Source organism: Chaetodon trifascialis, chromosome 11, assembly GCF_039877785.1.
Source record: "Chaetodon trifascialis isolate fChaTrf1 chromosome 11, fChaTrf1.hap1, whole genome shotgun sequence".
Lineage (NCBI taxonomy): Eukaryota > Metazoa > Chordata > Actinopteri > Chaetodontiformes > Chaetodontidae > Chaetodon > Chaetodon trifascialis.
In genome coordinates, this window is record NC_092066.1 from 17894761 (window position 1) to 18035224 (window position 140464).

At 42.0% G+C, this 140464-nt stretch overlaps 13 protein-coding genes across 15 annotated transcripts; 3 read left to right on the plus strand and 10 right to left on the minus strand.

Annotated features, from left to right (window-relative positions):
• Window positions 1–8247: 8247 nt before the first annotated feature.
• Window positions 8248–11259, minus strand: LOC139339058 (alpha-2-HS-glycoprotein-like). The gene is made up of 7 exons (XM_070974494.1): window positions 10993–11259; window positions 10361–10468; window positions 10123–10204; window positions 9844–9998; window positions 9638–9733; window positions 9334–9405; window positions 8248–9207 (listed from the first exon to the last, which is right to left on the minus strand). The coding sequence occupies exons 1-7, from the start codon at window positions 11188–11190 to the stop codon at window positions 8785–8787; spliced, it is 1134 nt and encodes a 377-aa protein (XP_070830595.1). The 5' UTR covers window positions 11191–11259; the 3' UTR covers window positions 8248–8784.
• Window positions 11260–12457: 1198 nt separating this feature from the next.
• Window positions 12458–17157, plus strand: LOC139339039 (sentrin-specific protease 5-like). The gene is made up of 11 exons (XM_070974469.1): window positions 12458–12654; window positions 13250–13442; window positions 13555–14363; window positions 14450–14555; window positions 14746–14893; window positions 15023–15070; window positions 15546–15623; window positions 15774–15911; window positions 16066–16149; window positions 16292–16342; window positions 16453–17157. Exons 3-11 carry the CDS (start codon window positions 13577–13579, stop codon window positions 16567–16569), a joined length of 1557 nt encoding a protein of 518 aa, XP_070830570.1. The 5' UTR covers window positions 12458–12654; window positions 13250–13442; window positions 13555–13576; the 3' UTR covers window positions 16570–17157.
• A 524-nt stretch (window positions 17158–17681) lies between these two features.
• Window positions 17682–25456, minus strand: LOC139339129 (protein crumbs homolog 1-like). The gene is made up of 8 exons (XM_070974607.1): window positions 25315–25456; window positions 23892–24863; window positions 21694–22244; window positions 21367–21532; window positions 19453–20371; window positions 19296–19337; window positions 19059–19181; window positions 17682–18090 (listed from the first exon to the last, which is right to left on the minus strand). The coding sequence occupies exons 1-8, from the start codon at window positions 25361–25363 to the stop codon at window positions 17838–17840; spliced, it is 3075 nt and encodes a 1024-aa protein (XP_070830708.1). The 5' UTR covers window positions 25364–25456; the 3' UTR covers window positions 17682–17837.
• A 1811-nt stretch (window positions 25457–27267) lies between these two features.
• zbtb41 (zinc finger and BTB domain containing 41) lies at window positions 27268–34659 on the plus strand. Its single transcript, XM_070975092.1, has 11 exons — window positions 27268–27386; window positions 27904–29162; window positions 29647–29854; window positions 30096–30165; window positions 30353–30500; window positions 31030–31159; window positions 31246–31341; window positions 31453–31559; window positions 31685–31790; window positions 31928–32016; window positions 32419–34659. The coding sequence occupies exons 2-11, from the start codon at window positions 27935–27937 to the stop codon at window positions 33051–33053; spliced, it is 2817 nt and encodes a 938-aa protein (XP_070831193.1). The 5' UTR covers window positions 27268–27386; window positions 27904–27934; the 3' UTR covers window positions 33054–34659.
• A 50-nt stretch (window positions 34660–34709) lies between these two features.
• Window positions 34710–38878, minus strand: LOC139338825 (complement factor H-related protein 1-like). The gene is made up of 6 exons (XM_070974099.1): window positions 38787–38878; window positions 38507–38698; window positions 37598–37777; window positions 37249–37440; window positions 36874–36900; window positions 34710–34729 (listed from the first exon to the last, which is right to left on the minus strand). The coding sequence occupies exons 1-6, from the start codon at window positions 38842–38844 to the stop codon at window positions 34710–34712; spliced, it is 669 nt and encodes a 222-aa protein (XP_070830200.1). The 5' UTR covers window positions 38845–38878.
• A 1770-nt stretch (window positions 38879–40648) lies between these two features.
• On the minus strand, window positions 40649–48561 carry LOC139338826 (complement factor H-related protein 2-like). Its single transcript, XM_070974100.1, has 11 exons — window positions 48491–48561; window positions 48211–48402; window positions 47641–47820; window positions 47316–47507; window positions 44386–44489; window positions 43657–43755; window positions 43433–43553; window positions 42019–42075; window positions 41020–41181; window positions 40755–40919; window positions 40649–40662 (listed from the first exon to the last, which is right to left on the minus strand). The coding sequence occupies exons 1-11, from the start codon at window positions 48546–48548 to the stop codon at window positions 40649–40651; spliced, it is 1344 nt and encodes a 447-aa protein (XP_070830201.1). The 5' UTR covers window positions 48549–48561.
• A 5928-nt stretch (window positions 48562–54489) lies between these two features.
• cdc73 (cell division cycle 73, Paf1/RNA polymerase II complex component, homolog (S. cerevisiae)) lies at window positions 54490–73605 on the minus strand. Its single transcript, XM_070974061.1, has 17 exons — window positions 73458–73605; window positions 72607–72712; window positions 72368–72437; window positions 72080–72142; window positions 71885–71937; window positions 70281–70369; window positions 69811–70024; window positions 68710–68808; window positions 68372–68450; window positions 67961–68025; window positions 60534–60591; window positions 59040–59075; window positions 58772–58859; window positions 57210–57371; window positions 56768–56868; window positions 55435–55576; window positions 54490–55314 (listed from the first exon to the last, which is right to left on the minus strand). Exons 1-17 carry the CDS (start codon window positions 73586–73588, stop codon window positions 55278–55280), a joined length of 1593 nt encoding a protein of 530 aa, XP_070830162.1. The 5' UTR covers window positions 73589–73605; the 3' UTR covers window positions 54490–55277.
• On the plus strand, window positions 63445–67607 carry LOC139338794 (beta-1,3-galactosyltransferase 2-like). Of its 2 annotated transcripts, none has more exons than XM_070974062.1 (2): window positions 63445–64343; window positions 65575–67607. In XM_070974062.1, exon 2 carries the CDS (start codon window positions 65798–65800, stop codon window positions 67043–67045), a length of 1248 nt encoding a protein of 415 aa, XP_070830163.1. In that variant the 5' UTR covers window positions 63445–64343; window positions 65575–65797; the 3' UTR covers window positions 67046–67607. The 2 variants fall into 2 exon arrangements, with proteins under 2 accessions (XP_070830163.1, XP_070830164.1); XM_070974063.1 differs by having other exon boundaries at window positions 63501–64343; window positions 65721–67607.
• Window positions 73606–73942: 337 nt separating the features above from the next.
• Window positions 73943–79963, minus strand: ro60 (Ro60, Y RNA binding protein). The gene is made up of 9 exons (XM_070974891.1): window positions 79866–79963; window positions 78347–78950; window positions 77693–77913; window positions 77313–77459; window positions 77080–77217; window positions 76855–76971; window positions 76383–76499; window positions 76074–76220; window positions 73943–75791 (listed from the first exon to the last, which is right to left on the minus strand). Exons 2-9 carry the CDS (start codon window positions 78930–78932, stop codon window positions 75639–75641), a joined length of 1626 nt encoding a protein of 541 aa, XP_070830992.1. The 5' UTR covers window positions 78933–78950; window positions 79866–79963; the 3' UTR covers window positions 73943–75638.
• Window positions 79964–82607: 2644 nt separating this feature from the next.
• LOC139339061 (regulator of G-protein signaling 21-like) lies at window positions 82608–85135 on the minus strand. 2 transcript variants are annotated; one of them, XM_070974498.1, is made up of 6 exons: window positions 85052–85135; window positions 84889–84964; window positions 84697–84765; window positions 84531–84592; window positions 83769–83935; window positions 82608–83383 (listed from the first exon to the last, which is right to left on the minus strand). In XM_070974498.1, exons 2-6 carry the CDS (start codon window positions 84933–84935, stop codon window positions 83123–83125), a joined length of 606 nt encoding a protein of 201 aa, XP_070830599.1. In that variant the 5' UTR covers window positions 84936–84964; window positions 85052–85135; the 3' UTR covers window positions 82608–83122. The 2 variants fall into 2 exon arrangements, with proteins under 2 accessions (XP_070830599.1, XP_070830600.1); XM_070974499.1 differs by having other exon boundaries at window positions 85039–85135.
• A 6521-nt stretch (window positions 85136–91656) lies between these two features.
• On the minus strand, window positions 91657–93388 carry LOC139338756 (regulator of G-protein signaling 21-like). The gene is made up of 5 exons (XM_070974014.1): window positions 93258–93388; window positions 93095–93148; window positions 92941–93002; window positions 92685–92851; window positions 91657–92609 (listed from the first exon to the last, which is right to left on the minus strand). The coding sequence occupies exons 1-5, from the start codon at window positions 93338–93340 to the stop codon at window positions 92424–92426; spliced, it is 552 nt and encodes a 183-aa protein (XP_070830115.1). The 5' UTR covers window positions 93341–93388; the 3' UTR covers window positions 91657–92423.
• Window positions 93389–104918: 11530 nt separating this feature from the next.
• Window positions 104919–106178, minus strand: LOC139339337 (regulator of G-protein signaling 21-like). The gene is made up of 4 exons (XM_070974898.1): window positions 106145–106178; window positions 105734–105813; window positions 105485–105651; window positions 104919–105235 (listed from the first exon to the last, which is right to left on the minus strand). The coding sequence occupies exons 1-4, from the start codon at window positions 106153–106155 to the stop codon at window positions 105059–105061; spliced, it is 435 nt and encodes a 144-aa protein (XP_070830999.1). The 5' UTR covers window positions 106156–106178; the 3' UTR covers window positions 104919–105058.
• Window positions 106179–110730: 4552 nt separating this feature from the next.
• On the minus strand, window positions 110731–115183 carry rgs18 (regulator of G protein signaling 18). Its single transcript, XM_070974896.1, has 5 exons — window positions 114957–115183; window positions 114355–114459; window positions 114071–114132; window positions 113397–113563; window positions 110731–112184 (listed from the first exon to the last, which is right to left on the minus strand). The coding sequence occupies exons 1-5, from the start codon at window positions 115076–115078 to the stop codon at window positions 111930–111932; spliced, it is 711 nt and encodes a 236-aa protein (XP_070830997.1). The 5' UTR covers window positions 115079–115183; the 3' UTR covers window positions 110731–111929.
• Window positions 115184–140464: the final 25281 nt, after the last annotated feature.

Consider the following 140464-nt stretch of genomic DNA (forward strand, 5'->3'; position numbering starts at 1 on the left):
GCCTATGAAATTGTTTCTTTGCAGAAAGCCGGAGGAAAATCAACCACATTTTCAGTGGGCTGCAGGCCGTCACTAATGAGAATACATTACTTTGATTGGACTCTTACCTACTCAACTAGTGTCACATAACTCAGTAATTTGCCACGAACATAAGAACATTTTCAAAATTATAAAGCGTAGTTTAGTGAAATCTTGCTGTAATTCTTGAGTTCAGAATGAATAAAAAACACCTTTTACTATCTCATAACAAAACTTAGATACTGCCCTGATCAGACCAATGGAAGAAACCCTTGGTATTCAGTAATGGGACATATTTTTACCATATTAAAGCCTGTGAAAAGCAAACAACATAGAGCTTTTCACAGTTTCTCCCCTTTGTTTCATCTATATAGCTTCAACGTTATTCTTCTGCCTCACTATCACGCGTTCCATATCTGCTTGTTGAAGCCACATAATGTTTACACTGAGTAAAACATTAAAGCTGAACAATTCAAGTTTCTTACAGCTGCACAGTGGTTATGTTATCGATATTACACTTTCCCCAAAGTCTGACTCATATATTGGGTCTCTTTGAACTTGAAACTTAGGACACTCACTAAAATTTTAAATGTAGTTAAGTGGATTTGAATAATATTTGGCTGCACAAGCATGAGTGTGTGACAGCTGGCCAAACAGTGTGTTGCTACTTGTTAAAACCTGACTTTTCTTAACCCATATATGACTTGCAAGGATGGCATGTCCATGCTAATTAGGGCAAGAACCTTTGTAAGTCAAACAAGAAGAACCTCACCATAACATGCTTATGTGTTTTTGTGTGTATTTCTGCAACATGATTGAGTGCCACTGCCTGAAGCCACATGCCAGTTTCTTAGCATGGTGCATTCTGGGTCACATATTGACAGCCAACCCTTAATTGCATGGTTGGCAACACCTGAGGTGGTCAGGTGTTTGATTAGTCGCAATTAAGACCAAGCCTCACATGCTCATCCTTTAAAACTGCCTGTTCAGAGAAAAGTTCAGCATTTGCACCACACTGCTGAGGCAATCTGCCTGGGCAGTGCTTTTTCTTTGTTCAAATGGCGTGTAGGGAGAGAGGGGCCACAAAGATTTTATTATGTGTAGGACTGTTTTTGGTTGCTAGTTGCCATTGCACAAGATTAACAAAGCTTAAAGCATTGGATAAATTTAGAGGAAACTCAACGCTTAGCCATGGTCGAGCTACAGGAAGTGAACTGCATCATGGAAGACTCTTAATTGGGCGAAATTCTCTGCGAGGTGCTGATACAAATTACCAAGCAGACATGGGTATGTACAGTTATAATCTGTATCACAAAGCTGCACAAAATCAATTCAGTTGTTAATCATGACTTGTAACACTGTTTGATCTTTTAGGCTTGTAACTGAATCTATATGCACTGTTTAAATACTTTCATAATGGTGTACATCTTACCTTACAAAATGCCTTATTTTGAAAAGGTTGGGGGCAACCCGGACAACCTAAAGGACATGGAGATGACAATGCAGCGGTGGAACGACTCCTTAAAATGGAACCAAAGGTTGAATGTACAGGAGACTCCATGAAACTTCAAGTCCAAGATGCTGCTTCTACCCCAGGATCTCTCTTCTTTGTGGACAGGGGTAAATTTTTGGTCTCATAAGGAGCCATTAATTTACAACTTTAAGGTTCATACACAGTATTTGAATCATGTGCAGTACAGTGTCATGTTAATTTTTTTTCAACCCCCTTCTGCATAACTGAATCTCTCAGGAAGTCGCCTGTCTCCTTTGCCTCTGTCCAAGCTGCCACCAAGCTGTGGTTACACCGTCAGGTCAACACGGAGGGATTTGCTCTTAATTGCACCTTATGATGGTTGCTTTGTTGCTCTTGAGGTGGGATACTTTATTGTGAACTCACTGCACTCTTGAAAAATCTACACTTGTTAACATTTTTCTTACTGGTTTCAGGAAGATAACTATGTTCTCCCATTGCGTTGGTCGGGGTTGCCAGTGAGGATGTCATGCCCTTTGATGAGGCAGTCTTCAACTAACCCTCCAATGGTCACCTGCCATGGTGAGGGCATGGTCGTGAAACTGGAATGGACGATCTCTGTTGCTAAAATTAAACTACATCGTAAGTTTTTGCCATATCAGTTTCATCAATTTCATGTCTTCTGTTTGAGATAAATTAGCAATGAATAAGTCATGTTTGCTGCCCTGCCCTGTAGACATTTAACTGTCAAACATGTGTAACGAATTGCTTAATGGCTACATCAATTTAGCTGTCCTAGAATTGTACATACTCGTATCATTAGTGACACCTGTGCTTCTCCTGCTCTTCAGTGTTTGCACTGAAGTATTTGAAACATTTGAACAAAGCACACACAATACAGTGGTGCATCATGTAATTGCTGCTGACATTAAGTTGTCCTGGGAAAAACAAGGACTCATCCTGTCCTTGATACAAATGTATTATCTGTTTTCTTTATGAACTATTATAGTTGTCCCAATCCTAACTGTAATTTGGCAATGCAAGCTGTTTTATTTGTTGCCTTTTTTTTTTTTCTTCAGTCTTGACAATGACGTGTGGTCAGTGCCTCACCTGTTAAAATATAATGGGGGGAAAAAAACTTGCTGTGGTTTAGAAATTCATTAAAAGTAAATTCAGACTTAAACTCATGGCTGTTCTATAAATTTGTTTTCTGTATGACTTGAACATTTCTATGGTCAAAATCGCGAAATTTACGCATTTCTGTTCAAATACGTGGGTGAGGGGCGAGGTGCGCTGTCACACACTGACTGACGCAGGCAGTTGGCGCATGCTCAGTGCGGTCTCTCTTTATATCGGCCTTGAATGCGCAGTGAAATTGCTCCGAGTGAGGCGGAAAGTACCGTGCCGCACTGATAGGTGGCAGTGCTTAGTTTCATCGGCACAATGGACGTCGCTGCATGCTCTCCTATACAGAGGGAGATAATGAGTGTTCAATTTAGATCGGCCAAAAAAAAAATTCGATTTTAAAAAAATCGAATTTGACCTTAAATTAAATATTCTTTTGTTTTTCTTGCTATTGTATTGTTGAACAGTGTGGAATTGATTAAATCATAATTAAAAACTACTAAAAACAGCAAAATGTTTCAATTAAGGTCAAAATTTAAATATAAGCTTCTATTTTGGGTTCATATATTTTTATAACTGACTCCAGAGGAGTCAGTGCCTCACACGTGACATGACCCTCACAGCATGTCACTGAGTCTTGAAATCAATTCTGATTCTCATCACAGCTTGTATTGCCCATAATTCCTCCATTCATGTGTTGAGTAGCTCTCAACTTTTTATACAAGTTTGAAGGAGAAACCCTTTGGCAGGAGGGTATACTTCAGGAAGCTGTAACAGGTTTTGGCTGCTCCCCCATAGATAGCTTATGGTTTGTTGGCATCCAATTCCTTAGAGTGGGGACCTGGAGAATTTGTCATGGGAATTTACCTTTTTAGCCAATGTGCCTGGCAGTAATGTATTCCTTTTACAGTGAATGGTAACTTGGAGCCACTGATGAAAGCCTCACCTAGATGTGGGTTCAGTGTAGTTGTACATCCTGAAGGTGTGGTCATCTCTGTTCGCTATTCACCCTGCCTGGAGAAAAAGGTATGACACAAATTTTTTTTAATTTGTTTGTGGGGAAAAAATCATTATGCATAACCAGCTTTTGTGTTTCAGGATGGAATGTACACCCTTGAATTGGTTGGAGATGGAGAAACTAAAATTTCCTGTCCATCGCTGTCACCAGCTCAACCTGAACCTGCAAAAAGCCCAGCAAGGGTTCCAACACAGACTGAAACCTCAAGCAAAGTGCCATATCACTCAACACCATCACATAATTCTGCTTCAACCCGTGCTCCTGACCCTACACCATCTGCTGTTCCTAAGGTACCAGGCTTTCCACAAAACCCAGAGGTATTGAGTGAGAAACCAAATCAGGGGCTAAAGGATTTCTATCAACCTCAGTTACCTTACTTCCCTTTTTACCCAAATTTCTATTACCCTTACCCTGCAAATCCAGACACTAAACCTACACCTGCTGTACAGCCAACTCTGCCTCCGATCAAGAAAAATGATGGGCAGCATTCCCAAACTGTTCCTCCTGCAAAGCTGCCATTGAACCCTGAGGGACAAGTGCCCCAACCAATTGTGCCATCACCATTTTACCCATGGCCAGCTCAACCTGAAAGGCCTGGAAAAGAGCTGCCTCTAAAGCCTCAATCCACTCAACAGCTTGATAGCCAAGAGAAGCAACCTCTTTACCCTTATCCATTCTATGTTAAGCTACCTAACCCTCATGGTGTTCCTCCTGAACCAACACCTTTGCCTTCTACAGCTCCAGCTGTCATAACTAAGGACCAAAGATGGCAACCTTCCTACCCTTTTCCAATTTATCCTCAACTACCGAAGCCTCTTCCTAAAGAGCCATCAGTAACTAAACCCCCACCTGGTAAAGTGGAAGAACCTTTCCTTACAAATCCACCTAACCACCCATCTCAGCCTCCACAGGAACCCATAGGACCATCTGAGAGCCAAGAACACAGCCCCCTTTATCTGCTTCCTCCTTACCCTTGGCCACCACAGCCACCAGCATCTGAAGCTCCCCAAGTAGAACCTCCTTATCCACTGTATGGAAAACTATTACCTGAACAGCCTGTGCTACCAAAGCCCCCAGTTTCTGAGGAACAAATATACCAAACATTCTACCCATATCTATTTTTGCCTCAAGGTCCTTTTGCACCTGTGCCACCCACACATCAAACCCCTACACCAGCTCCAGAGGGCCAAGCACAATCCCTCAGCACATTGCAACCTGAGGTATTTAAACCTGAAGCCCCTGAGAAATTGTCACCTGGCAAATCAGTTCCAGAGCGCAAAGGGCCACCACAGCCTGAAGCTCATCACGGCCACTTATACAATCCTTTCTACCCTAACCCATTCAAACTTGAGCCTGAAAATCAGCCAGCTCCAAAACCTCCACATCCTGAAGCTCCACAGGGACAAATGTACCAGCCACTGTATCCCTTCATCCCCCAGCCAGAGCCTGAAAAGCAACCAGCTCCAAAGCCTCCACAGCCCGAAGCTCCGCAGGGCCAAATGTACCAGCCACTGTATCCCTTCATCCCCCAGCCAGAGCCTGAAAAGCAACCAGCTCCAAAGCCTCCACAGCCCGAAGCTCCGCAGGGCCAAATGTACCAGCCACTGTATCCCTTCATCCCCCAGCCAGAGCCTGAAAAGCAACCAGCTCCAAAGCCTCCACAGCCCGAAGCTTCGCAGGGCCAAATGTACCAACCACTGTATCCCTTATTCCCCCAGCCAGAGCCTGAAAATCAAGCAGCTCCAAAGCCTCCACACCCTGAAGCTTCGCATGGCCAAATGTACCAGCCACTGTATCCCTTCATTCCCCAGCCTGAGCCTGAAAAGCAACCAGCTCCAAAGCCTCCACAGCCTGAAGCTCCACATGGCCAAATGTACCAGCCACTGTATCCCTTCATTCCCCAGCCTGAGCCTGAAAAGCAACCAGCTCCAAAGCCTCCACAGCCTGAAGCTCCGCAGGGCCAAATGTACCAGCCACTGTATCCCATCATTCCCCAGCCAGAGCCTGAAAATCAAGCAGCTCCAAAGCCTCCACAGCCTGAAGCTCCACATGGCCAAATGTACCAGCCACTGTATCCCTTCATCCCCCAGCCGGAGCCTGAAAAGCAACCAGCTCCAAAGCCTCCACAGCCCGAAGCTCCGCAGGGCCAAATGTACCAGCCACTGTATCCCGTCATTCCCCAGCCAGAGCCTGAAAATCAACCAGCTCCAAAGCCACCACAGCCTCAAGCTCCACATGGCCAAATGTACCAGCCACTGTATCCTGTCATTCCCCAGCCAGAGCCTGAAAATCAACCAGCTCCAAAGCCACCACAGCCTCAAGCTCCACAGGGCCAAATGTACCAGCCACTGTATCCTGTCGTCCCCCCGCCAGAGTCTGAAAATCAAGCAGCTCCAAAGTCTCCACTGCCTGAAGATCCACATGGCCAAATGTATCAGCTTCTATATCCCTTCTTCCCCCAGCCAGAGCTTGAAAATCAAGCAGCTCCAAAGCCAGCACAGCCTGAAGCTCCACAGGGTCAGACCTCCCCAGAATCTGCAATTTCACAGCCTAGTAAAGGTGGTCTAATTCCACAAGTCCCTGAACTAGGCTCTTCATATATGCCACCTGTGTACTGCCCTCAGTTTTGCCCATCTGGATTTTCTAACTGTTGTCCACAAATTGCTTTTCATCAACATCTCCATCATATTGTGTCAGCTGGGCCTGACAAAGAGGCACCTCCAGTATATCCAGGACTGCCATTCCTGCCTTCAGTGGCATCTTCTGGGTTTGCCAATGGCTTTGTTTCTCTTCCTCCTCCTCCTCAAAAACCAACTGAAACTGCCCTAACATCCACTTCTGCACCTATTTCACCTCAGTCCCTTCCATCTGGAAATGAAAAACAGCCATATCTCCAGCCACCAGATGGCAACCCTGCTGCACTACCTGAAAGTAATCCTAGCAAGCCTACACATTTTGATCCAAATTACCCTTATTCTGTGCCAAATTCACTGTATCCTTACTGGCCATATCCTCCACAATTTGTGGACCTGCAAAATTTGGCACAAAGTCAATCAGCTCAATACAGTGTGCCCTCTAAAACTCAAGCTCCAAGTAATGAACCAGTAATCCCAGTGGTGCCATACATACAACCCCCAAAGCAGCAAAATTATTTATCAGCTGGGAACACAAATAGTCCCTCTGGACCTAATTTCATGTCTTTTATTAGCCAGAATCAACAGCAGCAGCAGCTGCTGCAGCAGCCCCACACAGCAAAGCAGCAAAATAAACCCACAGCCAAGGAACTGCAGCCACCCAACACAGAATCTAGTGAATCTCAAACACATCCTAAAGTCCAAAGTGAACTTGATCATCTTCAGGTCCCTTACTACATGCTTCAAGATGCTCAAGCACCTACTTATAACAAGTCTACTCTTCCCAACAACTCTGTACAACCATTAGTGAATGGCTCAAAGAAATTAGCCAGACATGACCAAACTGTAACAGCCTATTCTGAACCAAAGAGTTATGTGCTGCTGCAGCATGGCCCACCAGGCAGAGAGGTCAACAGATTCAGTGAGCCCGCACTTCCTTCCAGACACCTGGGTCATAACACAAACTTGGCACAAAATCTTGCGAGGCATCATAGTGGCAAACACCAACGTCCTCAGAATTTAAGGCCCTTGCAGGAAAAACCCCAGCATCCCAAAGGGCTGGGTAACGGAATGTCAAATCCCTTACCTGGCAATGTAAACTACATGCCAAGGCCTGGTGATAAATTAAAAAATTTACTGTTGCCTCTGTCTGCTTTGGATGGTCCTCATTTTGTGCCTTTGCCCCAGAATCCCTCTCTCAGTGCAACACATTTAAATCCTAAATTATTTGACTCAAACGGGAAACCCATTATACCTCAAGGCTCCAGCCAAAGGATTCCAGCTCACGTTCCTGGAAAGGCATTTCAACAATGGAGATCTGCAGCTGACCAAGTAAATGGTAAAGGTAAAGCATTATGATTTTAAAAACTTCTTAACACAGTCTCTTTGACTAATGTGTGTCTCTTTCAGGACTGAATCAACCCATTCAGAGAGGTGGAAATCCAAAGCAGAAATGAATTTACTTCAGTGAATAAACAATTAAAACAGATGACCAGGTTTTGTTTTTTTTAATTTAAACTATTTGTTTCAATTTCGGTAAGGGTGGGTAGGGAAAGTGGGCTGAAGAGCAGCAAGTTATGGAAGTCCTTATCTCTTGTGACATGGGCAGTCAAGGACTACTTTAAAAGTTGACTCAGGACTTGTTGGAATTATATCCACTGTTTAGAATCAAAAGGTGCATTGCCCTTGTTGAACTTGTTTCTTGCTTATTTTGCTTTACCATGAACTGGTACTTCCTGAACGTTGACCCATTAATGTAAATACATGAACTAGAATTTGCCCATTCATCAACAGTGACCTCTAAGCACAACTGTCCAAAAACCTGTTTTTGTGCTTGTTCTTAGAAACTCTTCAGAACTTTCATAGTAATTCTTGTACTAGTTCATATTTCAATTGGTAAAATTACCTGATGTATATCCCCCCTTCTGAATATAAGAATTTCAATTTTTGTTTCACAGTAATGACTACTGGATAATTAAATTATAAATACTTGTTTTTTTTGCTTTGTTTAATGGAAATGTCAATGGGTACACAGGAATGTCATTGGCCTGAGTCAACACAATTGGCAAACATCACTGTTTTGCAATCACCAAAAGATGGCATGAATGATTGAATGGATTTTGGTACCTGTGTTTCCTCAAAGTTCTGGATAGAGGTTATTATCCTCCTCAAACCTGTGAGGCTTTGGGTAACTCATCTCACTGCTATTAAATGTTCTGAAGTAGAAGTGTTTCAGTATATTTTAAAGGATGCTTGGCCATAAAATCAGAGCAAAACAAGGTTTGACTTGAAAGATTTATTCAACATGAAATACAAATCTTATTTTATATTTTACAGAGTTGTTTTGCAATGCACAATGTTCTTCTGTGATTCAGCAATTTCAAATAATGGATTGTTTGTAGGAAGTGTATTAGTGTTACATCTACCCATCACAGGACATATTCATTTATCAGTCTCAAATTACTCTAGTACCAGTGTAGCTGAAGGTAGAAAATATAGAGTCTGTGGGACCTGAACACTTAAAAGAATCTGACCCTTCCTGGGCACACTGGCACAAGAGCAATGGGGTCTGTTTGAGTTGCAGGGGTGTCAACCACTGCAGAACCGGGTACAGCAGCTATCTCTCTCTTCACCACAACAACAGGCACCTCAGCACTGGACGAGGCATCTGAGGCTGATACACTGTCAGCAGCTGGAGCAGGATCAGCAGCAGCATCAACCACAGCAGGGGCTACAGGTACAACTGCGGGGGCTACAGGTACAACTTCAGCTGACTCTGCTGATTCTGCAGACAGAAGGCCACTTAGCTGAGGGTCATGCATAGCAGTCAGTTTGTGGTGTCTCAGACCGTGCATGTGTGGCAGGCTGCTTGTATGTGCGTGGACCACTGGTGGCATGGCAGGAGCTGCGGCTGCAGTGCTGTTGGCATCTACAACAGGCATCTGAAAAAGTGTGTGAACCAACAGAGGCTAAGGAAAAGTCATCTATATAAGTGTAGTATAGTTAATTTTTTTGACTTATTTTTGGCCATCAAGAATTATTGAAAGTAGTTAAGTACAGTATTTTACCAGAGTGGAAAACATCTTGCAGTCTACTGAGTGATCAGCAGTCACACCTTTGGCATAACAAATCCCACGGAGCTGGGAGGGGGGAAAAAAAACAGGATCTTTTCCACCATTTTCTTCATTTTGATGTGCAGCGGGGCTTTGATCACTAGATTTATCATTTACCCATCTTCTTGATCATCTTGCAACCATGGCTATGAAAGTGAGTATAATAAATGATTCCAGTAGTAGTTTAGAGAACAATTACTCTGTTCATTTAAAAACTGTCTGTGTTTTGGGATGCTACACTGATGCGTTGTGTACTTACAGCCATGGTGTCATTCAGGGGCACACAGCCAGCATCAGTGCAATTAGCCTCAACAACAACATACTCTGCAGAATACATTGGGCCGCCAGACACAACCTGAAACAAGATATTGAGAAGTATTGATGTACTGACAGATACAAATGAAAATGTGCAGGGGCATTAAATCTGATGAAAGACTGAACTGAACAGATTATGCTTGGGCCCACCTGAGATGACATCCTTCCAACCTCCAAAACAGAGTATGTTACGTTCACAGTCATGTTGTTGAAGGTTGCCAGAGAGGCATGGACAAGGTCCAGTGCGGCGGTGTCATTTAGGGGAAGGAGGGTAGCACAGCCCAAGCACAGGTCCTCTGTTGACTCTATATGTCATCAAGGAAAGACATATACAGGTTTTTGTGTGTCGGCTGACTCTTGTGTGGCATGTTCTAAATGTATGTGTGTGTCTGTGTTCATATGACTAAGTGTGTGATCTGAAAGATTTACCCTCTGTTTTACACTTGAAAGCTGTGACAGTCAGAGCTCCCCCCACCTTCTTCAGCACCACATCACAGTCTCCTTCTACTGCCTGGTTGGGGACAAAGAATCAGGGAAAATAGCACGCTAGTCAATCTGGACATTTTCTGTTCTCATTATTTTATGGCCTAAAATTGTCATCACTTTTATGTTTCATTAAAATCCTGTTGATCAAATATTACAGTGTGCTAATGGTATGTAGTCTCACCGTCAATATTTTGGGTCTGACTGTGCAGTTGGCAATAGGTGTGGGGTCCAACACATGACAGTCTGTCTCCAGCAGGTCAACTTCCAGGACATATGTGTCTCCATCAGGCTGAGGAAAGGTCAAACAAAACATTATTTGTTTGTTTGTTTGTTTGTTTGTTTTATTAAATCTAATGCATCAGACAATTATTTGACAGAAATCTGCAATGTGTTGACTGATGGCCATGTAGTCAGAAACCCCTCAAGTGAAATGTTCTGAATGAATATGCATATACAGTTTGAGATAACACTGAAAAGTAAAACAAATGAAATGTTGATTTTTGTGTCTACAAAAGTTTGCTTGCAGAGGCCCCATGCGCCACTTTGGCTGCATGACACAGAAAGAAAGAAAGAAAGAAAGAAAGAAAGAAAGAAAGAAAGAAAGAAAGAAAGAAGAAATCACAGTCCATAGTTGAATCTTCCAAATGATGTGATTGTATTATCTAATGACCAATAGGAAATAAATGTGATGAGTATGTTATGTACTGCAGCCAGTGCTCCTGCTTCAAAGCTGAAAAACAGGAGAGGAAAAGCAGTAACTTACTGTATAAACGTCTTTGCCTGTATCACTTACTCACTTACTTACTGACTTACCTTACTGAGGACCTTGATGTCCTCGATCCTGTTCAGTGCATACTTGTAGCCGTGGGCGTGCTGGGCATTGAGGTAATCCTGAGCCACCAGAGCAGCCTCCTCTGCCTCAGCGGAGTCGCACTGAGGTCGTAACACATTGATCTGAGCCCATACCCCTGCCAGTAGCACCAGAACCACAGTGATGCCCAAGAGATTCATTTCTGTGAGAGATGTGCACGCAAGGGGTATCAGAGCAGTTGAGCAGATGAGGGTAAGGGGAAAAGGCAGAACTCACGCAGCCTGGGGTGTATATATCTCGTACTTCAAACAGGAAACCAGTGCCAAGTTAAACACTGTGATCATCCCTCCTGACTCCTGCGTCAGATGTGGGTTGTGCTGTACTCTGTTTTAGGATTGCTGCCAAAACAAACGTAAGCTGACAAAGTCTGATGTGGGATGAATGGTCTCTAGTTTAAGTCAGTGATGGGTCACTGTTTAATGATGAAACATCGAGAAACATCTCCAATATTGAGTTTCATTCGATAGCTGCGCCCAGATCAGGCACAATTTGTTTCTTGAATTGAATATTGTAGAAGTGTGTAAGGAGGTTCATGTTCAAACACTCATATTGTGTAAGCAGCTGTGCCTCTCCACTGAGGTCAGAGTGAGCATTCAGCTACAGCTGCAGGGCCCCACAGCCAGCAGGGATTCAGTGACTTGCTCAATGACACTTCAGCAAAGAGGACATTTGCCAACAGGGGGGACATAGTTGAGGGACAGGGACACTCATCGCTGCCGCCCCCATATTTGCTCTATATTGAACCATCTGCACAATACGCTAGAGTCGCTCCAGGTCAGGACCAGGCTACAAACAGAGACACTGATGAGATAACTCCTAGTAAATAGATGGAAGCTGTAAAGCTGACAAACAAGATTCATTTAAGATCCACTTTCATTGTTTTTGTTTTTTTCTTTACTGCAGTGCTATTAATCCAAAAACATCATGTATGATAATGAAACACTGACAGGGACCATTTTACTTACCAATGATTGCTTTAACTGTGGATAATATCTACATACTTTTATTTAAGTGAGGTTCTGAACGCAGGACTTTTGCTTTTAGCAGAGTATTTTTAAACTGTAGTATTAGTACTTTTGCTCAAGTAAAGAATCTGAATACTCCTTCCACCACTGATAATAATGAGGCTAAACCACCAGTTCAAATAAAAAAGACACAGAAACAAGAAATCGGATATTTACAGAGCAGGGAGGTTTTCTGTACTAGTCAAGCATCATTTTGTAAAATGACGCTTTAAATGAAACCAAACGGGGAGAATTAGCTTGAGAAGGAGCTTGTCAGGCACATAGCTAAATTGTTGCTCCTACTGAAATATAAAAATTATTCCAACTGAACAAAGAAAAACATTAATTTTGGCTGAAATGTGCCAATCTTTCTGTATAAAGTCTGATTGGTCCGCGCGAGAGTGACGCATTTCACACGCGACTCCCAATGTGGATTGTGTACATGATGCTGAGCTGAACGCGCTGCAGGTAGAGAGGGTGTCATAGCGAAATGTTGTGTCGTAAACACGAACTACATTCATTAGCAGGAGGTAGACATGGTAGACCTTTATCAGACGAAAGTTCATCCCAAAGTTTCAACGAGGCAACGTGGCAGAAACGGTAAGGCGGAGTGCCAGTGGCTACATACAACTGTGTCAGCAAACCTAGCTATGCTAGCTAATGTAGCTGGGGTTTTCGCTTGGAAACACGTGTCAAGAAGTAATATGCCAAACTGTGAGTTGTGTGCCGTCTCAAAGCCTGGAGGAAATCAAATATCACTGTTTGTTCACTTGGCGTGGCGGGTTGCACATTCTCACACACAGTAAGGTCTTAAACTGCAGTGCAAAGCTTTGATTATCTCTGAGTCTTGTATACATATTATATAAAATGTACCAAAGTATCTAAAGTAAAAGCACTTATACAGCAGTGCTGCAGAACGACTCCTGTCAATGTTACTGTATATTATGTTAATTAATTACTTTTACTGGTTTGTTGATATGTGAACAGAATTTTAATGTTGCAGTTGATAAAAAGAGCTGATTTTCTGCTCTGTGATACATATGTGTTTGGTACCTGCATCTGTCAAATGAATGTGGTGCAGTACAGTATATTAGGCAGAGAAAACAAATCTATTGTGTGTAACTTTTTACAAAACTGAGATGAAGACGTACAGGAGCAGTGTGTATCATAACAAATCCATTCTGTGTTGCGGCAGATGTTCGGACTCTGCCTTTCTCTACTGAGGAAGCCACCAGAAGTGAGAGCTCGTACGTGGACAGCTGAGTAAGCTATGAAAATCCTGTCGAGGTGTTGGCGAGTCTGTATCATCAGCATCCTACACTATTATTCACCTTTCCATTGAAAGTCTACGCTGGCTCAGCTGGGAGCAGCTGACCTGGAGTTTCAAGGTAAAGTTCAATCTGAAACAGTCTTTAGAGACAGTGGACCATGGCCTGGAAAGTGTCATAAAGACGCACTGCTGAATATGAGTTTTCTGACTAATACCTGCCCTCCCAACAGCTGAAAGGACACCCACAACTCCATGCTCTCATGTGACCCTCCATCGCTCACTCTTAATCTCTCCAAGATGCACCGAGCACAGAACCACTGGCGCAAAGCAAAACACCTCAAGACAAAAAAAGGATTCGTGTCTTCAATCAATGGAGTTTCTCATCTCTCCAGGCGAGCCAAGAGACGTTTGCATTTTAAATTACAGCTTTGGATGTGGAGGAAGCGGAGAGAGAAATGTCGTTTCTGGACGTTGAGGGCAAAGAAACGAGCGTGCGGGATCAACTCCAGCTCCTGCCTCAGTGAAAAGACACAATCCCAGAAAAGTAAAAGCAAAGCAGTGTCGTCTCTTGGATGTGACACTGGAGGTTCAGAGGACACGCTTGGGAGGCAGAACTGCCTGCTGAAGCTGCGTGAATCTGTCAGTCTGTCAGAAACGTTCTTTGCCTCCAGTTCCTCGCAGAACCGGGTTACGAGCACAAATGTTTCTGCAGGTAACGTCACTATGACAACGGCGGCGGTGCCATCACAACAGAGAGACACTTTGGTCCAGCGTAGTGAAATGACAGACTCTTCCAAACATTCTCACACTGTTGAAGCTCTGTTGAGTACAGACAGTGATGCATGTGGGTTAACTTCTCATTCTAAAGTACCAAGGACATTGTTGCTTGCTCAAAGGCTTGACGTAGACGCCTCATCAGGACACTTGACTACTGTCCCTCCAGGTGAGGGCCAGGCTGCAAACAGAGATACTGATGAGAGAAGTAAAGTGTCTTCTCAAGCTGATGCCAGCCTTAAAGTGCTGACAGAAGACATCCACGGTAGAGCTTTTTCCACCTTTTCTCACTATTTGTTCCGCTCTGTTTTTGCAGCTGTTTGAGATTGCAATGTTTCCATGTTTCCCTAGAATTTCTTGAGGACTTCTATAGAATATATGGAAGTTTCATCCCACTACGAAAGAGCGATGTGTTGACACACCTGAAGAGGAGGTTCAACACTGATTTCAGTGACAGGTAAGTTTGTCAAAAACTTAAAGCCGACTCTCACTGTGAATCTTTGTTTGCATAATGAAAGCCTCTCGACTCTACAGCAGTACGTTTGTAGTTGTAAGGTTTTGAAGTGTTTATAGGTGGAGCGTTCAGAGTCAAACCTGTAACGGGTTTATTCCTGGACTAATTGTATTTTGTTTTTCTACCTCTGCAGGAAAGACCTGATCTTCCCAGAAGTTACCAAATACCAAACTGCCATCATTCAGACACCCGTTCCCTCCTTCCAGGTGGTCTACAAGAAACACACACTGACACTGGACGACTTGTCTACACTGGCGGATCAGAACTGGCTCAATGACCAGGTTATCGTTTGGCACAGAAAGAATTTCAATGCTTCATGCAGATTTCTGAGTGGAAAGATTCATGTGATGAGCAAAAGCTGCATGTCAGTGCTGAATGTAATGGGTATAGTTGTTTTCTTTCTGCTCCAGGTCATGAACATGTATGGAGAATTGATAATGGAATCTGCCCGTCACAAGGTAATCTTAAATGCTGTGCAGATAGCAAACTCTTAAGCTGCCAGTGTGCATGTTTTTTTTTTTTTTTCTTTTCTAACTATAATTGACACACCTGACGGGTGAAATTTTAACCAGGGGGTAAAATACTATTAATATTTCAACAGGGCTATTAAAATATTGCTTGTAATTAAAGGAATAGTTTCACATTTTCATTGACGTTTTAGGAGATACACATATTTGCTTTCTTGATTAAGGTAGATGAGAAGATTGATACCATGCTGATGTCACTACACTACACTAAATATGTAGCTACAGGCAGCAGAGAGCTTTAAGACAGTAACATGTTTGACAGTGCTATCAGGCCCAGGTCTATATTTCTAAATCTCACTTAACCTGGGTGTCATAATCCAATTAGAACAAATAACACAAGATTTTGCACTAAATTATTTACATTTTTATGGTTGCTTGAAATGTCTCCCTTTGTCTTCACTCTTAGGTCCATTTTCTCAACAGCTTCTTCCACAGGCAGCTCATGACTAAAGGATATGATGGTGTTAAGAGATGGACAAAGCAGGTTAGGTCTAAGATGAAAGTGGTTTGATCATTTATCAGAGTTTATGATAAAGATTGCTGTTGTCAGGCCTAAAATTTGAAGAAAAAAGAAAGAATAAAAATAGACTTTTAAGTGCTCATGAGTGGCTTTAACCCCGTCTTTCTCGTACAGGTGGATTTGTTTTCTAAGAGTTTGCTTTTGGTGCCCATCCACCTGGAGGTCCACTGGTGTCTGGTGACTGCTGACATTGTTCAAAAGAAGATCTGCCTTTACGACTCTCAAGGGAACGCACTCCGCAAGGTTGCAAGGGTAACTGCAGATGTCATGTGTTTGTTTTTTTTTCCCCAACTCTATTACATGTTTGTTTATTTGTTTATTTGATATGTTGATTATTTTTCTGTTTATTTTCCTGGAATAAGTTTTTGTAACTGTGCTTCCCCTCTGTGTGCTTTGCTCATAATAGAACATCCTGAAATACTTGATGACAGAAGCAAAGGAGAAAAAGCAGATAGCTTTTGAAAGTGGTTGGGCTGTGTCGTTCGATGAGGTATGCACTGTTACAGCCTGCAACGGCACAAAACAAAAAGATCACTAAGAGGCCACATCAGGGCCAAAAGCGTCATCTGCTGGAGGTTCATCTGACACACTCACTGAAATGATGTCTTGTCTCCCCCTGCTGTCCTTTCTAGAAAATCCCACAACAGACCAATGAAAATGACTGTGGAGTCTTTGTCTTGGAGGTACCAACATGCTTTTCAAGCCTAATATGCACGACTTCAATCATTATTGTGTCTTGGTTGTTTCAGCTGTTCGTTAATTGCATATGAACTCTATTGTGTTGTCTTTGCAGTATTCCAGATGCCTTGCTCTGGGAAAAGCTCTGCAGTTTTCACAGAAGGACATACCAAAGATCCGCAAGCGAATCTATAAGGAGCTCTGTGACTGTGAGCTCCATGAGCAGGACTGACCATATTGTGTTGCTGACAATATGTGCTGCTTTTGATGAGAGTAGGAAATGAGCAGTCCACTCTTGTCTCTGTAGGGCTTGATCAGCTGCTCTGTAACAGCCTTACAGCACTGTGTGAGTGGGTGCATATGGCTGACCCCACTAAGAGAGTGTCAGTCTTCTGTCAAGAGCACTGGTCATATTAAATCATAATCCTTTTATGGTTACTGTATTTATATGATCAATATTTAATCGGGCATGCTATTTAATACAATGGAAGACCTTGTCTTGGTGGTTACACATCTACAGTGCACCGACAGAGCCTTACTTAATGATCTAATCTGTCATGGCTCACGTCTGTGTTTAGATGTTATTTTCTGTCAAAATCCCTGCACTCCTTATTTGCACATTTTATTTTGTCTCATTTTGCATCATTTGTCTTGTCATAGTTTACCTGTTAACACCAGGTGACTTAATAGAAGCTACGTGTATTTGTATTTTGAAAATGAAGTTGTGTGAAAAGAAATCCATGTCCAAGTTATTATCTTTGTTAAATAATAAAAAATATGTCTATGAAGTTTTAAATAAAAGCAGTTTCCAAACATTTCACCAAGTTTATTATCTGTTTTCATTGTACAGATATGGTACTGTACATACTGCATGAAGGATAGCCTTCATCAATTTATATTAGGTACATATACTTCTTAGCTATAGACTGGTATTTTATTCATATGGACAAGATTATAACTGTATGTGACTGTGTCCCTGAACAGTTATGATACTTACACTGGTCAGAAAGCAGTGCTCCAGACAGAAAGTGGAAGGGTAAGGCACAGGACAAACTCTAATATATGGCTTTCAGTATGAAAACCAGATAAAACGCATTAATATACTGTAATAAACATGGTGTAATATTCATCACCAAACAAATCTGTTTACAACAGACACATGTCTATGAATGACCTTCTCAGTACAGTAAAATGAATGAGATACAGTTTAACACATAATGTATATTCATTGTTTCTTCTGTTCTAGTGACCTCACTTCTTTGTCAAGCTGAGATCACAAAAACTTCAATGGGTGTAAAAAAAAAAAAAAAAAAAAAAGACAAGTGGCTGTCTTCCCTTTGGTATGAAGCATCGCAGATCAGCTGAATTTTGTTTGCATGTTCATAACATATTACATATTTTTGGGCACTAAATCTGCTACATTTGTTCAAATGGAATCCAGTGCGATCCTCTATCTAGACAAAATTTAGTCCAGTTTGACCACAACAGACCAGGAGGGGCCTAATCATTGACATGGAATCCCCACTCAATTTCTGGCTCGTCGTCGAGGCGTATCACAAGGTAGGACACCAGCTGGAAGAGGTTCTGCCACAGGCCCAAGAACAGGTACAAGTAGAAGTCGCTCACGTCAATTTGGCAGTGTATTCCTGAGTAATTCATATCACACACACACTCAAAACTGTTTACATAGTTGACACAGAAACCTCCGTTCATGCAAGGGTACGAGGCACATTCATCCACATCCTTTTCACACCTGGAAGGAAAAATAAGGACAGAAGAATGATGGAACAAAAAGAAGAAACAGCACCGTGTAAAACACTGTGTGACACTGAGCTTCAACCTGCCTCTCTGTGCACTGTGGCACAGGAGTGGAGGACTACTCTAGCACATGTGAATGAGACAGACATGAGGTATTATTCTGTGCATTTCTAACAAAGTGTTGAAATTTTGTAAAAAGTAAAATCCAAACAGGGAACTTAAAATGCAGTAATAGAGCTTTGGCCACTTGGGGGCAGCAGAAACAAGCTCCAGTGATGTCAGCTTTTATGTTAATACGGCAGATTTATTAGCATTTGTCTTATTTGCAAATCTAACTAGGCACAAAGCAACATCATCATTCATTTGGAGTCATGCTTCTGCCCACCTGATCAGTGTAATGCTAATATTAAACACGAATAAACACTCTTTTTAACTCTAACTCTACTAACTCTCGTGGAAATATCTTGCTCTTTAGCTGCTAACTGCTCCTCTGTGTTCACCAGCTAGTTGCTAACTTCATCTGTTTGCAGTTTGGTGCTGGGCAGATAGTGTACAGTGGGGTTTTTAGAGCTTGCTTTTTGCAAAAAGCTCCCTGTTGAAAACAATACTGATGAGACACAAGCTGAAAGACACAAGTGAGTGATCATGTTTTGTAGATTTGTCAATTCAAGCAACATCTTTTACATTTCATGTAACCATTTGATAGTGTTAATATAAAAATGTTGACAGTGGCAGCTTTAAGCGCAGGCCCTGGGCAGGGTTTTGTCAACCTTTTCTGTGTCATGACTGTCTTATCCCAGTGAACTTGATGTAAAAAAAAATCTGATATGTCAATCTTAACAATCCTTTAATGTTTGCATATCGAGCTACAGCCATTAGGTGCTGGCCCCCAGGGCTGACACACCTTGAAGCCACAAACTATGAGTTAAAAGGATTAAATATCATTGTGTACTGTAACCCTACCACTGTCCTGTGAAACCAGGCAGACAGTCACAGGTGTTGTTTGCTTCAGAGCAGTTCCCTCCATTAAAGCAGCTGTAGTTCCATCTTGTGCCAATGCATGCTGATACAGGCAACTGAGGAAGTCTAAACAGACAAGAGAACAAGACATGTCAATCCCCTCCTGTTTGGCGCTGGTGGACTTAATATTTACTTTGTACAATGAGTTTTGTTTTCAATGCTTTATGGAAAAGCACTTACGGATTGGTTTCAATGTACCATGGGATTTCAGGAATCTTCTCACTGTAAAAGAGCAGTTTGTAAATCAGTACTTCTCAGGGCTTGCTAACCTATTATAGGTGTATGCTGCTGTAAGTTTGGTGTCGCAGAGATATTAAGAAACCATGGAACAACTCACTCGCAGTATTGGCCTGTCAGATTCTGGGGGCAGAGGCATGTGTAGCTCTCGAAACCTTTGAGGCACGTGGCGCCGTTGCTGCAATTGCTGTTTTCACACATATCAACTTCAACCTCACACTGTTCACCACTGTACCCCAGCTCACACACACACCTGAATCCCCCCGGCAGGTTGGTGCAGTTTCCATAGATGCAGGGGCTGGAGACGCAGGTGTTTGTGGACTCTTGACACAGTGGCCCTGTCCACTCGGAGGGACAGGTGCAGTGGTGCGAGTCAAACAGGTCCTCGCACACACCCTCGTTCATACAAGGGTTGGGTGCACACACACTGGCCCCCCAGCAGCCGTATTGTGGGGCAGCGTTGCTGTTTATCCTCGCAAACTTCTCCTCCTGAGGTCTGGGGAGCTTCAACTCTGTGTCGTGGTGGAAAGGGAGAGGAAGGCCTCCAATCTCCACCAGCCCCAGACAGCCAGACAGCTTCACTCCAGCGTCCAGGCTCAGTCCCCCCAAGAAGATGTCTGCTCCTTCCCTAAGAAAATTCAGGTCCCCCGCAGCTGTTTTGGACATGCTTTGCTCGTCCTTTCCTCCATCCACAGCCATGATCCACCTGGAGGTCGGCAGCGTCTGGTTCTCCATGCTGAGCTCCACAGTGTGCCACTCTCCATCACTGACTGGACCCTGGCTTTGAACTGTCACCTTACGGTAATCCTTGTTAGCACCAGCCTGGAGCTCCATGACCAAATGAGAGTCTCGGAGGGAGATGATGAGGTAATCTGAGTCCTTTTGTGCCTGAAGTATGGTGGCAGCAGACTGTCTTGTGCGGAAGCTGAGGGAGACACTGCTGAGGTTGCGTTTAATCTTCCTATTGCTGCGGTAGTGCAAAATGCTGCTTTCAGCGCGAAATGTCACAGTAGACAAACCTGGAGGAGATGAATAGAAGAAATTTAATGAACTGAAATGAAATGTTACTATTTACTGTAGTTTTCCCATTCATTTTATTTATTCCAGTACCAAGACATAGTGCCCATTCTACTATAACTAACCCTGCTGAACATTAAACCTCAAATCCCAAAGAGTAAAAGAGTTTATGATTCAAAAAGTGAAAATGTGCTTCATCAAGACTGTGTGAGTTTGCTGTGTTCAGATTTTATTGGCAGAATTTTTGTCAAACATTGCTCAATCCTGATTGGTGCATGGTAGTTTATGACATCATATTTTTCCCATCTGAGCCCCACCCACTTTGAGCCACTGAGAAGAGCACAGACAAAAACATAAAGAGAGAACAGTGGAAAAAGACCTCCAAAATGGCTCAGTAATAGCACAAAGAGAAAAGGAGGCGAGGAGAAAAGAGGCAGTTGAATTGAGAAAACTTAATGTGCTGAATATGTGTACAAATACAAGCACTTGATGACACGAATAACACAGAAAAGCCTTGGACTGGCTGCTACTCTGGATAAATGGCTTCCCTCCTTTTCTCCTTGTGTACATGTGACATCTCCAGGAAGACTTGTCATCATAAACCTCCACAGGCATGTGGCGGGAGACTTAATCTGACCGGGGATTACCACGTCTTAGAGGAATCCTGTGTGGGATCCCTGCCTCAACTCTGTTCCCTCCTGTAATCAGCCACACTGTAATTAATCAGTGCCTGGACCAGTGATTGTCCTGAGGGGACCACTCACTGCACACAGTCCCCTCAGTGAATATGAACCAAGATCAAAAATGGGCTAGTATAATAAAAGGCTTACACATTTACTACAAATCCCTTTTCTTGGCAATGTTTTTACCAGTTATAGTAATAGCGATGTGGCTATATACTATTCCTTGGCCATTCCCTGAGACGCTTTTATCCCAGGGTCATGTATTTTTAAGACAGGAATAGTGCAACAACAAGTCCTCATCTCAGGACACTCACACTCAAAGCCCTGAGAGCAGGGTTGACAAACTGCAGACGCGGGACAGGGAGACAGCTCACACCATTTCACCTCCTCACAGCGCTGCCCTGCAGTGTTTGGGGGGCAGTTACAGATGAAATCGTCCCACATGGAGTAACACACTCCCCCGTTGAGACAGGGGTTGACCTGATGAAGAGAAAACAGCCCTGATCAATCAAGCCTAGTCTCCTGTCAGTTCTACAATGTCCTCAGTCATTATTAGTGCAGATAAGAAATGAAAGTGCGCCACTAGCTCATTAAAGATGATAAGATGATATTATGAACATGACAGCATCGATATAACTCACAGCGCAGGCATTGTCACTGCTGCATCCTTGTGCAACATTGATGAGTTGCTCCAGGCTGTAAGATTCCACTGGAGTTGCAATGGGATAAAACTGCAGCCGTTTGCTGTTAATCCTCAGATCCTGTACACATCCCTTAAAGTAGCCACCAAATGACGCAGAGGCCCTTGAGTCTGGTAGCCCCCCAACGAAAACCAGGTCCCCAGGATGGGTCTGGATGGGCCTAATGGGCATAGAGCCCTGTCTCTGGGCTGACTGGAACAAGATGGTTTCCATTGCTTCCAGCTTCACAGTCACCAGATGGAAATGGCCGTTACTGACCGCACCTTGACCAAGAAGGGTCTCAAAGTTGTTGACCTGAACTTTGACCCTGCCCTTTTCCAGCCACAGGCGGAGGTACTGGCTGGTACTGTTGGCCAGGATGAGGAGCAGGCCACTGGACTGTCTGGTGCGAATGAACATGGATATAGTCACAGCATCACCCGGGTCATCGTCTAATGAGAAGACAGCGTAACTCTCTAGGTCTTTGTTTCCAAATCTTGCAGTGATATACTCTGCATGGGTGGAGAGAGGAGAGAGAACAAGCCATGAAAATCCAAGTTAAACAAAACCTGCTAAAAGCACATCTTACAGGCATTGTACGCCAGTGTGGGAAATACCCCTATGCCCTTTCTTATTGAGGGTTGATGAGATGATGATACCGCTGTTAGGTCTGTTCATTAGATATGAAGCTACAGCCAGCAACTGGTTAGCTTAGCTTAGCTTAGCATAAAGACTGGAAACAGGCGAAAACAGCTAGTCTGGCCCTGTCCTCAGGTAGCTCACTAATGAACTGCTACAGTATATCTCTTTTGTTTAACCAGAACAAAAAACAAGTGTAAAAATAGCAGTCCAGCAGTTCACAGGGGGGTTGTGTGTTAGACTACATCTTGGAGGGGAGCAGTAAGTTCCAGACATCTCCGCTGGTTGCCTGGCAACTGCTCAACCGCCCTGTAAACTGCCTGTTATTTTCACACTTAGTTTTTTTTTGTACGGATGAAACAAATGAGATAGAACATGTTAATTAATGCTCTTAAGTATTCAGTTTCCTCTTGTTTGCAGTGTTTATTCAAATCAAAGCTAACCTGCCACAGACTGCAGCTATTTAACTCACAGATATGATCAGAGTACTGTATTGATCTTCTCACCTATTCCTCCACTATAAAGTGAGTAAGTGTATTTCAAAAAGGTCAAACATTTCTTTAAAATGAATAAAATAGTTGATTGCACCATTATCACGGTTCTAGACCATAAGCTATTAATAAACTTAACTTAATAAATGCTTGTTTTGACAGACAGGTGAGATCATGGACTATTCCAGCACAGGTTTGAGAATGAGGAGTGCTCTCTGTTCTTTGAAAGTAATGATGCTGCTGAGGACACCAGCCAACAAAAGGCCTCTGCATGGTGTGACTCCGTAAGACTCTCTGACTTGTCAAAGTGAAGGCTCTCCAGGTGAGCTTCTAAAACCCACGTTTTCTTAATCCTTGGCCCAGGTGTTGCTGAATGCCTCCTAATTGCATAACTCTGTGCTATTTCTACTAGGACTGTAAGCTCCTTTCAAGTTTGCTGACTGACTTTATCATCCTGCAGGGCGGCTCTCTTTATAGCGAACCATTGAGATTTCTGCAGTGACACGACTGAGGTTGAACTTGACTCGACCTGTTGCTGTCTTAACAGCATGTAGTTCTGCAATTAAAGTACTAGTGTGTAGGATTTCGTGGCATTTAGTAGTGAGATTGTACAACTGGACACTGGACCTTTGATAAAAAAAAAACAAAAAAAACCCCTGCACACATAACATTTAAAAGCCAGTCAAAACCAGATATGTCTATATAGTAAAGCATTCTGTTTTATGTGAATCTAATGAGACCTACACTCTCAGTAGTGGTGTAGTGGTGATGACTCCTCAGAGCATAAAAAGAAAGTTAAGCTGTTATTTTGAGATGTAACTTAAGTTTGCATAAGTAGTTGTGGTTAATGGGGGCTCAGCTTTTCTTAAAGGAAGTAGACAAAAAGGAGGAAAAGATTTAGAAACATGCAATTTAATTTCAGTAAATTTAAAATGGCATACAGTGATGTTTACAGTGTGTGTGTGTGTGTGTGTGTGTGTGTGTGTGTGTGTGTGTGTGTGTGTGTGTTTGTGTGTGTGCACATCTTACCCTCTGCACAGTTGCTTCCCTCGTGTGGCCTGTGGCACTCACACATGTAGCTCCTCCAGCCCTGGCTCACACAGCGCCCTCGGTTCTGGCACGGGCTTTCATCGCACTTGTCTTTGTCGCTGCATCCCGCTGTGATGTTTGCCTGAGCGTCTGAATCTTCTGGCACTGTAACAGGCAACACCAGATGTGAGTCCACAAACACATCTCTGAAGCAGCCCAGAAAAGCCGGCGGGTGGTCTGCATCATCCGCAGCTCTGCCCAAACCCCAGCTGCCCCCGACCGCTCCTATGAAGAGACTTTGACGAACTGTTCCTGGCTCGGGGAGAGCGGAAGCTTGCTCAAGCAGCTGGACTTCAGTGCTGGAGTCTCTGGTGCAGCTTCCTTCAGTGCAGAGCAGCCTGATGAGGCTGACCACACCGCCCAGCGACGCTTCCACTGTGTGCCACCTATTGTTGGACAAGTACTGTGGCAGCTCTTGAACCAGCGTGCTGGAGCCTTGACCCCTCAGGCTGCGGAGGCAGAGATGCCCACCCATCAGCTCAACGCTGAGGAGCAGGTCGTCCACTCTGCGCTGCAAGAGGGTCCCGACTGGTCTTGCTGACCTGAAGCTGAATGTCACATTAAGAGGAGCCTCTGGGTCTAGAAGCTGAGTCTCTATGTACATGTAACCTCGGGACTCGAATGAGAAGACGGTGGGAGTCTGGCATTTAGGGCCTGTGAAGCCAGCAAGGCAGATGCATGTGTAAGTGTGCTGATCATTGATAAGTAAGGGAGAGCATATTCCTCCATTCTCACACTGGTTGTCATCACAGCCTGAAAGTACAGTTGTGCAGGTCTCTCCCCCGTACAGGCGCCCATTTTGGCTTTGTTGGGAGCAAAGGCAACTGAACCCTTCATTGTGGCTCTCACATACACCACCATTTTGGCATGGCTGCTGTTCACATACGTTGATGTCCTCATCGGAGACAGCACCTGGAGAGACAAATACAATCCAATATTACTTCTTACAGTCAAATTTAAACTGCATGCACATTTTAAACCCATGTGCCAGCACACAGTCACAAATGTGTGTGTGGGAGTAAAGTAACACACAAAATAAGGATGAGAAAGAACAACAACAAAAAGAAAACTAAAAAAAAGTTACAATAATTGCTTTATTTATGGTTTGGAAAGAATCTATTTTTAAAGCAACTCTACAAATGCATTTTGTGCATTATACTTTACACTTGTTGCACACCTCAGACAAACAGTATTTCCAAATACTACAATGATCAGACAAGATGACGTTTAGAAAACTTGCTAATTTTCACCTTATTGAAAGAACACATCTATAGCTCTTCTGGCAAAAAGATAGATGATAAACACTTAGGAATAATATTCATCTCTGATCGCAACATACATACATACTGTATCCAAACCTTACCTGCATAAAGCAACCATAACATCCACACATGCACGCTGAATCTCAACATGGTCCTTAACAAGTCCTCCAAACTACTAGATTTTCTGCAGTATCTTCATTTTAGGTCAAAGACAGGTGAGGAAGACGTGTGCTGCTCCATGTTCAGCTCTACTCCTCCTGTGCATGTATGAATGCTTGGCGCCCTGCAAGCCAGATAGGAGGGATTAAGCTAATGCACTTACAATGTCTTACACATTAAATGTGTTGGAGAAGGGAGGGGTTCATCCAGGAAGCTAATGTGAGCAACTGCAAACATTTTCTCTAGACAGAACTCTGATGTACTTTTATATAAGGGACAGCTGAGGTCCATGTGATGAAAACAATGGGATGTGAGAGTTTTGGAACAGATGGTGTCGAGGGAAATGTTCCCCCAATTCAACTCATACACACATCCCGAAACATGGACATAAACATGAAATGCACGTGTGCACACGCATGCACACATGTACAGACCATGTGCTCAGTTGAGTACTATTTGGCTGCAGCACTCGTATGGACCGAGGCCCAGTCTTTGAGAGGAGTAAACTCAGACCAGTGGCTCTAATCTGGGAAGTATCTCTCTCATTAAAACGTCACTGACGTCACCACAAGTCATTTCTCTGAAGAGCCTTAAGAGCATTCAGTCTGCTCATTAGTAATACTAATGGTCTTACTGTTTAGCGTAACTTTTTATTGTTGCTCCGCTCCAACTCAGGTTTTACAATGGCACCTAAAGTACGTTATCTATGTATCAATTCATCTGTTTGTTTTGGAAATATGTATGTGTATGGAAATATAACCAGTCTATTTGCACACATATTTAAATCGATAGAGTCATATAATTAACACTGTGTTAAGTAAAGACGAGTAGTGTTAGCAGATGTTTCACTTCAGTAAAAGTAGCAACGCCACGATTTAAAAATTCTCTGTAACAACTCTGTATGTGTTTAAAAGTAAAAGAGGCCAAAATGGTCCCTGTCAGTATTTAATTATTGTATATTATACTGCTGAATTATCCTAAGTGATGCGTTAAAATGTTGCTGCACTTAAGATAATCATTAAAAATTATCAGTGAAAATTATCATCATGAGTGAGCGTGTGTCGGGTTGGATCCCGGGTGGCCCCTGCTACTGACCTCCAAAAAAAAACCCACCACTGATAGACTTAAGCTTTTTCAAAACTCTGCGGCTCAAATATGAACCAGAACCAAGTGCGGGAGCACCTGATTTTCAAAATAACTTTATAAATAATTTAATAAAATAACTTTTTTCAGACTCTGTTGATCAATAAAATATTTTTTGTTCAGTCTCTCTGTACGGCCCAGTACCAAATGGCCCACAGACAGGTACAGGTCGTAACATGTATCATTCATCTATAAATCCAGCATGCAGTATATGCTGTATATACAAAGTATACATGCATGTACTGTACACAACCACCCATTTCATGTATATAAAGTAATAGTAAATGAGAGCAAACCTGTGTCAAATTTCCTGTATGCTTACACATACTTGGCTAATAACATACATTCAATACACTCAAATAATGTACAAGTACCTTAGAATTGTAGAGTGCAATACTTGTGAATGTATTTAGCTGCTTTTCAATTCTGTTAAAGAGTAAGACCGTAAAGTAGCTGGCAGCAGTTAATCAAAGTATGCTATTATCTTTCAGACTACATTACCCATGATACCGTCAGAGCGTGAACTCTCGCGTGAACCTAATGTCAGACTCCCCGTCTTCCCCATTTAATTCGTGGTTGACTCTTCGTACGTTACATATAAAATTAACTAACAAATGTATTAATATCTGTATTTCTCTCACTGTTCCGTTCATGTGAACGTGTGTTCGCACCTCTAAACAAAAGCTGCGGAGGACAAAAGGCGAAACAGCCAATGGGCGAACGGGTTGTTACGGTGTCCGACATTTCTGGTAGGACGGGAGGGTGGGGCGTTTCAGAGATTCAGGAAATTATTTTTCCTCCATTTATTTTCCACATTACTGACATCAGCAGCAGTGTACAGAGCTTTGTAAACGCGGCCCGTACATGTAAGGTAAGATTAATTTTTAAAAAACGTCCCGATATAAGCGTTAATGTCCGGGGTAGCAGCAAGGGTCGTTTGTCAACACTCTCCTCGGAGGGGGGCCGCCTGTCAGACTGATAACTCAACGTTAGGGGTCCTTGAGGTGGAGAGCGAATGAGCAAATGCAACCGTTTGGATCGTGAATAATTCAGGATAGCAGTATGGTGCTAGCTTAACTTCACATTTCCGTCAGACCCGTATTGCGTTCAAAAATAGGATAAATACACCTCAAACGTGAGCAATGAGACGTTATTGTGCATCTTTTCATGCACTGTTTGCACATTTCTGATAACTTTTTACCACAATGTTCCCTTCAGGTCAGCTACATGCTGTTAATACCATTGTTGTGTTGTTAAATCAGGTACATTTACATGCTAAGCCTCTTGAATATCACAGTCCTATCAAATCTTACTCAGAACCCGTTACTTGGGAGAGTTGGCACTGATGTGATCAATGTCCTTACTGTTTCTATTCCTCTGGTTTTCAGGAGATTTCATGGTAGCCCAACAGATACACAAATGAAGAGAAAGCCTTGTAATCCTCTGCGTCCCAAACGCAGCAGGCAGGTCAGTGCCAGCAGTGAATGTCCCATAGAGCCAGGCACTGCCCTGGGCTCCAATGCCCCACCAAACCCTGAAACTGCTCCAGAGTCAACCTCACAAATCCGGCACCTGGCTATGTCACAGCACAGTCACAACCTCCTCAAGTTCTTGAATGAGGACCGGACTCGACAGAGGTTCTGTGATGTGTCGGTGTCTGTGGGTGGGAAGGTCTACAGTGCTCACAAGGTGGTGTTGGCCCACGGGAGCAGCTACTTCCACGCTGAGCTGTCCAAGAACCCTACTACAATGCATGTGACTCTGGACCATGTGGAGGACTCTGTTTTCCAACACCTCCTTGGATTTTTGTATACCTCTGAGTGTGCTGTTGCAGAGATGGACCTCCCGGCTCTAACTGAAGCGGCCCGATTCTTGGACATGATGGATATACTAAAGCTACTGTATGAAGAAGGGGACAACAACCCAGTATGTGCGATCCAAGCACAGGGTGAGATAAGGGGGTCTCCTGAAGTGGAAATGACCTCCAGTGACTCACCAGCAGGGGACACAGACATCCAGAGCCCATCCGATGTTCAGTGCACCATGTGCAGCCAACAGTTTGGCACTGAAAACTCCCTGCAGATCCACTTGGCTGAGAGTCACACGGATGTACAGCAAGAAACAGCTGAGATGGAGAAGACAGTTGGTCAGATGACTGCTACCACGCGGAGATCAGGTCGCAGGAGGAGGACACCCACCAAGTATCAGAGAGACAATGAGGAATATACTGTCAACACTCCTGAGGAGAAACAAAAGACTGTATCTCCAAAAGAGCACGATGAAGAAGCAGGAAAGGTAGAAAACCAAGCCCCCAGACTGGACATGAACGAGACATGTAAACCAGCACAGGAGGGAGATGTAGGGGATGAGGAGGAGGAGGAGGAAGAGGGTGACGTGAGCGAGGACGTGGCTGCACAGAGGAAAGTTGTTGAGGTTTGCGCAGCAGACAAGAGTGCAGGTCTTCAGGGTTCAGAGGTAGAAGGGGTGGAGCACCAGGCTGTTCAAGAGACGGAGGTGCATGTGTCAGCAGCCGGAAGCTCCACCCAGAGTCCAGTGTACCCTGAGGGTCTGGCTCCAGTCATCATACAGACCTCCAGCAAGAAGACTCTCAAATGCCCCAAATGTGACAAGACCTTTGACCGTGCAGGTGGGAACTGTTGGAGTAAGGTCTACATTTTTAGTGTTATCATGAGTGTTATCATTGAAGACTCTATTGCACATGCTCGCTGCAACTAACATACACTTTTTATTATTAATTTGTTGATTATTTTGTTGATCAAACTGATTCATGGTTTGATCTATAAAATGTCAAAAAATAGTGAAACATCTCATCAAACTACCACAGCCCAAGATAATGTCTTTAATTTGCTTTCTTTATCCAGCCAACAATCCAAATATATTTCATTTACAATGGAAAAGCAGCCAATTCTCACATCTTAGAAGCTAGAATAAGCAAATGTTGAACATTTTTTCTTGATAAATGACAATTTATCAACCTGGTGGACACCCAATGTAAAATTCAGAATTCAGTAGTCATACTGGCGCCTTGTTATTGACAGTAATCATACAAATGTCCAAAATGTGTTCCTGCTACAATATATTAACTGATGCGCCTTTCCTGTGTTTCACAGGGAAGTATGAGAGTCATACCAGAGTGCACACAGGAGAGAAACCATTCCAGTGTGACATCTGTCTTCAGCGCTACTCCACCAAATCTAACTTGACCGTACACAAGAAGAAGCACGCCAGCGACGCTCCCTTCCAGAAGAAGGAGCACAAATGCCCCTTCTGTAGCAAACTCCATGCCAGCAAGAAAACCCTGGCCAAGCATGTGAGGAGGTGAGACACAGCAGCGTCACAGCATCCAGTCTCCCCAGTGTTCTGTCATTAAGTTTACCTCTGGTCTGAGGCTGTACACTTTCTAGGCTGGTAAAACTTAGAAATATGCTTTGTGTTTTGACTGTATTGTGATTCTTAAGTTGATTTTCTCGAGCTAATTCTTCATTTTCATGACGGCAACAGCTGTGGTTGCTGCAGTCAAATTATATGATGACTTCATGTATCTTCACTGTCTTGCCAGATTTCATCCAGACCACATTCAAGAGTTTCTTACCAAGAGGAAGAGAAAGAGTGAAGGCTGGAAATGTGCTGTAAGAATAACTTTCAGTCATTATGTTGATCATTTTTTGCATGGTAATGCAAACTGAAGTACAGACCATGTGTACTCACATACAGAGAAGATGAGGAATAAATGCTTTTTAGTGTAAATAAATGTGCACTGTGTTTTAAGGCAGTTTAGATTTTAACAGTCTGCAACCTTTGGACTTTCTCAACCAGATTTGTCTGAAGACCTTCACTCGCAGACCTCATCTGCAGGAGCACATGATCCTGCACACCCAGGACCGGCCTTTTAAATGCTCCTTCTGTGACGAATACTTCAAGTCCAGGTTTGCCAGGCTGAAGCACCAAGAAAAGTACCACTTAGGTGAGAAATATACAGTGAAAATTATAGCTGCCGTGCTGCAGTGAGTCAGGGCTGGGGAGGAGGAAGACAAGTGAGAAATGCAGGAGGGTCCATCAAAGGAACTGTCCAACCAAACCGAAATTATCATTAACCCTTGAAGGCACGTGTCTCTAATTCACACAGCACACATTAATCAATTAGTGAAACTGGTTTATAGTTTTTATTTTCATGCACAAGAAGGCAGATTTTCTGGAAAGACGAACAAGATAGCCAAACAAAAGATGAGTTATCAAGCTCTTTGGGTTCAGGACAAACCTTTGACCTCTCCATTTGACAATTAACTATTAGAATTTAAAAGATAAAATGTCCAACCTATATTGAATGGCAAAGCTGTCATTAAAACTTTAAATTGATTTCACGACTGTAAATCTGATATTTGTTCATGAATTACAGAAGTCAGGAGCCGTTTTTCAGGAGTAATCAGTGCATTGGATGAAAGATTGTATCCTCTCTCTCTCTCTCTCTCTCTCTCTCTCTCTCTCTCTCTCAGGTCCTTTTCCCTGTGAAATTTGTGGCCGACAGTTTAATGACACAGGCAACAGAAAGAGGCACATTGAGTGTACGCATGGAGGCAAAAGAAAGTGGACGTGCTTTGTGTGTGGGAAATCCGTAAGGGAAAGGTACATCTCTTTGTCCCTGAACTTTCCTCACATTGCAATATTGCATGCAGAAACTCATGCTAACCCCATGCTGCCTTATCGTATAGGACAACCTTGAGAGAGCACTTGAGGATCCACAGTGGGGAGAAGCCTCACCTCTGCAGTATCTGTGGCCAAAGTTTCCGTCACGGCAGCTCCTACAGGTGAGATTTGTGTCTGGTGTTGGTCATGGTGAAACTTTCAAGCTCTCAGCTTTATTGGCTGTGTCTTTACTGGAGTTGCCCGCAATAATGAGCAAACTGTTCCTTGGACAGGCTACACCTCAGAGTCCACCATGACGACAAGCGCTATGAGTGTGATGAATGCGGGAAAACCTTCATACGCCATGATCACCTCACCAAACATCAGAAAATACACTCTGGTACTGTTTCTTTTCTTTGGCAGAGTGTGCATTGTCTCATTCATGGAGATTTCACTGTGGCAAATACTGTTAGCCTTCCACCGTGTCTCCAGTCAGTACTTTAATGTAGCCCATTTATATCACAGGTGAGAAAGCACACCAGTGTGAAGAATGCGGCAAGTGCTTCAGGCGCCATGATCATCTGACGGTCCACTACAAAAGCATCCATTTGGGAGAGAAAGTGTGGCAGAAGTATGTTATCTTACAAATCACAGTCATGCTTAATCTCTTTTTTGGTCAAGATGCAAAAGTGGGAATAATTCTTTTAGCAGTGCCTTCAAAGTGTGTCAGATGTTCTTGGTTTCTGTTAATGAGGAACTTGTTCACAGGTATAAAACTGCTGTGCATCAGTGTGAAGTTTGCAAGAAAGAATTTAAAGGGAAGTCCAGTCTGGAAATGCACTTCAGGACCCATTCAGGTAAGGAATCAAATGTTTCTGTGAAACATGTATGGGAACAGAGAAGTGGCAGTTAGATGCTTTAGAGGTAAGCCCGCCCCACCCTGGTTACTGTTGCTGGGCTTGTCGTTTTCTATTCTATCTTAGCGCATATGCAGCTTACAGTGATGACAGTATTAGATTTACGTTTCATTTCTAGTGGATAATCTTCGACACGTGTCTCAGTCAAGCTGCTCTGAACGTTTACAGTTAGTCCAGACTGCAGCTCTCTGTTGATTTCTCATAAAGCTCTGCATGACCTGCATCTCCTCGTTCCATATTCCACTTCTTGACCTCTAATTGTGCCCCTCCCCCAGTAGAAAAGGCTGTCTAATCATAGGTTTTTGATACTGTCACTGATGTTCTCTTGGGTTTGTGTGACAGGTGAGAAACCCCACAGATGTCCTGAATGCAACCAGACATTTCGGATCAAGAAGACCTTGACAAAGCACATGGTGATTCACTCAGATGCTCGTCCTTTTAACTGCCCCCACTGCAGTGCCACCTTTAAAAGAAAAGACAAGCTCAAGTACCACGTTGACCACGTGCACAGCACCCGGTTTACTGAGCAGCCGCTCAGCAACCTCAGTGAGGATAAAATAGTCTCCATTCCTTTTGAGGAACCTTCTAAAGTGTACCGTGCTGAACCTAAGTCAGCCCTCCAGAGCACCCCTCCTCCTACACATGTCTGCGTGCCCGTCACTTTAGTTCCTGTCCAGATGGCGGGAGGAGCACAGGGCGACCTGAACGTTCACAGGGCCTCATCTCTGACCTCCCAACCTCACAGCGTTGTGAGCATGCAGGCTCAAGGACAGCAGCAGAACTCTGGCTATCAGGCCGCTACAGACCTAGCTTTCTTAGAGAAGTACACCCTCAACCCTCAGCCCGCCAACATTGTCCACCCTGTGAGGCCCGATCAGATGCTGGATCCCAGAGAGCAGTCCTACCTGGGCACGCTGCTGGGACTGGATTCAGCTTCCTCTGTGCAGAACATCTCTAACTCTGATCACACGCACTGATGCTCCTCAGCCTAAAACTGGGCCTTTAAGGCACAGTCCAACAAACTTCAGCATCATTAAATGAGAAGAACAGAAGCTCCAGTGTTCAGTATCCACCACACAGAGGGCAGTGTTTGTCATGTTACAGAAACCAGGGCTGCTCTATGTTCTGTGTATGAAATGAAATTTTAACAAGCAGATGTTCGATGATTTTATACAGTATGTGTTCCAACCCCGGTTCCAAAGAAGTGTGTAAAACTTAATGCCCGTGCAGTAACATCCTTTATCCAATCACGTGTTCACAAAGTGGTGACCCTCTCTCCATCCTTGCTTGTGAATGACTGAGCCTTTCCAGGATGCCCCTTTCATACCCAATCATGATACTATCACCTGTTACCAATGAACCTGTTTACCTGTGGAATGTTCTTCAGTTGCTCCTGTCCCAACTTGTTTGAAACGTGTTGCATCAAATTCAGAATAAGCAAATATTTGCAAAAATCAATGAAGCTGATGAGGTCAAACTGAGTTTATGTCAAAAAGGATTAGAAAATTGCCACACTCTTTTATTTATGTTTCGCACAGTGTCCCAGTGTTTTTGGAATCAGGGTTGCTTTGGTTCTTTTTAACATGACTTCTTTTTTCATAACCGATTGCTGCTGTGCATGTCAACATGAGTTGTTTTTTTACTGATTGTGGGAGTTTTTTGCTGCCACAGAATAAGTTGTATTTTAAAGTTGACGGTATTTTTTTTTTATCAGTTGATAAGAAAATTTCTTATTTAATTAATTGATGACAATGTCAAGGCATTGATGAATCATTGATGTATCCGGTGAAAATAGCGTCATTTTGTCTGTAAGTCAATATTCAAGAGATTAATTACAATTAATTAGTTCAGTGAATAAGTAAATATCAAGAGGATAATTGTTAATAAAAAGAATCACTAATGGCAGCCTTGTAATGCTGACTCAAGTTCAACTGTGGCCTTAACATTCATTTGAATTTGTGTACTGGCTGTACAGCATGTCACTCAAATATTTTGGGTTTGTAAGTGTGTGATGAAGAGTTAAAGGTCCAGTGTGGAGGATTCAGAGGGATCTATTGGCAGAAATGGAAAATAATATTGATGTTCATGTTTTCATCTATGTACACCTGAAAATAAGAATCACTGTGTTTTCGTTACTTCAGATCGAGCTCTTCATATCTACACGGGTAATGTTGCACCACCATGTTTCTACAATAGCCCAGAATGGACAAACCACACTGAACACTGGCTCTAGAGAGGACAGTGTTTCTCACAGCCACTCTGCAGTGAGGGGTGTTCAGTCACGTAAATCCTCCACACTGAACCTCGAGCATTTTATTATTCATGCAGCATACGTATGATCTCAAAGACTAAGTATTAGTCCGTGTATTTGTACAATGTAAATAATATTTTGTTGATTGTTTTTGGTAATGAAGGAGTGAGAAGAACAAAACCTGTCAAGTGGAATGGTAAAGACGTCACGTGGTAAAGTAGCTGCCTGTTGCTTCCTGTGATGGTTTTGCTGATGGATTGATGGTGGTGACAGTCACATTTCAAACATTGTCACATTCTGAAATGATCAGTAAAATCGGATTTGAAATCATTGATATTTGTGAGTGATTGGCCCTCTGACAGACTGCTGGCCTGTCCGGGATCTACCCCATCACCTGTGGCCCTGAATAGGATAAGCATGTGTGTTATATTCCAGGGACGAATTCCAAAAACACAAACCCTCTGCAGACACTTGCAAAAAGATTAGAGCTGGAATTCCACTTGAAGACTTTATTCAGGCCAGTGTACCAAATACAGCACATTTATCTGTTGTTCTTTTTTGCAGCTCTGAACATACAGACAAACACTTTGCTCCTATGTTATGCAGGCATTCATCGGACAACATGACAAGCCAGAAATAGTTTGTGGTGTGACAGCGTAATTGTAACTTAGTCGCTTCTCAGAAGGTTCCAGGCTGCTCAGTGGCGAGCAGATCCAAAGGCAGCAGTATCGTCCCCTTGGTGATACAGCCTTAGCAAGTTTTCTAGTCGCAAGACAAGTTTTTACAAACAAAAACAGAGTGAAATGTAAGAAAAATAAAGTGAAATATGAACACAATGTAAATAATAATTGAACAAACTGCAGTAGTGCCTCGTGTGAGATGAAAGAGAACATCAATATGTGTGTTTCTCTAAAAAGGTAGATTGAAGAGTATCTTACCGTTTTATGCTCCCACCAATTACAACCTGAAAACAATCGCATGCAGGCAGAGCAGTGAATATGTGGAGCAGCTCATTGATTCTCACAGGGAGGTGAGATATGTCTGATTTACTTCATGTCTGCAGGCTTTTCACTGTTTTCAGTGAGTGTTCTTGTTTTGTTCATTGAACTAACTGTAGAGGAATATTACAGTGCCTTTAAAACCACTGTGCATGGTGCAGAAGTTTACAGTATGTTGAATCAGCTTGTGGGTACATGTACTGCATGTGTTGCATAGCTGGGTGCTTCAACACTTGCTTCTTTTCTTTGGCGCAAACAAACAAAAAAAAAAACCTTCAATGGCCAACACCTTAAAGGAGAGCTCCACTTCTTCACACTTCAAGTCTGTTGACAGGTCTTGGGGAGTAATACCGCATATGTGGACAATAAAAGTTGAACAAAGCTACAAGGGAGAGCTGTGGGAAATCTGATGAATGTCACTTGGATCAGTGTCAGTTGGACCTGATGACTACAAGTTTAAAGATGACAAAAGAAATTAGAAAGAAGTGAGCAAACCAGACCTCCTCATGGAGCTAAAGGCTCCAGGCTGCATTGGCCACTACAAGCATAATACACCAAAATCACTGCTGTTGACAGTTGAGTGTCTTAGCTCAGCAACAGCTGGCCTGGCTCCATCCTAAGGTGACACAGTTCCCCTATCAGCATCCCTAAATGTTGTTAATTAACACCCTATATCTCATATATCTCTTATATCTCACACCAGTGTTTAAACTGACAGCCCACTATCTGCAAAACTGACCAGTAGCTCATTAGCACACACAGTACAGCTTAGCTGACAGATGGAAAAACAGTGTTGAAAAATCTGCTGTATTTCTTTCAGTGACATATTAATAAGTGAGCTCAAAGTGATACTTACATTTGGAAATCCATATTATTCCATCTGTGCACTGGCACATAGAGTAATGCTCCACCCACCAGTGGTCCTGTTCAACACATTCCAGCTTCACTTTCTCACCGTCTTTTATATATTTAACCCCAACAGGTTTTAAGTGAGAATGTGTGTCAGTGTTCACAGGACAGAAAGCGGCTGCACAAAGGAAACAACAGAGACTGTGTTAACTTTTCCAGCCAACCGTCTTTGATGGACTTTTACAATTGGCTTGTTTTTACCTTTGCAGGTGGGGATTTGTGACCACATGCCGTCGCTGTAACACACCACCTTGTCTGGACCCATCCGTTTGTAAAAAACATTGCATTGGTACTTCAAATACATGTCACCAGTATCCACAACATCACCGTTAGAAATTCTGGGAGGTTTTCCACAGTTGCTGACTGAAATAGAAAAGTAAAAAGGTCTCTGGAAACAAAGATTTCATGCAAAATTTCACCGCACATTTTGATTTCCTCAGCCTTTTCCCAGCTGCCTCACTGATGGACCCGATCTAACCTCAAACCCCACAATCAGGTTAATGATGACAGCCAGTGAAATAGATAATTTTTTTCCCAAGTAACCCAGTAAAAGAGAAGTTACCTGATATACATGATGTAAAAGGAAAAATTCATCTATTTATTTACTTGCAATGATTTGATGTTCAGTCCCTCTCTCACTTGTCTGTCTGGAGCTGCTGGCAGATCCTGTAAGGAACAGTGGACACATCGGTCAGTATCGTACTGGGAAGTTGTTTTTATTTGCATCTGAACATTTTTCCCATCATTGAACTGAACGGGAAGTTGCATTAAATCTTTGCAGGTCACTTGATCCATAGTTGATATAGAGTTATTGATTACAGCAGCTTTAAGAGTAACCAAAGTCATCAGCGTTACAACCTACCGTCAAGAAACCGTTTTCTGAATAAGTTTTGTAGGGAAACATAATTGCTGGATTGTGTTTCTTCAAGTGACGTGATTGATACGAAAATATTGATTAGTAGCTTCAGTGCCAGTGTTTTTATCACTGTATATCATAGCAGACTGTCCACTTACTGCATGTCGGGCCTTCAGACCAGGTTCCAGATGAGCAAACGATGACTTTTCCACGGTCTCCTCCGTCTGCAGTATATCCATCTTCGCATTCATACTGCACGTGTGCAGATAGATCAAACAGCTCCTGGTATTCCTCATGAATGATGACTGCATGGGGGATTTCAGGGGGCTCACCACATGCATCAGTACTTTCTGTAAATAAGACAATGAATCATGGCCAGGAACAGGAAAAGGTGTCTGGATGGATAACTTCTTGATTGTTGTATTTGGTGCAATGGGTTTAAGATTAAGACAGTGGTGTTTTTCTGCTCACTGTTATCATTTGTTTGTTTGCATCTGGCAGACTTACTCTCACAGACTGGCGTAGGGGACCACGTTCCATTTCTGCATTCAGCCGTGGCATCTGAGGCTTTGTATTGATATCCTTGGTTACATGTTATGCGTATTATGTTTCCCTCCTCATACCATCCCTTTTTCTTCTCAATGTATTTTGCATTGGGGACAGCTGGTGGAAGACAGGCCTTTTCATCTGAGGGGGGAAAGAACAGGACAACATTTTCAGACTTCACAGAACAGCTTTTATGAATGTTTAATAACGACACTTTACAACATTAAGATCCACTGACTGTTCATCACAGGTTTCAAGTTGTGAATGGTTCAGTTTAAGAGTGATCTTCTCAGGTTCATGTGAATAATTTTAGACGCCTAAAGACATTACACTATACACATTCGCAATAAAAAAAAAGCAAAGCTAAGAAAAAAAAGAAACATTGTGTGTAACAGAATTCTGTTTTATTTATTCATTTTTTTCTAATTTCCCCTGGTGACCCCATGGATTCCTCCTGTTACCACTTGTGGGGTCCCGTTCAAAGCTAGTATAATATCTGTAAATGTCATTATGAAGCGTTATAGACAGTAATAATGTACAGAAGGGCAAGCATTTGTTACAGGTGTGATTTGCATTTTTGCCTGTGTAGTGAATGTGCTTGAATTAATTTGTAGACAATCTAAGTCTTCCTTTCTGTGTGAGCATCTGATTTCAGGAATTTTTTACAGCCCTGTAGAATTCTTTTAAAATGTAGCATCTAAAATGAGCAGCACCATCACGCACAATTGTTAAATGCCATTTTTATTCAATTTCTAGACTAATTTGATGTGATTATTGTCTTTACATTGACATCATTCAATAGCAGCTGACACCCTAAAGGATTCAAAGCAACTTCAGACAATCCTGTAGAGATATGTATGAAACACTTACCTATACATTGTGGTTCATGAGACCATTTGCCATTCTGACATGTGCTTGTTGCCCACCAACCCTCCACGACTGGTTTATGTCCATTTTCACAGGCATAAGTGAGCTTGGTTTCATGAGCATAAGTTTCATGTTCGGGGACAAAATAACCACCATTCAGTGTGGGAGCAGGACAAGGCAGAGCTGCACTTTGTGCTGAAATACAACGATAAACAAAGTACACATTAAACACACATTTAACAAATTACAATGTCTCAAAAGTGACGCTGGTCAGCGTTCTTACCGTGCAGCACTCCTGGAAACCAAAGCAGGAGAACAAATCTGAGACATGTCAGCCACATTTTGTCAAGAATTAGATCAACACGACAAAGCAGAGTGAAGAGCCCAGCTCACATCTGGACCAGTTAATAATTGTCCAGGGCATTTCCTGAAAAGGACTATGAAGTTAAGAAACAGTAAACATCAGGCTGAATCACTGTCACTGCTCGGAAGCCAACACACACACACACACACACACACACACACACACACACACACACACACACACACACACACACACACACACACACACACACACACACACACACACACACGGCTTCATGTACTGCAGTCAGATCAGTCACATTGTGCAACACCATCTTGGTGCTGCTTATCACACATGTAAACACAGTACACAGATCAGTGTTGTGCACAGCAGTTGCTACATTTCTCATCATTTTTCCTCCACTTTGGTCCACACCAAACATCATGCAGCAGTGTACGCTGAGAGTTAACAATATTCTCTAAAACACTGCTCTTGTTGTTTCACATTTGTTCATTTGTTTAAGAAATACCCCAAATGATTGATTTGATTTCCAGTTGATGGTCCAGACTGCTGTGATCAGAGGTCAGCGTCCAGAGCACAGCCACACCAAAGGACAGACTTTAGACAGAGGTGGAGTTCTGTTATAGATGTATTTAATTATCAAGCTCATGTTCCATGTTAGCTCTTATAGGATGGGATATTTAGCTTGCTGTCAAACAGTTTGTTTTTGAATTCTAGCTCAAACACTGATTGCTATCTGCTGGGTCCTCATGTGCTCTGCATGATCTTATTCAGTCCTGAAAGCAGCCTTTTTCACAGAGGACATGTTGGCATGTAGGAGACAGATGGGTGTAAATAATAATATGAATGCTGGTGTTGCTGATTCAGTCTGATGGTCCTGGAGCTGAAAGTTGCAAGAAATCTTTGTAGAGCTGACAGAAACTACAGAGTCTGTGATAATTGATAACATGCTGGGTGATAACTGTTCTAAACAGTTTGTGGACAAAATGACACAAAGGTCTGCGGTGAGGTTTCTGGCAAACATTTTATTCAGACTGCTGAAGAGGCCACATAGATGTTATTCGTGCATTAAGAGTTCCAGTTATAAAGACACAATCAGCTCCAGCAACGTGTGTATGTATTTTCCATTAAAATGAAACAAATCAAATACAAATGTGACCAAAAAAACAGTCTTTGTTGTCAGTCCAGCAGGAGCTCCTCTGCTCAGCTCCACTGGCAATATCCCTGGTTAGAACGGAGACAACAAGCAACAAAGTTAACAGTTAATCAGTTAATGTAAAAGTGCTGAATGAAATCTGTTATCCAACATGAAATACACAAAACATTTTCATACTAATGTAGTTCTTTGAAAAGTAAATGAAAGTCTAACACTTACATATCGATGGTAGTCATATGGACAACCTAAAAAGAATCCATTGACAGCAGTCAGTATTTCAGCAGGAGATTTCATTCACACAAACTTTTGTTGCTGAGGTCTAATTCACCTCATTTCCTCTTGGCTGCACCTCCTGAGCAAAATATATTCTGTTCTTAAAGGCCTTGACTCTTTGTCAGGGTTTGTTTATGTTGATTTGTGTTGGTGTTATGAGGCATTTTACTCATCATAAACTGCACTTTGTCTGGACCTAACATGGTGAAGCATTGGTGGGCTGGTGGTGGTGTTGGAGGATAAAGGGGAAAAAACATGCTTTATAATGTGAAAGGTGGGAGGACCAGCAATAGAGGGATTCCAGAAGCTGGCTGGTGTGGTGGACACAGAGACTTTGTAAAGTGGGAAAAGTTTGGCTTTATTGCCGATCTCATGAAAAAGAAAGCTGTTGTCATCGAGAGCACGCTGCAAGAGGGCGACTGTCCAGAGGACAGAAAAGGCAGAAACTAAAAGCATTGTGGCAAATTGAAATGTGAAGAGCTTACTCATATACTTACAACTTGAGAAAGATATTCTTCCATTAATGCAGCGAAAGACTCTGTAATAATTCTGGTACCCGGTACACCAAAAACTCTTTTGCTCTCCTTCCTTTAGATATTCATTGGCAGGAATTCTAATATTGTACCCAGCATATTGAGCAGGATCCAGGACACAGAACGCTTCTGCAAAAAAATCAACAGAAAAGAAAATATATATGATTATTTGACTGATATCTTTGATAGAGTTTTGGATTGAAAAATAATGATATTGACTAGTTAATACCTTTGCAGACGGGCAGTTCTGACCAGCTGCCATCGCTGTGACACACCACAGTGTCTGAACCGACTTGTGTGTAAAAAGCATTACATTTGTATTTCAAAGACATTAGATCTGTTTGCACAACAACACCATTTGGAACCACTGGGTGATCTCCACAGTTCCTGACTGAAAGAAAAGAGTGGTTATTTAACAGTCACAGTATCCCAGTGAATGAGTGATCACAGCAGCAACATCACAGCTTATTGTAATAAAATGAACATGATGAAATCTACCTTATTTTGCTTATCGAAACATCCCTGACTGGCTTTACAAACAGATTTTATCCTTGTTTTTTTCTCCCATGTTTAATGCCTAATTGACTGCACTGTAGTCTTTAATACCAGCAAATGACTTTAAAATCACCTCTGCTGTGATTGCTATATGGGTCTGATGTCTGATGATGTAGTGCTGCACTGCCACTTTTTGGCTTGTTATAATATTTTATTTTGAGAGGCTTATTTTGAAGTTACAGTTAAGTGTTTTTCTGTATTTTTCCTCTGTAGTTTTCACGGTGCGACACAAGTAAATGTGAATACAGACACCTGTCAAGAGGACGCTACAATACCACCTGACCTCACCTGCTGCCTCTTATCTGGCAGCCATGAGCTTCACAGGGAGGATGTAACACACACATAATAAACACTATTTCTCCCACATGCTACCCTTTCCCATGCAGGCACCACAACCAATCAGCAGGAGTCATTAGTGCAGTGAGAAAGACATCATCCCTCCCTGGCACTTCCAATCCAGAGATACCACTGCTTAGAGCCAAAACTTTCAGTAAGGCTGTACTGAAATGATACAGATTTCTTCATAATGACTACTGGCTCTAAATTTGGCTTTTTAATACAGTAGCCAGTCAGCAAGTGAAGAAATATTTGAGAAGTTACACCAAGTAAATACATGAAAAAACACAAGCTAACGTATGCAATGTGAATGAAACAATGAATCTGTATGATTTACTTGATATGAACGGAGGACCGCTTTCTCTCCCATTTGAGTCAAAGGTGGCAGAAGATCCTGTAAGATAAAGAACAGATAAAGGTCGGTTTCCAGAACTGAAGACACATCAGTCAGTATCATTTTGAGATGTTCGGCATCCATTTTTTTCTGAATGTTTTTATGCCAGCAATTCTTCATGCTTTTTGAAAATTGAAGACTGAAAATTGTAATTTAAATTAAACTTTCAATCAATGATTATGAAATATCCTCTAGAATACAGTTTGTTTCCACAAATTCTACAGAGTTGTGTCCTGCTGTTAGATGTACCTCTACCATGTCCAGTACCCGGCCTGCTACCTCTACAGGACATATACAGTATATATTGCATTCTATAGAGGGATTGGAGAGATAAATTGCTACACATGCATATCCAATACTCCAATTGCAGATTGTGTCCCAGTGCCAACAGATGAAGTGTGATGTCCACCTGTTCCACCCACTGTGGATCCACCATGTCCAGTGCCTGGTCTGGTATCTCTGTCTAACAGGAAGAGAGAAAACTCATGAGACATATACAGTACTGATTCTAGAAAGGGAATGGATTGGAGAGATAAATGGATACTTATGCATATCCAGTATTCCACCTGCAGGTTGTGTCCCACTGCCAACAGATGAAGTGTGTCGTCCACCTGCTCCACCAACTGTGGATCCACCATGTCCAGTACCTGGTCTGGTTTCTCTGCCTAAATGGAAATTAATTACAATAATAATAATAAAATGACAAGATATTAGAAATGTTCTATAGAGTGTTTTTTTTTAAATGGATATACTGTTTAGTAGGATTCCTCCCTCATTCCTAGTGTTTCTACTGCCTCTGATTCACAATACACAATCTAGCCAGCCCCACACCATTGCTCCAGATTTCCACCACTAGCTAATCTTATAATAAATTAGTCTTGGTTGAACTTTTACATAGTCTGAGTTCTTCTTTTGGGTCTTGAGGAATTAACAGAATGACCTGGCCAAATGGGCCCTGAAGACCAGGGAACAAACAACATGTAACACGCCATATCCAAACAAGGAATCTTCCTTGGACACCATGAGCAGTTTCTCGGCACACTCTCCGATAATACTCAAATCATGGGAACAGTATCATTTTGAGATGTTCAGCATCCATTTTTTTCTGAATGTTTTTATGCCAGCAATTCTTCATGCTTTTTGGAAATTGAAGACTGAAAATTGTAATTTAAATTAAACTTTCAATCAATGATTATGAAATATCCTCTAGAATACAGTTTGTTTCCACAAATTCTACAGAGTTGTGTCCTGCTGCTAGATGTACCTCTACCATGCCCAGTACCCGGCCTGCTACCTCTACAGGACATATACAGTATATATTGCATTCTATAGAGGGACTGGAGAGACAAATTTCTACTCATGCATATCCAATACTCCAATTGCAGATTGTGTCCCAGTGCCAACAGATGAAGTGTGATGTCCACCTGTTCCACCCACTGTGGATCCGCCATGTCCAGTGCCTGGTCTGGTTTCTCTGTCTAACAGGGGGAGAGAAAACTCATGAGACATATACAGTACTGATTCTAGAAAGGGAATGGATTGGAGAGATAAATGGATACTCATGCATATCCAGTATTCCACCTGCAGGTTGTGTCCCAGTGCCAACAGATGAAGTGTGTCGTCCACCTGCTCCACCAACTGTGGATCCGCCATGTCCAGTACCTGGTCTGGTTTCTCTGTCTAACAGGAAGAGAGAAAACTCATGAGACATATACAGTACTGATTCTAGAAAGGGAATGGATTGGAGAGATAAATGGATACTCATGCATATCCAGTATTCCACCTGCAGGTTGTGTCCCACTGCCAACAGATGAAGTGTGTTGTCCACCTGCTCCACCAACTGTGGATCCACCATGTCCAGTACCTGGTCTGGTTTCTCTGCCTAAATGGAAATTAATTACAATAATAATAATAAAATAACAAGATATTAGAAATGTTCTATAGAGTGTTTTTTTTAAATGGATATACTGTTTAGTAGGATTCCTCCCTCATTCCTAGTGTTTCTACTGCCTCTGATTCACAATACACAATCTAGCCAGCCCCACACCATTGCTCCATATTTCCACCACTAGCTACTCTTATAATAAATTAGTCTTGGTTGAACTTTTACATGGTCTGAGTTCTTCTTTTGGGTCTTGAGGAATTAACAGAATGACCTGGCCAAATGGGTCCTGGAGACCAGGGAACAAACAACATGTAACACGCCATATCCAAACAAGGAATCTTCCTTGGACACCATGAGCAGTTTCTCGGCACACTCTCCGACAATACTCAAATCATGGGAACTCATATCACACTTAATGAACTCACTCTGTCTATTACCATCTCTAATAGCTCCCTCAGCCTCTTCAATGTCCCTGCTTGCCACAGCCATTCAACCACACCAACCATCTGCATTACCACCTGCACCCACGCTGGTAAGAGAGTCATATTTCACGGGCCATGAGCTTTTCACTGGTGATTTTGAAAAATGCTGCAGGTTCCTACTACAGTGCTGTATGGTTGTCAATCAGCAGCCATTAACTATTGGACCATAGGGATTGAGATGTCTTGCTGATTACTCTATGGATTTTAGGGTGCTGGCAATGCATTCCCATTGGAATGACGAGGCTCTGCAGGGGGTGTCCATTAAATGCCTGAGTGAACAATTGAAAGACAAAATTACTTCACATGATGAACTCAACATCAATCTCTTGTCTCCCTAGCTATCAAGCTAGATAACTGCCTGCAAGAATGGTGTTATGAAAAAGTCGGTAAGACACACCAGTCATCATCCACCTCCTGGACCTCCATTTTCCCTTCCACTATTAAGAATCTAGCCTCTCTTTGGTACCTTAAAGCTACACAATGCCCAATTCGTCTGCTGCGAGAGCTTCAAGTTGGAGACTCTTTTGTCACTCACATTCTTTGTACTCTCCTTTGTTTCTTGCAAACCTGCAGACCTCACTTTCTCTCAGGTCAAGAATTTCTTAACTTATGCCCCCTTTCTGGTCTAGTCAGACCTCACTCGCAAATTCTTCGTAGGAGTAGGTGCACTTGACACTGGAGTGGGGGCTCTACTCTTTCAGCACTAGATCAAAATCTCCATCACTGTGAATTTTTCCATTCCCACTAGCTGTCACCAACAGAATGACAGATTGAAACTGGCCATTTTTCAGTTGTTTCAACCCTACCTTTATTGATCACCCACGATCCCAAAATACCAAACCAGATGCTCTTTCATTGCAAGCACACCTCTGAGGACCCATGTTTGGAAGGTGGTTCTCCCCTTGTCCTGTGTAGTAGCAGCAGTAACTTGGGAAATCGAGTCATTGATGAGAGAGGCCCAAAAGTCTCAACCTGATCCAGGCAGTGGGCCTCCTGTCTCTTTGTTCCCAACTGTGTTCATTGACAGGTTCTGCAATGGGCTCACACTTCCTGTTACACTTGTCACCCTGGAATCAATCAATCAGGTCTGCTGCAGATTGTTTCTCTCTGGGTTACCTGCACCTCTGCTGCTGCTGCCAAGTCTGGAGGGACACTCGAGCTGCTCTATGAAGAACTGCTGATGCTAATAAACTTGGCCAAGTAACACCAGACCCCATACAATCGTCCAAGAAGATTGACTGCAAGAATCTCTAGCCTTGCTTTATTAGCCCCTTTTTGGTGGGAAGTGTGATTAACAGATCTGCAGTCAAGTTTAAGTTGTCTAATACTATGAGCATCCACCCAGTATTCTGTGTGTCTCAGCTCAAACCAGTTCCTTCCAGTCTTCTATGCTCTGCTTCTGACCCACATTCCTCCTGCGTTGAAATTGACAAACATCCTTTATTCACAGTCAGACCTCTGAATTACATACGCTGATGGGATAGAGGACTGCAGCACTAGTTGACTGGGAAAGTTATGGCCCAGAGGAGTGGTCGTGGGTACCCCTCTCATTCAGGATACTCAGATGGTCATGGATTTCCATGACCATCTGAGTATCCTGGACATGACCGGCTCTCTTAAAGAGCCGGAATTCCCATCACTAGGTCTAGCAAGATTCCTCCCTCACCCCTAGTGTTTTTGCTGTTTTCCGCTACATAGTGTGTCCTGCTTCTCTCTGTTTGTGTGTATGGGTGTGTCTGTTTCAATCAGGGCATGGTCACCTAGTTTACTACTCACCTGTATACCTGCTGCCAATCCACTCATCAACTTCACCTATAGCCTGCAGTATGTAAACCCTGGTCCTTTATTCTCCTCTTTGCAAGATCATATATGTGTGTGTCACAGTGATGCTATGTTCAGCCAACTCTCATGGTTCTATGCAATCTCCTCTTGCTCTCTTTGAATCTGCCTTATCCTGTTTTGCCAGTGTTTTAGGTCCATTGTCTCCAGCCTGCCTGATTTCTCTGGTGTGCCCTCATCCTTGTCAGTCTTCTTCCTGAAGATTCCAGCCACTGCCTGGCCTGTTCTGCTGTTTGCCTCTGATTCACAATAAACAACCACGGCAGCCAACTCTTGGTTGAACTTTTACATGATCTCCAAGCCTGAGCTCTACTTTTCTGTCCCGAATGATTATCTAAAACATAATATGTACTAATTCATAATACAGCTATAATACAAATCAGTAAGCTACCTCCACCTGTAGGTTGTGTTCCCCTGGCAGTTGATGTAACGCGTCCCCCACCGGTTCCCACCTCTGCAGAACCACCTTGTCCAGTACCTGGTCTGGTCATTCTGCCTGAGTGGAAAAACATTAGGTATACAAAAGGTATACTTCTGAGAGATATTTGATATAAGGGATTTTCCACAAATTATAAAATGTTCAGTTGTAGTTGGCAGAGAGAACCAAATTTCTATTTCAGGCTGAGTGCAGAGTATGCCAGGGTACATCACGGATTTTTCCCAAATACACAAAACCCCACAAAATAAAAGTTACTGACATGCTTCTTACCTTGCACCTTAGCTTAAGCTAGTAAGCTAGGTGTGCTAATGTTTGAGGTATGACTTTTGTCATTTTTGGTTTTGGAAAGATGGATAAAAGACATGTTTCAAACTTTACATACAGAGTATCATTCTGATTACAGCCCCATGCACACCGTTTCGCATGTGGAGAAATCCAAAGATTGACAGGCCTGTCATGCTTAGTTATGGTTTCTACCTCTAGCTGTGGTTGGAAAATCACTGTTCAGGAGGGTTCAATGAACAGTCAATAATTTCTCTCACATTCAATGAAAAATATTTGTACCACTGCCTATCTCAGAACACTGTCCACTTACTGCATGTTGGGCCTTCAGTCCAGGATCCAGCCATGCAAAAGACGTTTTTTTTGTCGTTTCCTCCCTTTACAGTATATCCATCTTCACATTCATACTTCACTTCTGAATCTGGGGCAAACAGTTTCTGGTATCCATGACTAATGATGACAGCATGATTGATTTTAGGGGGCTCACCGCATACGCTGATACTTTCTGTAAAAATAAACACATTTGCCATGAGTAGGTACAGAAAAGGTGCTCACATGAGTGGTTACTTGGTTCTGGCTATCATTCTCGTCCCTGCTAGTTTTACAGCTTACAGGTACAGAACATCTGACAGACTTACTCTCACAGGCTGGCACAGAGGTCCATGTTCCATTTTCACATATAGCTGTGGCATCATTGCCTTTGTGTTCATATCCTTTGTCACATGTTATCCTAACTGTATCTCCAGCTTTATACCAACCATTTGGGTTTTCTGTGATTTTTGCATTGGATATCTCTGGTGGAATGCACGCATTTTCATCTGAGGAGAAAAAAAAAAACAGTTGTGTTGACCATCGACAGCTTTGGAGTTTTCGTTTTACCATGTATGCTGCAATTATTTGCTTATTACAAACAGAGACCATACCAATTAAATTCTTATATATCAAGATACTGTAGATAGGCTCAACACTGAACACATTTATTTGTAAATGTGATAACATTTAACTTGACTTTTTACCCCACAGTCATACAGTGACAAGTGGCTGACTTCACCCTTTTGCTTTATCTAAACATCCAATATAAATGAGGTTTTCCAAGGGGGAGAGAAAACCCATGAAACATGAAATGTGACAAACAGTTTAAGCTGGAAAACACGTTTGAAGGATTTCAGCATTCAAACAAACCAGTGTACATATTATAGAACACTTACCTATACATTGTGGTTCATGAGACCATTTGCCATTCTGACATGTGCTTGTTGCCCACCAACCCTCCACGACTGGTTTATGTCCATTTTCACAGGCATAAGTGAGCTTGGTTTCATGAGCATAAGTTTCATGTTCGGGGACAAAATAACCACCATTCAGTGTGGGAGCAGGACAAGGCAGAGCTGCACTTTGTGCTGAAATACAACGATAAACAAAGTACACATTAAACACACATTTAACAAATTACAATGTCTCAAAAGTGACGCTGGTCAGCGTTCTTACCGTGCAGCACTCCTGGAAACCAAAGCAGGAGAACAAATCTGAGACATGTCAGCCACATTTTGTCAAGAATTAGATCAACACGACAAAGCAGAGTGAAGAGCCCAGCTCACATCTGGACCAGTTAATAATTATAGAGGGCATTTCCTGAAAAGGACTATGAAGTTAAGAAACAGTAAACATCAGGCTGAATCACTGTGAGCAAGCTGCTGCTCGGAAGCCAACACACACACACACACACACACACACACACACACACACACACACATACACACACACATACACACACACACACACACACACACACACACACACACACACACACACACACACACACACACACGGCTTCATGTACTGCAGTCAGATCAGTCACATTGTGCAACACCATCTTGGTGCTGCTTATCACACATGTAAACACAGTACACAGATCAGTGTTGTGCACAGCAGTTGCTACATTTCTCATCATTTTTCCTCCACTTTGGTCCACACCAAACATCATGCAGCAGTGTACGCTGAGAGTTAACAATATTCTCTAAAACACTCCTCTTGTTGTTTCACATTTGTTCATTTGTTTAAGAAATACCCCAAATGATTGATTTGATTTCCAGTTGATGGTCCAGACTGCTGTGATCAGAGGTCAGCGTCCAGAGCACAGCCACACCAAAGGACAGACTTTAGACAGAGGTGGAGTTCTGTTATAGATGCATTTAATTATCAAGCTCATGTTCCATGTTAGCTCTTATAGGATGGGATATTTAGCTTGCTGTCAAACAGTTTGTTTTTGAATTCTAGCTCAAACACTGATTGCTATCTGCTGGGTCCTCATGTGCTCTGCATGATCTTATTCAGTCCTGAAAGCAGCCTTTTTCACAGAGGACATGTTGGCATGTAGGAGACAGATGGGTGTAAATAATAATATGAATGCTGGTGTTGCTGATTCAGTCTGATGGTCCTGGAGCTGAAAGTTGCAAGAAATCTTTGTAGAGCTGACAGAAACTACAGAGTCTGTGATAATTGATAACATGCTGGGTGATAACTGTTCTAAACAGTTTGTGGACAAAATGACACAAAGGTCTGCGGTGAGGTTTCTGGCAAACATTTTATTCAGACTGCTGAAGAGGCCACATAGATGTTATTCGTGCATTAAGAGTTCCAGTTATAAAGACACAATCAGCTCCAGCAACGTGTGTATGTATTTTCCATTAAAATGAAACAAATCAAATACAAATGTGACCAAAAACCAGTCTTTGTTGTCAGTCCAGCAGGAGCTCCTCTGCTCAGCTCCACTGGCAATATCCCTGGTTAGAACAGAGACAACAAGCAACAAAGTTAACAGTTAATCAGTTAATGTAAAAGTGCTGAATGAAATCTGTTATCCAACATGAAATACACAAAACATTTTCATACTAACGTAATTCTTTGAAAAGTAAATGAAAGTCTAACACTTACATATCGATGGTAGTAATCTGAACAACCTAAAAAGAATCCATTGACAGCAGTCAGTATTTCAGCAGGAGATTTCATTCACACAAACTTTTGTTGCTGAGGTCTAATTCACCTCATTTCCTCTTGGCTGCACCTCCTGAGCAAAATATATTCTGTTCTTAAAGGCCTTGACTCTTTGTCAGGGTTTGTTTATGTTGATTTGTGTTGGTGTTATGAGGCATTTTACTCATCATAAACTGCACTTTGTCTGGACCTAACATGGTGAAGCATTGGTGGGCTGGTGGTGGTGATGGAGGATAAAGGGGAAAAAACATGCTTTGTAATGTGAAAGGTGGGAGGACCAGCAATAGAGGGATTCCAGAAGCTGGCTGGTGTGGTGGACACAGAGACTTTGTAAAGTGGGAAAAGTTTGAAATGTGAAGAGCTTACTCATATACTTACAACTTGAGAAAGATATTCTTCCATTAATGCAGCGAAAGACTCTGTAATAATTCTGGTACCCGGTACACCAAAAACTCTTTTGCTCTCCTTCCTTTAGATATTCATTGGCAGGAATTCTAATATTGTACCCAGCATATTGAGCAGGATCCAGGACACAGAACGCTTCTGCAAAAAAATCAACAGAAAAGAAAATATATATGATTATTTGACTGATATCTTTGATAGAGTTTTGGATTGAAAAATAATGATATTGACTAGTTAATACCTTTGCAGACGGGCAGTTCTGACCAGCTGCCATCGCTGTGACACACCACAGTGTCTGAACCGACTTGTGTGTAAAAAGCATTACATTGGTATTTCAAAGACATTCGATCTGTTTGCACAAGAACACCATTTGGAACCACTGGGTGATCTCCACAGTTCCTGACTGAAAGAAAAGAGTGGTTATTTAACAGTCACAGTATCCCAGTGAATGAGTGATCACAGCAGTAACATCACAGCTTATTGTAATAAAATGAACATGATGAAATCGACCTTATTTTGCTTATCAAAACATCCCTGACTGGCTTTACAAACAATAAATGACGTTGTTTACAATAATTACATTATTTATTGCTTTAGTAAAACACACGTTTAATGTTTGCAATGTGAATGAAACAATGAATCTGAATGATTTACTTGGTATGAATTGAGGACTGGTTTCGCTCTCATTTAAGTCAGTGGTGGTAGAAGATCCTGTAAGATACAGAACAGTGATCAGTGAGAGAGCACTTGACTGAAATGTTTTTTGTTTCTTTTTTTTAAAGACATTGAAATGCTAGAATTTAATGCTCTTACCATGCAGCCTTCCTGGAAAGCAAACCAGCAGAAGAACAAATCCAAGATATCTCGCACACATTTTGTCCGTAATAAAAATCAAAGCAGAGTGAAGAGCCCAGTTCAGATCAGAATCAATTAATTATTGTTGAGGGCATCCCCCCAAAAGTTAAGAAACATGAAGTAAACACGCTCTGTCATCACAGTACTGCTCTGAAGCCAACACACTGATGGAATGCTGCCCATTGCTATCAACACTTCATATATATGGTAATAAATCAGAATTAAAACATATAAAGTGGATTTTACAAGTCATCATGAGTTTGTATCTCTGTAATTATGATATTATCTCCATATTGTGATTTTATCTTACAAGTTACATAACCTAGGTATCTGAGTAAACACACATAAATCCTTTAATCTGATTACCAGGTCAGCATCATGACAGTTGCTTTCCTGGTCAAAGATGAGACCTCAGGCCTTCAGGCTTTAGCTTAAACCTTAATTCTGTATGTTTTGTGCAAGTAACACTCCACCAAGTGTCATTTCTTCTGTGTCTGTTTACACAGTGCAGCAACAACAACACTGATTCATTTGTTTAGAGTCCAGATTTCAAAATGATTTCCCGGACAGCTGCTATCAGAGTTCAGCATTATGAAATACCAAACACAGTCAGGCCAAAGGTCAGACTGCAGCAACAGAGGTCAAATTCTGCAAAAAGATGTATACAGCAAATGGACAGGAAGCATCCTCCATATCATGTATTGAAATGACTCAGATTGATAATGGTGATTAAGATGTGATCATACGGTCGGCCTTTGAGACTCCATGACAGTCTTTGTTTGCCATCTGCTGGACACTCACGTGCTCTGCATCGCTTTCCCCAGTCAATCACAAGTCCCTGAAGACGTCAGAGCAGCATACTGAACTGAGACATGCACAGTATCAAATGGCCACTTGAGGCTGCCCCCAAAACTGAGTCAATCCCCATAAACCCTCCTATTAAAATACGCAATGCTATGGCAGAAATAAACAGGTACAAAAAACGGTTTTGTTTCCTATCGTTAATTTCCCCATTTATGACAACTCCTTTAAATTACATTAATAATACATTACATGCATAATTTGTTTTTATTTTTTCTGTCCCTGCCAACCCAACAGCCTGAGTCCATCACTGCATGTTGTATATATTTATATACTTGGGTATAATAGTGTTCCCAATGCTTGCACTACAGCTATAAATACAAACAGTTTACATCCTGGTCAGTTAGTGCTATGCTATCAGCTAACATGACAATAGCATTTGGTAGCTGAACCCTGTATTTTTTATTTTTTTTTTTGGCTATTTATATATAATGTGCAAATATACATAATAGATCACAAGGAAAAACAGCATGAAAACAAATGGCAAAAGTTCCTAAAAAGTTCATGTGGCTTGCTTTGAAACTCCTAAACGCTCCCACAGAGCAGTGCCTGTCTGTCCCCTCTTATGAAATTTAGATGATCTTATTTTGAGTAATCAGCCTTTTGTTTTCTCAAGATAACGAGTGAAATGAACCTGCGTGCATGAAAAAAAAAAAAAAGATTGGCATGAAAATTTTTTTTTAAAAAGCAAAAAATAAAGCAAACAAATTAACAATACAGAAAATATAATGAAACTATAAGATTTTAGAAAACAGATCACCAATTCAGAAAAGAAAACAGTGAAAGCTCCATGTTTGTCTGCATTGTTTTGTTATTGTGCTGAGTTGGCCACCGTACTTTGTAAGACACCGCTGACCTTTGAGAGCTCAAGTAAGTTGAGAAGTTTCTAATCATGTTCTCCGTTTCAGTTTTGTAATTTTTTCTGAGGTCTCACTGGAAACAGCATCAGAAACCAGCAGAAAGCAATTATTGACCTGCGATGATACTATCGCTTCCAGGGACGACCTGAGAAAGTGAAGCAGGATCAAATGTTGTCAAAGAGGAAGTGGAGTCTGGATGCAATCTGTCCTCCTCTTTGTTCCTCGCTCAGACTCCAGAGGTTTTTATTGATTTCTCCTCCCACTGTCTGCTTGACCAATCTCGCCCTGCCCTCGCTGATTGATGAGAAAGGTCACTTGCCAATTTCCTCTTGGGGTTTTTTCTCCTTCATCATCCGTCTTGCCACACTACGTCTTCCTTCAGTCTAGTTTTTCTTCTCACGCCTCATACCATCCATGAAAATGCACTGAGATATTTCCTTTTGTTCTTTTTAATCTGTGCAAAGTGCCACCAGATTACTTGTCATTTAGGAAACATCCCCTTCAGACTTCATCTGCCAATAAGCAGCTAATTAATTCCTGGAGTTTCATCACTTAGAAAGCAGCTAGGAACACGCGGTTAGGCCAGTAGCTGCTAAAGTCTTTGCAGCCGGCCTACATTTGCTGTAAAGGCTGTGGAAGGAACACATGATGTAGAGTCTGTGCTCCATCACCAGCACAAGCTAATACATCAGAAGTTCATCCTGACCTTGTAGCTAAAAGCTGTCAGCCAGAGTTAACTGAGAACTTCAGCGGCTTTTTAGGCTTTAAACACTTTTTTTCTCCACTAATCTTTGAGCGGCAAAGTGGGAAGTCTATGAGCTCTGGCTGTGGGGCTCCTGAGACGTGATGTTACTGAGATGAATATTTATCTTCACTCCCTTCTCACCCTTGAAACACAGAGGTGAACGCCAGCGGATGTGTCTTCCTGCATGGCAGCGTGAAGCAGCAGATGGAGGGAAGGCTTCAGAGCCAAAAACAAAGGCTTCCCGTCAAAGCACTGGTGTGACTCGAGATGACCATCCACGAGCGTCACTTTCCTTAGATTTAGATTCATCAGTTTGTTCATTTTAGCTGCCTCCTTCCTCAGTGGCTTTAATTTGAGCCCCGAGCATGTTCAGTATCTCCAGTGCACTTCAACAAGGAGACACACACCTCTCTCACGCTGGCTCTGGAACTACCTGTTTTTGGAAAACATTCAGCTGTGAGCATTTTAATTTACTGCCAAGAAAACTAGTCAAATTCAATTTGGGAAGGTCCATCTTAAGTGCAGATGAAGAAAGGGTCCGCTGTGGAATTAGTTTTTGCTTCTTGTTCTCTGATGAATAAATATAAGGTGTACAGACCGACGTTAGAATGGATTTTTTCCATTATGGTGTAATCCAGCCTGGTTCCCTGTCACCTAAAGACAGAACTCTCACATGTATGCACACTTTTCCAATCAAATAAAACCATGAAAGAGTGAAAAAGATTAATAAAGTGAACACTAACGATACACAACAGGCAGCAGACAGACATTAGTTTCTCTGAGGCTTTATTGTCTATTTTCATGTGATGACTTAAAGCAATACTTTCCATCACTGCTCTCCTCTAGCACAACACCAACAAAGAAGGAAAAAAAAACAAAGACATCCTCAAGGTCACTGCATGACCAAGAAATGTGCTGATCTGTCAAAAACTGAGCTAGGAATCGTCCGAGATCATCAGAGCAGAGCCGTTTTCTGAAGTATTAACAAATCACTCACCTGCATCCTCCTCTCTGCTCCCGGAGCTTTGGCTCTGACAGGGTTTTATCACATATGTACATTCGGACCACAGACACCCAAAATAAAGAAGATAAGTGTAAAGGAAGTCTCCTTCCTCAAACTACGTGGCCGTTTTGTTTGCACTGAGAGTTATTTTCATGTTTCTCTCAATCTAAACAATGCAAACCTCCTCTCCCTCTGACCCCTTCATGATACTGAATATCTCACTTACATGGGTTCCACAGTATGTTGCCTTTTTATATAAAACATATTTTGGTATTGTTTTTTAACTACATGAAAGCATTAGAAAACAATTACAACAAAAACACAGAAATCCCCTTAATCTCCTCTCCAGTGTCCAGAGCAACATATCCAGCACACTGCATTAGGAGTCCTCAAGGACATGTTGGAGGGAGTCCACTGGATCATCTGTCCTCCTCCTCCTGTTAAAACGGGGATCGTATCAGAAGGTGGGATGGCAGCTTGGATGAGAAGGGCTACCTCTGCGAGAGGTGGGCTGAGGAGAGTTGGAAGGTCGGAGACGGGCGCTGTTATCTGGGCTCAGAACCTGAGGTGAGACTTGTGTTTCACCATGTATCTGATGGGCGAGAAAGGGACGGGTTTAATGTATTAATGCTAAATATCAAATAACAGCAGCACAGCGACAAACAAACAGATGGGTACACTTATGTAAACATGCACAAGATTAAAGGCAGACCTGTCAAGGGTTTCCCAAAAGCGCAGGAAGACAGGCCGGTCCAGATGGCGCCTGTGGCGGCTCAGCTCCAGGACGGTCACGTCCCACTTCTGCACGTTGGGGTCTGTCTTTGCCTCATCATACTTCAAGTGAAAGGCTCGAACTGGAGGAGAATCACACAAGCACACATTCACGTAGACGAATGTGGGTCGATGGCAGAAGTAAGCAAGTAAAGCAGCACCTCACTTTAAAACGTGTGCATTAACACTGCGACGTTTGACAGGCTCTGAAGTGCTTTTAACACAGCAATGATGAGAGGATGCTGGAAGCTGCTGCATGTTGAAGATCTGCTTATAGAAATGCCATTTACAAACAGGCTATAATGTAAAACACTACCACAAAATGCAATTTATATTACATTTGTACACATATTTATTTATGTTACAACTTACAATTTACTGACTATTAAAACAGATGCTGATTAAGTTTCTGTCAATGGACTAATCACTGAATTATTTCAGCTTTAACTTCATCTGTTTGGTCATCAACCAAACACATCAGTGAATGTGTTCGATTTGATTCTGGCTGGATTCATCTACTCACAACATTATGGTTTGCAGCTCGCTGCACTCACAAACCAGCAGAAGTTCTGGGCTGGGTGTTTATGGCAGAATGGAGACACATCGTTTATCAAATACCAAGGTTTACAGAAGCACTGGTAGCCGTGAGCCGTATGGCTGTATGGGGAATCTCCGGCCTCCAGGATGTAGTAAAAGCAAAGCCAGTGTGTCTAAATCAGTTTGTTGGGTTGAGCTTGCAGTGATAATAAAGTCTATTCTCAAGAGTCAATACAGTGAACACATGCTAAACTGGATCAGCTACAAGGACGAATGTGCTGAGAAAGTTAACGCTCTTCAGCTGATGGCAAACAAGCAGCTTTCACAAGAGCACACTGACAGAAACCGTGTTATGAAGGCACGTTCTGTGGTGAGCAAGCTAACACGAAGCTGAAACCTCATTCAGAAGGGGAATTTGTGAAGAGATGAAGGAAAACCTGACATATAACCTCAGTGATAGCAGCGTCTCAGCTCTCTGCTTTCAAATGTCAAATCATGTGAACTGAAACTAAAGCTTGAGACAGGAAACACTGTGCATGTTCCTGCTCACACCCACTAACTACTTCTCTCAAAGAGACATTAAGATGGGTGGCTTTAATACTCTGGACCGATTCTAACTCAAAATTATAACCCAATTAAGTGTTGCAGCCACTCTCTCAACACCACCAAGCACAAGCTGACATCTTGTCACAAGTATGCTAACATTTCTAAAGAACGTCACAGTCGGTATCACTCACTTTTAGCGAAAATGTCGACAGGGGATCCATCAGGCAGCAGCCACGGCCAGCCTTTGAACTGCCAGGCAGGACCCTGCACAAACACGGCCACCACTCGGTCCCTGCAGGGAGGAACACTCACAGGTTGGTGCTATGAACATACATGCTGTGCTTGTCTGGGACTGTGTTGTTGTTGTGAGTTGGCAGATTTAATGCACTTAGCGCTCTGTGATTTGTATATTGAGGGTCGACTTTTAAATAGCCCACTATTCAACAACCATGAGGAAATATTATAACACAGGCTGCATGTGCCGGCCTGAGCCACATTTGTCAAACACAAACAACTCAAGAAGCGAGCAAGTTAGAAATGTTCATGCAAACTCCTGAGCCCCCTCACTGCCCACATACGCTTCCCAATTACTGAAAAACGTATTAAACCATTCAACATTTCAGAAATGCTCACCAGTCCTGTGGAGCTAGTTTGAGCGGCTGATCAATGATGCGGTATGGCACAGTGACACTCAGCGTTGTGCCTCCAGGCTGGATCTGGTCTTTGCGCCTCTGAAGCAGAACCTCATTGTCGCGCTGGATGCCCTGCTTCTTCTTCTCTTCTGGCGTGACAAACCTTTGATGGTACAGGTAAAGTTTAGACTTTCTCATTAATATATATGTTTTTTAGTTTCTGCTTTACTTTATTTTTTTACCCGCTGCAAAAATTGCAAGGAAGTGACTGAAGGTTATGTTTTTCCTCCTCTAATGTGGACTGCAATCCATAAGCATGCCCAGCTAACTAGCTTACTATCCACAGTAGTAACCGAGCATTGTTTCAAAGGCCAAGAGTTGGCAAACCATTAACTACCTACATTAGTCTGAGGGGTAACTGGTTACATAAAAAAAAAAACTTAAATCACAGCTAGCACTTAAAGAGGTTAGGCTAGCGTTAGCGGCTCTGTACCGCTGTTTATTGGTTTTGGTAAAGTTTACACTCCTGCATTGTTAGTGATTCGCTTCAAAATAAATGGTTATTCTAAAGTAATGTGAAAGTGAAAACATACAGGTTTGAAAACACAAGCACGTGTCAGCTAAGCAGCCAAACATGGTTATCTTAGAACAGTCTGATTTTATTTTTCCCTTTCATGCTTATAATAGGATTCAGTCACTGCAACAATATCTTTGTCTTTTCAATAGTTGCTTTCGTCCTCCGTCTGAAACCAGGGGCCTTGGTTTTAAAATTGGCCACTGCTGTCACTGTCAACTGTATATGTGCTGCGTGAGAGCAGAAGGCTTGACATGTGTGCAAGTAACTGAGGGGTGAGCGGTCACTTTGACTGCCAGTGATTCATTTAATATCCTTTTTGTTACTAGCATCAAAGAGGTATTATGCGGTTCACTGTCAGCAGGGTTGGTTCTTTGCCCGTTCTATGAAAAGGGATGTGTGTCTGGGTGACATGCTGTGATGTCATCACCATCTAAACCATCTACCGCAGCTTTATCTGCAAAAATGATACCAACACTCTTTAACATGGCAGGTGTGTAAAAAGATGACATTAGTCATCATTTTAAAGGCTCTTTTTGATTGGGCTGCATTATGCAGCAACACAGAGACATATTTCAAATAAGTGCACTGGCTTAAAAAGTTAGAGAAGTTTTGTTTTCAACTTTGGTTTGGTGTTTGATGAGGCCACTACAGCTGTGTGTGTGTGTGTGTGTGTGTGTGTGTGTGTGTGTGTGTGTGTGTGTGTGTGTGTGTGTGTGTGTGTGTGAACTCGCTGTCAGACAGAAGAGAGGGCGAGGAAGTGCAGCCGGTACAGCTATACTGACAGTGCGGAAAATGAGTACAAAGGCCATTTCAAATATTCAGAATGCATCTATATTGAAACAATATAAGACATGCAGGAAACAAGATAAGATCCTATAAGCTAGACTTGTCGCCGTGGGGCTCACGGAAGTGAAAAGCTAAGCAGATTAAAAGAAGCTAAACACAGATAGAAAGAGTGTGGGTATATATGGGGTATACAGACTTACTTTAGATCCTGCAGAAGATCCTTAGCATTGAGCATTGTGATGAGTGAGGTGGTGGCGGCTGGGATGATGACGATGGGTGTCCGGGACCCTGTCCAGAAAGTCAGAAGAAAAGCGCTTACAAACAAGTACTTTTGGACCTTTCAAGTACATTAGAACTATGAATATAAAGTCAGTGTTTAATGTTAATACTACATGACATTACGTAACACATGATGTACTGGGTTTCATATGAATGCCAGAAATGTCCATCTGAATGAAAGTAATGTACCTTTCTTCTGATTGGGTGGAGGTCTGGCTTGTGAAACTAGAGGTAGAAAAGAGAAGAAAAATGGAAAATTATATTATATTCATATTCATTGTGTTCCCATTCGTGTAAAATCACCTGAAAATTAGAATCTTTGTGTTTTCTTTATATCTACAGAGGGAGTGGGTCCTCTTCCACTGAGTGCACCATGTTCGACGGCAGCTCAGAACAGACAAAACAAACACTGGCTCTAGTAGAGGGCGTTTCACATTTTTAGCGACCACTGTCGGGAGGGTGAGGAGGGGTATTGGAGCGTATTCAACTGGTTGCAATCTGCAACCTCACTGCTAGTTACCCATAAATCCTACACACTGGACATTTAAATGCTTCAGCTTGGGGTACAACTGAATGATTCCTCAGACGGTATTTACTGCAGATGACTCACAAAAAGATTGGTTGAAATCCAAAGTCATAAAAATGCTCTGAACTTCTGCATTCCTTCCTCTCCACGTCCACATCTATTAATCTGCGTCACTGCCAAGTCAAAACTTTGGGTCAGTATTTGCCAAGGAGTGAGACAGACATATGATTCTTCTCAGCACACAAAAGTCCCTTTCATAGAGGAAGTTTCAGTCTAGATCTTTTCCAGGGTATGGTCACGTGTAAATGTCGAACAAAAAATCCTTTTTCAGTGAGTTCCTAGTTTCTGTCTGTGGGTGAGAAAGGGCGTGTCAAAAATGTCAAGCGTATAAAACCTGGTCAAAACCCCCTCAAATGTAGCAGCTGCTAGTGTCTCGAGCGTGACTGATGGGCTGGTGGGATAATGCAGAGCTTTCTCCTCTCACTGTCCCTGTTGAAGCTGTGGTAGATCCAAATGAGTGACAGCCGCCCGACACAGGAAACCTCCCACAGACGGACAGATGGGACTTTGTGACACTGGGTGAAAATTCGTCTCTAAAATTAAAATGCACTTTTTGGGGAGTACAGAGACTTCACATTTTCTGCCCCTTGAGAAGTTGAGGGGTAAAAGGGAACAGCTCACTCGGGCCTCATTGGAAAAAAGACTTGTATTTGTGCAAGTAAAAGCTGCTTGGTCCGTTTCCATGAAGTGCAGCGGTCTGATTATTCATTCACTTAGTTCACACTCACCTTTTTTTGGTCAACATCGTTAAAGTTGAGTTTTTATGACAAGCACAGAAAGGTTCCTTTAATGTGCCATCTACTACCACCACTACGTGATTCACATCTTTTATTATTTTGCTTAACTGTCACGCACATTACATCCTAAAAATGGGATGTTTTAATCATGTTCAAGTATTCCCGCGTTTGCAGGGGATCATGCAGCCCTATTTGGCTCTTTTTTGATTCATAACAGATGACTCAAAAGTTGAATTGGTCACAGGATGCTATAGTTTTAGAAAACACAAGATGCACACTCCAAAGACGCACTTATTTAAACAAATTATCATTCTGTGACGCTGTAAGCAGACAAATGCATGCATGTACGTGGACACTAACCAGGACGGGGGACAGGCTGCAGCGCGGGGGTCTGGGCCTTCCGAGCAGATGCTCCTTCCTGGAAAACACAAAACCCAAGTCTTAACTAAATAAATGCAGACATATGCTTTGGTGTGCACGTGAATCCAAAGGCTTAACTTAATAATAATAATTTTTCCTGACTGCTCAACAACACTTATCAAGACTTTGAGACACACAATCAGGTTATTCAATGTGATAAACAGTCACGCACAGTCTGGGAAGAAAACGTAGTTTCAGAGAGGAGCTATGGGACAATAGGAGGAGGTCAGTTTAAAAGCTGTGACCCTTTCTCCACGTTAAAACATGGTCCTTCGCTGGTGGCTGCTCATCCTCCACTACCTCCAGGTCACTACTGATTCCCTCTAGAGAGGCAAGTGTGTGTGGAGTGTGCCTGTGCGTGTGCGTGTGTGGAGAATGGAGCAATGGTGGCTTTAAAGGGGTGACACACTAGGGGTCACAGTCTCGCAGTCATCCATCATCCAGTGACACTCGCGCAGGCTGGAGCTCACGCTGACAGAGGAGCTACAGAACATGCCACCCTGGCTGGCCTATGGCTGAGGCCTGTTCAGTGCCAGCACTGTCAGGGTGTCGTGCTCGACAGTCCACACCATCCCAGAATTAGGAAGTAACACTCCACACAGTTATTCCATGAATGGAGACTAGCAGAAAATAGCCCACTGATTTATGGAAAGGCTGAGCTTTTGGTTGAACGCGAAGGAAACATCACAAAAATAAAGATGACTTTGCAATTTATTTAACTGGCCTGAAAACAAAGGGAAAAGAAATGCAAGTGCTCTGTTTGGACAGGAACAAAATTTAAAGTCATACTTATGTAACCTTGCTACATAATGAAGTTCATGCTGTCTGTAGGAACAAAATTAATGTTGATTAGTGATATTGTCCGTCTCAATTATTGATATAAAACACAATACAATTTCAATAATATTGAACCTTGAACTGAACATACAGGATATGATCCGTCCACTTGGATCGAAGCACATCAGCCTGAGCTCCTGCACAGTGCTGGGAAATCTAATGCTTCAGAAAACGGATTTCAAGACATGCAGCCGTCTTCAATTTGGCTCACTTGCAGTACTGAGGTGATTGATCCCTATTTATTATACTTTCCTATTATACTTATTCTAAAACTGCAGCTGGTAACTATTTTTGCTATCTGTGAATCTGTTGATCGTTTGTCTGACAGTCTATAAAATGAAACGTGTGTGAAAACTATCCATTTTTATCATGCGTCTTTTCAAAGAAGTGGCTTTAAGGAAGAGAAGTGAGAAAAATCGACCAGCACTGAAACGATTTGTTGACTAATTGATTCGTGGAGAAGGGTGAGATTATGTTCATGTTTACCCATTTTATAGGGGTATGAGGAAGATTATATATAGGTTGCGTATGATTAAGAGATACAAAAATTTACTTACAAGTATTGTTGAAGCTGTACTTAATTGTTAAAAGTACAAAAATATTTGGTTAGGGTCATAATATTGCTAAAAAATGAAAAACCATGGCTTCAAACTGAAATACATGTAAGAGACGTGTGTGTGGCTTCTTTGAGCACGCTCAAGAGTCCTCTGCAATAAATTATTCAAGAAGTGTCCTCAGTAAAAATAATGAGCAATGAATGTTTCAGAAGATTAATTTAGACGATCTTCCAGCATCTACTCAGGACCTACTAGGCCTCGTCCCCATGCTGTCCATGGATGTCAGTACAGTTCATTCCTGCCAATCAAAGCAATTCAAAACGACTGAATATGAGGATGAGGATGCCATCTACACGTTGTCAGCATTTTTCAATATAAATTGATCAGAAAACAACCAGTCTTAACGGCTAGACAGCCTAACGGTCTCTTGACGAGCACTAAGTTCTGTTTTTTTCTCCTTTCATCCCATGAGCTGCAGGGCAGGGTCTATCAGCAGCACTGCAGGACCGCTGTCAATTACAGATAAATGCTTGTCTGCAGCTCAGCCGCAGTTTGGCCGCTTGCACTTTCCCTCAAGTGAAAATACGCTTTACACCAAGAGATGCTCCTCATTACAGCGTTACAATACAATATTTAAGGGATTGCATGATGAAAAGAGCCACCCACCAGGGATGTTCCAAGTGGATGGTAGCCATTAAATTAAATGAAAAGTCTCGTAAATCCAATACTTCAGAACCTTACAGTACTACTAATCACTGAACTGTACCACTGTCCACAACAATAACATGATACTGAAAAATAATGTAAAATGTTTTGTATGAGGAGTATGTGTATGCATTTAGTGTTCTGATCTCCCTTGCAACATGACCTAATATGACACTCCAGTATGAAAAGCTGTGCAAGCCTGAAAAAAGGCAGGCAGGCGCATCTGAAGGGATCACAACCACCAATGAGCACACATGCAAAAAACAAGAAACTCCTCTTCCTTTACCATCCGTAATCGGAAAAAATAAATAGAATACAATGAATAAATACCTCTCCCAGTTTTACTGTAGCAGAATTCAATGCCTGAATGTGAAACGTTAAATGAATGTGTTGCAGACCACCACAGCTGAATGGGGGCAGCAGAAACACTGTTGTAATTTTCTGTGTTCCCATCATCATCCAGTACGAGAGACTGGCATGAGATGCATTAAAAGACTGAGACAAAAAATGGTTTTGAGTTCCAGTCACACTGGTCAGTGTCACCAGTAAGAGGATGTAACATGATGTTTGCTATCTTTCAATCTGTCCAATAAGGCAATCCGCAAACCTGGAAGTGGCGACATGAAGGCGTCTCTCCGCTCTCCTCTTACTTCACAGCATAGCAAGCTGAGATAATGCTTTATTCCTCTTTCTGGAGAGTGGGCGTGAATACAAATAGGCCAGCAGCCCAACTACCCCTCCCCTTGAACAGAGCAGGCAGCAACAGCAGCAGAGACGGCGTGACGTGGTGGGAGAGCGTACTGCCACCAAGCCTGGAGCTGCCACACACACACCATACAGCACTGCCTCCTGTTCATCTTCCTCCTCCCCCGCTGCTTTCACCCCTCTAGCCCTCTTGCAGACAACACAGCGAGCAGAGCATGAGGGGCTGCTGAATGGGGAGGGTGAGAAGACGAAAGTGGAGACAGAAAAAAAAGGACAGAGCACCACAAGGAGGACGGACGTGAACACGATAGCATGTGAGAGGAAGAGCGAGTGGAAACAAGCGAGGGGAAACAAGGAAGAAAAAATGATCAAACGGAGTTATGCAAAGCCTATGCATCATCCAGAGATGATCCCAATCTATCCACCGCTGCTTTCATATACAAAATACAACAAGTGACGACAGTGAAGGGACCCAGGGCTGCAGCTAACAGCCAGCTACTGACTCTCTACTGCCTTTGGCCAACAGACGGAAGCAGCAGCGGAAGCAGCAGCGGAAGCAACAGCGGAAGCAGCAGCAGCATTAGCATCAAGCCTCTGGGGACAATGCGCCAAGGCAGATGGAGAGACTGCAACACTGGAGCTCTGACACATGCTTTGCCTATGCATGCAAACACAGACACTTGTGCATGCATGTGGTAGATATCTCAGCGCCTTGCTGATGGCTCAATTTGCATAACAGCCAACATGGGTTGGGTTAAATGATGAGGGTGATTTGTTAGACAATGTAAAGGAGAGCAGAATCTAAGTCGCCGAGCTGAGGCTGTATTGTGAGGCTAAGAGCACGGTGGGAACATTAACCAAGAGGGTGATCCGTGTGTGAGAGTTATATTTCATCACTTTCAGGAAGGCTTGATGCCAGAAATAGACGAGTATCTACATTAACATGGTGAGTTCACGCTGAGAAGGCTTTGATGCAAATGTGCACATCAACATTAATATGCTATGCTGAAGAAATAATTCATGCTTCAGTCGATCAGTTTTTATGTACCATACAGGATGTGAAGGCTGTGCCTTCAAAAAGGAAAAACTAGTTTCTATTTCTGTTGATGCATGCATAAGAGCCAACAAAGTCTTTTCAGTGCTTCTGTGAGCTCTCACAAACCACTCTTTGTCTTGTTGGGGTCCTTTAAGAGGGTACTGTGTAATTCAGTAAAAAAAAAAAGAGAGTGAGAACACACTCCACTTCAAGGTGCTAGCCGCCTGCAAACATAAGTTGTTCTTTCAATAACCATTACTCATCTGGATACTGTTCAAGAGCAAAAGGCTGTAGAGTTGAGGGGGGAGCATGTATTGTGTTCTTTCCTGTTCTGAAAGCAGTAAGAGATCTCTCCTTAACCACATAACTTAAGATTACGCTGCCTCAACCGAAGTTCAGTAAACAGTCATCATCAAGATTCAAAGGTCACTTCTAGAAAATCGTGCAAATTTACAAAGATTATTTTGTTTTTACTTACTTATTATCCTAAAAATAGAGATGGGAACTGAAACTATGGGAGACATTTAAACTAAAGACTAACATTGTGTAACTTGGGGGCGGCAGAAATGAGCTTTAAACAACAGCGACATTTTACTTTTTAGGTTTATAAGACTAACATGTTAGCAAACAGCTACTTATATACACATGCAGTAGTCACAGAGCATCACTATCATTCATTTGGAGTCCTGTTGATGGCCACCTGATGGACTTAACTCCAATATGCATTGTTCTTTTAGATCAGTTTTGGTCTGCATTAAATTGTGAGGAAAATATCTGGCTGCTAAATGCTCCACATATGTTCACCAAACAGTCACTAACTTTGCCTGTAGTTCGGTGCAGGGCAGATAGAGCGCTGTGGTAGTCTTTTCTTTTTTACTGAAAACAGCTGCCTGGTAGGAGTGGTGAAAGAGAACCAAAACAGTCAAGATGCTGGCTGTAAAACCAAAACAATGAGCTGAAAGATGATAAATCACCCCACAGAGTCATGTAATAATCCTCCACAAAGAGCAACACCTTTCACATACATGCAGTTATTTCATCTGTTGTCAATATGAGAACATTGATTCTAGCAGCTTTAATGTGACTATGTGACACTCTGTATCTATCTCATTGCTTAAATATATCTTCTCCTGTCTCCTAGGCAATCACTAGAGATGAGACATTGGAGTGGACTCACACCTTACAGCTGTCTTGTTAGATTATGACCAAGTGATCTGCATATCGTGGAATGAAATCTCAACATTGGATCCCTTAGTAAAGGCATCATATATTTCACTTTGCCTCCAGGGATCAAAGGCAGAAGCTGCTGACGACTGGCCTTACAAGTTTGACAACTATCTGGGTGAAGTGGTCCTGCCGCAATCATGAAGTGGCGTCGACGCCATTGCTGTACATACACAGCTAACCTTCTCTATCTCCTCTCTCTGTTGGGTGTACTGGTCTTTCTGGTCCAACAGGTGTGGCTGCCTAAGATCACAGGTATGCCATGGTGGAGAGGCCATCCTGTTGTGTATGGAGGTGGTGAACTTCATGCCACCAAAGCCAAGTGGAATGTGAGCACCCAGCATTCAGCCTGGAGGTTTGTCATTGTTCCAAAGCCAACATTCAAGGCTGACACGAACAATAGCTCTCATGAGAACGAAGGTGTCCCCTCTCCTCCAGGAGACCCATTGGCAGCCAGTGTAGAGGGAGAACTCAACGGCACTGTAACCCATGGGCCTTTCACTTATATCATCAACGAGGCAGACAAATGTGCAGAGAGCAGGCCAGCGCCATTTCTAGTGTTGCTGATAGCTACTGAGGCTCGGCAGGTGGAGGCAAGAAATGCTATACGGCAGACATGGGGGAACGAGAGTGTGGCCCCTGCTCTGGGATTCATCCGGCTGTTTCTGCTGGGGAAAAATGAGGGAGAGCTGGGAATTTTACAACAGAGGATGCTAGAAGCAGAGAGTCGGAGATATCATGACATCATTCAGCAGGACTTCATGGATTCCTACAAAAACCTGACCATTAAGACACTGATGGGAATGAACTGGGTGGCAATTCACTGCCCGCAAGCCAGCTATGTAATGAAGACGGACAGTGACATGTTCGTCAACACAGAGCATCTCATTTACAAGCTGCTCAGGCCAGAAATTAACCCGAGGAAGAACTATTTCACAGGCAGTAACATGAGAGGCTTTGCACCAAACCGAAATAAAAACAGCAAGTGGTACATGCCCCCTGAGCTGTACCCAAGTGAGAAGTATCCCACCTTCTGCTCTGGGACTGGCTATGTCTTCTCTGGAGACTTGGCGGGGAAAATCTATCAAGCATCGCTAAGTATCCGCCACCTGCATTTGGAGGATGTGTATGTGGGGATATGCCTGGCTAAGCTCGGGATTGAGCCCACTCCTCCATCCAATGCATTCCTATTCAACCACTGGCGGGTGTCCTATTCCAGCTGCAAGTACAGCCATCTGATAACGTCACATGGGTTTCACCCCAATGAACTACTGAAATACTGGCATCACCTGCAGAGCAACAAACACAATGCCTGCGTCAACACACTGAGGGCAAGAGCAGGCAAGACACACTCATACAAATTGAACAGAGAGAGACCAGCTCGATAACTGAAACTGTTACCGCTAAACTCTCACTGTTCGATACAAATAATTATCTACATCTCAACATATTCTCTTCACTTGACATCAAGGGTTTACATCTTTAAGCATACAGAAACTCAACAGTTCAACAATTCATCAGAAATGTTTAAAGTAAACTTATGAATTGCTCTGAATGGATGATTGCCAATTTTGTACAAAAGAAATGAAAAATGTTTATATGTCTGAGTCAAACCACTGGAGAGTTTATGTATACAGTTATATTTACAAAAGAATAAGCTGTGCTATACTGTGGTGCAAAAGATATACTTTTTTGTAATGATTTACTGGGTGTGGTTCATACTGTACATACAGACTGGACAAGGTACGGTGCCAATAAAACATTTCCACACATTTATCAAATAGTCAGTGAAGTCGTTTCAAAAGAGGCTTGTTTACACATGAAGTCATGAGATTGTTGCACGTTGAAAGCAAATGCGGGACCAGCCCTTTCTTATGTACATTCAATTTGGAAAAAGTAGATTTGATGACTTGATGTCACAATGCACCTATAAAGGCAGTCGGAAAAGTCAACATTTTCTGTGGTTCATGTTGATTCTCTCTCTCTCTCTTTTTTTTTTTTTTTTAACTTAATTTAACAACTTTAGAAATAGAGAAGTGAATGTCAACTGACTGATGCTGTGAGTCATTACATGGCAACAATAACAGGCATCATATGTTACACGATTCTATTTGTAATGCCAAAACACAGAAGTCCTTATCAAATAGGTCATATTGAGGCTTTGGTTAGCTGCTGCTCTAGCAGATACCAATAACTCTAAACAAATCTTTCCAGGTGTGTTCAGAGTGAAATTTGCATGCAGTGCAGCTCTGGCATCAGTCTTCTTACAACACTGTCCACAAAGAACAAAGCATTGATCTTACCGTCACTGACTTCAGGGTCATGCCGTGGTAGGTGCCCATGGTATCAATCTTGAAACCCTCCGTTTCTAAGAAAACAACACACAATAAGTTGCAGATTGCTAGCAGAGCAAAATGGGTTATTCTCTGCTGTAACAAGATTGCACTTTTCAATTTAAACAGTTAATGTCACTACTTAAGGAAAATTGCAAATATACAATGCCACTGTTGTGTATTTATACCTTGCACTAACGTGTTTATTGATACCGGGTGTAAACGCTGTAAAAGTCATGGTATATATCAATCTATAATCTATGTTGACCCACAGATCAATGTGTAGGCAACCCTGTATATTCCTTATTAGCCAAACACACACAGTCTCCTTTGTAAATGTTTGAGACTATAGTTAGTTACAGCAGCGCCAGTAAAACTCACCCTCTTTTCCTTTGAATCGCTCCTGATCGTATCTGTTGTAGGCAGCTGGGACAGGCTGCTTGTTCCTCAGGGATGGTTCCTGGAAAGAACAGGGAACAATTACTTCTGGTACACACCTGTCAGTAACCTGTACTGTAACATGAAGAGGTCATTTATAGTTAAATAACTTCTGACATTTTTGAAACAACCTCTCGGTTATTTTCAAGCTTTATATTCATTATTTAACAGCTATAAGAATACACACACACTCTTTGTGACTGGTGTCTGGCCAAATTTAAACATCCTTGACATATTAAAAATGCTGCCTTATATAAACGTACAGGGAATGTCTTTCTTACCGCTTGAGTGGTGTTCTGTGCTGGTCTCTGCTCTGGTGCTCGTCCTTCCTCTCTGGCTTTCACTGACTGAAGGATGGCAAATATGTTCTTGGAGAAGTTCTGCAGTGGAAGGTCGGGATATGGTGAGTTCATGTTAGAGCTAGCTACTTTCTAGTTCCAGCTTCCGTACTATAAGGACTGCTGTTTTTCTTTGTCATCTATGACAGTGAAAGAAGAGTCTTTTGGCTCTGGAAATTGATGAGCACCATTTTATTGACTACAGATCTTATAGTCTACGTAAACCAGTTGCAGCCCTAGTTCATGCACAAAAAGTTACTGCTTTTCAAGTGATTTGAGTGAAGATCTAAGTGCAGAACTGTCTGCAACTTCAGCATCAAACAGTTGACGTTCACAGCATCCTGTGTCTGAACTCTACAGAGTGTCGCATTATGGCGCCTCATGACAACCACACATCACACATACAATGTACCACAGCAGGGGAACATAACATTAAAAGCTTGAATGTTGTGAGAATAAATTTATAAGCTGTCCTTTGCACAGTTTTAGATGTTTCAACACATTTCAACAAGCACACTTCATGACAAATACCCAAGTTATACAGGCAAAACAGAGACAAAGATATGTTTTCAAATTTAGCCATTATCCATTATCCATACATTAAAGAAATGATTTCTATTCTGCCTGAATAATTAATCGAAGCATACAGCTGATCAACACTATACTGGTTTTGGGATGATCATGTCAAAGTCCTTCAGCAGCCCAGTAAAAACTCATCTTTTAAGCATAATGAAAAGCATACTCCTGCTGCCACCTAGTGGTTGAGATCTTCACCTTGCTACACACTTCGGGTATTGTCACAGTTGGGCCCTTTGAAAGATTTTCCCACACCCAAAGACATTTTTCTGAGAGTTCAGCCAGTTTTGTAAAATAGGACAGAAAAAATGTGTACAGTAAAGTGGTCTTGAATAAAGCTCCAAAATCATGGTCTGAAATTTGTTTCTTGCTGTATGCTGTTAGCAACATGTGCTGAGGTTAGAAGAACAGTGTTTGCAGAAAAATCTCACTGTGTTTGAACACCATTAGCTTAAAGTGGACTCTGACCTTTCCAGTGCTCTGGAGAATGGTTGTCCTGGTCCTCCAGACCCTCTCTCTGCTGACGATATCTCTGGTGACATCCACCTCAGCATCCACAAAGCTTCTCTGCTTCAGGGTTATGTCATCATCCAGGTCTGTTTTGATGGTGGAACGTTTCTTGGCCATAATCTTGGCTTTGATGGCTGCGATTTTCTCCACTGACATGGCTTCAGACAGTGATCTGGAGGAGGAGGACAGAAGTTTGGATCAGTTGAACAACTCGCTGCTTCAAGGAAGTGGCCTGTGGCTGTCAACGTGGAGTAAAAAGTGACATCCAAAGCAATCAGATTAACATTGATCAGTTAACACTGTGACTACAGCACAGTGAATAAACATCACAACTAATCTCAGTGGTGAACTTATTGAAACTGGAGAGGTTATTGCTTCATATAGAAAGCACATAATGTATAAAGGCAGCTGGGGCAAATCTATTATACCTGATCTGGTCAGTCTGCACGATGCCCTCTTTGTGGCCCTCCAGACGGGCGGCCAGACGCTCCTTATCCAGACGCACTCGCTCCTCATCCTTAAGATGAAAGCACATTAGCACATTATTAGCGAACATAAACTGTGCATTTATAAAAGTTTAGTAATCTGTCATCTACACTTATTGTGCATTAGTAAGTGGTATTCTGGGCAACTGTTTGGACTTTCGTGGCTTGATTTAAGGATGTAACCATTCAATTTATTACTAGTGTTTCACTGACACTCACTTTGATCAAATTTGACAGCAGCCAATTATATTTTTGGTTGGTTACCTATGCACTTGATGTTTTGCACTGTTCACCTCAAAGGAACTGATGGTGCACTATATAACTGCTCTTGTCTTGCATGGGAGTGAATCAGTTAACCCTGATTGTCAGTTGAAGGTTTTTAAATGCAACAAAATGGATTTCTTCATTACTACACTTACACACAGACTGTTAAATTTAGGCTAAATATATCAGCGTTTCCCCTACATTCAGAATTATTAGCGAAGATACTAAAAGTTCACACAATTATCAAGTGAAGCTCTGTCCTACACACTGCTGCACTTGTTGTATTTTACTTGATTTTATTTATTCAATGTCATTTATTTTAACCTATGTTTCATAGTTTTACTCTAAGTGAGTAAAGACTTGTGAATACAAATGGTCTCTGGGGCAATACTGGGTTGTGCCCTACAGGCAGATAACCCTACAGTGAGATTACATCCATGAGTAGATGTCCTGAGGCGGCTGTGAAATGCCTGCTTATGTGTAATTAAGACCTGTGCTGAATCAGTATCTGTAGAGAAGGAAAAAATACTCTGTTGTGTCTGAGAACCACAGAAAGCAGAGAGACCAGATTTTTATCCATATTCTTCTCTATTTTTACCTAGATTATAATATTTTACTTTGTGGTTTTATACATTGTCTTTAATTTTAATATTTTCATCCTTATCTCAATCTTATTTTACATTCACTTTTTCTATCCTGTTTTTATGTGAATTCTGTTTTCTCTAACGCACTCTTGGTGCATGTGAAACCTTTTAAATACTACATTGCTTGTCAGCAACTAATCATACAGTAACATCAGAAGCAATCTGGCCTTGCGTACTCAGATGAACGTGCCATGCAATTGACACACAGTCATAATTTTGTTTTAATGAAAACTCATCTCCTGGCATTCTTGGTGTTCTTCGCCACTGTTTTGGCCTCTCTGGAAACCTCATCAGGCCTTTCACATAAAACGAGATTGAAACGATGTTCAATACTTCAAACCATTTTTATACATTTCTTCTGTTCTTTTACACGGTTGTAAATGTTTTGTTCTAATTCCATTTAAATGTGGTTGAAAACCTATCAGGACAAGAGCTCCTTGCTCACGTTTGTATTGTTTCACTTCAGTGGAATTTACTGGTTATGCAGCTGTTTCCAATAAACAAGTAAACAAAACACCTCAGTCAATAATAGACTTTCGGCCTATTCTTGGAGCTGTTCTTGCTTGCGGGATAGAGACAAGGGAATAAATGTTTTACAACTAAGAAACTGTTAGTGGAAGATATTTTATGTCAGTTTACCTCAATCCTTGGTTTTTTGGCTTCAGAAGACACTTCATCAGCTGCTCGTTTGACTGAAAAAGCAGAGGTGGTATCACTTTAATAAAAAATATGTTCGAGTATTCAACAACAATCAATCAATCAATCCAGCCTCATAAAACAATAAATCAATACTAGCTCTTCAAACTTCATGTTATAGATATAGTGTGACCTCACCTTGTGTTGGCCTTTGCAAACCTATTTCTATAGGTGCACTTCTGTCAATACTTGTCGATGTAGCTGTGAAAAGACAAAATTAAAACCTGCATTAACAAGTTAGCAATTACACCAACGATACCTAGCCTCGTCCTTATCACTGTTGATAATGTATTAGATCGACATTAAGACCCATAACAAAACTCATATGAAATCAGGACAGAGTATAAATGCGTCGGAGAAGGACACAAACAAATTCTATACAATATAAACACAACGTGCAAGACAGATCTCCCAAGTGTTACTTACAACTCTCGCCATTGAGATACGACAGCAAACCTTTTCGATCAGGTCGTCTGACAACAGGGATGTTCTCTGTCTGTAAACAGCACACAATCATGTAACCCAAAATTACTTTGAGGACACTTGTGAATTTTCTTAACATATTGCAAAAAAGGAGGCTGAAATAGATGTTATGCTAAATAATTACTGGCACAGTTTAAGGCATAAGGCAGTTTGATTATTTTCAGTTATTCCAGAGCACTTACTGCAGCTCGTCGGACATAGGATGGATGTGGAAGATGCACATTGTTGAGCAGGAACAAGATCGAGTCCAAAGTATAATATTCTTTAGGCTGGCCCTCTTTCCCAGTACTGAAGGTAGAAACACAAGCAAAGAAATACCTACACATCACTCAAACGTCAAGTGCATCTGACCCCTAAAATGTCAAACGTACACAGACTGCAGCAGGTGGCACATTTATGTGAATCTATGTTGCATTCAGCCTACAGTATGCAGGACATGTATTTGGGTAACTCGATTCAAGTTATGAAACATCGCTTCTGAAATGACATAACTTAAACACGGTGCTATCAACAGTTATCCGGATAGCTAGCGTTAATCTCCAAAACCTTGCGCAACTTCATTTTCTGCGTTACATGAGCAAAGTTTGTTTTGTTGCTCTCTAAACAAAGCCGCTTTTAGCCATGACAATAGAAACTAAATACATAAATCTTTCCCCTTCTGTCACCGGACCCCTGACTCCATGGGAACACAACTCAACGCTAGCTAACGTCGCTAATTAGTTAGCATCACATTACTACTGCAAGTTTAGCTGTAGCACGCTATCTCTCTGTTAAATACATTTTAAGTTTAAAAAGAAACGAGTGAGGGCTGGCAAAGAGGCTCTGTGGCCCAGCGCATGGTAGTTGAGTATCAGTCCAAGGCAACCAAAGAGTGTTTTAAGTTTTAAGTACAACAACGAGAAGAGGAGTTAGGTTAGCATCTTAGCATCTAGTAGCTAGCGAGGCGTACGCTGTTACTAGCGCCACAAGGCACCGATTAGCTTCAGCTGCGGGCCTACGGATGTGATTCATAGATATTTTAGCATCAACGTACCCCCAAATTATGTAGTTTGTCTTGACATTCTTCGGCCAAGAGAACTCTCCAAATATGACTTCATCTCCTTTTGCGACGATTTCCTTTTTCTGGATGTTATACTGACGGAGAACACTCAACACATCCGCCATCTTCACTTGTCTTGATGTAGTGTGTGTGCGAAGCCCTCAGTTATCAACATGATGTGGCCTCGCAGGATGCCTGATCTGAAGAAAAACTTTTTTAAGGACCAATGTCCCCAGGACTGTCAAAGCTGGCAGTGGACACATCTCTGGTTGCTGGGTCAAATTAAATACCACCGTTATTGACGGAATTCTTGATTTTGACAAGTTTGTCCACTAGCAGACACACTGGTGGTGGAGTCTCAGTGCCTTGCTCAAGGACACTTCCACAGGATGCACACACAGTCAGTAATATATCCATAAGACGTTAACTTCGAGGAGGTCTGTTATTTGCAATATAAAAAGCCAAAAATACAATAATATTGGAAGAGCAGCAGTGTTTATTAGGGGTTTTCTTTGCCACTACAGTCAAGTACTTGCATATTAAGCAAAATGGATACAACAGATGATGATGGAAAAGAAGTTAATCACGGTGGTAAAACACTTGCGAACTACCATACCTCATCAGAACTATCTCTCATGTCAGACTCTGAACTACAAACATATCAATGATTGTTTTCTACAAATATTTTAGCTTACAGCATTTTGACCTTGTCTTCCCATTGAAATTGACAATATTGCCAAGTGTGGACAAAAATCCTTCATCATAACATGGTCAGAAAAGTGCGTTCCTTCATACAGAGAGAATGGATGAGCGACAGGTTGAGTGAATGCTGTCGGTAATGACAGCAAGTGCTGTTGACTAAAACAGCCTTCCCACTTGGCCAAAATGAATTGGTCCCTGATGCCAAAACACTGTGAGGAGTGAGCACCTATTCTGTGTTTGAACAAATATAAAGCAGCACATTTTAAATCTCTACTGTTACATGTTTTAGAAAAGTACATTCAATTCATTTTATTCTGCGAATTATCTGTTAGTTTGTAACATTCTTACATCAAAAATACAGAAACGTCACTGCGCTCGCAGGTTCAGTCTCGGTAAACAGTTGATGAAGAGCTATGAATTGTCCTTCCTGGCCAGAATAATACTGTAAAATCCAAATTGTAATGCATAGAATTCAGAATAAAATATGAGAAGTCCATTTCTTCACTTAGAGTAATCTGACTTACAGTCCAAAACATTGGCATTGCTGTTTCACAAAGGAAAATCCCAAATATTCCCCCAAAAATGTATCATCACATTTAAGAGCACCAAGGGTATTTTCCTCTTAAGGAATAAATTCAATAAGAGCAGAACCGACAACTGAGCTTTAAAACAAAATTGTCTAGGAGGGGAAACATGTTAAGATAAAAATTGTAGCTAGACTAAAGGTAAGAGATGGAGTTCTAGACATTAATATTACTATCAAAAAATATTTTCTGAACAAAGAATTTGAAAAGTCAACAGACAACATTGCAGTTTTTCCACTTTTGGTGCTTTCTTTCAGTTCCCCTCTCTTACAGTACATCTGTTTATACTATGTTTATGTCTTAATACTTTAGAAAAATGCTACATAACACAGAGGGACAACTGCCTCTAGCATCACTTCAAATCTTCTAAGATCACATCGTGGATACAAACTAGAAACTAAAGTAAACCCCTGTCAAAAAAAACCTACAGTTGCACCAAGCCTCAAACATTCTGACTCACACTGTTCCTCTTATTTAACTTGCCAACATCTTGCTATAAATGAGTGGAATTTATTGTTAAATGGGTTAGTGTCTTACCAAGAACCATCAAAGCACTAAACAGCTCGTCACACAGAGCACAGTCTGCCCTTAAACTCCTGACCACATGATACGCAGTGTCAGATCATGTCTTTATGTCACTTTCTTTTCACATTTCAGAAAAAAAAAATGCACATAACATTTCCAGAGTGTTGTCCAGCCCGCTGGACACTTTGTCAACTGACTTGTAAGTGACACAATACAAAAAGAGAAACTGGAATTGTATATGTCAACATCTTTTGGATTAGTGCTGTTTCAGGGCACTCTACATGCTTCGTGAGCAACGTTGGTCCACTTTGTGCCCTCTTTTTGAACTCTAACCACATGATTCTGAGACAGTCCCAATACTTTATCAGATCAGATCCTGGGCGAGGTTGCGAATGACGGTCAAAGCTCCGAGGTCAAAGCCACAGACGCTCAGCAATCCCCGGTCTTCTGAGTCTGCGATGGCGTGTCCGATGGAAGTCAACCCACACATCACCAACTTGGAATTGGCTCCTGATTTCTGAGAGGAAAATACACACATAAAAAAATATTTTTGTTATGTTGGTTGATTGCTTTGCAAAAAGCATGTGTCTGTATGCTGATCTTGGCATCATTTATGACAGACTGTGCAGCATTGGCCAAATGCCAGTCTTGAAACTGAGAGCGCTGGGATCAGCTTTAATATAAATATGAAAAAGAAACACATCCATTTGCTTCACTAAGTCTCTAAAACATTTTTTAACAAAGAGGGACATTATTTAATGAACCCCCTCCCTAAGCAGACATGAAAAAATGAACATACTTGTCTGTGCTTCTTTAGCGACTCCACTGGGCTGGCGGCAAACGTCCACAGCGGGTTGTTGGTCAGAATGATGAACACATCTACTGCTTTCCCATTTTCTGTGGCCCACGTGATGGGAAGGGTGCAGTCTGTGCTCCCACCTGGGGTCTGCAACATAGTGTCGTGGAAAGGTCAGAAACAGGGATCAAGAGCAAGATATGTTCACTAAAGTGTTGTCTCAGATGGCTGTACAGGACACTGGTCAATAACTGCGATTCATTTCTTCTTCTTCTTCTAACCCTAACCCTTTAACGCTGTGACATGTCTTACCTTAACCAGTTCAACTGTTGCTTGTGCGAGAGTCATATCAGCAGACACAGAGCATGGGACCAAAGCTCCTTCAGAGTAGGCCAGCACATCTGTGTCCGCCTCCGTTCTTGCAAAAATCTGTGCCAGTTCAAAAGAAAAGCATGACATCACCATTACAGAAATCCATCGCTCGCACATGCATGCTGCAAAACAAAACAACTACTCACACTACAAGTATTACAATCCTCTCAATAAACCTGAGAATCACCATTGTGAGGCACGGCTCTCAGCTGATTTGTCCTGGAGGGCATGAGGACGAAGATGATTGCAATGCGGAAGGAATGTCACAGGAATCTACAGTATGTATCAACAGACTCATTCCCTGACCCAGGAGGTGGGGAGGCACAAGCCCTGCTTATGGATGCAGCTGTTCCAACCGGAGCAACAATTACCCACACACACACGTGGCTATCCAGCTCTAGTATTATCTTACCATTGTAATAGCTGCAGCAGCGACAGCAGTGCTGACTGACGTCCCCGGGACAATGCTGCTCAGCGATGTGCTCACGTCTACAGCCACTACGAAGCGTTTACCCACAGGCTCCACATTCTGAGGATAGAATCGTAACAGCACAAGACGTTAAGCGGTCGCTCATGCTCCTGGCTGCTGTCTTCTTTGATTTAACTGTGAGAAGCAGAGAAAATGAAAATAACTTACCGTGAAACTCTTGTAAAAGGCAGAGTCCATTGCTTGGAGGATGCTGCTGTCTGGGTCCCACTTTGTCTTTCCCTGATAGCCTTGGCCTCTTTTGTAGTTTTCAGACGACAAGAGTAAGCTGAAAGGGTGGATCTTTGCCTGGTGATTTCAAGACAGACATTACTTTTCAATATTGACTCCAGTTTAATTAAAAGCATAACTGTAAATGAATCAGCCAGAGCGGTGGCTCCTACCTTCTTTAGCGACGTCTCGCTCTGGATTCTGTCGCATACAGCTTGTGTTTCTGAACTTCCCGGTTCGAGAATTTTGTTTGAGGTCATCTTACCCAAGATCTTTAGCACTGATTGGAGAGGCATGTCCTTCAACAAAGCTCTCCATACCTCAGGAATGAAAGAAAAGATAATAAAAAACATATCCCCTTACTCAGATTCAGGTAAAGTACTACAGTTGGACTTATTTGGCAGCCCATCCAAAGACGTGGCCCCAGTAGTATTCAGTGTTTCTTTCTTTGTCTGCAGGGAAATGAACATGGAAGTGGAACCAGAATTGGCAAATGACAAAACTCTGCAAATAATTCTCCAGTGATGAACAGTGATGATTTAAAAGCACTCACCTGTTTGGACTTCAGGTGGTCTGTCAGCAGGTGTTCCCTCTCCAGTTTGTGTTCCTCTATTAAATTGATGACCTCCGTTTCATCACAGCTGTGCCTGACCCTCTCCACCACTTCGAGATACGAAAGCACTCTGACAACCTCTTCTGAGTTCTCTTTGTCCGCGTACGCGACCTGGACGTCTTTCCAACCTTTTGTTACATATTTACTGATCAAGGCGATAGCTGAAAAAACAAAAGCATGACCGTTTTAGTTTAGTTTTTTGTCTACATCAGGACACAGGATTGAAACATACTGTACATCTTAGAGACTGTTAGACTAGAGGTTTACAAATGCAGATATAACAGATACATCCCACAGTATAGTAACACAGTAAATAAGAAGCTGGTAAAGAAGCAATTTGTTTTTTCATTCATTTAACTTGTAAGCTTGTACAACCCTGAATCCAAAAAAAGTTGGGACCTTGTGTAAAACATAAATAATCATCATCAAACATCAGATAACCTTGAAACAACCACTGACTTTAATTAACGCTCAGGCCCCCCTCTAGTCTTATGACTTTCACGGGTTATTCAATGCGAGGCAGGGACACTTTACTGTGAGGTGGATGATATTTTTGTGCACAGCTGCGTATAATGAGGGTCTGTGTAAACTCACCATCATTAGCTGGTTTGGTGTGAGAGAGCCTGAGCAGATCCTGGTGTGACCACCCCTCTCTCTGTTTACATTTGGTCAGAGCTGCAGCCAGACTCACAGCATCTTGCTCATTGTACCAGTCAGACACCGCTTTCCTCAGGGCCCGTCCCCACATCCCGCACTTCATACCCTCTTTCAATTCCTTCTTGTTCTGGATGAAAGAAAACAGGTGGGCAGGGTCCCGACAAACTTCCCTCAGGGCTTTGAACGCCGCCTGTCTGGTCTTCAGCTCTGAGTGCTGGGAGCACAAAGCCAAGGCAAAAAAGGAGGGGCCCGGTCTGACAGCACGCCCATCCTGAGCGAACCTTTTTATCTCCTCCACCACCTCAGCGCCTCGGCCGTCCTGCAGCAGGCAGAGCAGGGCTCCAGCGCTCTGCACGCTGACATGACCCTCCTCTCTGGCAGTGTACAGATCTCCCTCCGAGCCGTAGCAGAGGAAGCGGCACAGTCTGACCCTGTCGTTGACCTCCCAGGGACAGCCACCACCTGTTGAGTTCAGGGCGTGGTTGCTGGATGAAGATATGGTGGTACTTTCCGATGGCTCCATTGTTACACTCGAAAAGGCCTGAAAAACAGAGAGCGGTGAAAGGACTTTTACAAACTTTTATATTCACTAGTCATTGGCTGAAACTTACTGAAAGACTGATTTTAACTTTGCCACACAGAGCTGATCAAAACAATCGACGGGCTTAAATGTAGGAATTAGCGCTCAGATTTAAAGGAATTATGCCAAGGTGAATTTCCCATTCATGGTGCTGCTGTGGGACAGGACCGAGCAGCATGGACACAGCTAAACATGCAGCTTCGCAAAAGCCCAAACGCGTCTGAGCTCCAGTAAATTGCTGATGAGATCAAGGACCATCCAGAGAGCCTCCATGAACGGAAGATAACGTTCACTTCGCTAGCAACAGTACTTTCTCTTTGCCTCGATGCACCGACAGAAATAACTTAAAGCCGATTACTGGACATGATGATACACATGAGACTGATACAAGCCACACTGAGATATTACCGGAGGATGAAAACACTCACTGCAAACCAGCTAGTCATCGATAAGTGAGTTAACGTTACCAGTTCAGGTCTAACTTACGCTAGCAAAGGAGAGAAATCTGTGCAATGCAAAGTTAGTTAACGTTAGCCAACTGGCTTAGCTAACATGTTATATTCATGGTAAACAGGTATCTAGATAGTCATGTAGCCAAAACGACCCAACCTACTGCTGGCGCTGCAGCTCTTTAGGAGTGTTCGCCATCCGGTCTCCTCTGACCACAAACCACAAAGTCCCACATCTGAGCTTTTCCCTAGCCGGACACCGGAAGGCTGGCTCGGCGGCTTGGTGCAGCTCGCCTGGGATGGGCAGCGGGCTACCGAGCTACGCTAACCTCAACTAAATTGAGCTGGCTTCAGGACAAACATGGAGTTTACTAATCAAAACATATCAGTCAGAAACTACATGACAGATAAAAATACATGAACGTACCACAGTGTGTGTCCACAGTGCTCAAGTTTTTGATGTCGCGTTAGCTGAAGGGAAAGAGGCCTCCCCTCTTCATTCGTTCGCTCGCTCTGTTTTATGGCGAGAGGCAGCCAGCGTTAAGGTGCATTACCGCCACCTACTATGTTGGAGTGTTGACCAGAGAATACCCCGTGTCGTAAACCAATCAAAAAACTCCACTAGATTCCTTGAATCAGCTCTGTTTCAGTGAAATAATTGAATAAACTACCTATACCTGTGGTAAAAATGTCTTTTAAGGTGATCTGTTCAACTCCCAGTTTCCTGATTTCCCTCTCCAAAGTTTCTTGTTGTCTTGAATATTTCTGACAATGAGGAGTGACATGCTCCACTGATTCCTCTACTTGACACTGCTCACACAGTCCTGTGGGGCATTTATTTATTAGATGAAGAGTTTTGTTCATCCCTGTGTGTTGTCTTTTGTCTGTCCTCATTGTACCCACATCTTGCTGTAATGAATAAAGGTGTCGCCCTGTGCATCCTGTGTCCCAGCTATGCTGCCGCTCTTTGATAATGTGCTTTTTAATTAATGCTTTTGCTTCACTTTTAGATACTGAGATACTGAGAGATATATCAATACTTTCCTCCTGATTAAGGGCCTGTTTTGCTAGTGAATCTGCTATTTTGTTCCCCTTTGCCCCTCTGTGAACTGGTACCCACATAAAGGTTATAACTAGATTTAAACTCTTAAATCAGCACAACATTTCAGAGAATTCATTAATAATGTCCTGTCTACTTTGTGATGAATATGAGTTCAATGACATTAAAGCAGAAAATTAGTCTGTACAAGCAATGGCATTCTTAATCCAGAGGTCTTCTATTTGTTGCAGTGCTTTTAATATTGCCAACATCTCCACAGCAAATACCAAAAGGTGATCTGTACTTCTTCTTTTGTCCTTTAATGTTGGAATACTAACTAATACTAACAGCAAACCCTGTTCTGCTTGTAGGCCTCCCCTCTGACCGACTGTCAGTGAGATAACCAGGGGTCGGGTTGCGATTGATGCTGGGATGCAGAGTACCATCTCTCTCTCTCTCTCTCTCTCTCTCTCTCTCTCTCTCTCACACACACACACACACACACACACACACACACGCTTAAACACGCACACTTCTTCCTTCCTCTGCAGGTTTTACTTGATTTCTCTTTACGTTTGTCTTACAATAGCGTCTCATAAGGCTGTGATTTTCCTTTGGACCACTCAGTTCACTCATAACCTGAGTCCATGCAAAGTAGTAAAAAAACAACAACCTGTCAGTGAATCATTCATTCATTCATTCATTCATTCATCCATTACTGCACTCAGTCCTCAGATTCTTTACTTAGATATAACAATATCAGTGTGTGAACATACTTAAGTCTTACCTTACAAGTGCAAAATGTCACCAGTGGTAAATTTTAAAGCCTTCAAATTCCCCCAAAAAGATGATTTTTTTTTTTTTTTTTTAATTTTAGACACAAAAATAATATTTTACACAAAGTTGTTATCACATGCAAGACGACACATTTTTCAGGGGTTCTCATGTTTTGTTGCAGGGCAACTTCCAACTTTATACTATACTATACTATACTATACTATACTATACTATACTATACTATACTATACTATAGCAGTTGAATAAATGGAGTCAAGTCAATAGAAATATTTCCCTCTAAAATGTCTTGAAATAGAAGTATAAAGTAGCATGAATTGGATAGAAATAAGAAAAGTACAATTACTTAGAAATAACAAGCAGTCAGAGTTACATATTTGAAACATTTGGCCCAAATATATCCTTTCTTTTCTACTTCCTTCTACTCCACTGTTTGTATGCCTCTCCTGCACTCCTACATTCTCCATCATATTGTTTCCTTCCCTTTCCCCTGCCAGTTGTTGTTGTTGTGTTATTTTTAATTTCCATAATCAAATTAGAAATACCACAGGTAGGCTGCAGAACATGGAAGGAGGCACAGAGAGGAAGACAATGATGTCGAGCGTTGACACGCTGCTTAGTATGAGGCCTGTTTGGTCTCTGACACCATGATGTACTTATGGCTTCAGCAGCCATCCTGTTAATGTCATTTCCATTTTAAAGTGTGGTGGTAGTTTTGCTGAAACTGAAGCTGATGCCTGTGTTCTTCATCCTGTGACTTCATCCTGCATGGTATTGTGCATACTGGCCCGCTCTGTCACGGCTTCTCAAATAGAACAGAGCCATCATTAATCGTTAGAGCCACCTGTGCCTTTCCTACCACGACTAGTCAAAGTGTCTGTAATTTTGGATATCTGCAAATGAGAGGTGTCTCAGCTTCTACACACGACTGCGCCAAAAAATAAGTAATTTTACTTAAAAATCAGCATGTGTGGACATGAGAAAAGCAAAGCAAAGAGTCATCAGTTTGACTGTGTTCTTATTCTGTTCACCACAAGACATTGCTTTTTATTTGAAGACTGAATTTAGATGACTGAAATTCTTTTTTGTTAAGAATCAGACAAATAAGAAACAGATTTACTGGACCTCCTGTCATTTCAAACAGACTGGAAAACAGAAACCCCTCTTTGAAATAATAACTTGTTTATATGTGGGAATTGGTGAGGATATATGATATGCAGCAGGGTCAAGTTGAGTTGAAACCTACTCATGCAGTATTGCTGCTGGCTAAATCTTGTTTTTTTTTCTGGTGAATGCCAGTGTCTGACAACAACTGAAGAACAATTCGGGAGCTCATAAATAATCATCTGGCACACAAAGATAAAATAACTCAGGTAATGAAAAATATCATAACATTGTTACAGTGTTTTTTCTCTTTATTGCACAACTGTTTCTGCAGCTTGCTGCCTTAATTTTGGTTGTCAGTCTTCTGATCACCACTGGGTGGCAGTAGCACATCAGCTGTACACAGGATGCGTGTTTACAGTCATGTTCAGTTCTTGCAACAGTTGAACAATTAATCACAAAATGCTATGTTTCATGATGTATACATATCAAGTCATTTCTTTTATAAATATTGTTCACTTGCAAACACAAAACACTTAATAGTGCACCGCTTGCTGCATGTTATGTCCATTACACTGGCACAGCTCTCAGTGCTGTCAGAGGTTATGTTGTTGCAGTGACATTTTGAGGGGAGAGGAAGTGCCCTCACAGAGTGTGTCAACAGCAGCTCCTGAGCCTGTGCCTGTGCAGCACTTTACAGCATTAACATGCATGATGTCAGCCCTCGTGCAACGATAGAGCTCACTTTATACACTGATTGGTTTTGAATTATGCTGTATTAGAACTCCGGCGCTCCTTATCTTCAAGGCTTTTCTGTGCTTCCCAATGCCTCTCGGCTTAGAAGCAGCATCAAATAGGACTTTGTACTGCTCAGATTGAATGAAGCGTGGGAAGGAGTCGTTCTCCATCAGGCTGTAGATTTTCCTCTGTGCCACAACAAAACATGATGGACTCGGTTGCTGGAGAGTCTGGCTGATGATCTCTTTTGTGTAGAAATCTAGGTTTACCTGCCAAGACATGCTAAGCAATTACACAACTGAAATAACAGAGCATGCTGTTCCAATTTAGACATTTATAGCATGGCACAGCATGTGTAGCCACCTGCATCATTACCACAGTTGGAAGGTCACTATTTAAAACGTTGGCTGCTGTGGTTGATGTATAGCAAATAATACAGGTCCGTGCACACACACACACACACACACACACACACACACACACACACACACACACACACACACACACACACACACACACACACACACACTGAATGGCCATGTGCAAACTTTTTCAACAAATCTTTTCTTATGTTAGTCTTAAATTTGGGTTTGAATACACTTTGCTGCTTAAAAGTTCTCCCCTTTTTTATTCAGTCGTCTAATAGAGTCATACCTGTGTAGGAGAGTCAACACTGATGAACTCCTCATAAATACTTGCTGCTCTCCGTTGCAGCTCCTCTGGACTGTCAAAGGTTTGAAAGTCTTGACAGGCGAGCCAGAAGTCCAGATTTTCCTCACAGAACTCTGATTTCAGAAAGTCTCGAAAAGCTGTTTGTCCACCTTTTACACAAGGGAACATAAGTTCATTATGAAGAAAGCAGTAACCAACCATGATAGTACAAGTACAACCTTGATTCCAAAAAAGTTGGGACAGTCTAAAACATAAATAAAAACAAAATACAATCATTTGCAATCAAACTGTTTTTACTGAGAACAGTCTTACAAAGTGTTCCTGAGCTCATGTAGTAACTTTCTTTATCCAATCATGTGTTCACAAAGTGGTGAACCTCTCTCCATCCTCATTTGTGAGCAACTGAGCCTTTCTAGGATGCTCCTTTCAAACCCAATCATGATACTATCACCTGTTACCAATCAATCTGTTTACCTGTGGAATGTTCCAAACAGGTGTTTTTAGAGCATTTCACAGCTTTCCCAGTCTTTAGCTGATCCTGTTTGAAAGGTGTTGCTGCATCAAATTCAGAATAAGAATATATTTAAAAAACAAACAAACAAACAAACAAACAAGAAAGCTGATGAGGTCAAACATTCAAATACTGTCTTTGTACTGTTTGTATGTGGGGTTATCAAGTTATCACAGTCCATTTTACTTTTTTGGAATCAGAGTTTTCTATTTCTTGAAAACAGATGAAATTACGTTTCTGTGAAAGGAGCGTCCCAAGAGATTCTCCCACTAGGCTCGTTTCATTTGTTTCCTGTCTGCAGATGGAGGAAAAGTTAGGTTTTTGGATTTGTTCACATTTTAATGAAAATATTAGACAGCACAATATTAATATGCAGCATAATTAAAAAAGAAAAAATACCTATTCATTTTCCTCCATGGTAATGGACTGTGGATGAAGTTATGTATTCTGGACTTCCATGCTTTATGTCTACAAGAGACGACAACAGTAGGAATTTTAAGAAAGGCTCACTGTCCCAGGTGCATAAAACCTTAAAAAAAACCCAGTCAAAATAAATCTCATTGCATTGCAAATGAGACATACTGTACTTACATTCTCTGTGTGTCCAGTTCCAGCGACGTCTTACAGAGCTCATTCATTTTTGAAGTTGAATTACACTAAACCTCTTCTGTGAATCCTTATTTGACAGTGTCTCTCAGTACGCATGATCAATCCTCCGAAGAAGTTCCCTTAAATTCCAACCTCACAGCATCACCTCTGGGTCCTTACTGTCTCCTCTTACTGATGAGGCTTCCTTCCAGAGTGGAATCCGTTTGTGATGTCAGACACCACATTTCTCCCTGAGCTACAGTTCTCAGCACTTTTCCCCCCTTGTGTCTTGCTATCTTTGACCTCTGTTGACATGCAGCCTGATTGTTACATAATTAGAAGGAGCCACATGAATACTCAAAGTGCGTCAAACCCTGTGCTCTTACCTAATGTACCACAACCCCATCACATTCTCCACAGTTAAATGCATTATGTAGGCTTTTGGAAGTCATTCAGTCTTGACATTCTTTAGCTCACCATTCAAGTCTGTGCTATTCTTAGTAGCAGGTCAAGAAGTCACAAGTTTCTTTCTGTTGCTCAATCTGTCTGTTTTTCTTTCACAGTTTCTGGATTACCTCCCCTCCACTATCACTCTTGGTTCTCCATATTTTGCCATTTTTTCATTTTACCTTCTTTACAATACTGTTAATTTCATGAAATAACACTTTAAAGGGGTTTTCCTCAAAGATCTTGTCAATTTTGCTACAAAAATACCTCTATGTAGAATCAATATTAATCTGCTAGGATCATAAAAAATAATTTAAAACTGTGTTTTTGAAAGTGATGTTATTGCCAGTGGAACATCATAAGTTGTGATACAGTGAAATTTTATCTCTGGAAGGTACAATTCAATACCAGCAGAAGAAAACTGGGCTAAATTTAAATTGATATCTGTTACAGCTCAGTGGTTTAAAGGCTAAACGCAAACCACTGAAAGTACAGGTACAGTATATTTAGATCTAGTATAACTGGGGCATCTTAAAACACTCTGTTTACTCATATTGCTTGAAATAGAGCAAACCTTTGGCTTAGATTTAGCTACTAACAGAGGACCAATTTAGCTAAATATGAATATTATATTTCAATGCTCTCTTTGGGGCCAGAGCAATTACTCCTAAGTAAAACATTTCGGTTACTTTCTCAGCACTCTGATAATTTACCCTTTAGAATTTTAAGGGCAGCAGCACTTCAGCAAATAACCAAATACTGGCTGAGACCAACTGCACCACAAGTTTACAAAACGGAGACGAGAACTTGTAGGAATGGGAATTCAGTTCACTCATTTGAATTTAGATGGAATAGGAGCAGAAAAACAGACATTATACACTAAGAAATGGAGATGCCAACTGAGATCTGATAATTAAGATTTCACAGGGAATATCTATGGAGAAAAAAGAGGAGACATCAAGTACTGGGTGCAAATGTGCAGAGTGTTGGGTGCTAAATCAAACTTCATTGTTTCTTTTCGCTCATCATTCAAGTATGCAGTAATTTATCTCATGCATTAGATATGATATGTCTTATTTGATTTCTTTGATTCCTTTGGGAAATAATTAGTGAATGAATACTATATATTGAATAAAGAGTTTAACAAGACTACGAGCCTCCAGCTAGCAACAGTGGCACCCCAGGAACATTTCATAGAGGTGGGCAAAGAGGGTTGGGGGTGGCATACCAAAGCCAAAAGCCATAAGTGAATTTCAGGAATTCCATTATGCTGTTACAGTGTACAGACTAGTAAAATGTATGTCGGTGTGAGAGTCAAGGAATGGCATAGACTAATACCTGGACAGTTGTAATGTTTTGGCTTTCACAACAGTCATGCAAGGAGGAGCCAGCGGGGGCCAGCAAATGTATCAGGGGGCCGTGGCCACACTGGTCACCCCTTGACGGTGCCACTGACTAGCAGCTGAGACTCTATTTTAGCAATGTGCTGCTTTGAGCTAAACGCTAACATTAGCATGCTGTGATGTGCAAAATTACAACTCTAACATGCTGGTTCTAAGATGCTAATGTTTGCCATGTTCGCCATCTTAGTTTAGCATGTTTGCATGATAATATTTTCGAGTTAGTACTCAAGGCAAAGTCATTTGTTTTGAGGGTATTTGGTCATAAACCATAGTCTCGGACAAATTCAAATTCTGACCTGATGATGGCGCTAGAGAAAATGAATGTCCAAAATAGATTTCATTGCAATCCCTCCAACAGTTGTTGAGACATTTCACTCAAAAACATGATATGTAATGTCAATCTGGTGGTGCCGCTTGACAGCCCAGTCTCATGTCAATAATAATCCAATAGAGTGAGCAGTGAGTAATGACATGAGCGAAGGCCCACAGGGGACCAGGTTCTGAAGTGAAGTCGTTGTTTTGAGTGTAACCATGATCTTCATGAACATAATCAAGTAGTTTTGGTGCCTGAACGTAATCAAACTGAGACCTTCATCTGACGTGTTTCTCAGCAAGCTTTATGTGACACTGACACAGTGGACCAGCATGCTGGTAGATAGATAGATACAAAGTCAGGGGACCAACAAAGTTATCATGATATGTTGTCTGGGAACAATGAGTGCCTGTACAAAATTTCACAGTAAATCATTTCATAATAGCAACCACCATCCCACAAACCAGAATTTCTATCCCTACAGCCACGCCACAAGCAGGGCTTAAGATGTTTTGGTCACAAGCTCAGAAAACTGTGTAAGAGCCTGAAAATGATAATTACTTCCTTTTTCCTATCTCTCTCTGTTAGGACATTACAACTAAAATATGCGTGTGGGAAGACAGTTCTTTTGATTGAGACTCAGAGTTAAAAATAAAACACTATCATTGAACCAATGTATGCTTTGCAGTGAGTGGAATGCGAACATGAACTGTTGAATAGAACGTCACTGTAAGCGAGATACTACCACCAAGCACAAAAACCAGTCTGGACGAGACTGAACTTGAATGTGCTACTGAAACGAGGTCTGGATGCACATGAATTAGCATGTGGTTTGCAGGACTACAGTGGGCTGTGTTGAACAGGAAGTGGCCGCGAGAGGGAAATCTTGCAGCCGCACACACATCGAAAACTGAGCTGTATTTTTATAACCCGTACTGTTTAAATGTGAGAAAAAGTTATTGACTGAATGAAGTTATGGTGCAAAATACTGTTTCTAACCCTGTGTGTGCTGACTATGCTTATGCTCTTACACAGTATCTTGTTCTTGCACCATTAACAGAGAAATCATGGATCCAGTAGACCCTCATTTAGTTATAACAGTCATAATCGAGTTTAATTCTAACAATGGCAATTTGAGCAAATAGTCAAATCTCTTGTCCTATGCAATCAGCAACTCATAGACTGACTGCTGAGGCCTACCATGTTGTAACGTATGACTATATACCAACTGTGTGAAGATAACTAGTCTACTCACTTTTAAATTTACAACTGCAGTTTCCAACTTTTTTGTCTTGTGACCTCTTAAAGCAAAGCAACGTCTATACCCAACCTTCAGTGGTTGACCATTATCTTCCTTTTCTTGGTGGGGGGGGGGGGGTGAGCATGACTCATTATTAAGGTCACTGGTTCGGAAGTTGTGTAAATGCAGGCAGAGCAGAGAAGCCAAACAGAATATCTAGGTCTGCTTTCGCATAAGTGTTACACCATAACCTATGTAAAACTAGTGCAATCGCACTCATTCAGGCCACAGGGGACAACAAATTAGCAACATTTGTTGATGTATGAATTATGGGTCATCATCATCTTTGATCATCGCCCTCATCATTTTAAGCCTTTGTAGTCTGTGTGACTCTCAACGATAGTTCAGTAAGCTGCTGCTGCATGTAAAACCTGTTATTCAAAATGAAGACATTATATAACCCCTATTGCACCATAGATATAAATATAGAGCCGCGATTTGCATGATTGGCTCTGAGCATTGCAGCCGTTGGGGTATACTTTTGATCACATATTAGTTTTTACATAATACAGCTCTCGCAGCCAAAACCAAGGTTTTACATTTTTCCATCTGCTGTTCCCATCAGGGCAGCGTGTTGGTTCAGTAGTTAACAGGTGGATGTATCGTTGATGTATCCTGTGTGCTCTAAAGCTTCCTCTGAAGACCTGCAGGTCGGGTGGACACTGGATCAAAAAACACAGATGAGGTTAAACTACTGAACTCTGGTACATTTAACGCTAAAGGGTCATGTGTGTAGTTTACCCTTCCTTTAATTTGAAAAGAAAATGTCTATCCACTCCAGAAGCATGAATCTATGGCACTAATGGTCGGTCCATATGCCAACTGAATGGATTGTTGTGAAATTTCATGGACATTCATGGTGCTCAGATGCCATCATCAGATCAAAATGTGTCCAGTACTTGGTTTATGATCAAATACCTGCAGTTGTACATTGTGTTTACCGCTATTAGCAAATGTTAATAAATAACATGGTAAACTAAGATGGTCAAGATAATAAACATGCTAACCATCAGCTAGCACTGCCATTGTGTTCATGTTAGCATGCTGATGTTAGCCTTTATCTCAAAGCACTGCAGTGATGAAGCACAGTTCAGCAGTTATACAGCCTCACAGAGCTGCTGGCATGGCTGTAGAGTCATGGTCTGGTTTCTCTGCACATGCTGTTTTGCTGCTTATTCAAACTCTCCGTGTACCCAACCGTCCATTTGTTTGTTCTTTCTGATAGATTTTGTAATAAAGTACTGATGAGTTCAAATGGTGCTGTGATCTTATTCTGATCTAATTTGTTATACCAGTGTTGGAAAGACTTTAACCTCATGTTTGTTTTCTGTGAGAAAATCCCCCCCCCCCCCCCCCCCCCCCCCAAATATACCTGAAGCAGAGCCTCCTTTGTTGAACTGGTCGAGCAACATCACACAGTCATACAGTGACCTCCTGTATACAACCCATGTGGTTCTGAAAGGGTGACTTGTCTCATGACTCACGGCATGACAAGTAAACCATTCAAAAATGAATTAATGACATGATGATGAAGATGATGTGATGTTTTACCGTAATTCATGTGTGACAACTTGAACTTCCTGTCTCTTTTTTTTTTTTTTCGTGTCTCAATGTGATATGACTAATCTTTCATTTGGGCCATTTTGTGACCAATAAACAGAGCAGTGCAAATTAGTAAACGACCATCAGTCAGGCAATGGTCCATCCACATCAGTTTAACACCTCAGCTCTATCTGAATTAAAAAAGCAAAAAAACAGCAAACGATCTGTGAGAGAAATAAAAAGGATGTTCTCATCCTGCTGAAAGCTCTTTTGGCAGATACATGAAATTACCATGGTGCCTTTATACTGATAATTTCTTTTCTATTGCTCTCTGAAAGCACAAGAGTTTCAGAATCATTATTACTTACGTATGTGAATCTGCCTCTGTGTGCTCGAGCAAACAAGGATGCATGAGCGAGATTAAAAGAGGATGTGGTAGAGCTGTTGGGTTTTAACACTTCTCCCTTATTTCTGTAACCTTAGTGATACTTGATATATTCCCAGAGACAAACTTCCTTTTTGGTGCTTTTTTTGTGATATAAATGTAGTTTCAGTTTTAATCCTGCCTGTCTCATTAAGAACAAGTTATGAGTGCGAAGTTTGATATCCACTGCACACCGGTAAATTAAAAAGCTGAATGAATGGTGTAAAGTGCTTGAAACACATTGAAAAGAATGAAAGGCCAGCAATGACACATGAAGGCTGATGTGAGAACAGATGCTGTGTGGGTGGGAGCATTATGCATCTTATTAGTATAGCCTTCACTGTGGTCTTAGCTGTAACCCTTTACACCTCACTGCTCTGCATATCAGCCTTATGCTGTGCAGCCTGACACAGTTTAAACCCACATAACTATTTAAATGCTATTCAAAACCTCAAAGTTCCCAAAGATACCAAACATGTAATGCTGAATTTAGGGGAAATGTGCATAAAATGATGCACAAGACATCGTAAATATTTCAATATGACTGAATGGCACATGCATAAAAACGTCAATGAGGAGCAGAGACAAGCTGATGCAAAATATGAAATAGTGTCAGACAATGTAAATAAGATTTTTCCAACCCTTTTTAAGGGGAAAAAGCGGGAGACTGCATGTTAAATGTTAAAAGGAATGACTTGGGAAACAGATTTTTACTTTACTTTCTTGCTGAGACATAGAAAAGATTGATACCACACTCAAATGCACTGAAGATGGTATTGCCTACTGTTTAGCTTCATTTAGCACAAACAAGGCGAGGCAGCCAGTCTGGCTCTGTGCGAAGGCATTCTAATTTTGTATGGTCTAAACAAATGAGATCTAAAGTCTCAATCAGTCAGCTATGAAGGTGCTGTCAGATAGATTTTGTTACCTTTGTACATAGCCAGCTGTTTCCAGTCTCTGCGCTAAGCTAACTGGCTGTAGCTTCATACTGACTGTACAGATATTAGAGTGGTAAGTTTAATATTCTCATCTAACTCTCAGCAAGAAGAGGAATGAACATAGTTGGGGAAAAAAAACTCTTCTTTTAAGTACAGTGGAATCTATAATCATAACAAAGACACAGAGTTTCAGAAATGTGAAGCACTGTACACTGTTAAGTACTGCAGGAACTCATGAAACCCACCAGCAAGTAAATATTGCAATTATGAATACATATGTGAATGAATGAAGACATGAATAAATGATCTGGTGACTAAGTTGCTTCGAGGAACAAAAGGTTAATGGGAACTTGACCTTGTTTGTGGCTCTGTCTATCTGATAAAGACAGACTTTAGATTTCTGTGCAAATGTGATACAATGTTTATTAAATATGTACAAATCCATCTCAATTTGAACGTTTCAAAACATTTCCTCAAACTGTGGAACTCATTTCAACATATAGCTTATAAAAGATTATTATCGTTGTAACATATCAGTTATTTCAGTATGACAGCACTGACGTCAGAATGTAAAACATTTTAATGGATAGCGCTGTGCAAAAAAACTCATCTGGACACCATCTACTTTTCTACTGCTTTAGTGAGATAACAATAAACTTAAGATGGCGTGCAAATGTAGATATCAGCCCATGCACAGGCATGTTGGGTGGAAGGCGTTGTTTGCACCACATACACTTCCTGGTGTCTCTCACAGAAAGTCCCCAGCATTTTCATGACATAACCGTGGCGTCTCTGGGAAGTCACTGGTTTACAGCCGTTATCACAGCATCTACTGTTGATTCATGTAAAACTGCAACCATATTTGGCCTCAACCCGTCTTTTTCCATTATATCAGCTGATTCTGAATAAACGGTCCTCAGGTTTGTTTTTTTTTAACAACAGAGTCCTATGAGGCCATGGCCAACCCCAAAGCATGTCTTATCAATCTCAGAAGGAAAGCATGAATGTGTTGAAAATGACAGAGTTTTTGGTGCTTTTGGCGTTAAAGAATTGCCACCAGTGGTCCCAGGACGAGCAAACACGCAACATAGCTTCTCTCAGGTAGTCCAGCATTTGGCTCAGCTTCACAGTCCAATGTCTAAAGACACAATGTCTCTGGTACCTGTTTTCTTTACATCTTTACCGGTACTGACGCAGAGTCCAGGAGAGCCTGATAGATGTCAGACCTGAGGAAACGTGGGTAAGAGTCCCTCTCCATCAAGCCATAGACGATCCTCTGGGCATCGTCAAAGCACACTGTGGTGGGTGCCTTGATGTTCCGCCTGATCAAGTCTCTGGTCTTGTGATCAATGTTGATCTGGAAGCAAAGGAAAAATAATAAGGACAACAAATACTAAAGTAGTAGAACAGGTGGAGAGGACATTGTGCATACCTCTCTTGCAGCCTCAGCTTGAATATAGCGTTTGAAGATCTTTTTGGCCTTGGAGGACATCCTGAAGGACGACTTGATCTTCTTATAGTCCTCACATACCAGCCAAAACTCTATGTTTTCGTCACTGAACTCTGACTTCAAGAATGCCTGGAAAATCTTCATGCCATCTAAAAAAATGTGCAAAATGAGCAGCAGTTAGTCAACGTTGAGGGACGATACTGAATAAGAAACTTGACGATGGGACTAATTAACTCACATTTGGATGATAGAAGTCTCTCTAATGAGTGTGACCACTGGGACATCTCTTCGAAACAGAGCCTACAAAAGAGGAGTATGGTGTCACTCAGATGCGACAAATATGTCAAAACTTTGAAAGTTTAGTTTCAAGTGAAGAGGTTTACTTTACTTACCCGTCAGCATTATGGGCTTGACAAAACGTAAGTCGAGACTTCAGGTTTCCTCCCCTGGTTAACACAACCAAACAAAGCTTACTGACATGTTCTTATAGTAAGAGGTTGATCAGCAATTACACAAAAGGTAGCGACAGCACATCCGTTAAAATAAAATATTTACCCGACTTTCCCCCTCTTCTTGCTGTCAGTGTCCATGTTGAGGTGCTGCAGCTCCTGTGGTGTTGATGTGACTAGACTTGGCATGACAACAATGCTGTGAGAGAGTTGTGAGATCTGCAAATGCCACTGTGTCTGTTTGATGAACCCGCTCAGCGGCAACTCATATATGTCTGAAACATCATTGGTGAGTAGCGTCACAACATCACATTGAACTAACCACAGAAAAAGAGGAAGCTGGCTATGACGCAAATTTGCGCGGACAGCCACTGTAGCTGTCTTTCTGTACTGTGCTTAGACCTGCATCATTAATTGTTTGGTTCAAAGTCTGGGGATGCAAATGGGGGCAGTGGAAAATCCTGCAGCAGATAGGCAAATGCTTTTGTCCCTGTTCCAGTGTCAATGCCAATGTCACAAAATTAAAGTTTTGGAAACCTTTTATGAACTAAATGCTGATGCAATTTCAGCACTGACACAATGAAAATCAATTAAAACAGGCAAATAAACCCTCTTAAGGTTTGTGGAGTGCTTTTATCAGGTAGTGGAAAAACAATGTCATGACTATCAAACAATCCGAATGATTGCATCTTTGCAGTAAGAATGACATCCTGACAATAGCAACTATTCCTCTCATGACATCGTGTTTGTTTGTTTGTTTTCTTGCTGTATGCTAATTATAAAGCTACAGTCAACACCTGATTAGCATAGCTTAGCATAAAAACTGGAAACAGTTAGCTTTACTCTGTTCAAAGATATCAAAATCTGTCTGCCAGCATCTGTTCTAATCTAACTCTCAACAAGAAAGTGAATATTTCCCAAAATAGAAAAAATCTTGATCAGTAAAGTAACTAAAATTATCAAAGTGAATAAGTGCAGTTGTCAAAATGTGAAACTATTCCTTAAAGTAGTTTACTTGATTCACTTTAGCTAGCTATGTGCTCAACAACAGACCTGACTTACAACGGACTCAAGACTCTTTCCTCTTTTGCTAATGTTACACCATGTTTTAGCATTTAAAGGTATTGTGTAATTTTCACTTGTGGGTACAGTGACAGGTGTTCAACACATGTTACACTGGCTCACTCTGAAGATGCTCTCACATTATGGTGCAATCAACTTCTACTTGGCGTGTTCTTTGGTTTCATAAATCTCCCAGCTCCTGTCACTGAACTTGTCTGGAAATGACAAATTGGTGATAACGGGTATTTTTAATATCCACGTTTGTTGCTCCAGTATTGTCTTAGCATCTGAGTTTCAAAACGTAATTTATTCCTTCAGCTTGGCTGTGCTCTCATCCACTTGGTGTCATATAAGGACAACAAACATGCAATTCTCAGGAGCTTGTTTTTCTGGTTTTTGTATCTTGTTTTGCTTCTGACAGAAATATAGCCACAATCAACACGACAACACAAGTTCACTCTTGCTCTGGGTCATTTTGAACTTTGTTTTTCTTCTAATGACTTGTTATATAACTTTAACTGAAAGGGAACTTGGCAAGTGCAGACCTCTGCCAAGGCCAGTAGACCACTCTATGATATGCATTCTGCAAGTTCTACCAATATATATGTTTGGATATCACATGGATGTTACTAAGAGTTGAATTAATCACATGATACGTGCATTCACATTTCCAAAGCCTTGTTCCAATCGTGGCGAAGTTGTTGGTTCCCCCATGAAATCACTTTCCCCGAATGTTCTATAACAACTGCTTTCTGAATGAAGTTTGAGCAACAACATGTGCAGCTACCCCCCAGGATTACTGGTACAAGGGAATGTGGATTGTGATCAAACTTAACTATCATCGGCTGGATTCTTAAATGTATGGTAAGTATGAAAAATAATTCATAATTAATAATGATTTAATAATTCAATAATTCATTCAAAATAATTCCTGTGATTGGCATCCACTCAAATGTTTAATGGGTTCATCCTTGGCCCCCGTTACACGCTTCAAAGTTTCATGCAGTTGTTTTTTCTGTAAAGCTCCTGACCTACAAATAAAGCAACAAACCAGACCGAAAACATGACCTCATTGACAGAGTGGTTTCCATTTTATAGCTTTTTGCCATTGTTTGATCTTTCACACAGGAAATGCAGGGGGGAACAGACAGGGGGATGACATGAAACTAAACCCCCTCATTGGAACCAAACCAGGGGATATGTGGTATGTGTCTCAGACAGTTATACCACTGCAGTGTTTCCATTTCTGACAGGATTGAAGCTGAGACACAGAAATCATAATGTCATTTCTATATCTGTGTAAAATTATTGTAGAGGTTAAAGGATGTGGATCACTTTGTTAAGATCACTGAGTAAATGCCTGAGATCCTCAGGGATGTTGTGTCACTGAAGCCCCCCCTTGTCCCACACTATATACCCTTAGAGTGGTAATAAGGTTCAAGACTATTTTATTCACTTCCACATTCAATGCTGACAGGAAGTTGTGACAAAGCCAAATCTTTCACCTGTCATCTGGTCATTCCTCTGGACTTTTTGAGTTTTTAAAACATCAGACATGACCAATCCTTTGTTTTCTCAGGTCTGTATTTCTATAAATATCTCAGGTGTACTTCCTTTCCTTTCTGACCCAGTTCAGCATCAGTGATGTAAGCAATGTGTCACCATGTGATCAGGGTTATTTAAGAGGAAATTGAAGCAGCTCAAGGTCTGTTTTTTTTTTTTTAAATAACTGATAACTTCATTATCTCCAAATAAACATTCAAACATGTTTTAAAGCCAGAGTAACCAGCAGCCAGTCACAATACTGACCTTAATTATCTGGTTTTACAATTTACAAAACACATCCATCAATAAACAACACTTGGATTCTCAAAATATTGTATTGCCTGATTATATCTGGACCATACTGGATCCTATGAATTGCTTCACAATGTCCTTTCTCCTTTAATATGGACAATTTATACACAGGCAATTAAATTAAGCAGACACTTTAAACTACTGTACGTCAAAGTTTCTGCATTTCCTTTATTGGCAGTGTCTGCTGGTAGTTTAAAAAATGCGCTGTGGTAGTCAGCAGTGAACCCCAATTGCATCCAACTAAATATCACAAAACCTCATGAGAGTTCTTGGCCCTCGTAGGTAATGCAGAATGTATGAAGTCCCTTATTTTCAATTGACAAGCTCTCATTTGTTGTCCAACTTTGTTAAAATCTGGAGATGGCAGACATGTTTCTAGCAGTTCATGAAAACTTGAAACTGAAAGTGGAGTGTTCATCCCTGCAGAAAACCTGAAAACTTTCACACATGCTCTCCATGCCTTGTGTGGACTAATTTACTGTAATTCCCTCTACTCAGACAAGGCTGAAAATGTAGATGTTAAGGTTATTTAATTGCACTAAAAATGGATCCAGACTACTCTAATAAAGATTAGATTAAGTTTCAATTCTTTCAGCTGTCACCTGCAAATCTCAATTTGAAGCGTTTATTGTGTAATTTTGAAGCAGATATAATGTCTGGCACTGAGTTCAACCATGTTGCCTGCAGGGCAGCAGGTGCTGCTTTTCTGACTGTTTAAAGGCCACACTGAGGTGCAAAGGTGATGGAATCTTAGCCATCAGGACCCCCAGACTCTGGAACAAAACTTCCTCTGTAAGAGAATGAAATTTCATGGCATCATCCTGCAGCTGTTCTGATATTTCAGTCTTGACTATTGTAGTGGACCAAGTAGTCAACAGACAGACTGACACTGCCGACATCAGAGCTGCTAGCATGAATAAAACCCACCTGTAGAGATTAATACTGAAACATCTGTTAAACAGATGAGTGCAGAGAAACTTTGCCATCTGCCATTACAGTGCATTGTTTTGCTTTCTGTCTGGACTTACAGCTGCATCACTACAGACTCATAATGCTGTAATATAAAACACTGGATGCAGGCATGGTGTTCACAGTGATGAATACTTACAGTATTTCAAGCAAGTTTCAGGTCGCTGCAAGCTGATTTTTATACTTGCAAGAAACATGCAATTTGGAGTAAAAGTATGAGCTAAAACATGTTAAAAATCTTAAGGCCCTTTAAGAATGAATTCTTTGATCTTTTGCATTAATATTACCTCTTAATTGTCACATCTTAAGCTAAGAGGTTTAAGTATGCTACATCATGCTGCATATAGGTTAACAAGCTGCAAGCCTGATAAATGTAGTGACGCATAAACTGTAGTAAACTTAATGAGTTGCTTTTGAACCTGTCACACTGCGGTGAGGTCGTCCTGTCTTGGGTTATTGTCTTGTCATTTCCTGTTTTATTTTGAAAGTCTAACTCTCCTCTCGTTTCAGATCACTTGCCCTTCCTCTTGTGTCACCTGTTCGTCATCCCTGATTCCTGATTGTGTCCACCTGTTCCCCATTACCCTCATGTGTTTAAATAGTCTGCGTCTCCCTTTGTCCTGTGCCGAAGTGTTTCGTCTTATGTCCGATCACCAAAGCCTGCATCATAGCTCACAGCCACAGTCTGTATTTGTAAGTCTTGTTTCCTCGTCAGAGTGATTTTTTGTTGTAACTTCTGTAGTTTAGTTTAGCATTTATAGTCTTTTGAGTAATTTGCTTTCTTGGTTTGCCTCCCTTTGGAGTGATTTTCAGTTCATATAGTTCATAGTTGTAGTGAGTCTAGCCTCCATCTTTTAGGAGAGTTTTTTGTTTCTGTCCTGTTCTTTCTGTTTCTTTGTTAGCTCTTTCTCCATTCGGAGAGACTTTAGTTTAAAGTTTTGTAGCCTTTTGATTTTCCTCTCTGTGAGTGATTTTGAGTTTGATAATTTTTATAGATCCGTGATTGAGATATTTTCCTCCTTTGGAGTGTTTTTTTTGTTTTCTCTAGAGTTGTTGAGTATTTTCATAGATCAGGTTTCATAGCCCCTTTGTTTGCTCTGCATAGAGGTTGTCTTGACTCAATAAAAGTCTGCTCACTGTCATTCTCTGCTCCTGAGTCCTGTTTTGAGTTCGGGCCTGACAGTACACTTCGGCCAGTATGGACTCAGCAGAGGCTGGCCGGTGGGCGGCCACGTTACAGGCTCAGGAAGCCCGCATCTCTCGTCAGGAGGAGTTCCAGACGGCGATGGTGGGTCAGCTTGGCCAGCTTTCGGCCCAGGTGAGGGAGCTGACGGACCACCTGCGGCAGACAGCCCCACCATCAGCGGCGCCGGAACCCCCAGCTCCTGCTGCGGCCGCGTCCCAGGGCGTGGCCGGGATGGGAATCAAGTTGGCTTCCCCGGAGCGATACTCGGGGGAACCAGGACAATGCAGGGCTTTCCTTATTGATTGTTCCATACATTTTGAACAGCTCCCGCACGCATTCATCACAGACAAGTCTAAAATTGCATTCATGATTTCCTACCTGACAGGGAGAGCCAAAGCTTGGGCCGCCGCTGAGTGGGCTCGAGACTCTCCGCTTTGCTCCTCTTTTACAGACTTCAAAACTGCTCTCATGATGACTTTCGATCCTGTGTCGACTGACAGGGAAAAGGCCAGGGAGTTGAGCAGAGTGACACAGGGCCGGGACTCGGTGTGCGACTATGCTATTCGCTTTCGCACCCTGGCGGCGGAGAGTGGGTGGAATAACACCGCCCTGTACGATGTCTTCCTGAAGGGGCTGGCGACTCATATCCAGGAGCTGCTGTTGCCCCTGGATTTGCCTGCGGACCTGGATTCACTCATCTCGCTTGCCATCCGGACTGACAACCGGGTTCGTGAGCTCCGGCATCCGCGGAGCAGTGGTTCGAGGTCGGAGAGGGCTCCGTGTTTTCCTGCCCCGGGGGGGCAAGTTCTCCGTGATTCACCGCCTGAGCACCGTTTTCCCTCCTTCCCCACCAGGGAAGAGGAGCCCATGCAGCTTGGCAGGACACGGCTGACACCGGAGGAGCGACGACGACGCCAGCAGGAAGGCAGCTGCTTTTACTGCGGCAAATCTAATCACCTCGTCGCTACCTGTCCGGCCAAAAAGATCCAGGAGGTGAGTCAACCCCCAGCCACGGACCGCGCTCCGCGCAGCCTGACGCCTGTTAAGGTAACGCACCATGCCATCACTATGAACATTGAGGCACTCATAGACTCTGGGGCCGATGAGAGCTTAATTGACTGGGGGCTGGCGGAGACATTGGGGTTAAGATCGAACCCCCTGGCCAGCCCCATCAAAGCCAGGGCTCTCAACGGAAAAAAACTGTTTTTGATCACTCACGCCACGGAACCACTGGATCTGCAGATCCAGGGGCATTGGGAACTCCTGACCTTTTACTTGGTTACTTCACCCTCTCAGTCTCTGGTTTTAGGCTACCCTTGGTTATGTCAACACAACCCCCACGTGAACTGGATAACAGGGGCTATTATGGGATGGGGGGAGGATTGTGTGGACCACCGCAAACCGGTTCCGGTCCAGGGGAATAACATGACTGCTATTAATCACTTCTCTGTCACCTCTGCCACAGACTCTGAAACCTCCGACCTGAGCTCCGTGCCTTCCTGCTACCACCACCTCCGAGAGGTTTTTAACAAAAGCAAGGCCTTGTCACTTCCTCCACACCGGCCCTACGACTGCGCCATAGACTTGATTCCTGGCTCCCCCATACCCAAGGGCCGGTTGTACTCCATCTCCGGGCCAGAGAAAGCAGCCATGAAAGATTACATAGAGTCATCATTGAGGGCGGGGCTTATTCGTCCTTCCTCGTCAGCAGCTGGGGCCGGATTCTTTTTTGTGGGGAAAAAGGACGGATCTCTCAGGCCCTGCATCGACTACAGCCCCCTAAACGCCATCACCGTCAAAAATCGCTATCCCCTGCCCCTGATGACGTCTGTTTTCGACCAGCTGCAGCAGGCTAAGGTATTTACCAAGCTAGATTTACGCAATGCCTATCATTTAATCAGGATCAGAGAGGGGGATGAATGGAAAACAGGATTTAATACTCCTAGCGGCCACTACGAGTACTTAGTCATGCCTTTCGGTCTCACTAATGCCCCAGCTGTATTCCAGACTATGATAAATGAGGTGCTCCGGGATTTTTTAGACCGGTTTGTGTATGTGTATTTGGATGACATTCTCATTTACTCACCAGATCTAGAAACTCACAGAAACCATGTATCCCAGGTCCTCCAACGGTTGTTGGAGAATAAGCTCTATGTGAAAGCAGAAAAAAGTGAGTTTCATGCCGACACCGTCTCCTTCCTGGGCTTCATTGTAGCCCCTGGAAGGGTGCAGATGGATCCGGCTAAAGTGAGCGCTGTGGCCAAGTGGCCCACGCCTGATAGCCGCAAAAAAGTCCAGCAGTTCCTCGGCTTTGCTAACTTTTACAGGCGGTTTATCAGACACTTCAGTGCTATAGCGGCTCCGCTCCATGCACTCACCTCCACGAAGCAGCCATTCCTCTGGACTCCGGAGGCAGAGGCAGCCTTTCAGCACCTCAAGACCCGCTTCACCACGGCTCCCATTCTCACGATGCCTGATCCTCTGCGGCAGTTTGTGGTCGAGGTGGACGCCTCCAATGAAGGGGTTGGGGCAGTCCTGTCCCAGCGGTCGGAACAGGACGGGAAGGTGCATCCCTGCGCCTTCTTTTCGCGGCGCCTGTCCAGGGCGGAGCGGAACTATGACGTCGGCGACCGGGAGCTGCTGGCGGTCAAGCTGGCCTTGGAAGAGTGGAGACACTGGCTTGAGGGGGCGGAACATCCGTTTATTGTCTGGACCGACCATAAGAACTTGGAATACATACGTAAAGCCAAGAGACTGAATTCTCGCCAGGCCAGGTGGGGACTCTTTTTTAACCGCTTCTCCTTCTCTCTTTCTTACAGGCCGGGGTCCCAGAATGTCAAGCCCGATGCCCTGTCACGAATCTACGACCCCGAGCCTGTTGCCAAAGAACCAGAGCCAATCCTTCCACGGACCTGTGTGGTTGGAGCGGTGACTTGGCAGATAGAAAATGAGGTTAAGCATGCAAACGGTGAGAGCCTGCCACCTAGTGGGTGTCCCGAGAATCGATTGTTTGTCCCGGCTGAGCTGCGCCCACAGGTGATCCACTGGGCTCACACCTCGCTGCTTTCCTGTCATCCGGGGGTACGGCGCACCATGTATGCCATCTCCCGGAGGTTCTGGTGGTCATCCATGGAACGGGAGGTCCGGGAGTACGTCGAGGCTTGTTCGGTCTGTGCCAGGAATAAGACGTCCTCCAGGCCACGTATGGGACTTCTTCAGCCGCTGCCCATCCCCTCCAGACCATGGGCCGAAATCTCCATGGACTTCGTCACGGGGCTCCCGGTCTCCCAAGGTAACACCACGGTTCTTACGGTGGTAGACAGATTTTCCAAAATGACTAGATTCATAGCCTTGCCCAAATTGCCCACAGCCAAAGAAACGGCTGAGATTATGATTAACCATGTCTTCAGAGTCCACGGATTTCCTAGGGACATTGTTTCTGACCGGGGGCCCCAGTTTGTGTCACGTTTCTGGAAGGAGTTTTGTCGTCTCATCGGGGCCACGGCTAGTCTCACCTCAGGCTATCACCCGGAGGCCAACGGCCAGACCGAACGCATCAACCAGCAGTTGGAAACCGGCCTCCGATGTTTGGTGTCCCAGAACCCCTCAACATGGAGCAAACACCTGGTCTGGGTCGAGTATGCCCACAACTCCCTGCCCACCTCAGCCACAGGTTTTTCACCCTTCAAATGTGCGTATGGTTACGAGCCTCCTGTCTTCGCGGACCAGGAACCTGAAGTGTCGGTGCCCTCCGCCCATGCCATGATCCGCCGTTGCCGACGAATCTGGGCGGCCGCCCGGCAGCTCCTTATCCGCCAGGGAGACCGGGTCAAAAAGGCCGCGGACCGGAGAAGACGGCCCGCTCCTGCATACCAGCCAGGCCAGAGAGTGTGGCTCTCAGCCAAGAACCTTCACCTCCGAACCACCTCGAGGAAATTGGCACCACGCTTCGTGGGGCCATTCCCCATCACTAAGGTTATTGGTCCTGCAGCAGTTCGCCTGCGTCTGCCCCGGTCTCTCCGTGTCCACCCCACGTTCCACGTAAGCCAGGTCAAACCAGTCAAGGACAGTTCCATGGTCCCGGCCCTCCCGCCCCCTCCTCCTCCGGAAGTTATAGACGGGGGTCCTGTCTACAAGGTCAAGAGGTTGCTGGCAGTGCGCACCCGGGGTCGGGGCAAGCAGTACCTGGTTGACTGGGAGGGTTATGGCCCAGAGGAGCGTCAGTGGGTCCCGTCCCGCTTCATACTGGACCGGTCCCTCATAGACGACTTTGTCAGGGACCATCCTGAACTTCCTGGGCCGTCAGGAGTCGGCCCTTAGGGGGGGGGTACTGTCACACTGCGGTGAGGTCGTCCTGTCTTGGGTTATTGTCTTGTCATTTCCTGTTTTATTTTGAAAGTCTAACTCTCCTCTCGTTTCAGATCACTTGCCCTTCCTCTTGTGTCACCTGTTCGTCATCCCTGATTCCTGATTGTGTCCACCTGTTCCCCATTACCCTCATGTGTTTAAATAGTCTGCGTCTCCCTTTGTCCTGTGCCGAAGTGTTTCGTCTTATGTCCGATCACCAAAGCCTGCATCATAGCTCACAGCCACAGTCTGTATTTGTAAGTCTTGTTTCCTCGTCAGAGTGATTTTTTGTTGTAACTTCTGTAGTTTAGTTTAGCATTTATAGTCTTTTGAGTAATTTGCTTTCTTGGTTTGCCTCCCTTTGGAGTGATTTTCAGTTCATATAGTTCATAGTTGTAGTGAGTCTAGCCTCCATCTTTTAGGAGAGTTTTTTGTTTCTGTCCTGTTCTTTCTGTTTCTTTGTTAGCTCTTTCTCCATTCGGAGAGACTTTAGTTTAAAGTTTTGTAGCCTTTTGATTTTCCTCTCTGTGAGTGATTTTGAGTTTGATAATTTTTATAGATCCGTGATTGAGATATTTTCCTCCTTTGGAGTGTTTTTTTTGTTTTCTCTAGAGTTGTTGAGTATTTTCATAGATCAGGTTTCATAGCCCCTTTGTTTGCTCTGCATAGAGGTTGTCTTGACTCAATAAAAGTCTGCTCACTGTCATTCTCTGCTCCTGAGTCCTGTTTTGAGTTCGGGCCTGACAGAACCAGAGCTACGTACTGTTTTATCACGGTGTTCTGTTCATGTTTGACAGGAAATGTTTTGTGTTAGCACGCAGATGTTGATGGCTTGCTGTGGTGACATAAACTGTTATCTAAGGCATTTTCTTTATCGGTGGCAACATGCGTCTGTGGTTTTCCTCCATCAACTGCTGTCACTGAGAATTATAACTTCACTCAATTTCTTTCATTTTTGTGTCTTCCTCACTTCCTGCAAGCAGTATCTATGCATCATAACTACGAGCACAGGTTAAAAACACGTGGTTTGTCATACATTTGTTGTTCTTTTTTACAGTAACCAAAGAACTTAACCCTTCTCCCACAGAGAGGTGAGTGTAACCAGAGTTGTCTCAACTAGTGAAAGCTGTGGTGAACTGCTGCACAACGACCAGCGTTGTGCTGCACCTCTTAAAATAAATCCCCCACACATTCAGTGCCACCAACACCAAGAGAACAAAATGTTCATCTAACGCTCAGCAGTCACATGGAGAAACCACGCTGTGCCTACTTCCACTTTCCAAACACAAAAAACACATCAGACAATAAACACATTATGGTTGTATGTGCAAAACGAGAACAATGCAACAAGCATTTGATGCCTCATGCTTAATTAAAAACCTACACGCTGAGTTTACCCTCATTTGCGGATGTGATCCACTGATGGAAAAAGACAAAACAGGGAATAGCTACTAATTCTACTTAAAAGTACACTAATCTTCCTTTAAAGGGTGATTTCCATGAAGGACAATGTGCATAGTTAGAGACGATATTTCCATGACATCAGATTCAAAGTTGTGATTTGAATGCTCTCAGATACTTTTCATGATGAATGAACTGGCCTGGCAACATGAAACTGTCTGAATTGCCACCAAAAGTGCGCTCCTACCCACCACCCTGTGTCTGGCATTTCTGGCAGAGCTGATTAATTCAGTTCCTCTTCACGTTATATTTAATGTACCAACTTCTACTAACGGCAGCTGAGATGTTGCAGAAATGAACACGGTGCAAAGTTAGAGGAAGTGCAAAGCGTTTCTTCCTTCTTGGTTAGTTGTGTCTGAATGATGTTGCGTGAAGGACTCTGTTGCCATCTGGTGTATCTTTTGACCAGTGACCATGTTACAGTCTCCTGTGACAGCAAAAGAGGTGATTTGCATTATATTCAAAAGGACCACACCCATCAGCTGAGCACATTCAGCTTTTGTTTTTAAGATATTTCAAAAACTACAATGCACAGTAAATGGACATCAAAGCATTTGGTAGAACACAAAACTGAGACACACGGTTTAGGAATACACTCACATTTTTATTTGCATGTGAAAGTTGAATTTCTCAGAGCATATTAGAATTTATTTTTGCATAATCAAATAGATAAAGTGTTGATAATACTTTACAATAAAGGAATTACGATTAACCTCATGGGGTGGAGGAGATAAAATAGATAATCATAGAAGAATTATGTGGAGAATCTCTTTAAAGACTTTTTTCTTTTTTTTCACCTTAACATAGTTAAAGAGATAAAGTATAATACAAACCACAAATACACTTGCGCTGTAATTGTCTACTGAATCACACAGGCTGGGAAAGGCTATTTCTGCTACACTTAAGGATATGGTTTGAATGACATGTGCCTGTTATCCACACTGAAATGAAAGCGTGCAACAGCAGATCAGAGTTGGAGAGAAGATTTTGCGAGCCTCTGCCTGAGAGGCTGTCAGTTTTAACAGTCACCTTGAATCAGTTCTCCTCAGGAGTCCCTGATAGATGTCAGATTTTAGGAACCGCGGGTAGCAATCCCTGGCCATCAGACTGTAGATGAGCTTCTGTGCTGTATCAAACGAAGTCAGGGTGGGCTGGGAGATGTTCTTCGTTATGTTTTCTCTGGTACTGCAATCTATGTTGATCTGGAATCAAACAATATTGCCCAGGGCGATCTTACAGCAGCTCCGCTCATCATCATTCAATATGATATTCTGGGGAGAATGTGCACTTAACATAAAGTTGCCATTTTTCCACCATGAAATGCACAAATACACAGCTTTACCGCAGTCACTATATCACTGTGGGCTTGTCAAATTCAGATTACAATCAGTAACCCTGTTGGGGCATATTTGCAATTTGAATTCCTAAAACCTGCAATCACAGTCATTTACCTGCTTGGGTGCTTCTGTTTGGACAAACTCTGAGTAGATCCTGTTGGCAGAGGAGATCATCTCTGGGACTGTCTTGATTTTTTTGTACTCCTCACAGGCGAGCCAAAACAGAATGTTCTCCTCGCTGTACTCAGATTTCAGGAATTCCCGGAAAGCTATCTGTCCGGCTGGACATGACAGAGGACAGTAAGTGGGTAGCAAATGCATATACAGTCAAATAGCACATGAATGATCAGAGGAGACTCTCACCTTTGCAACTGAGGACCTTGTCCACAGACTCACTCCAAGTCTCAACATCCTCCAGTGGATCCTTGGGGAAGCAACACAATCTACCCTTGAAAAGAGCATCAAGATCTATCACTAGTCCAGTTACCTGTCAACTCCACAGCAAACACCGCCTGCAAACCACGCTGGCAGGCCAAATTATTAATCATCCATAGGTTGTGATATTTTTTAAGATGACTTATAAACATCCATCTTAATGCACTGAGCACCTGACAGCAACCTCCCATCACTACAAGCCCCTTCAGAAATAAAGGCACAAAGCCAGGTGAGACTTACAGTGAGTGAAAACCTTTTTGGTATTTTCCACATGGCTGCTGTAAGATGTTGCCTGCTGAAAATGGTTAAGGCCCAATAATCAAATATGCAGTAACTCACTTTATCGCCATCTCCTCGTCCTCTACAAAGGGAGACAGAGATAAGATCCTGCCAGACTGAAGATGAGGTTGTGATTGTTTGGAAATAAGGGAGTCAAGTGACTGAACAAATCTAAATGACCCCCACCCAACATGAATGGAATATATGGAAATCTGTATGCAAAGTGCTGTTGTTGGGAAAGACAGGCCATCCTTCCATGTCTGTTGCACCTCAAGGAGAAAAGAAGTGGGCTGTGATTTAAGATGACCGCACCTGTTGTCCACAACAGTGATCTTCATTAACATGAATGTGACAATATGAGGGTGGAAGGTAGTTAGACAGAGAGATCACTGAAGAACAGATAATTGAATTAAGAATATTTAAACTGCTACTTTGTTTTTTGTCACTCACTAAGGACTATTATCTAGTGTTTTTCCTTATAATCAGCAATATGGCATCATAATGGTCTGCTGTGGTAGAAAACTGCATGTCAAATTCAAAATAAGATTAAACTAAAGCAATGAGCAATGGTCAGGAAGCTGCGGGAGAGATCCTGACCATAAACAAATAGCCATAAACAAATTCACTATTAAGGAAAATGCTTGTCATCCTGCCATTTGAATACCTGCACTGTTCCTTATTAATCAAGGTGACAAAAAGAATGAAGAAGCACTGATTGATTGACATGCCTCCCTGCTTCAGTTGATGTAGGTGATCACTGTCTCCACAAACAGAAAGGTTGTGATTTGGATTTTATGTGTGTTCATAGATCAGTCAACCTCTGGTTCAAATCTACACTGGCTTTGGAATACATAAAAGTAAAAGCCTTGAAAAATCACCAGAGTCTGCTGCCCTGCCTGCCTTTCTGTGAGGCTGCCCTCATGTTGAGTGGGATACACGAGAACGACTTGAGAGGTTTCACTATATCAGATAACTCAAGAAGGTCGGACGATTACAACTTATATCCGAGTCAGCGTTAAAATAATGTACATTGACCATATAACATTATATCCAGTAAATGTGGTTTTAATGACATTGAATGAGGTTGTATTGATGAAATGAGGTGCCCATGCTTGTTTGTGTGTTGGCATACGAAGTACAGCTAAGGCTGTTGGGAACGGTGTCAGTTTTGCAGGTATTTGATCAAAACCCTAAGAACTGGACACACTGAAATTTTGACCTGATAATGTGATGGATGAATTGTTAAGGGACCACAAAAGTTGTTACAGTTCATCCTGAAGGGAACATGAATGTCTGCACCAAATTTTCTAGCAATCCACCATGTAGTCGTTGAGAAATTTCACTGAAAAGGATGAATGTGAAGGTCATGGTGGGGCTACAGGAGAAGTCAGACGATCATCAAGGTGGTTGGGGTTTATCCTCTGGGGAACATGAATGTTTGGACAGAATTTCAGGACAATTCAAGTAAATATTGGCCAAGATACTCCCTTCTCCCCAAATGTTTACCTGCTGGTGGTGCTACAGGAAATGTTGAGGTGATCGCCAAGTTAGTAGGAATCATCCTCTGGGCATCATGAATACAATTAATCCAGTAATTTCACATTATACTGTATGTCCATTGTGTACTTTCCATCTTCCATCAGTGGACAATCAGAGAAGCAGTGTCCAATTGGGAGCGAGACAGATCTGCTTCAAAATTACACAATGATCTGCAGGTAATGACCGAAAGGATTTAGAATATAATAATATAGGCTAATATTATTAAGACTAATCTGGATCCATTTTAGTACAGCCAAATAAAAATGAATGGATAAAGAAAACATTTAGCCTAATGCTTATGAGTTTTTTTTAGTTACGTGCTGTATAGAAAAAGATATTTCTGACTTGCCACTGTACAGCAGCAGAGACCAGCATTACTCAGTCACGTGATCACGAGCGACATGTTGGAGACTGATCTCCACTCCTCTGGGTCTGTTGACTGCCATGTCACACAGGTGCTGTCACAGCGAATCACAGTAAATCATCATAAGTATGTCCTGTGCACTTTAACCTGTCCTGACCTTCCTCACCACCGGTGGAGACGTAATGGGCCCAAACAGACCAAGAATTTAAATCACAGCAGGTGATGGAAAACACCCAGGCTGCCCCTATTTGCATGTGTGTCGACGCACCAGGTCGAGGAATTTGTTTTTCAAAAAAGGCACCGCCAGTGAAAGATTTGAGGACTACCGGTACGCTGAGGAGTGTTATCTTTAAGTGTGTTTTGTCTTGTGATTTAGCCTCTTATGGCCTTGAATTAAAAGTACCAAAGTACCAAGGTACTAGTATAAGGACAAAAAGGGACTCTGTGCTATCCTCCTCAGGCTCATTTCATTAAAGAGCACCGAATTCTTTTCATGCTCACATCTGCAATGAAATGTGCTGCTCACTGGTGACAAAGAATGTGCCTCCACTTCATACCAAGCTGCAATTGTTTCCACCACACACAGGGTGGCACTCTAGTCCTCTTCAGGTCCTCTCCATCTATTTTACAATAGCATCATGTGCCCATCTTTCTCTGTAACAGACAGAATTGAATTTGTGTGTTTCTCTTTCCTCTTGGACCTGCTTGCTGTGTTCATTCAAACATGAATGAGGCTGTGACCCTTCTCCTGAAGCAGCTCAGGACTTGGACTGCAGGGTGGAGGTTGGTGTAGGTTGGAGATGTAACCAGAAAACCTATTTAAATCAGATTTCAAAGCCCTGAAAGTAATTGAGCGAGCATGCCTATGATTTAATTCGAAAGTGCTCTATCTCTTCTCTTCGACTTCTGCCATGGAAACAGTGAGCAGCAGGAATCCTACAGTGACCTTTTTTTCTTTCTTTTTTTTAACCTACTTCCCTATTTCAGCAGTAAAGTTACTCCAATATCTGATGGCCATTAAATAATATATCATAGCCAATAAACAACGATAGAAAAACCAGGCATCGACTTGACCTTGGTGAAAAACACAAGGAGGATTAAGTTGAGTTTCAGAAATCTGCAGCGTTTTATATTTTCTCTGTAATGGAACTTTCTTAACAAACTTTCTCCTTTCCCACAAGTTGAGGAAATAATAAAATATTGTGATTTTTTTTTTTTTTTTTTTCCATTTAAGCTAACACACAGTGGAGGCCTTCTTGCAGAATTAGTTTCAATGATATTAAGCCTTTAACCTGCAGAGATTGTTCTGAAGAATTGTTCACTGCTTCTGGAAACCTGCTGCCTCTTCATTCTGATGAAATGAAGGAAGTTGTTCTTCAAGCTCTCATCTCTTTTTTTCTCACATAAAGAGATGCCTTTAAATACGCTCCAAGTCCCAACACTTCAGTTGAGGTATGTGCAAACATACATACAAAGACTCACCTTGAGATTTTCAAACCAAGCTTGGCCTTTTGTTTGCAGTTGCACTGAAATTTATTTAGGCTTGTCAATATCGTCGCAGGCCAACAACATCAAGTGCAAACAGATTTGTAAGAGGAAAATTTCACAGCTCAATATCTGAGCCTAGGAGTCAGCAAATCTATTTGACTCACGTAGAGTTAGAGAAAAAGCTTCTGAGATGGGACAATCTGGTTCTTAAAATGGGAATGTGTGGTGTAAAAGTTTGGATAACAGAGTCCGGAGGTGAAAAACTACTGGCAGACTTTGGCTTAGAGTGAGGAATCTTTTAAAAAGAATCCCATTTGTTGGAGGAAATCTGTGTAAAACTCCACCATTAGACACCTCACAATAAATCTTTTTTGTTTTAAACTCCTCTTAGACTGGTATTCATCTTGTTTTACAAGCCTCATATCTCCAGGCAAACTGCTTTCTTACTCTTTTGTTTCCCTTCAGAGGTTCTACAATACATCTTTAACTTGTGGATGATTTCAGAGGCTTTTAGTGCAGACTGAGTCACAAATTTAAATACCAATGGGATGGGAAGAAACAAGAAATCTGCCAGCAAAGTCTTAGCAGGCAACTAATCTTAAGCTGTGATGAATTTGGCAGGCCAGCTGAGCTCCTACCTTTGTTAACACATCATTACATTTTTCCCTCCCTTCAACGAATATTTGTGTGAGAAGACAGCAGGAACTGCAGCATATGCATACCCCTGCCATCTGAAAGGATACATAATTAATGTGAACTGTGAGGTATTCCACGCAGGTTTTTTTAAATGGCAGCAACTTGGGCTGAGATGGACTTTATCCCTCTGAAGGCTACTAGAAACCCTGGCATCTGTGCTAATGAGCTAAACTGTGTGTGTGTGTGTGTGTGTGTGTGTGTGTGTGTGTGTGTGTGTGCGCGCGCGTGTGTGTGTGTGTATTGTGAATACAGCTTTATGCAGTGCACTTGTATGTGCTGGTATACATTTTCTGGGTGAACTCACTGACAGTTTCAAATTAATATGTATTTGTCTTTGTGAGAAGCATAGCTTGTGCATACATATACAGGAACATGAATAATTTTGTGCTGGAGTGGTGGGAGTTGATATGGTCTATTAATTTTTCAGTGATTTTGAATAGAGAGCTACATAGGATCAAAATTTTCCCCACTAGTGTAATGCACACACGTTATTGCTCCATTTGTCACATTTAGATGTGGCCATTCCCACAAATTAACGGCACTAAAGGCTTTGTTAAAATGCTTTCATAAGAAAGTGTTTATTTGAGTTATTCCACATATGATAGTATATACATTTTACAACAGCAAGAAAACACGTATGATCAAAGTAATACATAAATTATATTAGATGGTAGCAAACTGAAAACAGCAATCATAATTAATAGAATGACATAACATTAGTATTCAAATAAGCTATTTTTCTGTGTGAAATTGGGATATAGTTAATCAATAACAGGATTGAGTGATATATATCCCTCATTAAAAAGTTTCAGTGCTTTTCAATCACCATAGCTGCAGGCTTTCACTGCAAGTTAGTCTGGAGGGGGTTGGACAGCGGGAGAGATAAAATCATGAATCCATTTTAATGAGATATGGTCAAATTAGCTTGTACGCCACATCAACTGTATTAATGTTGTATAAGGTGCTATTGCTGGATCGGAAGACAAGGCAATTGAAGCGTAATGTGTCTGAAGTGAGGAGAGAGGCCTCAGTGTGGCTGCCTGAACGGCTGGCTGCGTACTGTCAGTAGCACGGAGACACTTCAGCTGAGATTCTGCCCCCAAACATCCCATTGTCATTCCATTTTTTGCAAGATTTGGGAAAATATGACAGCCATCAATAAAGGTTCAACCCACAAGCTGTGCAGTGCCTCTGAGAAAGAGAATGGACAGATCGTTCCAAAAGTGCTGCACAATAATCTGGTTTTACAACATGGACGCAGAGAATATTCAGTTCTGATTGGCCTGAAAATGTCCACGATTTTCAGACAAGCACATGGCTTGGTCATAGTGGCCATAACCTTTTTAAATAACTCTTATAACTGAAAGGCTAATGATGTCAGCTGTTATACAGCTGTGTAGTATAATACTCAAGGAGTACTTGAACATCTTGGTAGATATGCTTATTTTGCCAAGAGTTAGATGAGAAGAATGTTGCCACTCTCCTTCTCATCTAAGTCTTGCCAAGAAAGTGTGAGCGAATTTCCAAAAATATCGAAGTATTCCTTTACAGTTCGGTAATCTGCCCTCGTACTATGTAAGAGAAATAATCCACTGTGACTCCCATGGTTGTAAAACAATAACACACTCTGCAGGAGCAAACCTGTGATAATAATCCGCTGCAACACACACAATCTTTCAACAACTGTGCTGCAAATCAAGGATTATCTCTCATATAGTATTAACATTTCACAGAGTGAGCTCCTACGCTCGCAACGTTTTACCAGGCCGAAGGTTCAGTGGTGGCTTCGCCCCTGTCGTTAAATACACAGGAGCGTGACCTTCTGCGAAACATGGTGGCCCCCGGCCCTTTCTTCCTGGTGAGACGCAGATAAATGTCAGAGTGGAGGAACCTAGGATAGGAATCCTTTTTCATCAGGCTATAGACTTTCATCTGGGCTGCTTCAAAACAGCTCTTTGTGGGCTGCGCTATGGTCTTCTGGATGGCCATCTTGGTGGTGTAGTCGATGTTGACCTGAGCAGAAGGAAATTGGGAAATGATGAAAATCCATGCAGATCAACTGTTGCTGACATGGCATATCAAGTACAGTACATCTATAGCAACAGAACGCCATATAAAATGATGCACACTTTGTCTGAATGCATTATTTATTTATACACCACAATAACAGAACATGAGTTGCTTATGTAGTAGTGTTTTTCTAGTAGTTTTTTGCTGAGGATATGTGAGATGGTGACGTGAAGAAAGAGGAAACCTTAAGAGCCACAGTGAGACCACTGTAAAGCAGAAACAAAGAAAATCCACATCTGCATGACTACACACAATATCACACATGAAGTCCACTTCAGACTGTAAAGCTGCTTGTTCTCTTGAGAAATTAGTGAGATTCTCGGTTTTGTTGCCATCAAGTGACCTGAAGCTAATTTGAGTTTAAAGCTCATACAAGCAATCAGTGGCACACATATCGATCAGGACAATTGCAGTTATGGGAGGCTGTTTGTTGTCTATAAAGTAAATGTTTTTATCTTTAAAAGTCTAAAAGTGGTGGAGCCTCTAACACAGAAATATAAATAATCTCCACTAACACAGCTCTCAAAATATTCATGTACGTGTGAAACTGCACCATCAACACTGAAGGTTACATTCATTTAAATGTGGACCTCCCTGCAAATGACTCAAGCTGGTGTGTGCTTTCATGTTACTGCAGCATGCTCCAGAAAGCCACCTTTCATATTTACACGTACATTCATCTCAGACTGAAAGTGTGTGGGTGATGCTCTCTCCATTTCTGCACAGGAATGTCAAAACCTCAAACTAGACACCAAAACTCTTTAACGGTCAAATCTGCTGCAGGGGCTGAAAGCATATCAGATGGTGGTCTCATCATCCTTGCAAAGAGTATGGAAACCTTTGAAACCACTACTGTCTCCCACAGATATAACCTGACCTGCTTTGCAGCGGTGCATGCACGAGATGCATGACCTCAGTAAGCTGCTGCTCCTAACGATTGTTCACAAAGGTCAACCTGCTGCAGGCTCATGACTATGCATTGCTTACCAACTGTTATTTTTATTACAATGGCATTCATATTCGAAACCTCCAACAGCCCTCAGTTACAAATAAGCAAAAGAAAATGCTAAAGCAACACGCAATATTTGAGCCTTTATCCTGTTTTGCAGCATTACATCCATGCAGTTTATGATAAGTAAACATGCCATGCCATACCTCTTTAGGGGCGTCCGATTCAATAAAAATCGTATAAATATATTTGGCTTTGGACAGCAGCTTTGTCTCAGAATCAATGGTCTTGTATTCTTCACAGGCCAACCAGAACTCAATGTTTTCCTCACTGAACTCTGTCCTGAGGAACTGAGAGAAGGTTTCCACCCCATCTGATGTAGACAAACAGAGACACAGTTAGTTACAAGAGTTACACAATACAAAGATGGACAACTGAATATCTGTATTTTGGGTATGATTGCAGCAGGATGTTTTCAGGAGACATAGAGTGTCCATAATGTCCTCATCCAAAAGTTGCTGAAATGGCCCCACGGCACTAAATTAGATCACTTAAATATCCTTTAACACGTTTATCTTCATTATAAGGCACAGACTGTGTTAACCATTCCAAAATTAGCTCATACCGTGGTTTACACTGTGGCGCTAAAGTGCAACTCCTGTGATTATGAGGAAGCTGCACAGTTTCTGTATTGCTATCTGTGCTAACAAAGATTAAAAGATGTAGTGAAACTCTCACTGCTCTCCACATTAACTATTTATTGCCTCTGGCACGCCTTTACAGTTTCCAATTCAAATGGAGCAAATAGTTTGACAGCAGAAGAAACTGTTGTGGACAGCAATTTGACACATTCTTGAGAAGTTTGGGGCATTAAACTGACCCGAGTGCTTTAGCAGTTCTTCAAAGGAGTCACTCCATTGCAAAGCTGCCTCGGGTAAGATGCTGCAAAAGAAAAATAAATAAATAAAAAAAATCAGAGATGCGGTCAGTTCTTCCCTGATTATACTGCAAAAAAATGTTTTAGATTCTCATGAGATGTCTTGATGTCATGTTTCTAGAAGTGTGCAATGAGTGATCGAAGGTGCTGGAAATATAGGTTAATAATGAATAATACTTGTCAAAAACAACTCTGCCAGTATATGAAATTAATGGATTTTGCCTCACTTGCTTGGTGGCATATCTGTCTTTTTATGGGGACTGACGTTTTCATGAGAGCCTGACTTGGTGAGGAAAAGGCTTAGTCGACTCTTCCTCTCTTTGTCTTTCTGTCTGCAAACAGAGGTTAAAAATACATCAGGTTGTACAAACTGCCGTATGCGCAGCTTTCACGCCGTTCATCAAATCAGCACCTTAACCCAAGAATTCCTCCTCACACACAAATTTCTCTAGTGTCTTACATGACGCTATAAGTTACACAACATCTTTGTGGTCCAGGTCACATGTGCCCACATGTTTAAAGAAAAAGGCAGCCGACTCCTCATGGAGGACGGCAGCTTCAAAAAGTCTAACAGTGTCAGCAACAGTGGCCTTGATTCACACTCAGACAAGGTAGTATGTAGAAACATCACATCTCCATTATGATGCTGTTAGGCAACTGTTGAGTAAAATAAAACGTTGATACACAGAAAGAAACTGTTCCTTGTTCTCTTTACTAGTGACAAAAGTCACACTACTCAGATTTCTGACATTAGCTGCAACATTTACTAAATCTTAACATGAAATTACTCAAGTAAAAACATGAAAATAACTGAGGTTCACACACCAACCTGCTACTATCGTCCTTCATCTTTGGTGACTGCAAGTCTTCTGGACCAAGCATTTTGAAATATGCTTCCTCCTTCGGGGCCATGTAGTTGAATTGAGGAAATAGAAAAAGAAGCGTCTCCATGCTGTTCTGTCTGTGTCTGGCGTGTGAAGCGACAGGCCACAAATAGCTCTCTGAAAATTTCTTAACCCATCACTTGATGAACCACCTGGTCTTTTATAAAGCCTGTTCACATTTCATTTCCTATACCTTTTGCTCTACTTCCTGTAATGGTGCAACCACTTACTGCTAACCGCTCCATCAGTGATACAGAAAACCCCTTTAGCTCAACATCCTGTCAATTGTTTACTTAGAAATTTGAAAAAGAAAGCTGCTTATTCATTGGTTTGTTTGTTGGTTTTTGCTCAAGGTAGCATCTTGTCTTAATTATTAGGGAACATTATTGACTCGTTCTGACCCATACAGAAGCAATTATGACTTCATAACCCAGGTAACGTAAAAACAGCTGCTGAATTTTGGTAGGTTCTGTGTATTCACTGTCTTTGCTGCAGATGGATCAGATGGTTGACATTGTTTATGAATCATATCGAGTTGCTAAATGTGAGATCCTGGACATTATAAGAAAGATCGTATGCTTAACTTGCACTTGCACTGCCAGCAAGGCCAGACACTGCAGAGATGGAAAGAATGAAATGTAATGAATAATAAAAATGTGTCTGTGCAGAGTCTGGGCTCAGCTCTTTCCAGAACATCAGAGCCTTAATGGAGACAGACAAACTCACTGTGACACAATGGAGAGCAACAGGGAATAAGGTGCGTTCTGGGGCAGATGGAGACAAATGTGATGTCTCTGTTACGAAGAGACTGAAATTGTCTTTAAAGATACCAGTAGAGAACCATGATGATGTTCCTTTAGTTCTGACAAGAAATGAATTGATAAAAAGCAGCAGTTCGACCACGACCAGTTCACTTATTTTAAAGATCACCTTTCACTCACTGTTTTGTTTGTGTTTTGCTTATTTTTTAGGTAATTTGGATGTTTGGCCTTCACTGTGCACAATGTTTGGAAGACAATCCTGGTCCAATCCTGGTCTAACTTGAAGCCTGCAATGCACATACTGTACTCTGAGGGTTAAGATTGTGATACTGTAAAGCACTATTTTATGTTTCAATGCAAATTAGGCCTGTATTTGGTGTAACTGTGGACTGAAACAAACACCCCAGTAGAATTAAAGATCAGATTGGACTTAACACATACAAATTGTCAGCATCTATTTTGGGACAATTAACAAAAATGACTGGCCAAGAAAGACAACATCCACAGATGTACCCATGATTGTAGCACTGATGCAACATACCAATACTAGTTTATGGAACTGTTACATTGGGCTCATTCAAGTGGATAAATATTAGCGGTTTGGGTTTTTTAGGATAAATCATGACAGTAAGAGCAAAGGAGACTTGACAAAACACCTAAAGAGGAAGCACAGAGTTCAAAGAGTTTGCTAATACTAGCAACAACCACTGACCTTGCAGCAAATGCTGGAGTAGATGTCCAGAAACAACCCAAGGTCAGTAAACACAGTAACACAAGCTCTTACTCAGCGCATTACTCTCAATGACTGTTCATAATATGGGGTTTTGTCACCGTCTTAGCATTTTGGAGACCAGGTAGATGCAAAGCAAATTTTGGAAACTAGCAATAAAGTAGATGTAAAGACGTGAGTGGGTGCAAACAGACGCAAAGTCACCCGTAGTGGCCTGAACTTAGATGAAGACATGTCCACAGAAGTTGAAAATGTTTCAGTGTGAGTGAACATTTTGCACGTATCTCAACCTTCATGAACCCAATTCATAAAACTATGTAAACAAGTCTGGATGGAAATGATTTAAGGAAAATGAGTTCCTGGTAAGTTTTAAGATGTCACACTCATACTACAGGCACACAGCAGCACACGCGGTTAATGCATACATTGATAACCGAGGTGCAGCTACGTGGAGCTGGCCAGCATAGACCGCACGAACAGTTAAGCATTCAAAGTCACACAAACACAACAAAGTGAAAATTGTCTTTACTTGTCATACACCCATATAACTTCAGGCTAAATCGAGGCCTTTCTCTATCTTTGCATTAAATCAACACCCATTGATTAAAAGAGACAAGTTCTGTACTGCAAATGCATGTATGCAGCTCCAGCCCAGTGGGCCGGTTAACTGAAGCTGCAGTATCCTTTCCCTTCAGGTAAACAGAAGACTGCTGAATCATTGAAAGCAAATTAAATTGCAGTCATTTAGCTTCGCTGTATGTATTTGCCTCTTGTCAACATACCAGATGAGAGAACCAACAAAATCAATACACACACAGAGCCAAGAAGGTTCTCCCGCCAGCTGGGCACAAAAGATTAGGATTGTGTTATGTGATCATTTTGAAATAATATTCCCATTTACAGTTTTAATTATGTATCTATTTCACCGGCACTAGGTCTTGTTGTTGGTTCTCCTTCTGCAATGAGACTGTACATAGTTAGCAAAGACTGAAGGAAAAAAAAAAGAAGAGGTTTGTGTGAAAGCAATAAAGCTCAGGGGCAGAGTTTGCAGTGTCACTGAACTAAGCTATGAATATTATCTGCACACAATGAACTGTCACATTAAAATTAAATCACATGAAATCTGGTAGGTGCTGGTTAATGTATATATACCCAGCACTGCATGACTGTCCTCATTTTGTTCCTGTATTATGGCATCACTAAACAGAAGTGTACATTTTTAGTGAAAATATGCAAATGTATCTTCATGAATGTGCTTTGCATGCTGCTCGTTGAAAAGGGAAGTGATGGAGTTGAAACTGCAAAGTGCTGACGCAAGTGAAGGGGGAAGGAGGGCCGGTACTTCCTGTCTGAAAACATCTGTTTATGTAGGTCTAGTCTGACCGGTATAGCTGCACACACACAGTTGTCTTTCCATCACTTTTGGAGACATAACGTTGACTTACATGTATGTCCAGGAGACCTACCATAAGCACAACCATAACCAGTACTTGCCTAATCCTAACCCAAACCTAACTTTTACAACCCTGCGCAACCCACTGGCACTACAAATAGCCATAGGATGGGCTAAGAAACGCTATGGACCAAGACTCAGACCAGAAACAATACAAGAGGACCCCTTAGAAGACGGCAACCCCAGAAAGCACATCCGTATAGAAGCTCAGATCCACGCCCTACACAACCAAGCACAGGCAAACTTAGAGACCCACACTATCACCCACAACAGAAGTTCTAATGTTGCAGTAGAAATTAATGACAAAATTTCCCCTTTCAGCTCACCTCACACAGTGACTACCGGTGCCCGGGCTGGCCCAACGGAGCAACAGACCCCACCCAAACCCAAAACCCAACCCCAGGAGAGGCAAAAATGATGAGCGGGTCACAAAAGGTTACTAATACCTAAATGATGAGCGGGTCACAAAAGGTTACTAATACCTTAAACCTCCTCTTCCTCCTCCCCCCAGAAGATAACCCAGATCGAACCCGCCCCCCCTCACCAACGGGGTGGGGTGCTGCTGTCCCCTTGGGCCACCCGGGGACTGGACACGCAGTCACCCATGGACACCGGCTCCAGCCCAACACATCCCCGACCCCCCTCTTCCCCAGCCATATACAAAGCCCAATATCACATCACCAGGCCCAACAGAAAAGTGCAGGACTGGGCCTTCAGAGGAAGAAAACCCATCTTGGTACTCGGTGACTCAAACATTAACAGATTCCCACCCCATAATAACCCACAAATCCAGTTGGACAGTTACCCAGGAGCCAACATTTACCACTTCCTGAAAATATGTGAGAAGACCCCAACACGAAAATAGTCATCCTTTCCATTGGAGTCAACAATAAGGACCAGGACCCGAAACAGACGTCTTGCAAGCAACTTAAAGCACTCTTCAAGCAAGCCTCCATGACCTTCCCCAACGCCGACATCTACTTCCCCATAATGAACTTTTCTCGGAACCTCACCCACACAAAATTTTTCTCAACAATAATGACTTCTGTTTCAACGACAAACACTTTCTCCAGATCCACGGGACAGCCATGGGCCAGAGGTTTGCACCATCCTATGCCAATCTCTACATGAGCGAGTGGGAGCGAGAAGCCTTGGCCAAGTGTACATACAAACCCTTGGTGTATCTCTGGTTCCTAGATGACATATTCAGCATTTGGCAACGTGACATGGCACTTTTTCCAGAATTTATAAAAACACTCAACAGCCAACACCCTTCCATACGACTTAAACACACCTTGGATCCACAACAGGTCCATTTTTTAGACAAATCAAGGTTTATTTTAAAGCTACGGACACACATGCACTGCTCCATAAATCCAGCTACCACCCAAAGCACACATTTAGAAAGAAAGAAGAAAGAAAGAAACGTACTTTATTGATCACATCACACAGTGAGTTAGTTGCACACTACACGCCATGCTTCTTGTGAAATTATATTTCCGCATTTGACCCATCCTTGGACTGTGGATCCGCCGCGGCAGACCAGGAGTGGTGGGCTGCCAGCTGCTAGCCGATGCCGGTGCCCGCGCCCGGGGACCCATCTTTTTTTGTCACCATTGTTTAGGTGGTGATCTTGCGTGTTTTTAGTGGGGGTTATTACGGAGGAAACCCCGGGTGAACACGGGGAGAACATGCAAACTCCACACAGAAAATTTAAAGGACTAATTAAATCCCTCTGGACGATAAAGTATAACACTCTGGCCTCTCTCGATCCCACCCACTCAACCCAGTGTGGGTTTCCACCCCAGGTCCCCAACGCAGAGCCCCCTCCAGTTCCAATACCCCCCGGGTTCTGTCATGGGTCCTCCCCGGACACAGACCAGGATTGGAATCCCAGCCCCACCGGCACACATCTGAACCCGAGCCCCTACCAGAACCAGGGTTTGCATCCCACCCCTAAGTCTTCACCCTAAAATGTAATGATTTACATTATGGGGGCGTTTTGTCCCCATAATGAAGACCTGTCCCCACATTGTGACTGTGTAAACGGATTCATGCTGCCACAGTGTGAGTAATGCATGTCTACACACACACACACACACACACACACACACACACACACACACACACATACCTACACACTTCTGCACGTGCACGCACACAAACACACACGCAAAGAGTTGAAATTTCTTTAAAAAATCTACATAATTTGCAATATTCCATTTCCTGCATTCAAATGCCACATGAACAATATGCCTCGGTGGGATTGCTTTCATCTAAAAATGGGACACTTTATCACACTCAAGTGTGATGAAGAGAAAGACATTTGGGTGCTCAGCAGAGAGGCTGGGCATTGTTACGGCCTTGATCTTTCCCAAGAGGGTACAGTATGTCAAACCAGGATGGATGACTGAAGAACTTCTTTTATTTCCTTTCATAATCTGCTGTACTAGATATGCTATTTGATGTATAAGATTTGAATTATTTTAAGCTTCTACCCTATTTTTGATATCAAAATTGTATCATCCACTCATTCATTCATGAAATGATTTTATAAAAAGAAAGGAAAAAAGTTTTATTTGAGAGAATGTATGTCAGCTTGGAGATTTGCCATTCGCCCATGCATGATTTCAGATTGCACCACAGTAATGGGAAGAAGTGCAGTGACTAGACCAAACAGGCTGAGTGCAGCTACTGTAACAGGTAAAAATGGTTATCATGTCATGGTGTTAGGATGAATATGATTTAGGTGTGGGTTTGGTGTGATTATGAGTGTGTGATGTACCCTTTATGATAGATGGCTGTGCAATTCATCTAACATTCATAAATGTGAGTTTGTAACCTGAGACATCAGAGGACTGAAATCAATTCCCATACCTTAACCATATGCTATTTGCTGTAGACATGATCTTTCCTTCACCTTAACTGTACCATTGTTTCCATGTGCAGATTTTGTGAGACTTTAAAAATCTTTGTATTGAATGTAAGTTTAGAGAGTTGTCCAATATCAAACTTCTCCCTCTGCTCGAAAATTCAGCAAAGCCTGCAAGCTAGTTCCAGCCTTCAGCGGCCCGGCTGCTGCACTCATTGCCAGCATCCACCTGTTGGTTCTGAGTCTCCATTTCCCTGAGAGGGCAAGTTATTATTGTCACTTTCCACTCTGTGCTGAGCTTGGTGTTTCCTCATGGAGAGTCTATAAACTGTACAGATTCTTTATGCACATAATTATCCATTCCATATGAGTTGACTGACTAAACTGTGCTGAGAACCAGAACACACCAGAATACTGATGTGATGTCAGAGGCTTACATGTAAGCATGGGTCCCACGTGAGTTAGTGATAGGCCGGCATTTTGGTAACGCATATAGAACCCATTAACATCTGTATATTGACTCCATACACTGTATGTCTCCAGGTGTGTCTGCTCACATGGGTCACTAACGAGGTGAAGCAGGAGGGGCTCTGAAAGCAGGCCATAGATGAGATTCTTCTCTTGGTTGCCATGTGGGCTGAACATGAGTTGGTGTACAATTCAACTCATGGAAATCTACATTGTAAATCCAACTTATTCCACAATCCTCTACCACGCCCACCCAAACTGTATCTAAATATTGATTTCTTATACTACAACTCACTTAGACAAGCATCACGGTTGTTGCCTGTGTGAGCAGAACAACATTTTCCCACCACTGCAGCAAAGTAAGTTCAATACCCAGTTGTGGTGCTTTTCAGCTTCAGGCTTGCAGTTGTGCAGATGGTGTTGCTGCACTAATGACTCCTACTGGGTGGTTGGGTTGCTTGTGCAGTGAATGCAAAACAAAATTAAAATATTATATGGAACCTGTTGGGCATAAATGAGCCCGCCTTGCATCGAACATGAGCCCAATTACATGGACACAAGCATTCTGTGTGAGATTTACGCACATTGGCTGTACGTGAAGCTCTCCTTGGCTCCATTAACAGCCCTCATGTGTAGACCATGGAGTTACTGTATTATGGAGTTAGTGGACAAATGGGACCAATCGCAGACATGTAGGCTAGGTATTGTATCTTAAGTACATAATAATTCCGGTCAAAAAATGGTAACTTTTACATTTTGGGGTTGTAAAGCCTTCTCATGTTTTTGTCATAAAACACCTAAAGCCCATTGAATTGTTTTTAGAGTTCCCAATGAGGCCCTAGAAATCACCACACCCCAAGGTAACTCTGTCGTATTTGCTTCAAGTGTGGAGACTTGCTCCCTGCAATGGCATTAATGTTTGTCTATACATTAACTGGAAAAACCTATTGACAAAGTGAAGAAAATCAGAAAATGATATGTTACATAATGTTAATGATAGTGTTGTTTCCTTGGCTATTTATGGTGCCTATGAATGGAAAGCTCTACATATTATTTCTAGCCAATGATATTTTTCTACTAGATCATATCATATTTACAACAATACCAATAATCATACATCTAAGCTAACTCTGTCCAGTGTCATTCTTAGTTTATACTGTATGGTGGGGCACTGAGCACCCCAGCTGTTGAACGTGTACACCATCAGTAACACTGCAGCTCCATAACAGGCAGAGCCAATGTGCTGCTTATACATCAAATCCATGTGTGTTTCCACATTAGAAACAAAAAAGTGCTGAGCCTGAGGGTAATGCAGAGCAGCATTTCACCAAATGGTACTTTTCTCCACTCTGCCCAGGATCTTATATTTCTAATCACAAGCTGTGTACAAATGGATCCCTCCAAAAACTGGTTTTATTTTCACAGAAACACACTTGAATATGTTGTAATAAGACCTGACCAGAAGGAGATTGAAAAAAACAAAACAACTTTTGTGCTCACATTATGTGTTTCTTATCTAATTCAAAATGAATGCACAGCGTTTCTGGCCTGAAGGATTAAATCTGTTCAAGTACTCTGCGCGTTTGAAACGGTTCTCACAGGTTTGGCTGGTTCACAGCTTTGCGATCAGGCGTGGGATCTCCCTCATTAGACTTTACAAGAAGGTTGTGAGCTTCCAGGAAATGAGCTCCGCTTTTAGCTGATGTGTCTGAGAAGCAGACGGCTGAGGCTGTACACAGCAACATGGCCTCACACCGGTGACATCATTTCCCTGTCAGTGAGTCACGCAGGTGCTCCCTCCACAGATGAAAGGCGTGCTTGCATTTTGGTGCAAACTGTCAGCTCACAACATGAAGTGAATGGGGAATGCACAGGAAAGCACAGAAATGTTTGCTCCGGTTTAATTTGAAATGGCTTTGATATGGGAAATGAGTCATCAACACATATTCAGGATGTGTTGATTCTGTTGTACTGAAGCAATGTCAAATTTAGGAATTTACACTGTAGCATTTTTCTCAAATATTATTAGAAACATCTTCAGGAATCTGATTGAAAATAGGAGGCATCAGCTTTTTTCAGATAAGCTAGTCACAGAAATCATAAAGTAATATTGATTTGTTCTGGACAAACTTTGAAAATGTATGAAAATCAGACAATATGAGAAGTTTAGAGGTCAGAGTTAGTAACTTATGGACTTCTGACACCTACAGTGAGGAGTCACAAGTAGACACTGGTTTATTTTAAGAGGTCACCAGCCAAAAGGTTGGGAAACACTGTCTTATGTGACTGCTTGGGTTACGGTATTACGGTATTGCGTTTACCTAAGAGACAAACAGCATGTGAGCCAGACTGCCTCCAGACATGGTTTAACAGATTCCATCACATTATCATCACAATGCATTTACACATTGCATCAACATGTGTCTTTCCTTGTCCGGATAACGTGTGTGGATGCAGCTTGCATCTTAATGCCAGATGTTAATGGGGTCTAGCGTGTGGCAATATGTTGGATATCAAAAGTGGCAAAGTGACAAGTGACAAACTTGCTCACTGACCAACACTAATGAACACAGCCCAGCAGATGCTTGTTGTACATGCCGTATGAGCCTTGCATAAGATGCTTTGACAGGCTTCACAGGCTCAATGCCGCCACCTGATGACATGTTGAGGAATCATAACACAACCAAAAGATGGACATCACCAAAACACATGTAGGGCCAGGTTCTTATGAGTATTCCAGTTTTCATGGGTATGAATTGCAACTGTGGAACACGAACAGATATTTTCCCAGTTGGCAGACTGGACGGAGACTCTAAACATGATGCATGTCTGTGCCTGTTACACATACAAGTTGCACTGTCTACACTTGCTCCGTGAGCCAGGAGCTTATGCAGACTGGGCTTTTTTCTGCCTGCAGTTGCAAAATGCTAACTCCGTCCTGATTACCATACCCACTGCTGGAAAGATCGTTTCTTATATATATATTTTATTTTTCCCTTTTGCCAGTGTGGTGTTTCAAATCAAAATGGACCACTCCGCCTACTCTCGTGAACAAATTGGCTCTGCCACTGAATCTTACTTCCATTTCAAATGAGAATCAAATGCAAGTCAGACTCCAGCACTCTGCCTCTCCATGAATATTACATCTGTTTTAGTTTACAGTTTTACGACATTTAAGTTTTAATGCGATTTTAAATTTAGGTTGTTATCCATTTCACATTTATTTTTCTCCCTTAAAATAATCAGTAGCGTTCCCTCTGAAGAATGTATTCCTGTGGTAAAGACACAAGGATATCTGCTGGGATAGAGCTGAGTTAAGGCGGCTGGGTTTTTTTGTTTTTTTTTTGCAATGCACTGTTCCTTTGTGCGGACACCCTGAGTGATGTGGTTGTAAAGGGGCCTGGACAGAGTTCTTTATCATAGGTCTATGAGACTTTCAGAGTCTCTCCAGTAATCAGGTCCACATGCCAATAGTGATGGATTCCACTCTGCAGCTACTCTGCCCCAGACAACACATACATACAAATCAGAATTTACATGCCCAAGTCTTTCTTGATCAATAAACATTTACTCCTGAGGAGAGACTGCATTTGCAAGCCCGTCTTTGTAATCAGATCAAACTTTTCTACACGGGAAAATGCAAAAATGGGCTATTTTTGGTCAAAGCACATAAACAGCATGTCTTGGTTTAAATTTTAGTCCCGAGTCAGAAATAGATTGCTATTACTGTCACACACCAAGCAAATGTAGGTTGACAGACAGCCCCTACTGCTGCCAAAATAATAAGGATGCTAATGACACTGCTGTAAAATACAGAGATCATTTTAATCAATTAGCTGAAAGCATTAGCGTCACTGATTAAGCCAGAAAGGAAAGCAACAAATGGCCGTGCTCCTCAGGTTGGATGAGGAGGAAGTCGCTCCACTTCAGCCATGACAGATGTTGGAGCATGTCTGGATGCTGCTGGACTGCTAAAACTTTGCAGACAAACGCTTGATATTTCACATTCAACCTCAGTGCACATCCAAAGCAAGAAATGTAATACACGTTTGAGTGCCGGACTATGAGAAAACAGGCTCATGCTGTGACACAGATTGGAGTTTGAATGTGGAGAGCCTTTCTGCAGGACCAGCAGTTGGCCAAATCCTCTGCTGTCCTATTTTATATCAGCGTAATATTTGGTATTTTTTTCAATGCTAAATTAACATATTCATCCCCCACCAGTCTCACTAGAATAATCATTTTAACACTGAGGTGAATGGATTACAGCCAGAAATGGACTTCATGATTATTTTTCTGTATTTTTCTGTCATTATTATTTTAGGTATGAATACTAATGTGTGACAAATTAGTCTCCCCGAACAGAAAAACTTAAGCCTTTTTTTTTTTTTTTTTTTTTTTTCAAAATGCTAATCCGTCACATATTGAAAAATCTTGCATAATTCTGAGTGCCCCTGCTTCTCACTCAGTCTGTCTGACCGGTGCTACTATCTCACCCTTGCAGCCGGGGGGAAGTAGATAGTGTATCATGCCTAAAAGTGAGGAGATGTTTTAGATTCGTTTACTCCGCTCTGCAGGGAGGTTAGAGGTCAGAGTCGGCCACAGGCCAGTAGTCCTGAAGCTGGTGGGGATTCAATGTCACCCTCAAGGACATTTTGGAAAGACTATTTCTTGCAGAGTTCTCTGGTATTTAGGTCAATAACCCTGCTCAATGTGCCACCCTGCTGCCCAAAAGTCACCTCTGAAGCACTTCTCCATCGCCATATAGCAATGGATTAAAACATCCTCGCGATATTTAGCATTAATTATTTTCCTGCCATTGATTTGAACAGTGTGGATTTCAGAATAGATGGTAATGGCTCTGCAGAGTGTCCGTGTCCTAATCTAAATAAAATAAAAAGGATTATGTTTGGCACACTCCCATAGCAGTGTTGTGGCTGTTGTAAATCAATACAAGTCCTAATTGAACAATATCTCTGTGCAGAACGCTGTCCTGCGGCTCCTGAGCTTTTCTTCATCATGTAGGGGAAAGTGAGCCACATTCATCCCACTGCATGCCATTGTATCTCTAATTACAGAAGGTACATTCTCATATTTTCATTAAGACTATTTATGGTAAATCATGAAATGATGCCACAGTGCCACCTGCTTTCTCGCCTTCCCTCCCTCTCTCTCTCTCTCTAAATTATTGTGACGTTTGAATGTTTCATGACTCATCATTGAGGTTACTCTCCCTCCCTTCCCTCACTGTCTCTCATCTTGTCTCCAATAACCCCTCAATCTCAGAGAGTTCATCTCCCTTGCTCTCACTTTGTATGAGGCAAGTCTAATTAGAGTGAATTATTTGGCTGATGGTCTGTGAAACACATTGCGCCAATTATCAGTCTACTATAAACAGACTGTTATCTGTGAAATCCCTCTGCCTGAGAGCATATGAGGATAGAAGCGTGATTAATATGCAAATAAACCAGGTCACAGATAAAACTATCCATCGGTCAAACTGGAGACTCCTATAGGGGGGCAACTGTGGTCTCTGCTTTTGATTCTGAGCCAGGTACTTTGTCCTAACATGACAAATTTCTCAGATGGAGGTGAAGCACATCGCTAAAGAGTTTCAATACAACTGAATACACGAAGGGCCCATTAAAACATTAAGGAATAGCATTTTATTTCATACAGAGGCTCGAAACTGTAGTTGGGGAAACAGTCTGCAAACGTTGTATTAGATCTAATCTTTGAAATGTTCTGCAGTGTATCGAATAATTCACTTTAAATTGCATCTCACCGTGCACGTTGTACTTTGTATGGCTGTGTACGTGTGACAATAAGACTTGATTGGATTTGATATTGAAGTTTACACCCCAGCAATGTTACCTCAAATAGCGTGACGTGTCAAACACGGCAGCTAGTCTTCATCCTAAAAAGCTTTTCTCTTGCAACATTAAATGTGAAAACACATTGTGTAGAAATGTCTGCAAAGCAACCGAACAAGGTTATATTAGAAAAAAAATGTCTGATCTTACATTTTTCCTACAATATTAGAACTAACTAGCTCCGCAGTGCAATACAAGAACAATGTTTTTTTAATTTATTTTTTCTATTGTTTCCATCATCAGCTGGTGAGGATGATGCCTCTTTGCCTGAGGTACTCAGGTTTAGCCTGTTTTAGTACAATTTAATGTATGTGGTCATCAAGTGCATATTTAAGACCATTGCTAAAGGGCTGTTTTAAAATGAGGCAGGTGCAAATATCAAAAAGTCAACTGGAGAAAGAATTTTCAGCAAACACATGGAGCTAACATGACCTTAATTAGACAGCTACCTACAGCTAATAAAATCTGTCTTCAACATTCATTGTTCAGCAAAATCTGCAGTGTGAAATGAAGGACTCCTGAATAAATAAGAATGACAGATCATTATCACTGTTAACTGCACCATGCAAGAGTTGACAGCTAGACAGGCGTAGCAAAAGTACCTAAGGCAACATCACAATTATTGGTACACCTCTCTAGCTCTGATTGGCCAGAGACTGGTTCAAACTGACGAATCAAACCTGAAAAGTGCAGTAGAAATAAGATATGAAACTTTCATTTTAAACCCTCTCTTTAATGTGGGTTGAACAGAAGTGAACACTATCATTAAGCTATTTGAATCCTTACGAGGGTTGAGTTTAAAAACCCTTTTTAAACAGAGATTCTCAAATACTGACATACAGAAGCCTCACCATCGCAGCAGCTTTGTTTTTGAACACTGAACCAAACAATGCCGTCGTGACATGTAACACAACAATGTCAGTGCTGTCTAGCGTGACTTTTACACAGATGTCGATTTACTACCTCTGCTGTCAGCTTAATGGTCTGTGAGGAACGATCAGGCAGAATACTGGCACAACATTCGCCCCTCGAACAAGCTGCATAAAAGGGGCTTCAGAGTTCCTCAAAATGTTTACTCTGCAGTTTTCAGCATCGTCAGCCCGCTATATAGTACTAAACCTTATTAGCTATTCTGAATAGCTTGTGCTCTAGTTACCACAATTCATTTGGGTCTCATTAAAGTGTTTTTAATGAATAAAGAAACAACTTGATGTGCTCTGGTTGAGACCTGTGATGGTTAAGAACATCATTAGCATCGCCAGCCATCAAAGCGCAGGCTGATTCCAGCTGATTGCAATGAACGTGGACAAAGCACAAGCCTAATAAACATCATGCTAAATGTGGCTTGTTTACACTGTGATTCTTGTTATAACTATGTCTCACACAAAGCAAATACCTGCACACAAAATGTACTTTTCTTTACTGTGGATTGGATGGATTCAACTCCTCATTATATCACACTGACCCTGTGAGTCTCAGTGTGTGTGTGTGTGTGTGTGTGTGTGTGTGTGTGTGTGTGTGTGTGTGTGTGTGTGTGTGTACAGAAAAAAGTGTCATTAATCTTAATGACTTGTGATATTTCAATAAGGAACTGGTAAATTACAATGGCTACCATGTGAACATATCAGCAGCTTTGTCAAATATTAGTAGATGATATACCAAATTTGCATTACGGGAATTAAATGATCACTGATCTGACACTAATTAATTAAATGAGCAAGAAATATGACAAGACAGAGAATATGCAACCCTGTCATCTACCATAAGCCATCTTATAGTCAGATATATAAATATAGAAAAGACCTGGTCAACTTTGTTTTGATGGCTCATGCAAATTATGTGATCTTGGATCTTGGAATCTAAAAATAGACCAAATGTTACCTTAAATAAAGGTTCACAAAGTTCAACAGATCTATCTATCTATCTATCTATCTATCTATCTATCTATCTATCTATCTATCTATCTATCTATCTATCTATCTATCTATCTATCTATCTATCTATCTATCTATCTATCTATCTATCTATCATTATTTATTGCTCCTCCATTATGGAGGTATTATTTATTTAACTGGCTTAGCTGACCTCTCTTTTTATTTATTTGTTTTTTTTTATCTGCCATATGTCTGATGTGGTGCTGATGGTTTGTGTGTGTGTGTGTGTGTGTGTGTGTGTGTGTGTGTGTGTGTGTGTGTGTGTGTGTGTGTGTGTGTTGTATGGCTGTGTGTGTGTTTGTTTACTCATTGTATGTACTGTTGGGTGTGGACACACCCTGCTGCTCCTCCACATGTGAAGTTCCTAACAGATAAATAAAGTTGTTTGAATTGAATTGAATTGTTGATTTGCGCCATGACACGAAAAGCCCCTTCCTCTTCCTCTGTGTATCCATCACCTCTAAATCACACAGAATTTTCTCTGCCATTGAGTACAGATGCACCACATCTGACACACAAAAAAAATCTGCAAATGTTGTCACGGCTGCAGCAGAGCTGAGGATGGTAGGACTCTTTGGAGGGACTGTGAGCAGCTACAGTAGCCCAGAGGTTAAAGTATGAGGCTTACTGTTTAAATGGGAGTGTGAATATTTGGATATTTGTATTGGCTGAGAACTTGAGGGTTGACAACTAGAACTGAAAGTAAAGTGCCCATAAGCAAGGCACTTTTCATCCACCTGCTGCAGCAGTGTGCTCGTCGCCCCTGTAATTGGTAATATACTGTATTGGGTGCTCACTATGGCTGAAAGACCAAGTGTGATGGCTGCAACTGCTGCCACGGAGCTGGCATGATTGTTACCTTCCTACACTCATCTTACCTTTCTTTACATTTAATTATTCATTTAGTTGATCCCATACCTTCCACATTGCACATACAGACAACAAACACATAAAGGATGACACATAGCTTTTGTTTTCATACAACATATACATGTTTATTTTGTATAAGTTGACAATACATTAGTTTCTATTTGTAGCGCACACATATAGTTATCTTTTGTACAGTCAAACTGCTGGTTTTCTTAAGTTCTAATAGTTCTTTTTTTGAGTTACCAGTGTTGAGGGTTCGGCTGCTGCTGAAGGACATCTTGCCATGCCTGTGCAAAGGATGTGGCTGAGGAAACGCAGCTGTTAAATACAGGAGATGGCCAATTGGGCTATCAGCCAGTATATAGGTTCCCCTTTGTGTGCAGTTTGTTGGGTAGGTTTTATCTTTGTTAAGTTTGTTTTGTTTTGTCTTGCTTATGTATTGATTCATTTTTGTCCAAATAAATCTCTTTTTGGACTCCTGGACTCCTCATGCCTGTCTGCTTGATCCCTCACACCGAGGTACAAAACATAAGAATGCAAACAAAATGAGACAAAATCTAGCTGAATTAAATGCAATTCACTAAATAATTATCAAATTAAAATAATCAAACAGGGCTTTTTGTTTCCGTGATGGCTCAGTGACTCACATTGTCACCTCACAGTAAACAGCTTGAAATGGATGGGACTCCAGCGGCTGAGGAGCCTTTCTGTGTTAGTTAACATGTTCAGCCGGTGCCTGTTTCACAGGTGTCGCATGTTTCACAGGTTTCACAGGTGCCAAACGGTTGGACAGCCCATAGACATGCAAGTGGTTTTCTATCTGTATTGTACTCTATGTGTTAGCTTGGTGATAGACTGGTGACCAGTTGGGGGTGTACCAGGATGTAGCTCAATGCATGCTGGGACAGGCTCCAGCAACCCCCCACCCGCTCAAACCTGCACAGAATAAGAGAGTGTAGAAAATGAATGGATATTAATTCCTGGCATGCAGCACACTCAGTCAACTTTCTCTGGGTAAGTAAAAGAGTTACAACAATAAAGGCAGAGTATGTATCTTTTGAAAGAATAAATAAGACACTCTTCCTCTTACGAATGAAATGTTCAATTCATGAGCAATGAAATGCAGCCTAGCTCAATTCAATACAAAACCCCTTGCTCAGGGATTTGCTGCTACAGCCCTACTTGGTCTGGAATGACCATTAGCTTATGGCAGCAAACTTATCTAATATAGACAGATACTGCTGTACAACTGACAAATCAGTACACCAACTCTTCTCAGCTTGTGCTTCTGTTAAACTATGTATACACTTTGTGCATATTAGCATTTAGCATCTCTTAATTGCCATTCTGTGACCACAGAGGTCGTGAGTGCATAGCATGGCTTTAATGAGTGAATTTTCGTTGCTGATATGTTTAATTAAAGAAGTAAATGTTGTAATATGTCTGGAACAATATGTCTGCGTTGTAGTTATCCTTCTCACAATGAATTCTTTGTAACTGGAAAACAGCATAATGTGCCTGGTGATTCATAGCTATACATGAAAGGCTAAAGGACAACTGGCAAATATGACTGTTCACACCCACACACCCATTTAAAACCCTGAACTACATTTACATTATCTGCATGCACAGTGTGTTCACAGTGACAAAGGTCATTCTGACAAAGATGTAAATATATGCATGTTCCGCTGGTATACATGTGGGTTTCCTTTGTATAGGTGAGGAACTGTAACGTGAAGGGTTGTACAGTGATGATGTGTTTGTGTGTGTTAACTGCTGATCTGTCAGGGTCCCTCTGCTTCAGACTGCTATCGCAACAACTACTGCATGGATTGTCATGGGTCTGTACAGGCATTTCTGGGCCCCAGAGGATGAAGCAACCTGGCAACAATCTCCTGATTTTTCCCCAAGCACCGTCGAGAGGTTGACAGCCTGGATTTTTGTTAAATAGAGCCGAGATGGTCATTCTTCATGACTTTGATGATCCCTGAAGTTTCATTTAGCACCACCAGTAGGTCAGAATTGTCCATAATCCTGTGAAATACCTCAACATCTGCATGATGGACTGGTTCGTGGTTACCAGATGATAAATCCTGATATTCCTCTGGTGCCACCATGAGGATGCCATGAAATATGGTAGACACATTGATGTCCCCCTCAGGGTGAATTTCAATAACTCTGGTGATCCTTATGTTTTGATCCGGTGCCATAATCAGGTCAAAATATAAATTACTTTAATACGTTGATTTATGACCAAATACTTGAAAAACTAATGGCATTCCCTGCGAGCATCCTCAGCTGTACTCATTCATAGCCGTCAGCTGTAATATATATGACACAATATAGTCCTCCATGAAGATCTCTCAGATTAAATTCTTTGGACGTCTTTGGACGGCAAATCAGTGACAAAGTCTTGTGTGGTTATGTTGGGTTGGAATCTACTGTCAAGACTTTGGTCATTTGTTATTGTGCAGTATCCATCCAAGCAAATTAAGACAGGCTGGACATTGAATTTACCAGGTGTGTAGCCAGTGGATGATGTCTCCGCTTTCTATTCTTCTGATTACATTTCAAACTTGGAAAGCATATATGCAAACATCCCTATAACCGTGGACATCAGACCGTACCCTTGTTGAGCTGTATCAACACAGAATCTTCCCTGTGGTGGAAGGAGGCATGTTTTGCCCTAATTAACCCACTTAGATCGTATCCTAAGCCAAGATTAAACGATACCTTTCATTCTGTGCCAGCAGTCAGCCTCATTTGTCTTCAGGGCACAATCTTCTCTGTTTTAAGTCAAGGGTAAAAGAACAACACTCTGGGTGGTTTACCAAGTGTATAACTCAGAGTCTGCCAACTCATTCCTGTCAACATTAGGATTTCAAAATGAGGGAAACTGTCCAGCGCCCCGCCCTGGGTCGTCCCACCGCCGCTACCACTGTCCACATCCTTGCATTGAGATAAGGGTACACACAGTGAATCCTAAAATCACCACGAGGCAACCGCTTGCTTTACCACATGAAGTGACAACATTTAGGTGGTCAGAATCGGATACCTGGTTGAAAGTGAAATGCTGTGAACATCCCTGCGTTGTATAAAGGAAGACACAAAGGGGAATCTAAATCCAGCACTTCAGCAGTCTATTTATGTAATACTTGAATGATGTGTACACATCACTTACATATTGTGCTTCACTTTTGATTTTGCAAGACGCTACTGGTGAGAGAGACTTTAACTGATCCTCTTCATTGAGTGGTAAGCCTCCTCCCATTTGGTGAGATACTTGCACAAACATTTGGCCTTTTTGGCAGGTACTCTCTCACATTCATCCTTGATTTTCTCTGTCTGCTTCTGCTTCTTGTGGGCACCAGTTGTGTGAACGACTTCTCATCACGAGATGTTACAGCTAATGTTCTACACACTGCCACCTGCATCATCGGTGCACTTGGCCGTTATGCCAACATTTTTTTTCTTGTGGTTTGTTTAGAGAGGTTAAAAAAATGGAAGATTTATATTTAAAGGGTTGGACAGTGGAAGAGAAGGGTGAAATATGGAAGAATCCATGGAAAAACAGGAGGGTTGACAGGTCTGGGCCAACTGAGCCGACACAGGACAGAAACGTGTCAGACCAAACTTATGAATTGATGACTTGTGCATCACTCGGCCAATTTCTTTCTTCTCTTTTTGCTTCTTTGTGTGTGGAGAGAGAGAGGAGGGAGGGGCTCACCATTTACTTTCAATGGAGAAAACCCTTATCACAAAAAACAGGAAATTAGATAGATGAGACATTCTTCCTCACTTCAAAAAAGCCCATCTTTGGCATTCATGTGAGCCCACCAGGGACCTGTCGAGGTACCTCCCTCCTAATATTCAGAGGGATTAACTCTGGGTGTGATAGAGGACACCCTTGCTTTCCCACATTCCTGTTATAAGAACTAATTAACAGGCAGGAAAAACATTCAGCCTCAAATATTCATTCTGTTCAATTCAAAAGACTTGCAGAGACCACTCATCCTGAAAATGTCAGTTTATGCCCAATAGATTTTTTTCGGCAAAGTGAATTAGTCAGTACTTCAAACTGTGTGTCAGTCAAGCACTTGAGTAATGAATAAGTAATTCAGGTGTTTGCTATCTCGAGCAGGAATAGATCAATTGCAGAGATCTTCAAAATGCAGCCATATCACTCACTGACAGAAGAAGGGAGAGCAATCGATAGATCAGCTTGAAACCTAAATCAGAATGTGATGTGTTTTTTACAGCCAGGACTTTCTGACATCTGATAAACAAGACACGTTTGCATGCACTCAATAATGTTGCAGGGCCGTTCGACTCGGTCAGGCTGATTTAACAATTAACTTTTCACACCGCCCTGAAGGCTATACTTAGAACTTGTCAGCTTTCGGCCACATGCTTATACAAATTAAAGCAATCCAGATATCTGCTTAAGCTCTCAACAAACTGTAATAAATCTTTCCTGCTGTTTTCCAGAGTTGCCCATCTTCTATCACACATGGCTGTTTTAGATTCCACTCACACAAAAGCGAGAGAAGACAACAAGGAGAGACTGATCCTCTCTAAGTTAACTTATTTAGAATCAGCCTCCGAGTCTAAACAACAACAGATATAAAGCTTCCATATTAAACCTCACCATGTGTAGGTTTCTCTGCAGAGAGATATGTTTGTGCTCTGAGCACCTCGAAGGTAATTTTTATTCTATTTGTGTGAAAGCAGTGAGCTGTTTTGAAAAGAAGGCTTTACAGAAGGACTGTAAGATAGAAAATGATAGACACAGGTGGGTAGGTGCTGTTCATATACAGCAAAAATCTATCATGTTATGGGTGCAACTTGGAAATAATCCATGCCAAGCCTAAAAACCTTATTCCTTATTATTGCCATACCCTTAAATGAAAATATCTAATACTATTTTGAAGTTCCTTAAAGGTCAAATCTGTAACTGCAGCTTTATTTATCCATAGCTTTAATGAATGGAAGAAATATTCCATCAATCAGAAAATCATTCATTGAGCTTTTCTAATACAAAGCCTGTCAGTATATGACAGAGAAAATTTATGATGTGTTATACAAAAGCTAAAAATAGTTTGATTAATTACAGTAGGGGACTATTATACTACATATCTTCAGAGTTGCCACCAAACAGTATTTTGAATTACAATGACTTGTAATGGGTTAAGTTTAAAAAAAAATTAATTTAGTTTTTTAGTTGAAATTAATCATTAAGGGTCATTTTCTTTCTTTAAAAACTTTTAATCACAGACAACACCTTCATGGATTAATTTAAGCCTACAGTGACTATATATAATTAACTATAACTATAATATAACTATATAATCTTCTTAAACTGGTCATGTTTCTGGCCAGCTGGTGAATACAAGTCCAATAATCGCTCTCCTTTTAGCTAGTTTTTGGTCTCCACCAAAATGCTGAGTGAAATATCTGTGTCTTTAGCTGCTAAGCTGCTCCACTATGTTCACCAGCTAGTCACTATGTTGTCTGTCTGCCGTTTGGTGCTGGGGAGGAAGCCTGAAGTCATCTTTTTGGCTGAAAGCTGCTGTCTGCTACGCCTTGAAACAATGCTGATGAGAGCCGCAATAGTGAAGGTTGAGGCTATAAGAACAAAAACAATGAGCCGAACTCCGACACTAAAAGGCTTAGCGTGCCCACCAGGTGGTGCATTAAGTCGGTGACTGCGTGTTAGCTGAGTGCAGAGTCCTCTCTGAGCGTGGAGTTTTCTGGAGCTCATGTCATCTCTGCCCTCCTGCAGGGACAGACACACCAGCAGCAGCTTCTCTGTTGCATTTATCATGTCCCTTATGTTCACTTCTCACACAGTTTATCAGGACTTTTTCATCTAATAAAACCGTCTTTGTTACAGTAATAAGAGTACTTCCACCTCTGGCAAACAGTATCAATCAGGTTATTAAAGAGACTTTATTCTGTCAACCTCTCTGTCCCTTCTACTGTCCACTGAAGAGGAATAAGCCGGTATGAAACATGAATCAAACCAAAATAATCTAGTATAGAGGTTAAAGTAAAATAACCTAATTAAACTAAACTAAAAATAAAATATTGTTCCTGCGGATTTCGGTGCACATCGAGCAGATGGGCTCTTAGTTTGATCCTGTGTGAAATTTAAACTGGGCCATCAGGGATTTGAAAGAATAGAGCAAAGAGGAAAGTCCGATGTTTAGTCAAAGATTTTGTCGTGCTTCATTTGAAGGTTTGAGACACATTATTATGCTTTCACAAAGAATTCAAATTGCACATAAAACATGTTCATTGTAGTAACTTTAGAGTAAATCTTTTTTCTTTCTGTCTCTCACAAATTAACTAATAAAGCTGCTTTTTGTCCTTTGTTCATCATGAGGGACAAGTTGAAACAAAAGTGTTTCCTGTGCTTGCTATAGGGCCAAATTGTTGTAGTCTTTTTGATCTAGGAGGAGTGTGCGTCCTAGAAAAGCTCTCCACTGGGAGCATCTTGAATGCATCGTGCTGCAATGTAGAAAACACGCTGGAGTTGACTGACAGCTGCCTAAAGGTGAGAGAGGCGGCACAGATGCTCGAAGGTTCTCTGATCAAACCACCGGACTGGATGGGCAAATGTGGGCAGAGTAAGTGAAGGAGTTCCACCCTCCGCTGGTGGCCCTGATCATCAAGAACACTTCCCTTCGCTGCTAAAAAATCATATTTCATTTTACAGGCTTGTGTCACTGCTGAGCTCCCCGACAGCACGCTCTTGCCCGACAAGTGATGGAGCCTTTGAGCTGTTTTGAGGAAGTTAGGTGATGCAACCTTCTATCTCATATGCTGAAATGTGGCAAGTCATGTGGATGAAGTACACATATTCTCTCAGAAGTTCAGGCGGGGGTTGAGAGTCTCTGCTGACATTAGTGTTTCAACAACACAGGATAAAAGACTGTGAATATGTCTTAAATATTCACTGAGTCTCACTGACCGGCATCGACACTGGTGCCCTTCATTTCAGACTGACGCGTGTTCGACAGATGTGAGAGGGAAACATTTGCACATCTGTCACTCCGTCAGTCATAAAAGGGTGAGCTTGCTGTTGTGCATCAAAGGAGGACACAGCATACGAAAGCTTCGAAAAGAAGTTTATGCTGAAAACCGGCAGATATTTGAGATTCTGGGGCAGAGATAAGGTCTGTGTGCTGAGACAAAAGAGTGTGTGTGCGACTGCAAGAAGTGTGAGGAATAAAACACAAATTTCTATGTGATGTCTGAAGCATGTAACACACACAATGCAGCCAGAACCTGTAACATATATCATGTAAAGACCTAGGTTTTAAAGATATAGGAGTTTTGATCAAATTGCAAACCTCTTGAGCAAAATGAAAAAATAAATTAAGGAGTACCAAAAAGCCAGAATACAAATTAATATGTCACATCAGCTTCACTGATCAAGTAAACATTTAAATGAAATGATCAAACCACACAGTTAGGAATTTAATCAAAAATAATCAAAAGGGGGTCTACCTATTCGAGCTTGATCTCCCTCGGACGGCATTCAAGTGCCAGACTTTCACTAAAAATCACAGATCTATCTGGCCTTTGATTGGGAATTTGGTGTCAGGTGGGTGCTTTCACTGATGTATGAAAACACATTTTTTTTGTCCTAAATGCATGTCATTTCAGAATGGTTTACGTGTCATTTCCGTTAAAATTAATAACAGATTTCCATGAAATGTGGTGGAAGATTGGGGCTCAGTTATAGCTGCAAACGTGACATTTCTGATTGAATTTCAAAATGACAAAAAGCAAACCATTTCAAGTCCAGAATGGATTATATTAGCCATGTTCCGTTTTCCATTCTGTACCAGACTATAAACTGCTCCCAAAAGAAATAGTATGATGTTTGCATTTATAAAATGACCTTGATCATGCAGACTGGGGGACCGACCCACTGACCTTCTGATTGGTGGACTCTACCTCCTACATTCAGTCGTTAGACAGGATTGAATCAAACCGTTCTGCTCTCTTAAAGTGTCTGTGCCAACATCTGGTTAGCGACTGAAGGTGAAATTAGTCGCTACGTTGCTAAGCTTCCAGCATCACCTATTTTGTCAGGATGTGCACATGAATTTCATTGTGTCCCTCTGCTCTGAGCGCACCCTCTAGCCAAAGAAGGACAGGTTACTGTAGTTTTTGGTGCAGATGTCTCCACCATGTGCCGATTAAAAAATCATCTTGATTTCACTCAAAATATTCTCATGTTTGTGTTTACCAACACATCCATTTTCATATAAACCAACACAGTTTTGCAGTCATTCCATTTTTTTTTACACTGAAAGCAACTATAATTGCTGCTTTTATAATAACAATGGTTAAAATGACATTGTTTAATGTGGTGTGATTAGGTGTCACTTGCAGTGATGAACCTGCAGATTACGGAGCTTTAAAGCATCTTTCAGCTCATTCTTTTTCTTTTCTTTTTTCAAGCTTTAATGCTTTGGTCTGACCATACTCTACGTGCCCAGCACCAAGAAGGAGAGAGACGGTAGAAGTTAGCGACTATCCGGTGAGCACATTTAGCAGATGAAAAGCCTAATATTTCCCCCAGGAGTTGCTGGAGACCAACAACTGAGCTAAAAGGAGTGAAAATTAGACTTGGATTCATCAGGTGGTCAGGAATATGACTGTAAATGAATCCAGATGTTGTTCCTTATCTACTGGATAAATATGCAACTGTTTGCTAACACACTCGCCATATTAACTTAAAGGTCAATGATGAATGCGCCGCATCTGCTGCCCCAAAGTGGCAAAAAAATCAGTAAATGTTGTTATGCATCTGCGTTGCCCATCATGTTTATGGGTCATCCATCCAACCATCCATCCATCGATACAGTTCTCATGAATATGATATCTCTGAAACACCTAGAGGGAATTTCATTGCATCTGGCACAAACATTCACTCTGACTCAAGGATGAAGGTCAAAGGTCACTATGACCTCACAAAGCACATTGTTGGCCCTAAATCAAGAATTCACAAGCTAATTATGACAAAATTTCACTCCAGTGTTTCATAGGATAAAATAAGAAAGTGATGTTTATATTCAAAAGGTCAAAGGTCATCTTCAGTGTGACAACATAAAAAACACTTTTTCTTGCCATTATTCAACACCATAACTAACTGTGCTGATGGCACAGATTCAAGTCCATTCAAGTGTTCAAGTAGACGTACACATACAAGGAATCTCAGTCTGTTTTTTTGTTTCAAATCAATATCAATATATCAATATTTATATATCCCTATATCACAAATCAGAAATTTGGCATAAAGGAAAGCTCATTTAATTCAACTTGCTTTTGGGAAGGACCTGACCAAAAAGAAAAATACAGAGTGCAAAGACAGTTTTCTGAGGAGAATCCATCGGCCCAAGAAACGCCAGCTGCAGCTTTATGAGGCCCAGCCTGAGCCACCGAAGTGTAGTAAGTAGGCCACAATCATATAAGTTGTATTATTTATATGTAAGTTGTTTTCCGGAATAGTCCTCCTGCTTTTATGTGGTTAAAATATTGGCTCTTTTTCAGTGTATGTTTGCCAGTATCCATTAATAGATATGTATGAGTAGAATGAAATGTCCCCTGAGCTGCAAACTGTCGTAGTCCTGCTGGTTTGATGTGTAGTGGTGTCCATGGTGCTGGTGAAACTGTCAACATGTCACTCTTTTCGTGACACTGATTTGTACTAATAAGTTACTTGGTATCGCTGGTTAGCATGCTAACTTCAGTAGATATCTCTGTAACACATGCATAGATGTCTTTAGCATAACTATGAGAACTGTTGCTTTGCTTCTTCACATTCTGTATTCATTTTAGACCCTTGACTCTGATGAGGAACTACTCCCATGAATGGACAAATATGAAGAAACCCAGTAAGAGCAACAGAGGAGGGATCCCTCTCCCGTGATGGACAGACGTGCAGGAGATGTCTCATTTGCATGTGAATAGAGCAGCAGTACTGAAAGATCTGTTTTATCTGAAGGTCAGAGGTTTGGAACGATTGTTGATATATTCATCCATCCATCCATCCATTGTCTATACCCGACTATCCCTTTTCGGGGTTGCAGGGTTGCTGGAGCCTATCCCAGCTGTCAACGGGTGAGAGGTGGGGTACACCCTGAGCCGGTCGCCAGTCGATTGCAGGGCAACATACAAAGACAGACAACCATTCATGCTCACACTCACACCTAAGGACAATTAAGAGTCACCAGTTAACCTAATGAGCATGTTTTTGGTCTGTGGGAGGAAGCCAGAGTGCCCGGGGAGAACCCACACATGCACGGGAAGAACATGCAAACTTCACACAGAAAGGCCTCCGCCCAACCCGGGGATCGAACCGGCGACCTTCTTGCTGTGAGGCACGCGAACTTCCTGCTGCCCCACCATGCCGCCCGCTTGTTGATATATGTTTAATGTAACGCATACTGAATGTAAATGTTACTGATAATTTTTA

Coding starts and splice junctions, on each gene's coding strand:
- cdc73 (XM_070974061.1), bottom strand. CDS start 73,588: ATGGCGGATGTGTTGAGTGTTCTCCGTCAGTATAACATCCAGAAAAAG. Junction 72,143..72,367: donor GTATCTCAATGGCGAGAGTT/GTAAGTAACACT, acceptor GTCTTTTCACAG/CTACATCGACAAGTATTGAC. Junction 70,025..70,280: donor GTGCAGACTGACCAGATCAG/GTATAATAGATT, acceptor CTCCTCCTCCAG/ATCACTGTCTGAAGCCATGT.
- LOC139338794 (XM_070974062.1), top strand. CDS start 65,798: ATGAAGTGGCGTCGACGCCATTGCTGTACATACACAGCTAACCTTCTC.
- ro60 (XM_070974891.1), bottom strand. CDS start 78,932: ATGGAGCCATCGGAAAGTACCACCATATCTTCATCCAGCAACCACGCC. Junction 77,914..78,346: donor CACCAAACCAGCTAATGATG/GTGAGTTTACAC, acceptor TTGTTTTTTCAG/CTATCGCCTTGATCAGTAAA. Junction 76,972..77,079: donor CCTTTTACAAGAGTTTCACG/GTAAGTTATTTT, acceptor TTCTATCCTCAG/AATGTGGAGCCTGTGGGTAA.
- LOC139339058 (XM_070974494.1), bottom strand. CDS start 11,190: ATGAATCTCTTGGGCATCACTGTGGTTCTGGTGCTACTGGCAGGGGTA. Junction 10,205..10,360: donor TCAGACCCAAAATATTGACG/GTGAGACTACAT, acceptor GTCCCCAACCAG/GCAGTAGAAGGAGACTGTGA. Junction 9,734..9,843: donor TTGGAAGGATGTCATCTCAG/GTGGGCCCAAGC, acceptor ATCTTGTTTCAG/GTTGTGTCTGGCGGCCCAAT.
- LOC139338826 (XM_070974100.1), bottom strand. CDS start 48,548: ATGTGGCTGACATGTCTCAGATTTGTTCTCCTGCTTTGGTTTCCAGGA. Junction 42,076..43,432: donor GGAGTATTGGATATGCATGA/GTAGAAATTTGT, acceptor TTTATCTTACAG/GATCTTCTGCCACCTTTGAC. Junction 40,920..41,019: donor AGAACTGCCCGTCTGCAAAG/GTATTAACTAGT, acceptor ATTTTTTTGCAG/AAGCGTTCTGTGTCCTGGAT.
- LOC139338756 (XM_070974014.1), bottom strand. CDS start 93,340: ATGCCAAGTCTAGTCACATCAACACCACAGGAGCTGCAGCACCTCAAC. Junction 93,003..93,094: donor CAAGCCCATAATGCTGACGG/GTAAGTAAAGTA, acceptor CCTCTTTTGTAG/GCTCTGTTTCGAAGAGATGT. Junction 92,852..92,940: donor GAGACTTCTATCATCCAAAT/GTGAGTTAATTA, acceptor ACATTTTTTTAG/ATGGCATGAAGATTTTCCAG.
- LOC139339129 (XM_070974607.1), bottom strand. CDS start 25,363: ATGTTGAGATTCAGCGTGCATGTGTGGATGTTATGGTTGCTTTATGCA. Junction 24,864..25,314: donor GTTATGGTTGCTTTATGCAG/GTAAGGTTTGGA, acceptor TTGTCTCTCCAG/GTGCTGTCTCCGATGAGGAC. Junction 21,533..21,693: donor GCAGTGACAATGCCTGCGCT/GTGAGTTATATC, acceptor TCTCTTCATCAG/GTCAACCCCTGTCTCAACGG.
- LOC139339061 (XM_070974498.1), bottom strand. CDS start 84,935: ATGAATGAGCTCTGTAAGACGTCGCTGGAACTGGACACACAGAGAAT. Junction 84,766..84,888: donor GAACTGGACACACAGAGAAT/GTAAGTACAGTA, acceptor CGTCTCTTGTAG/ACATAAAGCATGGAAGTCCA. Junction 83,384..83,768: donor GTGTTGACTCTCCTACACAG/GTATGACTCTAT, acceptor ATGTCTTGGCAG/GTAAACCTAGATTTCTACAC.
- rgs18 (XM_070974896.1), bottom strand. CDS start 115,078: ATGGAGACGCTTCTTTTTCTATTTCCTCAATTCAACTACATGGCCCCG. Junction 114,133..114,354: donor ACAGATATGCCACCAAGCAA/GTGAGGCAAAAT, acceptor TTTCTTTTGCAG/CATCTTACCCGAGGCAGCTT. Junction 113,564..114,070: donor AGAACTGCTAAAGCACTCGG/GTCAGTTTAATG, acceptor TGTCTACATCAG/ATGGGGTGGAAACCTTCTCT.
- LOC139338825 (XM_070974099.1), bottom strand. CDS start 38,844: ATGTGGCTGACATGTCTCAGATTTGTTCTCCTGCTTTGGTTTCCAGGA. Junction 37,441..37,597: donor CCCTACGCCAGTCTGTGAGA/GTAAGTCTGCCA, acceptor TCTTATTTACAG/AAAGTACTGATGCATGTGGT. Junction 36,901..37,248: donor GTCTGAAGGCCCGACATGCA/GTAAGTGGACAG, acceptor TGTTCCTTACAG/GATCTGCCAGCAGCTCCAGA.
- zbtb41 (XM_070975092.1), top strand. CDS start 27,935: ATGAAGAGAAAGCCTTGTAATCCTCTGCGTCCCAAACGCAGCAGGCAG. Junction 29,855..30,095: donor CTGGCCAAGCATGTGAGGAG/GTGAGACACAGC, acceptor CTGTCTTGCCAG/ATTTCATCCAGACCACATTC. Junction 31,791..31,927: donor GGAGAGAAAGTGTGGCAGAA/GTATGTTATCTT, acceptor ACTTGTTCACAG/GTATAAAACTGCTGTGCATC.
- LOC139339337 (XM_070974898.1), bottom strand. Junction 105,652..105,733: donor CAAGGTCCTCAGTTGCAAAG/GTGAGAGTCTCC, acceptor TGTCATGTCCAG/CCGGACAGATAGCTTTCCGG. Junction 105,236..105,484: donor AAACAGAAGCACCCAAGCAG/GTAAATGACTGT, acceptor GTTTGATTCCAG/ATCAACATAGATTGCAGTAC.
- LOC139339039 (XM_070974469.1), top strand. CDS start 13,577: ATGCTCTCATGTGACCCTCCATCGCTCACTCTTAATCTCTCCAAGATG. Junction 14,556..14,745: donor AACACTGATTTCAGTGACAG/GTAAGTTTGTCA, acceptor CTACCTCTGCAG/GAAAGACCTGATCTTCCCAG. Junction 16,150..16,291: donor GGGCTGTGTCGTTCGATGAG/GTATGCACTGTT, acceptor TGTCCTTTCTAG/AAAATCCCACAACAGACCAA.